The sequence below is a fragment of the Phycodurus eques genome, chromosome 7, assembly GCF_024500275.1.
Source record: "Phycodurus eques isolate BA_2022a chromosome 7, UOR_Pequ_1.1, whole genome shotgun sequence".
Lineage (NCBI taxonomy): Eukaryota > Metazoa > Chordata > Actinopteri > Syngnathiformes > Syngnathidae > Phycodurus > Phycodurus eques.
The window spans coordinates 14674180-14807852 of NC_084531.1; the positions used below are offsets into that span (position 1 = coordinate 14674180).

Genomic DNA, 133673 nt, shown 5'->3' on the forward strand with positions numbered 1-133673 from the left:
TAGAAACTTTACACTCGACCACAAGCAACGTGGATTCTGTGCCTCTCCTCTCTTCCTCCAGACTCCGGGACCTTACTTTCATCAGAGAACATAAATTTGGACCACTCAGTAGCAGTCCAGTCCTTTTTGTCTATAGCCCTGGCGAGACGCTTCTGACGCTGTCTCTTGTTCAAGAGTGGCTTGGCACAAGGAATGCGACAGCTGAAACCCATGTTTTGCATACATCTGTGTGTGGTGGTTCTTGAAGCACTGACTCCAGCTGCAGTCCACTCTTTGTGAATCTTCCCCACATTTTTGAATGTGTTTTGTTTCACAATCCTCTCCAAGGTGCCGTTATCCCTATTGCTTGTACACTTTTTTCAACCACATCTTTTCCTTCCCTTCACCTCTCTATTAATGTGCTTGGACACAGACCTCTGTGAACAGCCAGCCTCTTTAGCAATGGCATTTTGTGTCTTGCCCTCCTTGTTCAAGATGTCAATGGTCGTCTTTTAGACAACTATCAGGTCAGCCGTCTTCCCCAAGATTAAAGGCCTTTGCAGATGTTTTGAGTTAAGCAGCTGATTAGAGTGTGGCACCAGGGGCCTCATGTACAAAAAGTGCATACGCACAAAAACGTGCCGTCTGTTCTTTTTCATGGCAAAGTTCAGATGTATCAAGAGTGAAATGACCGTAGAAATGTGCGGTGCCTCACGCCGACTGCATGGCTGGCGTACGCACGTTTCTGCAGCTTTTGGTGCTTTGGCAACACTTAGAGGTGATGCTGGGAAACTGTTCTCATAAATCTGCACATCAGAGAGACATGAACAATTCGCACTGATCAACAATTCATGCCCGGCAACATTTGATTTCAACAATGCAATTGAGGCAAGGACTGAGAATTAATTTGTTAACCAGTGTATTTAATGAACCACTGATATTTGTGAGGACACCTATTAATTGATCAAGGCGATCATTTATGCCGCCTATTGCCCTCACAATCGCTTCATGACTCCAGCACATGCACTGAGAAAAAAAAAAAAAAGTCATTTGAATTTACTTCATGTACATCGGTTGCACATGATTAAAATGTTTCAATTGACATAATTTACCCCTCTTCTCCTAAAAAAAAAAGGATTTTTTTTCAGCGTGCGTGTCCACTCCTGTGTATTAAAATAATGAATTTAGTAATCAAAAAGGAGTCAAGGTTTTTTTATATCCTCTTTGATATGCTGATGTTCTTCTATTTGAATTCAAAAGATTTATTACAAATACCACACAAACATTTACGCATGAACCTTTATCTCACAGGGCTGAGTGTAGGTTACTGTATGAACACATTTGTTATGAGTTATAAAAATACATTATATTAACCTTGTGGGGTGATCATAGTCAGCCACATGTCCTCCCATCACCCCTGAGAGAGCAGCGTCACCCATGATCGCAGCGATTCTCTCCTCGAACGGGGTGAGGCCCTCCGCGCCGGTTCTCCCGCCTTTTTTTGTCCACACTTTGGCGGTGGGCAGCTGTCCTCCGCTTCACATCCACTTTAATGTCTGACCACTTCTTTTTTAGTTCAGCATGTTCGCGCTATTCTGTCTCCACAGCATTGACAGCCGCACACGCGCTGTCCCATTCGCTCCTCTTTCGTGTGTTAACGCCGGAGGACAGTGTGCCAAAGAGGATTTTCTTGCGCACTTCCACTTCATTGAGCAATTTCACATTCAGAAAAATTATTTTTCTTCATTATCTTGCTCATTTTCCTTTTTTTCTGATCATGCAGAGATCGGCATCTCAGATGCAGGGTTCATTTAAATGTGATTTGCATATTCAAATGTGGGCATGGACAGGGATGAGTCAGCTACTCCAACATGTGCGCTCATTTCCACGTTGATTGGAATGTACGAAGGAAATGTGCTTGGATTCATGAGTACGCAGAGTTTCATACATCTGGATATTTTTGTGCTTACGACGTTTTCTTGATTTGAGCGTATGCCATGTTTTAGTAGGAAATCCACACAAGTCTTTGTACATGAGGCCCCTGGTGTCTTCAATATTGCACCTCTCCACAATATTGTAATTTTCTGAGATACTCAATTTGGGGTTTTCATTAGTTGTCAGTTATAATCATCAACATTAAATAAAAACACGAACTATATCGGTCCGTGTGAAATTAATGTATACATTATACAAGTTTCACTTTTTGAATGGAATTATTGAAATAAATCAACTTTTCCATGATATTCTAAATATATGACCAGCACCTGTATTAGGCAATCCATCCATTTATCTACAGTAGATAGATAAATGTTTATCCGTGTATCTGTCTCTCTGTCCATTCATCTATCTGTCTGTCGATTCATCGGCAGTATCTCTGTGTGTCTGTCATCATTCCGTCCATCCATCCATTCATTGGTCTGTACACCTACATTATCTGTCTGTTCGTGCATATCTCATAAATCCTTTTCATCCATCTGTATATTCATCTACAGCAGAGGTTGCAAACATGGTGCCCCCAAAGACCATAGCAGTAGCCCATGTGCCTCGTCTAAAATTAACTAATCAGTGATGGGATACTGTGATCTCCTTGGAATGTTACAGACATGATCATTTAAAATGAAAACACATGCAGTGAGTTATAGAAATGGACTATTACTGTTGTTGATACAGCTGTTGGGCCCATTGTTATATATTATATTAGGGCTTCACAATATATTTTGTTTGAACATCTTCATCGCGATGTACGTGTGCGCAATAGTCACATCGCAAGGTATCCTGCGACGTTGGTGTTCTGGAATATACAATGAATCAACTGTAATATTAAAAGTTACCAGAATATGGAGCTGTTTGTAAAATGGATAATAGAAAGAATGTACACTGCGTAAATGGGAGTGAATGTGTTCTTTTGTAATACAGTTCATAATTGTAAAAATTGATTTCTAGGAAATTTCTTATTTGTATCAGAGTGCTTTAGTTAAAACACTCAAAACACTGTGATAATATGGAATTTATTTTGTTTTGTAATATAAGAGTAGATAAATGATTTTGTTACTACAGTCAGACAGAGCTGCGAGGAATGCAGTTATTAATGTCCTTCACCTTCGTTCGTGTCATACTGTGCTGCATGTTTTTATTTCCACATTAAGGAAAGAAGTCCTGTTTTGATTTTGATTCCTCATTTATTTATTTTATTTTTTTTAAAACACCATTCAAGCAACAGGTTGTTCCTCATGCTTTTGAGATTTTAGGGTAAAAACTATAGCTGACTACTAGTGTGGACTGAATGGGTGGCAACAATGGGGAAATGAAATCCCAGCATTTTGCAGAGTTGCCAACCTATAGAACTTCACTTCCAGGACCATTTGTCCAAGAAAATTAACCACAGGGCAGTTATTGCAGTATATGTTGTAAAAGGATAAAAAAAATAAAAATAATTCTGATACTGTTCAATTGCACAAAATAATCATTAGTCTATATAATCATAATAGTTTATAAATTATGGCTTCAATATTTGGTTAAAAAAAAAGCAAGTCTATTAAATCAGTTAAATCTGCCCAATTGAACGTGATTAGAGACACATCACACTTTTGACCAAGGACTTGCCAAGCCACCATTGTTGGACTCTCTCTTTAACAGCAGGCAGAAGACATGAGCTCACCTAATTCACAGATGAGCTCATAGTGTGGTGCCTTTTGTTCACTTATGGCCAACACACAACCTTATTTACGCCACCATGTGCATTCAAATATTAACATCTTCAAAAACACCACCGTATATCTGTAACATTAGGTACACCAACAGATTCGTAGGAGATCTATATTAATAGTGTCAATCAAAACTGAGCAGCAACTGTTTCAAGGAGATTCTAGTAGTCTGTTGTACCACCTCTTCCACTATTCGATTCACAGTTTAACATAAGCGCATTAGAATGGATATAAGGGTATATAAATGTGGTAAATTAAAAAACCATATTTATAACTTTTACGTGTCACCTTAGCAGCAGAGTTTAAAATGTCAATTAGGGCATTAGTCACTGCAGAGGAAAGTGTACATTTGCCCAGATACCATCCTGATGATGTCATAATCTTCATGGCATCAAGGCATGCTAAATGATTTATTGTGACTTCGTAGTGTGTGTCCACACATTCCCAGAAACTACCACTTGTGCTGTAGCTATCGTGTGTCATGCACACGCAGTATTGTGTTGTACAAAAAGATACATGATGCGAGCGAATATACAGATCAAAGACAAAAAAACAGGAGGGTTGTCATGTGTCATCCGAAGACAAAACTGTCATTTAATGACAGTGTGGGCCACTCAAGCGGGATCGCTGCATCCACAAGCTGAGCGTTGTGGGTGGAAAGTGAGAGGCAACACAGAGGAGTGATCTATTCGGAGCATGACGCCATGACAGGACAGTGAGACGCGTGACATGCTTGCATTTTCACCTCGCTTTTGAACAGGACTCGGCGGGGAGCACTGCAGGCTAGTGCTGTACCTGAACGAGTTCAATGTAAGAAAGTTTATGAACGAGTTCATATTTTGGGCGACCATGAAGTGATCTTAGCTCATGTCAGCCTGATGAACATTATAGCAAACGCGCTCATTCTGGCGTCAAAGAACATTTTTCGAATGAAAGTTTGCTTTCCTCATGTTTTTCAGATTGCAGGGTGAACGCTACAGCTGGCTACTAGTGTGGACTGAATGGGTGTCAACAGTGGAGAAATGAAATGGCGGTATTTTGAGGGTCAGCAACATACAGTATTGAAGAAAAGAAAGAACTATGAAATAGTTCATTTTGGGAACAGTGAACTGAACTTTGAACTAGCTTGTGTAGAAAAACTTTTCCAACACTGCTGCAGGCTTATCAGCCTGGATGCATTGACAACACACACACACACACACACACACACACACACACACACACACACCGTCACTTCCAAAAGTATTGGAACGGCAAGGTCAATTCCTTTGTTTTTGTTATATACTGAAGACATTTGGGTTTCAGATGAAAAGATTAATACTGTATGAGATGAAAGTTCAGAATTCCAGCTTTCATTTCATGGTATTTACATCTAAATGTGATAAACAACTCGGGACAGAGCACCTTTTGTTTAATGCCACCCACTTTTCAAGTGAGCAAAAGTATTGTAACAGACATGATCAAATTAACTTAAAGTGAATAACATAAACCTTACTTGCAATAACTGCATCAAGCCTGCGACCCATTGGCTTCACCAGACTGTTGCATTCTTCATTTTAAATTCTTTTCCAGGCCTTTACTGCAGCCTCTTTCTCAGTTCTTGTTCATTTATTATTTTAATAGACAGGAGAGGAAACGCACACTGGGGGGTTGGGGAAGTGAATTTGAACATACATCGGTTGCACGTGATTCAAATGTGTTAAAATGACAATTTACCCCTCTTCTCAAAAAAAAAAAAAAACAATTCATTGTAACACATTTTAATCGTGCAACCGATGTACATGTTCAAATTAAGTAAATCCAAAGGACTCTTTTTATCACTGCAGTCACAGCCACGGGCTACATGTTCAGGGGATTCATCAACCGTTCCTGGAGTCTCCTCCGGCATCCCCACCGACTCCGACGCTCCAACAACCGGCTGCTGCTGCACCCGTGCAGACAGATAAAAAGAGTCCTTTGAATTTACTTAATTTGAACATATGCATCAGTTGCACGTGATTCAAATGTGTTACCCTTCTTCTTCTAAAAAAAAACAAAAACATTGTAACACATTTTAATCAATGTACATGTTCTAAACCATTCACACTCAGTCATAAATTTAGAATCTCCAATGAACAATCAATAGATTCACAACCTTGGCTGCAAGTAAGAGTGACAGAAAGGACAACAGCAACGTGCAGTCCAACAGCTGGAGATGTGTGTCCATATAAAGGTGTGTGTCCATCCATGTTTATCTCCAATACGCTGATTATGCCAGCTGCGCAGTTGTGGAGAAAATGAGTCCCATTACAGTTTATTCTCGGATGCTGCCGTCAGCTGGTTCCGAGTGCATGTGTGAGAAAACCAAACAGATGTGTTTTCTCTCGTGTACACCTAGCGTGGCTAAATAGGCACACACGCGCGCGCACACACACACACACACACACACACACAATCTCAAACAATGTAACAACATTCCTGCCTCTTGTCTTCAGGACATTTGTTGTATAAATAATTTTTACAGATGTTATCTTTGCACCATCTGTACATGTTATTTGATAAAACAACTCATTTTGGTCATGTATATTAGATTTTCATAATCATATTGCACATCTTGCATGTGCCCCTGAAATTGGTGTCCACCCTGTCATTATGGGGTAGCCTCCCCTTTTAAAAAAATGTGTACACCTGGATGTTGTCAAGCTGAACATGTCCACTCTGTCATAGTGAAATAGTAATTGATATTAAAAAAAAAAAAAAAAAAAACATTCAGAAATGTGAAACAAAAGTGTGGGAGCTTGAACAAGATGCATTTGTTACAGCATAACATCTACTTCATGCAATGAACACGAAGTTAAATGGGATATCTAGACTTGTTTGCTGTGTGTGTGTGTGTGTGTGGGGGGGGCACTTTATGGTTATTTTGACTCACAGCTCATTAGATTGTGCGGGTGTCCCTAATGTAATGTCCTTTTGTGTTGTTCTGTGAATCAGACTTTCCACTTGCAGATGAGTCAGACAAGTCCTGCAGGCTAAGTTTGCTGTGTGTGTGCGTGTGTGCGCATGTGTCTTCTTCCCAGGTGTGGACCTGGGGACTTGCATCTAAGCCTGAGATCATCCCAGAGGTAACTAATTACTCCTAATGACATTCAGCGTGTCGCAAATGAGGCAGTTAAAGCAGTTAGTTATACTACACAGACAAACTGCTGTGGGGAAGAACTCTACCGGGGTTGTTGGGGTACTGGGTCTCTAATTAATAACACTGAGATGATCAATCTTGCAGTTCTGATGAAGATGTGTTATTTTTTTGTGAAAAGTGAGCACAGACTCCTGAGAGGAAGGGATGGCGTTTTTTGTGTGTGTTCATCTCACACACACACATATATATATATATATATATATATATATATATATATACGCACACACACACATACATACATATACACATACATACATATATATATATATATATTTATATATACACATACATATATATATATACACATACATATATATATATATATATATATATATATATATATATATATATATATATATACACATACATATATATATATATATATATATATATACACACATATATATACACATACATATATATATATATATATATATATATATATATATATATATATATATACATATACACATATATATACACATACATATATATATATACACATACATATATATATATATATATATATATATACATACACACACACACGGGAAAATAAATATGTCAAAACTGAGGCCACCAGAAAAAGTTATACATTTGTTTTTCCAATTGATCAATTTATTTTGCAACATAATAGGAGGATTAGGGATGACTGCAAATTCTAAAATGATTATATATAATGAAGCAAAAGAGAAAGAAAATCATTATATACATCAAACCTTTTTAACAGGTCAATTTAACAACTGCTGTGATGTACCTTGTCGTTGTTCTGATATGGCCCTCTTGTGGCATGTTGATGAAGCGATACAATCCCATATCAAGCCTGTCTCAATCTGTAAAGCGTTTCGACATCCATCTCACCTCCAGGTGTGATCCGATTCTTCTCTGCAGCAATGCCCACCAGTGCTGCAAAACACCACATATGGTGACATCATCGTCCTGCATGGTCAAGACAGCACAGAGAACCCACAGGGGTAGGGAGAGTCAATCACAGGTCATCTAATCAGTACCAGCGAGATGCCCCGTAACCATGACAACAAGCCTGCGTGCCAACAGTGTGTGCAACGGACGCCCCCGCACCACCTCCCCCTGTTGTTCCATATGCACTTATGTACATCGAGAGGAGGAGTGAGTTCAGCAGCAGTCACACCGCCGACACATTTACAGCCATTAGCTGTTGTTGTGCAACATATGGCTCATGCATATATAATGAGATGGAAGCGGGCCGTCGTCGGCTCTCCACTGACGGAGGGCCGGGAGATACGTGGGTGGCGATAGAGGAGAGGACACCCAACATGCGTGAAGCTCGAGTGGCAGTGAGTCAAAGCAATAGAGCAGGTCAGAGTGCGGTGGGGCTTTAATGAATTCCACAAGATCAAGAAAGCAAAGGCATATTGTGTTCATGCGTTAATCCCATGGCACACCGCGTGACGCAGTCGAACCCAATTTGGACTGAACCATTGCTATAAAAATTGCGAAAAATGACAGTTCGCGTCTCACACCCGCAAATTGGTCTATGGGAGCCCAGTGGCGTTAAACTGTCAGCCCGTATCGGCTTTTGAGGCTCCATACAGTATATTGTACTGTCTCACTTTTATTAATAAATGACAAAAAGACAAGTCAAGGGAGAAGCGGGTTGCTACAGAGAGAGGACGTGGGTGAAAATAAAAGGAGAGTGGGGATTTATTGAGAAGCTCAGCTCGCTCCTATTCACTATGTTCCCAGTGCACGACGTAAATCGCACGCGTACATTTTGGCGACAATGACTGCAAGCTTTGCTATTGCATCTAAATTACCCGTAGGTGTGAATGTGAGTGTGAATGGTTGTTTGTTTATATGTGCCCTGTGATTGGCTGGCAAACAGTTCAGGGTGTACCCCGCCTCCTGCCCGAAGATAGCTGGGATAGGCTCCAGCACTCCCGTGACCCTTGTGAGGATAACCGGCTCAGAAAATGGATGGATGTGTTTAAAATCTAACTTTGCTTTAGATAAGCCCGTTTAGCTCAACGCTAACAAACAACAAACAATGCAAATGCCATAGACAGACTGACTGATGAATAGCATTGGTGTTATAACCATAACTGTCTTATAACCCTTTACGCAACAGATATTAGAACACAAACAGTGTTGACAGATAGTCTAACAATAGTCACAGCCATATATTCTTTGTCCTCTGCAAAGCACGAAATATAATACTTACTTTGGACTCCATGTATATCCGCATTTTTGTATTATACTGCCCATAAGTGGCCAAGGCACACACACATACCAGAAGGAGGAGCACATTGTCCATTTAATTGAAGCAAAACGTGGCAAAAACAGTTTATGATTTACATTCTTTTTAATTACATTGTCTTTTTTTTTGTGAAGTACAATATTATAGACTACCATCGAACTTAAAATTTTTAAAAAAAACTGCAAAATGTTTGTTTTTTGGGGGGAGACTGTAACAGAATGACATTTCCATTCATTTCAATGGGGAAAGGTGATTTGAGATACTATTGTATAACGTTACGGGTATTGTCAGGAAAACAAAGTCATACCTCAACGCACCACTGTAACTGATCATTTACAGGCTGCGAAGTGAAGACATACACCCAAGCATCCCGCTTCAACGGCTTAACTGACAAGTTCTATAGAAAATGGATGGATGGCATATCTAATGTGAGGTGTGTAATGTGATTTGTGGAAAATCTGTTCATATTGCAAATAAGCAGAGTTTCATAATGACATTATTATGATAATTACACACACACACACACAATTCTAACAGGACTTATCAACTTGAGCAGAAAACCTCAGAGGTGTCGTTGTGTCTGATGTCGCTTGGTGTCCACAACTCTCGAGGTTAAACCCGAACAAAACTAAGCGGTACAGAGACAAAAGCATGAAGGCTAAGGCAGTGATCCCCATCAAAGATTAATTCCTGTGTACATAAAGCAATACTTCCACAGTTTGGAATGTGAGAACTGGTCTGGCATCTGATGCAGGTAAAGTGGAGCACGAAGTGAACATCTAATCTGCCTTTAGTTTACTTTTAAGATGAATTTTAGTGGACTGGACTTTGTTTACGTGTGAGGTTGCAACATCTGTGCACCTGCAGTAATCAGCTGGGGTGACTCATTGAACTCATCATAATAATCTCTCAGGTATGTTGATCATGTAAACACTTGCCAGTTCCTCAAGCTCCCCATTTGGGCTGATCCCCATATTAGACCTTAGCAACTCTAAAATTACGAATATACTTATTTTATAATATTACTAATACATAAGAATGATTCTGCATATGATTATTGGTTTCTGGTCTTTTGACCTTTAAAATAATTAAATGTACAGTGCATACAGTGTAGATTGTATTTTGCGCCAGGTATCACTTACTTACAAGTCCACCCAGAATACACTGCAATGGGTGAGGTAACTCGAGTCGTGAGTGACCTGACACTTGGCTGTTGGTTGCTTCAAGTTGTTTGCTGACACTCCCAAATGAAGTTTACTGTAAAATTAACCACAATACAAAGACAATTACACATTGTGTATTTAACCATACGAATGTCCACTATCTTAGTGCTAACATGCAGTGCAAAACACCATGGCAAGGTTAACAAACCTAGCATCGATGTTGGAGTATTATAACTAGGCTTTACAAGATCAGGACTTTTGTGGCTGATCACCGATCAACAAGTTTAAAAAAAAAAAACGATACCCGAAAAACCGATCCGATCACAAGATGGAGCAATGTGTCTATTTACATGACTTGTTCATTTATTGTATATACTTGTGTACTGTTCACTGTATCCATCCATCCATCTTCTATACGGTTTATCCTCACATGGGTTGCGGGCGAAAAATGATGACTATTACTACAGCTTACTGAGCAGCTGTGGCTGTCTTCTTTGTGTTTATACTTTATGTATGTATTAAAGCATGAAAAAAAAATATGAACAAACTATCTAATTTTCTACATTCAAATTTAATTATATTATTACTTTAAATGTAATACTGACTGTGCAGTGCTATTTTTCTTATTAAAATTTGTATTGTTGTTGCTTTATGAGGGTGAAATGGATTAATAGCATTTCCATTCATTTCATTGGGGAAAGATGGTTTGAGAAGCGAGTGTTTTTAGTTATGGCCGTGGTCAGAAACAAATTAAACTTGTAAATTTAGACACCACGATATTTTGTGGCATGCAGATTACAGATTCCCATAATGAACTGCGATGGGTACTTTTTTTCCCAAGCTAGTTTTGTTCTCCAAATCATGATAATAATAAAAAACTATGCTCATGAAGGTTAGTTTTGGTTTAATCACGTAAACACAAAGTTAGGGAGAACGGGAGTTTCTCAGTTGGCCTCCTTAATCTAAGCAGCCCTAAAAATACTATTAATATCAAGAAAGATAATTCATACCATTTTTGGTTTCTGGCATTATCTTTCAAACTTTAAAATTAGAACATGTAGAAAGCAGATATTTTACCCAGCTATAGAATGCACTTGCTAGCTGGCTAGCCTGTCCATAGTACACACATTAGCACCAATGTACTCCATTTAAAAGATCATTTCAAGGCACACTGTAGCTTTGAAAGAGGGGTTATTATGTTAAATTTGTAGCTAAATGGCTGTCAAAAGCACATGGAGGCTAGCTTGCATTTCGCTAATGTTAGCCACCTTAGCGTTGCTGGTATCTCACTAGTTGAATATAGCTCAAGTTCTGCCAAGGGTTTAATAGTTACGAACACTAAATTGTTACTATAACTATATTGTAGTCATGTTCTTAGTCATAATAACTGACAGGACTCAGATATATAAAAACATGGCTAAATCCATCCATCCAATTTTCTGTACCACTTATCCTCACAAGGGTCGCAGGTGTGCTGGAGCCTATTCCAGCCATCTTCGGGCGACAGGCGGGGTACAACCTGAACTGGTCGCCAGCCAATCGTGAGGTGGAAAATTAGAAATAAAATATAAATTTCATACCATTTTGCTGAATGTCCAGGTGTCTGATTTTCTTCTAATTGGCCTTTGTTTAACTAAAATGTTAGGTTTTGTTAACAAACTGACAAGTTGGTTCATGTTGTAATCTGTAAATATTACTTTTAAATGATACATATATTTTTAAAACTAGCCCACAATAGTTCACCGCAGCTCTTCGGAGTAAGATTTACACTGTTTCTTTCATGTTGAAATGCTCCAAACAAGACGAAACGTGATGGCAGCTTGAATGAGAAGCTTTTTGTACTTCACTGAGCAATTAGGTTGTATTGGCCAGCCCCCATACAAAGTGTGGGGAAAGGGATAGTTTTTATTTAATTGCAGTTGTGCAATGGGAAGTGGCTGATGTCAGAGGAAGCACTGACAAAATGAGGAAATATTTCAGTGTTAAACAATGCACCAGGATAGACCGATGCACAATATAATGATGTCTTTTCAGTGACTCGCCATGGGACAGCTTTAATATATCCCAATCGTGAACAGTTTACAGTGTTGCGCTACTTCCTCAAATAGGGGCCCTGTTTTTTTTTGTTTTTTTTTTTTTTTTAAATGGCAGCACGGTGAGCTAGCGGTTAGCACATCTCCCTCACAGTACTGAGAGTCTGCGGCCTTCCTGTGTAGTTTCCCACAATCCAAAAGTGCATGTTTAGTTTCATTGAAACATTAACATTAAATTGTCCATAGGTGTGAATGTGAGCGTGAATGGTTGTTGTCTAGCTGTGCCTTGTGATTGGCTGATGACCAGTCCAGGGTGTTTCACAACTGGAATGAGTTTCAGCTAATGCAGACGAGAACTATAAAAATTGGATAAATTGATGTTTTTTCTTTATGTAGACTATCTATCTGTAAAGGGTGCGGAAAATGGCGCCCCGAGTCATGGAATTTCCTCCACTTCTTTTGCACTAGACCAGTGTTTCCCAATCTTACGGCACACCACCAAACAAAAATGTCACAAAAAGTAAATATTCCGAAATAATAATATAATTTCGTCTCAATTCACTCACAAATTTACTTACTCAGTGTGCATTCCGGGCCTGTTTAGAAACCGCTACAGCCACACAACCAGTTTAGCCAAAAATCACCCAAAAAGGCCCAAAACTGCCCGAGGCTAATGCAAGGTAATGACGGGAATATAGACAAAATGGCGTCCGTAAACCATGTGACTTGGATTTAACCAATGCAGAGCACTGCGGTGAGTTCAAAGGTTATCCAGACTAATTTTTTTTTTACGGTTTTGCCCAGATTAATTGCACTTTCTTCCATCTAATGGAAAAGCATTTCTTTTGGACCAATTAAGTGAAATTGGATAATTTCATGTGGCACACCTGATGATCTCTCATGGCACAAAATGTGCACACAGTGGCTGGGAATCACTGCTACAAAATAATAATGCTATCAATTTTGATCGACACTTCCAAGGAATTGTTAAATTTAACCCTATGTATTGCAGTTGAGCGTATCCCCCCCCCCCGCCCCCATTTAACCTTTTTGATTGTTCAGATAACCTGTAAATTTCTCAAACACAATCAATAACTTGAAATAAAGTAAAAATGACATACATACATAATGAGTGAGCTGTATCCAAATATTAAAGAAATAAGTGATATTGCATAAAAAATACAGCAAGTCATTTCTAATGTTTAAATATACTGGACACGGGAGCATCACAATAAATAAAAAATATTATACAAAAGTTTATTTATTTCAGTAATTGCATTCAAAAAGTGAAACCGATATATTACAGAGATTAATGAATGACAAATACAAAAATACTTTAAGAGGTCCAAGACCTACATAATTTCTATCGTGAAAATCGATTTGATAGGTTTTTTTTAATGTAATTTTATTGATCTGGTGAATTTTGGGTGTTCGTTTGCTACAACTAAACTACAATCATCCAAATCATACAGAAAAATAATAAAATCATAAAATATTTCACATTTTGTGTAATTAATAATATATGAGCTCCTGGTTTTTAAAAGAACTACTGAAATAGTTGTAATTTTTACTCAATATTTGAATTTATTGAGATTGAGCGGTACACGTAATCGAAATATAATTTATTTTTTAATGCACATGATTTATGAACACATGCAGCATCCACATTACTCAACAGTTCTTAAATCATCACATCTTAAATTGAAATAAGACATAGTTTATATTTTTTAGATTACGTATGATGGAATTTCCATTGATCAAATAGCATTTCTTTGCAGTTTTTAAATTAGCTGTAAATCAATCAGAAATACTATAAGGCGTTTCTATTTTTAAAATAGACCATACAATATGTACAGTACAGCATTTTGAAGCGTACCGATTGCATGCTGCAACTACGCCAATCGTCACACGGTGGGGCACTGCAGCCACAAATCTGAGCAACAGCGCTTTTTTGTTTTTGTTTTTAATATAATAAATTCACACGTTTAAACATACCGGTTGCCTAAATTGCTGTATAACTTACTAATTAATTTAATTATGAAAGAAATGTACTTCCCCCAGACATTTCGATTGTAAAAATGTTTCAAAAGTCATGTAAAAAAAAAAAAAACACTAAATGTGTAATGGTCGGTTTGTGGTGTTTTAGACTCCCGAGTGTGTCGATACTGGCCACTTAACATGAGAACCGGACGAGCGGTGTCTCCCTACTTCTCCTGTCCCCACCCCCCGGCCCAGAGAGACCTACCCCTGTCCCGTCCAAACCGCCCCGCTTCAGACGCGTTGTGCCGCGCACTGTGCTCAGTCCACGCAGGTTCGCCTCCAAATCGGCTTTCACTCACTTTTTTGTTTGTTTGTTTGTTTGTTTGTTTGTGTGGGTTTCCACACCATGTTGAATGAAGTCCTCGGATTTTAAAAAGGGATTGCGGGAACATGATCGATCTGCCCGTCAACTGACTGCACGTTTCTCCTTCAGGTGAATATGAAACTTTTAAATAAATGACTGCATCGCGTAGAGCTGCATTTTCATTTTGCCAGGGTTTACCTCTAAGGTGTTAAAAGAAAAATCTTGTTCTCATTTGTTTGAGAAATAGGGGTTTTGTCTGAGTTACAGTCTAGCAATTGTGCACTATTGTACTGGTACCATACTGCTTATCAGTAGACTCCATGTACCTGTTTCAAGAAGGTTACACTCTGTTGCCATATTTTCTTCATGAGCACTTTGTCTTAAGCCATTAAACTTTGCATATTGTACAAAGGCCTTGTTTTGTTGTTTGGCATACATTCAATGAACACATTTCTCAACCTTAAAGTCACATTGTGAGGTTGAAAAACTACCCCACTGACAGGAGACTACCCCGAAATGAATCTGACTGCAAACTCAGTTGCTATTTCTTTCATTGGACCGATTAGTCAAATATAAATTTCAACGAATGTTGTTGCTGAATTCAAAACACCGCTCTGTTCTAAATGTTATTGGTTTTAGTCACCAGTGTAATCTGTTAATGAGTAAACTATAGGAATCTGGACTTGGCCGATTGAACTGCTATTCTTCTTTGTTTGCCCTCAGGGTTGAGATCGGCTCTCGGCAGGGCGGTGGTGTTTGCGCTACGGCCTTCTGGCTGTGACGCAGATAGGGAAGAGGACACCCGAGGACCATGGATCTCGGGAACGACATAGACCTGTCCAACAACAACATCACGCCCTTGTGGAAGCGCCGTACGGACAACCGCAGAAGCCCGCCAAACACAAGGAAGCCGCGGCCACGGAGCTACCACACCAACGGAGTCATGACGACGGACTTCCCTGCGGAAGACAAGACCTTGAGCCAGCCGGCTGAGAAATTGTTGTTGGTTACATCTCAGGGTGTGGGCAAGAACACGGCGGTGCTGAAGCACGTTTTACACAAACCTTCCAAAAAGTCCAGAGTTGTTCGGAATATTAGCATTGAGAACATCTCCAATGGGCGCTTCTCGTTCTCTAAATTCAAGTCCGATGGCAGCAGATCATCTTTGCTGGACAACAGAGCGAGTAATGGAGAGTACAACACAGGAAATCACAGCAATGGACAGACAGTTTGGCCTGACAAGTGTGTCCGCTCTCCTCAAGCCCTCATTTCCAGTGTGTTCAGTCTGAACTTGCCTAAGGAGAAGACCCCATCATATCATAACCTACCCTTACCTGAAATGGTTCCACACCCCCCTAATAATAATAATAACCACCTTGAACTATCCTTCTCGTCTCCATCAAGCCCGTATCCTCCCGCTAGACGGACTCCTACCCACAGCTCCACCTCGAGCATTCCCTCCCTCTCCTCCCTCACCTCCTCGGACCCCCCAACACCGCGCTCCCCTTCGCCAGCCGACAGCCGGCAGCCGCTGCTCAGACAGTCGTCGCCCTCGCCCGTCCCCTCCCAAGACGCCAGGCGTGCGTCTTCTTCTTCCCCCTCCCCATCCCTTTCCTCATGTATCTCACCCGCTCCCTCGATTGTCCTCAGCACCCACAGCCCTGCTGCCATGAAGATGGGCACCCAGCAGCTCATCCCCAAGGGCTTAGCTTCAGGTAGTCGACAGAACAAGACCACCGCTTCCGGGCCACAAGGCCAAGGATTGGGAGGGCTGCTGGGCTTAGATGCTTCTAAGCGGACTTTAAAAACACTCAGCATGGTAGAGACAGGGGCTTACTTTTCCACGGGAGGGGGGCACAGCGAGGGGACAGACGGGGAAAACGAAAGCCCGGGCACACTAAGAAGGGGCCTGAGGAGTACATCCTACCGGAGGGCTGTTGTCACCGGAGTTGATCTGGAGGCCCAGGCACTTTCCCAGGCCGCCATGAAGGGATTAGATAGCGATAATAAAACTCCCCCAGCAAACCCAGGCATTGTAAAGCCCGTCAGCCGGGGGGCACCGAAGCCTGACAGTCCTACAACTCCAACCGGAACAGGAAAAAGCAAGGTAAGCAATGTTGGACAAGTCCTATTAAGATAACGGTATCATCAAGATAGGCAGTCAACAACACAAATCAAGCACACTAACAGGCTCTTGTGTGTTACACAAAGAAGACATAAAGTATCAAGGTGGAAAACGTTCATGTACTGACAACAGAAATCAGGACAAAGCCTTACAAGGACATCTGTAATGTGGCAGTTGGAAGGCATGATGTACCGTCACACATACACAGGAGCTCTGTTATTAGACAATGACAGAGTTCAACAGACTGTTCAGGGACAGGTGACAGAGTTTATGTGTTTGTACAATCCCACATGTGTTGTATCTTATTTTCAGATTCCTGACAAGAAAAACATTCTGACCCCTCAACGCACCTTTGACAGTGAAGGTGACAGCAGGCCTCCAGTATTGCATTTTACTCTTAACCCAGCCCGTGTTCTCATTTTCAACCCTTCTCTCAGACGCTAATCCCTTCTTCTCGAAAAAATTTCTTTCAGAGGAGGAACTGTACCAGAACTATCAGGAAAAGGCGTTACATAACGATTCAGATGAAGATGCCGATTCCAGAGAACCTCAGGGCGATAACAGCATCGTGTTGCAGTACAGACCTATCCGGACGTCCTGGAGCCAGCTTACTGTGGTTAGACCCTCGATATTACAAACACATGTTGGCGTTAGACATTTTTGCAAACATGACATACAGCCACTTTTAGAGGTTTGGTCACAACCAGAACTTCAATAACCTCAAATTTTATAGGTTTCTGCAGTTGTGGACGTCATGTTTGCAGCATTTGTTGGCAATCCTGCAACACCACAACAAACTCAGACTTTAATTATAGTCATGTAAATGATTAAACCAGACAAAAATCTGTTGTAAATAATAAACAAAAATCTCATCTCATCCTGTAACATTTGAATACAAAGCTTGGCGAGCAGAGTATGGTATGGTATGGTATGATTTGCTTTATTGTCAATCCTCAATATGTGTAGAACATACAAAGGGCAGAAATTTCTTTCGCAAGGCCAATAACAATAATACAATCCTTTCTTCTTTTTCATACATAATTTTTGTTGTTTGAAGCGGTTATAGAAATTATACAAAAAACAGGACCACAATAAAGCACTACTCAGATATAATATATATACACTTAAAAAATACAGAATTCTAATCAAAACACCTCCAACTGATATTTTAACATTACCTAGTACTTGTCTAACCCTAAAGTCGAACTTTTCAACATTCACCCACAATGAATTCTTAACAATACTTCAATGTTTTTTCCCTCCCGCCATTCTCGTCCTATTTAGCTGGTTACACTATACAGTACTTGGAATGTGCGCGCTCTCAAGAATGCCGTCATATCCAGTTCGGTGAGTGTCGCTGACTGCTCAGCCAAGAGTGCAGGCGCACTTCTTCAAGAGCAGGGAGTCAGCCAGTCAGGCAGACGTCTTTTGGGAGCACTGCACAGCCTCATGCCAGTGCGTTGGCAAGCTCCTCATATTTTGCCAGACTGAAGCTATGCATAAAATGTTGCCTTTAGAGGGACGCGCGGTCGTCCAAAGTTGCATAATGCAGTTAGGGATCAGAATGCAGGGAATGTACTCTAGGAAGGGACGAGCGAGTTTGTTTATTCCCGGGCATCCTTTTTGGATTGTTTACTTGGTGAGACGTGATAAAACATGAAGAGATAGATTGAAAGTGGCATGCATACAGTCCTCGGTCAAGAGGAGATGAAAGGACAACAATAACATCCTGTACTGAAGTGAAATTATGTACCATAAATCGTCATCTTCGTCGTCTTTTGAACACGACTGTAGGCGTGTCTGCCAGTCTGCAAAATAATTCGCCTTCGGGATTTGACGTTCATTTGTAATTTCTGAGGATGAGGAGGTACATCACTGTGACTGTCCTGTATTAACAATAAGACACTCTATAGAAACCGAGAAGCAAACTTTCCAATTGTCTCCATTGTGACTCCTTCCTGCAGCACATTTGACGATGTTTCAAATAAACTACACAGAAAGTGAAGTGTTATTTTGCTTGAACAGAGCTGAGTTGGATGTTTGACTACATTTCCTTACTTTATTAATTGTTGTTTGAGATAACCACTTGTTTTGAGGCCATTGTCTAGAAACTGGAGGTCTTCCTGAATGTAGCTTAACTTCCCATAGCCAGCTTCATGTTGGACGTCTTTTGAAAGCAAACTTGTTTGAATGGACAGCCACTCTGCTGATTACATCCGGGTAGTGCAAGACTTGAATAATCAACACTCAATTCCACGCAGTCAACCATTTTTTTAACGATACATTCATCAGTTATGATGCCCATCCCTCATACCATACCATGTCGATTATTATGATGACAATTATGGGTTTAAGGATCTATCAAAATACCTTTAAAACATTTATAGGTAAAATAACAATGTTTAAGTAGGTTAGAAATGTTCCACTAATTAGTGTGCGTTCCTACAAAATCATGGCCGAATCAGCTCCTGTGTAGGCAACAATTAGTTTATTTGAAAATGTGCTTAATTTGTACAGCGTTAAATAATAACATTTCGCATAAGACCAATAAGATTGTGTGGTGAAGCCTCAAGAGGAATTTGCTGGTTTGATGTTGGTTGGTTTGTTCCCAGTTGGGCTTCAGGCCAGATACCAGAGATGAAGCAGTATCACTTTCTGGTGTCTTTCCAGCATGAAGAGTAGTCTTGGAGCTTGGCTATTAAGGGTGTTTTCCTGCATGCTTAATTTGAAGTGCAAGGTGCCCGTAGGCCTTATTGGTGCAATGATGTGTAACTCAAGTCTGAGGCGTGGTTTTAATTCAGGCTTACCGTCTTCCCGACAAAGGCAGAATCAGTTAGTCTCACTTCACTGTTCACACCCAGTCCATTCCAAAAGATCGCTTTGGTTTCGATCGTATTCAAACACATTTACATTACCTCTACATGCTTACAGCCAAATGATACTCAATGAGCACAACGGCCAGCCATTTGTCACTTTTACGTCAGCGTGTCATCCGTCGCCATGGGCGTTCTCATGCAATGAAGATCTCTTGTGCCGCTTTCGACAGCAACATTGTTGCCCCCCCCCCTGCTTACAGCAGAGTGCAGTATTTTACGTTAAGCGCTTCTGTCATTCTGCGCATGCAATCGCAGCATACACTTGGGCTATAAATGCAGCGGGGAACCCCTGCAAAGCAAGTTGAAAATGTGACTCTTTACACCAAAATGGTTTTACTGACTGAAACGTTTTCTCCTCCAAGGTCAAGAAAAGCGGTCTCTTTGATCGAATGAGTCAGGAAGAACGCAAAAGACAAGAGGTATTGATTATATATCACTTTTATTTAGGTCCCTTGTGTTATGCCACTCATCACTAACAACCTTTTCAGGTCTCTGTCATGCTGAGTTACATAGTAGTCAATTGGGTCTCTTCAAACTCTGCTAAAACAAAGGAAAAATCTAATGAAAGGCTACTGGTTCATTGGTGGTCCTATCTTTAGTACAATTGATTGCCTTGGATACACATTTATATCAGTTTCATGTTGTGAAACATTGCTGTGATTGAAGGCCAAAAGTCTTGGGACACACCTTTAGTCTTTAATTAAGCTGATGTTAGATTCTTAATTTTGGTCAGCTCTCTCAGTTTGGGGAAGTCCCCCTTTATGTTTCGAGTGCACAAAGCAAAGTCCATCAACGCATGGGTGGATGAGTTCAGTCTGGAAGAACCTGCAGGCCTCAATCCCAACAAATACCTTTGGGATGAACTTCAAAGATTCCTCCAAACACACTTAAATCTACCCATACAGCTCCATAGTTCCTTTCATTGTCACTCTTAAACCTGCACACCACAGGATAACATTTTCTAATCAGGCATTCACTGATTTTGATCATAGGGGAGTAAGAATATATGATCTGACCTGGTCGTATTATACTCGAGGTATGTGTTTACCCGGTTTAACAGTCAGGTGTTCCAATACTTGTGTCCGGACAGTACATCTGAAAAACTGTCATGCGTAATAAAGTAGAACTCCTCTCCAGACCATCTTCGAGGTGATCTCCTCTGAGCACTCCTACCTCCACAGTCTGGAGATCCTTATCCGTATGTTCAAGAACTCACCGGAGCTAAGCGAGGCCATGACCAAGACGGAACACCACCACCTCTTCTCCAACATCACCGATGTCTGCGAGGCCAGCAAAAAGTAAGAGATACAACCACCCGCTTTACAATACACTAAGTTGTGTTGATGCTCTGTTTTGCTAGTTGACTACAATGAGATTATAATAACAAAAGTGGTGTTTTGAGGCTGTTCCTGTGTGCCTCATAAAACGCTTGTGGTATTTTGTTTTTGGCCAATGAGCTGGATAATTGCGCACTTAACAGCACTTCAACACTTGTGAGAGCGCACTCACTTCCATGTGAGGTGTGACTGTAAACACCGCAAAGTTTACATTTCTTCTCTTCACTTGCAACCTGGCTTTTTTTTCAGCATGCAGCTTGATTGTGATCTCTTCTGACGGACACAAAACAGATTCCAAGTACAAATTAAGACGAGATGGCAAATTAAGTTAAAAGTGTATTTTTATTGTTATTTTGGTTGGCAGTTGTTCTCATGAACCCTCTGACTGCATCTGTCCATCAGGATTTAGAGAGTGCAGGCATGAGACCTTGAATGGCATTTGAGGTCTCTAAGAATCCTATAAACAACCAATCTGGAAACACTGTTGAAAAAAGCCTCCTCCATGCTCGCTGAAAGTATTGTAACATTTACACTTGCAACTGATAGAAGAGTGAGCACCACGTCCATTCAGATTCCTGGCGCCAGAATGTGTTTACCCTTTGGAATGTCATTTAAATATTGCTACACTGTTACCAGCGATTCCTCACACCCTTTCCTGACAATTATACTACAAACATGAGAATTTACTGATGCTGTTTGTCCCAAATGACATTGATAAAAAACATATTTGTGTGGGTGTAAGGGCTGCAGAGGGGTGGAACATTTTTTGACGCTTTTCATGGGAAGTATAGAGGGGAGCTGGGAAAGGTTTTCATGGGAATTAAATGGAAAACATAACAATTATAAAGATTGTCTTTCATCATAAACAGACAAGCTTGTAAACGAATGAACATTTAACATTTAAAATGTTTTACCTTAATTAATTTGTGAATTGTACTTCAATCATAACAGTAAAGTTTGAAGTTAAAAACAAACAAACAATGCTTTTACTCATATTTAAAACTGTCTGTATGGTCTGACAGAAGAACATTATTCAAATGACCTTTTGAAAAGTCATCCCTCTTTGGTGCCATTTTATGCCTCTAATTTTAGTTATTATTTTACAAGTGGTCACGGCGTGACAAGAATAGCTAATCAGAAACTGTAGAGACAGGAGGTGCGACCGAATAGTGTGTCAATCATTTGCTCATGTGCACCGCCACACACACATCCTTGTGGGGACACACAGGAAACATGGACGGCTGCATAGGTGGGCGTGGAAAACCCCCACGTATGTCACGTCACTGTTCTTACCGGGTCGTCAGGTAATTTGATTGATTTAACTGACTATAGATTCCCCCTAAAAATCCAACATCAAACCAGGAACATTTTATGTTTGGCAATACTCAATCATGAATAAGCCGTGCTGCTAATGTAGCTGCCGTGCACGGTAACGTAGTGAGTTGGGGGCGTTTCTTTGGGCAGAGACATGAGGGGGCGGGGAGTGAAATGAGGCTACATTGAAAATCTTGCGAGCAGTTCAAAAACTGCATACCTTTACCCCAACATTCTCCGTTTCAGCTTCCTTAAAATCTGTAGTATATTATTCATTCATCTTCAGCATAATAATAAAACTGGTGCCACTGTAGTTTTACTGGCTAATATAATTTTTACTAGCTGATCTTAAATATAGAAGAGCCAAAGTATTTACCAAAGAAACCAAAATTATGCAACAACATTCGAGTTCCCTTAACAGACACAATTCAACCACAATATATAATCCAGTATACTCACATTCATTTCTCCAAATATTGATGTTAAAATGTTCTGCAAAATACCATTCATTCCAGGTGTAATCCATGTATAATTTATTGTATCTTATTTTCAGTGTGATTTTCGAGTTACTCCAAGTACTGTATCAGATTGGTGGATTTCTACCCTTTAACCCGGGTTTTCTCAACTAAGCTTGGTTTAGCCTTTGGTAGTGTTTTATTATTTGCCCATGTGGGACATATTATCGTAAGTGTGAGAATAGGATCCCTTTAAAGACCATTTGTAGTCAGTTTGTTATGGTTGCCCTTGTTCAGATGAGTGCATGCTTGCATGCACGGTTCAAACAGCATCAACAACTGCTCCTGGTATTTGTTCAGATTCCATGACCTGACATTTGCTGGGAGAGCACCTTTATCCTAATTTTACATTCTATCAATTAGTCATACATTTATTTGAAATTTACCTTTGACCATGGATTTTGATGTACATTATGCCATACCCCCCAACTTCCCTGTCTGCAAATTCATCCGCAAATTATTTCCCTCTGTTGAGACTTGTTGTGACCTCTTGTACATTTCACTTCAACCACAAAAATACCCTCCACACTTACACACGGTGGGCAGCTAAGATAAACAAATGGCCCGTAGCACCCGTCAAACAAGACAGAGACTGAGAAGTTGGAATTTGTTTTACCATGTGAAAGAAAGCTGCGCAAACGTCCATCAAGCTTGCAGGTGTCCTGTGACATTGACAGTGCGCGATGTGATAGTTTGTGGGAAGGCTTTAAGTGTTTTACGCGCAGGTGTGTTACTGATTGCATTTCACAGAGTGTTTCACAATTTACCGTGTTTCTGCAAATAGTGGAAATGCAGATGGCTGACTCATGATATGAGATGACTCATATAATAGGGGCTGGCCTTACCAGTATATTGTGCCAAGTGAAACTGGAGTTTTAAACAGAATAAAAAGGAACATTATGTAGAAAAGCAGAGTAACCTCAAGAACCCAGACAGACTGGACAGGTCTAATATGTTGCGTAAACATGGATGCAGACAACATTGTGGAGCGACCATGTTAGAGTCTACTATAATGCTAATGGATAGAAAATATACCATCTCCACATAACAAAATATCTTTAACACTGTGCAGGGAACTCTTCTATCTGAGAGACTGTTTACGTGCTCCGGTAGATGCTGCTGTTTTGGTTAGCAAGAAGTAGAGTTGAAACGGGCTCGGAAAGTTAAAGGGAGATTTTGCAAATTTCCTCCCAAAATCAGTTTTCGTCATATATGTTAAAGCAGTGATTATCACTTGAGAGTAGTATGTGATAAATATGAAGAAAAAAAAAGAGTCTGCCATCTCTTACCCCATCTTTTGCCACAGTGCCTGAGGAAAAACAACCAATCAGAAACAATAGGCACTCGCAGGCACACTCATCGCGGGCACACCCCTGTGGGCTTGCAAAAAAAAAAAAAAAGTCATTACGAATAAGGTGTTTTTCAGGGATAAAAAATTAACATGTTAGTGCAAAACCGTAGGGGTGTGCCAATCAATCAAGAGTCAGCCCAGGCAAACTAAATACGACATAATGTTTAATATTTGTATTCTTTATGTATTACGGTTTACCTCCCGGTCGTCCCTTCCTGCTGTTGACGCTTGTGGAGTTATTTTCTTTATTCATTTTGGCATCTGTGTTTGTGGGTTGTGTCCTGTGTTCAGTGAATGTATACCCTACAAAATTGAATATGTGTCACTTGAAATGTACATGATTTAAAAAGTAAATTAATTAAGAAATCGGAATTCGTCACTTGGACGTGCAACATAAATCCAGCCTTCATAGGGATGGCCACTGTTTGAGGAAGTACGTTATTAATTGTTATCATGTTATACTGTTTGAACTGCATACCTATTCCAAATCCAAATGGGTTCCGTCTGAGTTGTGTCATGCTCAACATTCCCTCAAGACAACAACATGATGCCACAGAGTTTAGGTCAGTGAGTTTTGTCCTCAGTGGAAGCCCACATACTTGACCTGTTAGAGCCTAGAATAGATAATTAGGATAACTCACGCGGCCTTTGATCCTGTGTGGACTTGTCCTCATTAGGAAAGAGGGGATTCTAAAAAGCATTGTCTCTTATAGATAGACATACTGTGTGTGTTTGTGTGTGGACCGGCACGGGCAGCGGTGCAGAGGCTTTTTTGTAAAAGTGCGCAGCCGGTCAAGGTCAGTGTTTGTGGTGTTCCTGTTTGTCACCTTCACATGACATGCTGAAGCCCTTTTTTTGTGGCATGCTGTTAAACGGACCATCTGCTTGTCCTCAGGAAGAGGAAAAGCTTCTGTTGTTGTGTTTAGTGTCGGATCGTGTCTCTATTTTAAGAGGGGTGGAGTTCCTCTCAGAAAGGTGTTGGGGATGTTTCCTGCCTTCCTGACTCCTGCATCTGTCGTGTCCTGCATCTTCCTCTGACGCCTTTAACTTATGCACCTCTTCCACTGCATAGTCCTGACTCGTGTATTTTCCACTGGCAAAACCAGGGTCCCAACTAAGCTGATCCAATACCATTTGGGTAAACAAACTTCAAAACTCAGAACTGTGTTTCTGTACCACTGTGCTTCTGTGCCTCAGTCTCCTCCAGAATCAAATGTGTCTCCTAGAGACTAACAGGTAGATACAGGAAAGCCTTGTTTTCCTGTATTGTTGATTTTGTTCACTTGTCGAATTTTAAATGCAGCGTGGGTGTCACAGAAATTTTGCGGTTCAGGGCAGCTAACTGGTATTGAGCAGTGGAAAGTGGCATTTTGATACTGTCTTGAAGGGCAAAGGAGAATTTCCGTAACAGAAGACCCAACATTTAGCGGCCTTTACCTTTTATGCAGAACTCAGCCAATTAGGATATTTGCCACAACCCTGTGCGCTTTCTCACAACATGGCATCCTGCAATCAGATTATTAGACAAGATCATCATCTGTTGTCAAGTATAAAATACTTGTCTGAGTCCATGTTCACACGGAAACGAGTTTGTGTCTGCAAGTTTTTTTACTTTTTTTTTAAGCGTTAGTACCTGTCATGGAACCGGTGCTTTGGGGGCCTTAATACAATAATTTTTTAAACTGGATCCCAAAGTGAATAAATCTTAGTCTACCCTTGGGTTTCTGTGTTTACAACACATATGCAGATTCTGGAAGTGTGCTAACACCGCCAACATCAACAATGGTGGCAGTGTTACATACATGCTTCAGAAGCTCCTGAGTAGCTTTTAAAGCAAAATCTTCTGATTCTTTACTACATCTGTCAGCAACAAGTAGAGATGGGGAACAGTATATTCCACATGTTCTTGAATCCACCATGGATAACAAACAGAAGGGCATCGACTTCACATTCCCAGCCGTTGTTGTGCGTAGTTTTACATTGCTTATTATCAGATTTTGGTGACTTCCTGTGACAGCGTTTCAGCGTTTTCTTGAAACGATTTCTTGTTTATGTAGTTGGAGCCGCTCTAGTACGACAATAGACAGCCATTTTAAGAATAAATACTTTTGAGACATAAAAAAAAATTACACTACGGAGAGTCACTTAGCAATAAAAGAATACCGGTAATGTTGTAATACTGATACAATTACAGTTGTGCAAATGATGCAGAGTCCATCCATCCATATTCAATAGCGCTTAGCCTCACTAGGGTCGCGGGCTGCTGGAGCCTATCCCAGCTATCTTCAGGCGGGAAGGGGGGTACACCCTGAACCGGTCGCCAGCCAATCGCAGGGCGCGTAGAAACAAACAGCCATTCTCACTCACATTCACACCTACGGGCAATTTAGAGTCTTCAATCAACCTACCACGCATGTTTTTGGGATGTGGGAGGAAACTGGAGTGCCCGGAGAACACCCACCCGGGCACTGGGAGTACATGCAAACTCCACACCGGCGGGGCTGTGAGACAGATGTGCTACCAAGTCGTCCACCGTGTCGGCTGATGCAGAGTCAATCTAGCAATTTAATGGGAATAGGGAAGAAGCTGTTGGAATGTCTGCTGGTTTTAGTTTGCATTGTTTGATAGCGCCTACCTGAGGGAAGGAGCTGGAGGAGGTAGTGACCAGGATGTGGGGGGTCCCAGAGGATTTTGCATGCTCTTGTCTTCGTTCTGGCAGCGTGCGAGTCCTCAAGGGTGGTTCGTGGCCTACCAATGATTTTTCCGGCATTCCTGATTGTCCGTTGCAGTCGGAGTTTGTCCATTTTTGTGGCAGCACCAAACCAGAACGCGATGGATGAACACAGGACTGATTCGACGACTGCTGTGTAGAACTGCCTCAACAACTCCTGTGGCAGGCCGTGCTTCCTCAGAAGCCGCAGGAGTTACATCCCCTGCTGGGCCTTTTTGAGGATGGAGTTGATGTTGTTCTCCCACTTCAGGTCCTGAGAGACTGTAATTCCCAAGAATTTGAAGGTCTCAGGGCAGTTGGACAACGTGGGGGGCAGCTGTGGTGAAGGATGCTTCCTGAAGTCCACAATCATGTGAAAAAAAACAAAACAAAACAGTGGATACACTGAAACACATTTCCATTTGAATGGGGCCTAATTTATACCCTCAAAGATTCACCCCCACATTCCTGTCCTTACCATTACGACACAACAATGATTGAAGCAACTTTAAAACGCATTGTAAAAGAAGCTAAGGGCAACCTAAGCCCTGACCCTGTGACTGCGGCCTGTTTTTAGGTTCTTTAAGCAACTGGAGGAGAAACACCAGCAGAACGCCGTGATCGACAGCATCAGCGACATCGTTTGTAAGCACGCCGAATCCAACTTTGATCCTTACGTGACGTACTGCTCCAATGAGGTCTACCAGCAGAGAACCCTGCAGAGGCTGTTGTGAGTGACCGCACGGCGCACCCACACACACCTTTTATCTTATCTCCTGTGGCTTTCATCCAGAATGTACTACTCTCACACTTTGACCTTGGCAGTTTACTAAAGCTACTTTTTCCTCCTCCTCCTCCTCATGGTGCAGATCCAAGAATCCTGTTTTTAAGGAGGTGTTGACCAGGATAGAGGGCCACCCCGACTGCAGGAACCTCCCCATGATCTCCTTCCTCATCCTGCCCATGCAGAGGGTCACACGCTTGCCCTTGCTCATGGACGTGAGTGCGCCTAAACTTTGGAATTACCAGACTTTGGCCCTTATGTAACAGTTGTTAGCATTTGGGCATTTGCTTCGAGTCGCTAACCACAAACTTTCAGTTCAGGTGACTTTATGCCGTCATGCCTTATCTTCTTTCTTGTGCGCCACTTTCAGTCCCTTTATGTTGTTAGTGTTTCCCAAGAGCCTCTGAGGTTTAGTCCACACAGAGGCCTCCAGATCCTGAGAAAGTTTAGTTTCACTTCAGTTTCTTCCCACAGCTGCTCTTGAGTTTCGACAGGCTATCAACCATTGATAAGGCGCTGTGTGCTTTGGTAGGCGCAATGAACTGATGATGTTTTTTTGTTTTGTTTTTGCGTGTGTGTTCCCTGCCTCCTGCAGACAATTTGCCAGAAAACGCCTAAGGACTCGGCGCAGTATGAGGAGTGTAAGAAGGCTTTACATGCCGTCAGCAAGGTCAGTGGACAGGGGACAACATTCACGTTTGTCATGTCACTTACACTCACTCAGTTAAAAGCACAAGATCGGAGACCTCCACCAAGGCGAAACAGTTTTTCATTGATCAGTAACAAATTGTACAGCAAATACCCACATCCATATATATACAGTATATAAATGGTTGAATTGAAACATTTACTGGAGATTTATACATTATTCACTGAGAACATTTATATAAAAAAAAGGATAACAATAAAATACTACTACTAATAATAATAATGAGAAGAATAGCAATAATAATGATTATCATCATCATAATCATTATCGTTACCATAATCATCAACATTATCATAATCATGAGATTCATAATAAATGTATAAATCGAGTTATTACATTTATTTTATTTATTCAGCATTACTCCGACTACAACACTGGCATAGTAACAGCAGTTCAAAACATGTAAAGAGAAATAAATCAATCCTATTGAAAATATTATTTGAAAAAAACTATTATTTGTTTATTTACAAAACTGAAATAATGATAATACAGAGGAATGGGCATACTAATCGATTACAGTAATCCCTTGTTTTTCGCAAGGGTTGGGTCCCGGACGACCCCGCAATAAGCGAAATCTGCAAAGTAGCGACCATATATTTTTGTTTGTTTTTTTATCCATATTTTAAAGCTGTATGAACTTTAGTAGACTTTTATAACCACACTCCCATTGACCTCTACCATAGTCTTATAAACATTTTCTATCCTCTTAAACACCTTTTAAACTCCTAAAAATAACGTCATGCAGAATAGTACTGCACACTTTGTACATTTTATCCCTTGTAATATATGATTTAATTATTTTTATTTTGTTTTTGTAGTTTTAATGTTTTTGGCTAGGAAGCTTTTATTTTACCACAAAAAAATTACAGCATATTCATATAGCGGATTATGCACCATATGAATATGAAAAGAAATCTGCAATGCACTGAATCCGCAATAGGTTAACCACAATATAGTGAGGGAACACTGTCATTTACTTGATTGCATTTATTGTAAAATGAAAAAAAGCAATGAAAAATCCTCTGGGCAGCATTATTTAGCTTAGTACAACACTGGCATGAAAAGAGGAGTTCTGAACATGCAAAGATAAATTCCTCAATGCAATAAAAAAGTATTTAAATTAAAAAAACTGGATTGATATTGTTTTAAATGAGAATAAATAAGGTTTAGCATAATTATCCAGTAATTAAAATAGATTGCTAAAAGAAACTATACATATACCTCATCTGTAAGGCATTCATATTTTCCTTAGTACAACACAGGCATTTTGTTTTCAGAACATTCAACTCCTCCACAAACACAAATTTTAAAACAATTTTAAACATTGATTAATGCTATAATGGAAAATGAGTCTAATACCTAATGGCATAATGCCTACTAATAAAACAAATTGTAGCATTACACTTTTTTACGTACTCAAATATGCTACGCCTCTACATAAATCTGAGTTGCTATATTTTTTTGTACTTCTTGGGGCTTCAAACAAAGAGACAAACTATGACGATGATCCTGGGTAATATCATATTTTATTAACATCTGTGTCTTTACGTTAAGGTGGTAAGGAAATGTAACGAGGGCGCACGCACCATGGAGAGAACTGAGATGATGTACACCATCAACTCCCAGCTGGACTTTAAGATCAAGGTAGCACGGGAGCATTATTTCTCATCACGTATTATTAAATATTTATCACATAGATGTTCTTTGACTAATTCAAAGTCCCGTCTCTCCCTGCAGCCTTTCCCGTTGGTCTCGTCGTCCCGGTGGATGGTGAAGCGTAGCGAGCTGACGGCCTTCGTGGAGGACAACGGCATCTTCCTCAAGCGGACGTCGCGGCAACAGGTCTACTTCTTCCTCTTCAACGACGTCCTCATCGTCACCCGGAAGAAGAGGTGAACACCCTGCGGAATTCGGCGTGGTGTGAGGTGGTGTTGAACATAACTCACTTGCTGCGACACTTTGAGGGCGGAAAATTTCAACCATTTGCTTCACACCACCTTGTCAACTAATACTACGTGTACACAAGGATTTGGACAGCTTTAGAAGAAGTCCAGCCGTCTATTTTCTATAGCGCTTGTCCTCATTAGGGTCACAGATGAGCTGGATCCTATCCATCCTGACTTTGGGCAAGAAGCGGGATACAACCTGGATTGGTCGGCAGCCAATCGCAGGGCACATACTGTATAGACGAACAACCATTCACACTCACATTCACACCGAAGGACAATTTCGGGAAAGGGTGGGCAAACTTTTGTGCTTAAGCATCACACGTGATTTTTAAAAGTAAGTTAAAAAGTGTATATAAACTATTTAAAATAGTTTTTGAAATAAATAATGCAATATTTAGAATTACTTTAATATAATTAAGTAACAAATAATTTAATAAAAAAAATGGTTTAATGTATTTGTACAATTATTTCACTTATATTTTATAAACTACAATAAATCAATTAACCAATTTTCAATGAGATAAATGCATTTTAAAAAATAAATGTTTTTTAATTAACCAATTTTAGAAATAAATGCTAATTTAATGCAATAATTTTTTTTAGGATTCTTGATAATGTAAATGCTCGGAGGGCGGGATTGAAGAATGAGGTAAGCTGTATGTGGCCATACTTTGCCCAACCCTGAGGCTACGTTTACATTTTTCCCCCCAGCAGCCACGGCAGCCCCGTTTAAGGCCACTGAAGCCAAAATGGCATGGTTGTGAGACAACGCAGGGAGGCGACAAGCAAATGTTACTTGCCGTGTTTGCCGTGGATGCCCGGCGTGAGTTTTATTGGTCAAAAATGTTGCCACGGCAGTTACGGCGAGGATGAGAAACCTAGCCGGCCGGAATAGGATGAAGGCAATTAAACCTGACACTTGTACGTAATTGGGCGTATCAAAACTTGGATGACGCAGTAGGACAAGAAGCATATATTTTCCTCCCATCTCACGGTCCTTAAGTTGTGTCACGTTTGGCAGTATGTGTCCCGACTGCGCTGACGCCGATTCTGGAGCCTGAGCTGGCTCTGCCAGGGACACAAACCTGCTCCAAAGCTACCTTGCGTCCACGTATAATCTGCGGAAAGCCTTGACAGAACTTGAGAAATGTGAGAGATCCTATCAGAATGCGATGGGCTGGAAGGGAACGTATTGGCATCTGTGGTAACCCGCAGACCGAACCGTAGTGTGTCTTTGACCTGTCGGGATGCAGCAGCCCCTGGCCCTCCTCCCGCGGCCCGTCACGGAGACCATGAAAAGTTAGAAAGACTTCAATATCGTGGAACAGATGGCCAAAATCCCACAGCGCACTACGTATCGACAAAAGGGGCTGCTGCGAACATAGTGTAAACTTATGTACATGTTTTTAGAATGTGGGAGGAAGCCAGAGTAACCGGAAAAATAACGGGGCAAACACGGAAACTCCACACAGAAAGGCTGCTGCCAAGTCTCGAACCCCAAATCACCCATGAGTCAGTTCCACTGTAAAGCTTCAGGTGTCTGAACCTGTCGTGTGTCTACTTGCTAATAAGATGTTTGTTCTCAATGTCAACATTTCTTGTTGTTGAGTCATCAAAACTAAGCCTAAATACTACCTGGAAATGTGTGTATTTTTGTTCCCCTAAAAATCACTCTCACTTGCTTGCTCCCTGGAATCAATTGTCCCCAACTGGCCCACTCAAAATTCCTAAGAATCACAGAGACGGGTGGGGGGGGGAAGAAACATTCCGTATGATGTTTTTCTGGGAATGGAACCTCGAAGAGGCAGACGGCTTTGCCGTGTGCAGTCCAGCTTGTGTTTGGAAGACGACGGCTTTTGGGAAATGGGCCCGTGAATGAGAGAAGCTGTTGCAATATTGGTTCGTTCTGCAGTGTCACGCTACTTGGCCATATGCAGTCGATCAAAACAAAAACACAGCCGAAGTTCTGCTGGGTTGCAAACAACTACAGTATGATATCATAGCTTTTTGCAGGTAAACATGTTTTTTAGTTTCAAATTGTTACAAAGTGCGGGTAATTTTGGGATTCTGAGTCAAGTGAATGGACTGCTGCCATGTCCACAGTGGATACAATTCTCAACCAGGTTTCCTCAAATTCACATTTCATTGTTTGGCAATGTGTCTTCTGCATGCTGCACATACACGGATCCGTTGCAATTGACAAGTGTAATTCGGCGGCTTGGTGATGAAGTGCTGCCTGCGCAAGTGAAAATGCAATGGATACAATCTAGATAGCCAACCATTCTCACACTGGCATACCCTGCAGTAGGCGGTCGGGTGAGGCTGAGACTTGGGGCCGTATTTTTGTGACCGGTATAAATACAGTGCGGCGCGTGGCGCAACTGTGAGCCAAGGTCTGGTTAGACCGGTCTTGGGAATTTTGTTTACAACCGACTTAATTCGCAGCCAATCAAAATGGGTCCTCTCATTCCCTTTAAATGTGGTGCAATGACAGTCTTGACGGAGACATCTCTGTGTGGAAGAGGACGATGCACAATCCTAGCGATCCGTGCGTGAGTGGAGCATTGTCACTGCTCTTGGCTGGTGTGGCAACAAACAAGGTTAGCACATACCCCTATTAAATACAGAATGAGCTGGTGATAACCCCTGGTGACTTAAATATGTCTGCGGACCTCAGTATCTGTCTGCCAGTGCCTCGATTAAATTCACCAAAATGGTGTTAGACCAGCAGTCTTCATTGCACCAAGATTTAGACGTGGTCTGAACAGGCATAAGTTTAGATGGACTTTCTGCCACCAAATGGTCACTCCGTTGTGCGCATCTCCAAGGACACACCCTCGCTGTATCAGAATGCCCACCTTGGCACAGACTAGTCTGCCAAATTGACAAACACGTGCAGCGAGCCTTGGGCTTGCACCGAAACAAAATCCGCTGGCATTTGTGCCCAATATACGAAAATAGATCCCAAAAACAGGCTGATTTCAATGAGGTCCTAAAAAGAGGGTAAAAACAGTACTTTAATTGTTGGTCCTTCAAGCTTTGGGAGAGAAGCACTTTTTTATTAAACTCACCCGGAATTGTTTTAAATAAAATGGGGAAAATATGCATCACATGGGAAGTACGATGGACTAGTGGTTATTCATTTTAAAACAACTTTTTGGGGTCATTGTTCCATCTGAGAATTCATCGATCGATTCCTCACCCAACAAGGCCAAATAACGGCTCAGTTTGAATATTTGTTGAAGTGAACAGATTCCTGGATCCTAAGTGGGAATATTTAGTGGAAAGCAGACCCTGCGTCAGATTTGGCTGTCACGCAGCAGGAAAGCATTGAATTGCTGGACTGTGCGGGAACACTTACGTAACGGCAAAGGATCCACAGCAGCTGGCTTCTCTCTCATCTCCACTTCCCCCAACTCATTTTTTTTCTTTTCTTCAATCTGGCATCTTTTAAACAGTCACTATTGTTATGGCGCGTTCTTCATGTCTTTTCCATCCTCGGGGATGCAACCTTGTGGGTTAGCCCATAATAATCACAATGCTGTGCCCTAGTTATTCTCTCCCTCTGTTTGTTTGACCATGTTGTAGTCTCAACACACTATTTGCCGAAAACGATTTGCCATTGTAAAACGAATGCCACGAATAAGTTAAGCTGTTGTAGCTGCCTACGGTGGATACGTTGAGTCAAAAGTTTAAAATACATTTTGGTTTATAGATTGATTACATGATTTCTTTTGTGTTTTCTCCGGGCACTCCGGTTTCCTCCCACATCCCAAAAACATGCATTAATTGGAGACTCTAAATTGCCCGTAGGTGTGATTGTGAGTGCGAATGGTTGTTTGTTTCTATGTGCCCTGCGATTGGCTGGCAACCAGTCCAGGGTGTACCCCGCCTCCTGCCCGATGACAGCTGGGATAGGCTCCAGCACGCCCGCGACCCGAGTGAGGAGAAGCGGCTCAGAAAATGGATGGATGGATGGATTTCTTTTGTAACCTGAATTGTTTATTTGTCATATGATTTTATTTCAGATTACAATAAGAGATTAAACTGCATCAATTTCAGTCATAAAAAAACAACTGGAAATACTGCCGTGTTCTTGTCAATGCATTAATTCAATTGTTAAATATTATCTGAAATAATTTAATATTCACATATTTTAGCATTAGATAAAAAAAATACATTAGAAATCCCATTAAAAAAACAAAAATGCCATTAAACAATGATATGAATATATACTGTAAATCAGTCAATGTCATGATGCAGATCAAAAATTTGGACTGACGAATCCGGTCACATCCTATCCATTTTGTCAACGGTGGGGATTCATAGGGGTAGGCCACAGGGGGGCCAAGCAAAGTGGTGGGGGGGGGGGGGGGGGGGGGGGGCTGCCCCAGCACCCTTGATTCCAGCAGGGATTATCTTTACCCTCGGAGGCTCTACTGTATTATATTAGGCCACTGAAATCGTTTCAACCCACTTTTTATTCACCCACTCACACGGGAAAACTCACCACACAACTACGCAGGTTGTGCTCATGTTCAAATCCCCTCCAGCCACTGCCCACCCCCGCCACGCGAATAGCATTCCAGACACGTTACCTGCAGGGCTATCAATCCTGTAAACTGTGACAAGAAAGAAATACTGCAGTTGTGTGTAAGAATATTTAGGGCTGAGCAAGACATAGCGGAAATGCTTCTCTTCGGCACGCGCGGCCGCTTGTCATTAATCGAAGCGACGATGTGAGATAATACTTAAGTGGACTAGCCTGGACTGTTCAGGTTTGTGTGCAGTGCTTGAACAAACTTTGCTCCACACTAAAATGATAAAGCAAAGAGTATTTAAAGACAGATGAAGTGTGTTAGTGTTTAACTTGTACATTGATGAGCTTTTTTAGCTTCATCCCCCTACTTTTTTGTAACTGACCATTGCTACCAAGTGAATTAAAGAAGGAAACACAAACCTGCAGAGTGAACCAAGTCATCATCGTCCTAATCCAATAGGTTACGCATCTTCAAAAGTGATAAAATTACAAGGGAAAAGTGGTAATCTTATGAGGATACAATTGTAATTTTATGATCAGAAAAGGTTTATTTTTCCTCGTAACTTTAGTCAGTTTTCCATGTTTCCTTCTAGTACAGTAGTCGTAAAACTTTGTTCTTGTAACTCATCACTTTTTCCCTGTAGTATTACGACTTTATTGTAAAATGCTGAGTTTTTCCATGACTTTATGCTATTTTTCCTTGAAAAAATACCTTTTTCCCCTCACAATATTAAAGACTTCATGAATTTGTCAAAAAATAATAATAATAATCCGATCCACTGCTTATTTGTTTTGTTTTCAGATTATTAATTTTTTTCATGGCAATTACAGTGGAACCACGCTATTTGCGTGGGCAGGGGACCGAGCGCAATCGTAAATTGCGAAAAGCTGCAAATAACCGACGCTCCTTATAATTGCCATGAAAAAAAAACAGTGCGAATAAGCGGGTGAATGTGCGAATAATGGCCGATAGGTTCCCCCCAAAAATGCACCTATTCATGGAGAATAAGGGTATTTGAGAATGCCAAACAGTGACTATACGGGGGTCCACTCGATAAGCGAGCGTCAATTATTGACATTTTTTTATATCCATATCAAGAATAGGGACCGACTGTTAATTTTACAATTTTTCCCTTTTCACAACAGCGTACAAATAAATTAAACTTCACACCAAGCAAAAAAAACAACATATTATGTCTACTTCCTTTAAACTGTTTAGGGTCCCATTTTTCAAAAACGGATGCCAATACGAACAAACACGATTTTCTTAATCACGCTGCTGTTCAGGTCAGGGATGGTGTTATCTTAGGCATGTTGCTATTTGCAGTATGCTAATCAGTTTCCTCGCCATTCTGCCTCCCCTTTGGAGAAGTCCTAATTGTTTGGCGCAGTTGATTTGTGAACAATGGGTGAGTTAGAAGCGTGGTGGTGGTCTACAACAGGTGGTGTTGGTGAGCAACACTCAAAGCTTGTTGAGACCCTCCAGACCGTGACTGGATTCCTCGACCGGTCGCGACCCCCTCCACAGTCCGACAGTTGATGTTTTTAAGTAAGCGTTTGAAAACAAAAGCATTTACACGCCCTCCTGTTTGTTTTGGAGCGACCTATCATCAGGCTCGTGCGTGCTCCCTTAATGGACTCGCCGGCTCACGTGACGCCTCTTCCCCGTCCAGCAGCCCCGCCAGCTCGGCCGCCGATCCAGTCTCGAGTTGATAAAACCCACATGGGCTTGCCTTAAGCTCCTGTTCTCCGGCGCACTACGTAAACACGCTTCGCATGTAAGGTTGCACAATTGGCTCCAGATGTTTCCCACCGAGCGTGTGCGCTCGCCGACAAAAGCTTACACTCAGGGGACAGGGACTTGTGGGAAATACAGGCTAAAGAAATAGGTTAATTTTTATTTTTTTATTTTAACGGCTGTAAAGTGGGACATATAATGTAGCTGCTGATTTATGAGCCCGTCTAGGTGACCATTATTAACTTCACGGTCTTTAGCCTCAGAGGGATTTTAAATGTTACAGGACTAAGAAACCTGATCTTTATTTAATGTTTGGGTGAGAGGGGATTGAATAAAATAACCAGCTGGAATTTCCGCCTTTTTCTATGTCGCTATTCTGGGCAGCGACACGGAAAAATTGGACACAGCAACTTTCTGCCTTCGGAGGTCGTATCAAAGCCGTAACAGAGGCCGGACGACGACCGCGTTTAAGCTAATTCTGCACATAACGGGGAAAGAATGTTGACTCAGTATGGAATTATGATGGAACAGGGGTGTGAAGTTTAACACCTGGCAATCACTTCTCTTGCCCAGTTTTCACTGTCTGACAAGTATTTTATACAGTAATTATTTAATAGTTCCGGTCCTCAATTGACAAATTCATCTATTTATGTTTTTTTTTTTGTTCTCTATCTGAAAGCCCTGTCCAGTAGGAAAGCAGTACATTGGTGTCAGGGAACTGTGTCGAAGTATACATCACTAGTTCACACTTTTGCGCATGACGTGTTATTAATTTCGCCTTCTTCCTGTCCCCAGCGAGGAGAGCTACTCTGTGATCGACTACGCCCTGAGGGATGAGATCTGGGTGGGCTCCTGCCAGCCCGAGGATGTCAACCTGTCGCCCGTCCGCGCCACCGCCGGCATGCTGAGCTCACGGCAAGCCGGTGCCAACCACCTCTTCCGACTGGGTTTCCTTAGCAACCACTCCGGCGAAAAGGTGCCCATGATCTTGGGGACGGAGTTACTGTGAGTACATATTACACAATAACTACTGGTTGCGTATACAGATGTTTCTTGATAAATTAGAATGTCATCGAAATGTTCATTTCTGATAAAAGTCAGAATCAAAAAATAAAAGAAAGAAACTTTCTATTGATTCACTACAGAGTGAAATAGTTCATAATTTGATGTTTTATAATTTGGAAAAAATTCACTATCTCAAGAAGTTTGAATTTTGCACAACAAACTGAAAAATGTTTCCAATGTACAAATTAAATAGGAATGGGCCTTGGAACTTTCTATCATATTCTTATTTATTGAGATGCACCTATACATACAATGGAAACTCATTGACCAAAAACCCTTAAAGTTGCAAAAACACAAAGTTTCAAACAACCTCACATAATTTCAGCAAGCATCAAAGGATGAACCTTTGCACGTTTTACTTTTTCTATGGCGTTTTTTTTTGTGTGTGACACTTTTTTGCCAAAAGACGACGCAACCTCAATTAGGGCTGTTCATTGAAGACAGACGTAAGAAGAGATGAAGAAGATAGAAAGAAATTACATTACCATCCACATCGTCACTTGTTATCAAAGTTAGTGTTGAGTGCGACTGTCTATGTTTTACAGAGGTTATATTTGTATGACAGTTAAAATGCAGATGCTCGAGGTCACACACACACGCACACATACACACACACGCACACCTTCATACTGACGGATTAATATGGTATGGTAATATGGTTAACTTATTTTTAGCGCTGCAACAACTAATCGAATAACTCAGAAAGTTACAAGAAAGATTTGAGGTGAAATCTCTGCCTCGAAGCCATTATTTTTCCACACTGACTAATGTTACTGCAGACACAAGCACCGCGCCGTGTCAAAATAAGTTAGCAGCGAGCCAGGATGAAAGAGTGCGTAAAAGAGAATGTCTAAAGTTTGGGATCACTTCACATTTAAAAAAAGAAGAAAACAGTGCAATGTTTCTAACATACATGTGTCTGACTAACATACCACAGCAGCACATCTACGATTGCCACCAAAACAAAGTATCGATGTTAGCTAAAGTAATATAGCCTACCACCGCTAGTTAGAACACATTGTAAGGCCCCCGCAAGTGGTCAAGGATAGACACAGCCGCCGGTGCACTTTCAATTCACTTTATTGAACAAAATATACACGTAAAAACTGGCTAACTAACAGTTAGCCAATTTAAAGCTAGCGGCTAACCTGAGCGCGTAAAAGCCAACTCTACACTCTCATTCGCTGACTCCCACATCACTGACTAGGCCAGGCCACACCTTTTAAAGCCACACACACTCAAAGTCACAGATAATATAGTGTGGAACGTGAGGATGGTGACCCTAAAGGGACAACAAACATACCCGCACCGCACTTGCACATTTGACTGTTTAATAATGCTAAATACATTTGTATCCGATTACTCGATGGGATACTCGGTAGAATAATCTATTTTAAAAATCTTTGCTAGCTGCAGCCTTACTAATTTTACACTTGATAATAGAATAGATCATTGAAAAATAAAATATGCCTGTACAATTAATATGTACTTTATGATGGCAACAATTTGACTCTGGAGGAGATTGGGGGGGGGGAAAAAAAAAAATATTTCCATGATTTCCAATGGGGGAAAATAGTTGAGTGTTCAACCTCTGTGGGTATACTGTGTTTACATGGAGCAATCAATTTTGTTTCATTCACAGCCAACATTCAACAAACAGCATTTTTCAATCGGTCTGAAAGCGTATTTCTGTAGAAACTAATATAACGAACAACTCTCTTTTGGCCCATTTTGGGTTCGCAGGGATATTTTGTTACACCTCCATTGTCGCGGCACGACATTCATCTTTTACTACCTCTTGCTAATGGGACCTCGGAAATAAAGTTTATTAGGTTGCTCAGTCTGTCTTCGCTCGTACTATGAGGCGAACCGGCTGCCCCAGTTAATTGTTTAGTTGTTTAGTTGACGGCCTTACAACCCAGTGGTTTAAATATGCTACATGGGATGCTTAAATCATTACATTAGTGTATACATCTGACTAAGAAGTTCTTTTATTTGGATTACAGTTTTATTTCTGTGAGGAAACACTTTGCCCGAACCACCAGTTCCATCTCCCTTTTGTACAGTAAGAGTGAAGAGGGATTGTTTGGACGCATTACGTAACGCACACATAAACAAAGGGGATCTGTCATATATTTGGCTTCGAACGGGGTTTTTTTTTTGTTCCAGCCCGCATTTGAGAATGAACAGTTGCACTTGGTTGTACACGCTTGGCAACTTATTTCTCATGAGAATATTGTAGGATTTCCTACTAAAAGTGATTAGTTTTTATTTTTGATGAATGTTATGAAAATAAATCCTCTCTATTTGCCAAGTATGTCAAAAACACACAAGGAATTTGTCTCTCGTCCACCTGAAATGATAAACAATTTTGCTCATTGAAATAGAAATTGAGTCTCCAATCATTTTTTAACTATAGAGGAAATGTTTTAAGTAATGTCAATAGTAAAATATAAAAAGTGATAGACACCTTTCGTGCCTGGGAAGAGAGTCTCGTCACATAAAAAATACATAAATGTTCAACCACTGTGCCTGTTCTTACTCAGTTTTAAAACTTCCTAGTACAGAAGCTGGCCTCTAGTTGCTATCTTTTAAAAAAAAAAAAAAAGTGTATTTTTTTTTTTCCCCTATAGAGCAGCTGAGACTGCTGATGTTAGCTTTTAGCTTTTTGACAAAGTAACTGAAGAGGTACTCGTAAGTGTGTGGGGCCCACAGAGGAGGGGGGCATGGTGACGAGCATGACAAGTGTTGGCCATGTCTACATGAGGGGTTACTGCCCCCTCTGTGCACTGTGCGTTGTGATGGTAAACCCCCTTATCCTTTGATAGTTTGGCGTTTGGGGGCCATGGGTGGGATACCACAGTGTGTGAGCACTGTGGTACTCTGGCAAGTGTCCATTCTTACAGTGGTTGCATAGCAGCATCCCATTGTTTAATGAGCTATTTCCCACGATCGCCACCCCCACCCATGCACGCACACACACACACGCATGCACACACACACGCACACACACACACACACACACACACACACACACACACACGCGCGCTGGTTTGCTCCCCCCAAACCGGTCTTGATCATCTCGTGTCTGGGCCATCTTTTTTGTTTTTTAGTCAGAAAATAGCTTCCACTTCCGATGTCCATTCTTCCCTAATTAGTGACTCAATCCCACGTGACACATGAAAGTGGTCACCTATTAGTCAGTCTAATTAGACTGCAATGAACTTTTAAAGATCATTGAGATATGTAGACCTTAAAGTTGATTTATATCTTTTGAAGATGTGTTTTATGACTGACTTGCACAAATAAATAAATAAACCTGGATAGGTGGGTAGGTAGGTACAGTGTGTAGCTCAGTAGAGAGATTTATAGATGGATCTGTGGGTGGTTGGATGGCTGGATAAATAGATACATACAGTGGGCGTGAAAAGTGTACACACCCCTGTTGAAATTCCTGGTTGAGACCAAGCATGAGACCAAGCTAAATTATTTCATAAGAACTCATTTTCCCCACATATGTTTGGGAGACTTTGTTATGATCTGATGAAATTATGGAAATTTTTTTGGCCGTAATTCCAAAAGGTTTGTTTGGCGCAAACACAACACTGCTCGGAAAAACACCATGCCTGCAGTTATGCATGGTGATGGCAGCTTCATGCTTTGAGGCTTTTTTTCCTTCAGCTGGAAGTGGGGCCTTAGTCAAGGTGGAAGGAATTATGAACAGTTCCAAATATAAGTCAGTGTTTGCACGAGGCTTCATCTAGCAAGCAAGCAGCCCGCGACCCTAGTGAGGATAAGCGGTAAAACAAAATGGATGGATGGATGGTTGTACAGGTTATAGGCTAGATTATTGATAAAAAAAGTTTTTAAATGCTTTATCTTGGTCTCATTTTTGTTTCTATATCACAAAAACCTGGTATTTGAACAAGCGTGTGTCGACCTTTCGTATCCACTGTCGATAAGGGATTCATTTGAGCACTTGTGCAAATGGTTGTGTGTGACCTCGATTGCATTTTGCATAATAATTATGAACCGTGTCATCGGAAATTTCCCCTCAGGGAATTGTTCACCTGTAATTAATAGTAGCTTTACCATAAAGCAATAATTGGTTATTATTGTGTGTTAATTACAAAGTGATTGTCTCATAATAACAAATGCAACAGCTGCTGTCACAAAACATTCAACTGTACTGTACAGTACATGGAATGTGAAGTCATATCGCATCAAGCTTAACTTTCATACAGTACAAGTATTGAAAAAAAATAAGAAGTTATCATAAAACTTGACAGAGTTCCGAACATTCAGAGGGTGACATGTACTGAGCAGCCAGGACAGAGACATACTGTATGTCCCGCTTTCTTACTACAACCCCAACTCCAATGAAGTTGGGACGTTGTGTTAAACATAAATAAAAACAGAATACAATGATTTGCAAATCATGTTCAACCAATATTTAATACACTACAAAGACAAGATATTTAGTTCAAACTGATAAACTTGATTGTTTTTAGGAAATAATCATTAATTTAGAATTTTATGGCTGCAATCCGTTCCAAAAAAGCTGGGACCGCTCGGCCACAACAACTGTGAGCAAGAAAAGAGCCATCCAACAAGGAAGGAGACAACGCGTTGTTGTTTGTACTTTTGAGAAACTTACACCACAACAATGCACATTGTTAAATGAATATCTCTCTGACAGAGAGAATAAAGTAAATAATTGAACATTTGAAACAGCGTAAACAACACACCTCCAAAGTGGAGCAAAGGCCAATGTGACATTTCACATATTCTAAGCAAATGTCTGTTTGAGACTGTGAAAATAAGCTTTTTTTGTTGTTGGCTTCTCTTCTCACCTGACAACCTGACCTGACTCTTCGAGGACAGTGACTCACAGTGGGCATATTCTCTAACACAGCGGTCCCCAACCACTCGCTCCATGGGGAATTTGCCATAGAGAGACTGAAAAGAATTGGGGTTTTTTTTATCATCACAGCCTGAAAGAAGTTGGATTTTGAAAGTCAGGTACATCCACCTGTGCCTCTGTACAAATGTCAAACCGCTAATCTTTGTCACTTGATATGGTAAAAAGTAAGCCTACAAGCTAGCAAAAATGATTAAAAACCATCTTTGGAGAACGGCGGCCGACTGGCTAGAGCGTCAGCCTCACAGTTCTGAGGACCCGGGTTCAATCCTCGGTCCCGCCTTTGCGGAGTTTGCATGTTCTCCCCGTGCCTGCGTGGGTTTTCTCCCACATCCCAAAAACATGCATTAATTGGAGACTCTAAATTGCCCGTGAATGTGAGCGCATGGTTGTTTGTTTGTATGTGCCCTGCGATTGGCTGGCAACCAGTTCAGGGTGTACCCCTCCACCTGCCCGATGATAGCTGGGATGGGCTCCAGCACGCCCGCGACCAGAGTGAGGCGAAGCGGCTCAGAAAATGGATGAATGGATGGATCTTTGGAGAATATTTTTGGAAAAGGTCAAATAACGAGACAGAAGAAGAGCATACAACTTCAAAGTAAAAGAAAGTTGCATTCAAGAGACAATATCAGCAGTCCTAATTGTCATGTTTATCACACCTGGTGATTCTCACACACCAAGCCTACACTGCGTAATATGTGGCGAAAATGACACATTCAAAACTGCCAAAAATGCACAGAATATCGTGCTACCATTTCCAATACCCTATCTTTATGAAGCGTAGTTGTCTGGACAAAAGTATAGTAGCCCCTCATTTATCACATAGGTCGCGATACAAAATCTGCCAAGCAGTGACCATATATGAATTTTATTACCCTTTTTATATTGTAAAGCTTTATGCATAATACCAATACAAAACATGCATGTGAGGCACAGGTAATATTTATGTTTTCACCATCCTCACGGTCTACACTGTCGTATCTGTGACTTTGAATGTGTGTGGCTTTAAAAGGCGGGATCTGGCCTGGTGAGTGACCTGGGTGTCAGCGAATGAGAGTGTAGAGTTGGCTGGCTGTAAGTTTGCGTGGTGATTGACTTGCCCTCAGTTTTGGCCATGCAGCTAGTGTATGAAACTTCTTGTTACGCGTTTATTTTGTTCCCGTTTGTTCAATAAAGTGGTGCCTGTGTCACCCATGGAGTGATTACAATTTGTTCCATCTAGCGGAGGTAGGTAATGTTAAATTAGCCAACGATGTTTGCGTTACGGTAGATGTTCAGTTGTGTAAGCCAGTTTTGCTTTTGCAGTAGACACATTGCACTATTTTTAAGTGTGAAATGATTCCAAACTTTGAAAAGTCTCCATCTTTTACACATTCCTGCTGCCTCGTGCTTATTGCTGTGTGTGTCTGCAGTAACAAAATCACGATATCGCTAAAAATGCAAGATGTACAAATGTACAAAAGTGCCAGTAACAAACAAGTGTAGCAATTTGTTTTTATTTGTTTCAATGCTGTTCCATAAAAATACTGCTGTTAAGTGAAACCGATTCATGGCGCAAAAAATGTTATGGACTTCTACTCTACACAGACTGAGTGACAATAGTGTGAGTATGGTTTATTAGCTCTGCCATTGTTGTCTAGCCTCTGTGCTCTTTTGTTTTGGTGTCGTGCACACGTTAGTGTGACCCCCATTCTCTGGTCAGTGCATAACGCCGTCCCCAGGCTGAAACAGAGACACTGTCACACACAAGCATGTAGCAAAATAGCACAGTTGTTAGTCAGACAGACGTCCAGCTGCAATACACAACAGTAGCGGTTATGCAACAGGCTGCATCAGGGGAAGGAGTCGTTCGCTACTGTTGGAACCATCTTGGTTTTTCACCGCCTTATGATTCCACTTACTGTCTGTTACGTTTGTGATTTTTCCACTTGGAGGGAGTGAGCACGGATCAAGGAAGAACCTGTTCAATTTCGGTATGCATCTGGGTAAAAGCACATGTGGTTCCAATGAGTTATGGTTTAGTTAGACACTATACATAAATCTGTACTTCTATTTCAATGAACAGTTATAAACAAGAACTGCGTGATTCTTCTAGTGAATGACAGTAGATGCACAAAAGCCATTTGTTAATACAGCTATAAGGCGACCATTTTTGTAAGCCACCGTAACACAAGCTCTTTTAAGTTCTGGGTCACCTACAACACCTGGAGCATTTATGATGTTCCATTCAAAACTAGACCAGTTTGAAAAGTCAGCCCCTGAACCTGGTTTCACTTCACAACATGAATTTCGGTAGCCATGTCTATCATAAGAAGACGTGCAAAAAAAACAAAGCCTCAAGAACCTATGCCTGAAAAGAAACAAGTAGCATGCCATTTTGGTTTAAAGTGACCATTTTTAAGTCACTCTGTCCATTTCCATGTGTCCTCAACGTGAGTGATTGGATGGGCAAGTAGGGAGGTGGAGCCAGTGCATCCAAGGGCAGTGGGAAATGCCAGTTAGCGAGCTTGTGTTTGGCGGCGAAAGACCCGCACAGCAAGGTGACAACTGGAAAAAATATCAATGACATCGATTAATTGACATCGATTTGACCATCATCACCTCAGTGTCAATTGTGAAAACTCTGCAGTCATTCAACCACTAATACAGTATATGCTGAAATACTGATGATCTGTGGTGGTAGTGGAATTGTTCTGTCACAAATAGATACATTAGTTGTAAAAACAAATTATCATTTTCGGACTAATTAAGTGGATTAATTAATTCCCTGGCGCACACCTGATATATTCTACACCCTACTATTATTCAGAACGCAACTGCGTTCAGAATTATTCAGCATTGGTGGAGGTCTGCGCCCATTTTGGATTTTGGTCAACTTGACGCTCTGCTCTGGTTCAAATCCCCAAAAAGAAGGCTCGCTGATGAGAATCATCCCCGGCGCTCCGCGCATGGGAGTTTCCCTTCACGCCGAGAGACATCATGTTTTTGTCAAGTGTTGGAAAATGCATTTTGACCCTTGCTTTGGGTTGTCGAACTGTTGTGAGGGTTAGGCAAACACGCTGATAGTAGGGAACAGAGAGGAGGAAGGAAGGATAGAAGACTGTCATCGCTCTTTATCTGACCGGGAAAGAGGCTGCGCAGAGCACATAAACAGGAGTGTAAGATCCACTGACAATTGATTTATGACGTTCCACATTCTCTCGCCCTTTAACCATTCACCTAACCAGCCTTGCACCTGTTTGCATGTAAACACACACGCACTCTATGGTATGTACGTTCCACAGATAACCATTAAAGTGCCTGTCAAACACATGCTCTCCATCCATACTCCACGATGATGCATTCACTGCCCCCCCCCCACCCCACCCCCCCCCAAAAAAACAATTGTTCAGCTGTGTCCCAATGACATATGTGAGCATGTGTCGCTATCACTTCACTGACTAGCAACTGCCTTCGCCGACTGTTTATGGACATCAAGTTACATTTACGACCCATTTGTTGATTCTTCTAGGACGTCCCGTTTCTTAGGTCGTAGCCTCCCTGAAGCCGATGGGTCATGAGTCACAAAGCCGCCATCTCGTGATAAGTACTCGAAGCAGCGAGTGACATTGCTAAAGTTTAAAGCATGCGTTGATTTGAGTCACACTAGTCGTCCACTAGTCCACCTAAGATACACAAGTGGTGGGTCACCTACCCTACAGCATCATTTATCACGATCCCGCTCTGTACTTGTATGTCACTTAGCAACTTGAAATTTGGTAGGCATGAGCAGATTCGCAAAAACAGTCTCAAGTGCCTACATCTGAAAAGAGACAGGAAGTGTGGCATTTTGGTTTGAAGTGTCCATTTTGGAGTCATTTGGGCCATTTCAAGGGGTCCTTAACAGAGACCTACAGATTTTGTCCAATTGCTCCCAAATCTGAGCCATGTATACAAGGTAGGTTCAACATGGCTAAATTGTGAAACATTTGAGTTTTTATAGTTTGCTTGTGGGCGGAGCATGGGTTTAAAGTTTGATGGCTCACCATAAAACAATTTTAACTCAACAAGGTCAGAAATTCACCAAACGCCGCGTGTGATGAAGGAGTGATATTTTTTACGCGTATAGGACAAGGAATGTAAAAATTGCCCGTACAGTTACAGGTTTTATGATGGTGACAGGTTTAGCCTTGAACAGATTATTTCCTGTTTCCTATGGGAAAATTTTTTTTTTTAAAAAATAGGGATTTGAATAGGAACAAATCAAAAGTGTTTAAACTCAGAGGTTGTATTTGATTTAGTTTGGGTCCTAGGAAAGAACCAATATTCAAATTCAGTCAGTTTTTCTAGATAGGCTCAAAAGGCAAAGTGTACAATTGGAAAACAATAATCCAGGCTGACTCGGAGGATTTGCACGTGTGAGAGAGCAAGCATTACTCCAGAAAACGGTCATGCTCATTTATCCCTTAAAATCCTCTCACTCATGAGATCCTAACCCCTCAGTGGGAACAGGTGAAAAGGAGAGATAAAGTTACGTGGACACCGACCTGCGTGACTCCGCCCATCGTGTGTGTGTGTATGTGTGTGTTTTTTCTTCCCACGGATCAGACGAGAGCGTGTGTGCTCTGTGGCCTCCTGAGACTTTGCCTCTGTGCTACTTCTGTTCAACTTGTCGGCCTGACAACACACCACCCATTATCTCAAAACCTGCTGAGCCGCTCAAATCCACTCAATGAGGCCCATTCGGTTGTACCTCTCAATGGACACTTTATTAGGTATACCTGTACCATCTAATACTGGAATAAAATCTGTTATTAAAGATATAATGCCCATTTTTTAATAACAGGTGTTATTGTTGTTGTGTGGTTCTAATATTCTTCATACGCAGGAAGCTAAAATAGGTCTCCAAAATATTAGATACACCCAGAAGTATGACGCATGACAAAATAGAATAAGAAGCTTTGTTCCGTTTGTACTGCGTTTCTCAAGAGGTGGGTTGTGGCTAGCTTGGCAAAAATTTATAAATATTTGAACCAGATTTTAATCCATTTTCTGTACCGCTTTAGCCTCACAATGGTCACGGGCGTGCTGGAGCCTATCCCAGCTATCTTCGGGCAAGAGGCGGGCACACGCTGAACTGGTCGGCAGCCAATCGCAGGGCACATAGAAACGAACAACCATTCGCGCACACATTCACACCTAAGGGTAATTTAGAGTCTTCAATTAACCTACCATGCATGTTTTGGGGATGTGGGAGGAAACCGGAGTGCCCGGCGAAAACCCACGCAGGCACGGGGAGAACTTGCAAACGCCACACAGGCGGGGCCGGGATCTGAACCCCGGTCCGGAGAACTGTGAGGCCATTGCGCTAACCACTCGTCCACCGTTCCCGCGATTTTAAATCAGTTTTATGAAATTTGTGCAATTGTTACTTCATTTTAACGTATTTTTTTCTTAATGCAGTCACAGTATCATGCACATATATACTATACATATATATACACAGTGGGGCAAAAAAGTATTTAGATCGAGGGAGATTAGCAGTGATTTTGTAGGTCTTCCATTTTCTAATAATTGCTCCCACAGTTGATTTCTTCATACCAAGGTTCTTACCTATTGCAGATTCAGTCTTCCCAGCCTGGTGCAGGTCTACAATTTGGTTTCTGGCTTCCTTTGACAGCTCTTTGGTCTTGGCCATAGCGGAGTTTGGAGTGTGACCGGTTGAGGTTGTGGACAGGTGTCTTTTATGCTGATAATGAGTTCAAACAGGTGCCATTAATACAGGTAACGAGTGGAGGACAGAGGAGCCTCTTAAAGAAGAAGTTACGGGTCTGTGAGAGCCAGAAATCTTGCTTGTTTGTAGGTGACCAGATACTTATTTTCCACAATAATTTGCCAATTAATTCATTAAAAATCAGACAGTGATTTTCTGGATTTCTTTCCTCATTTTGTCTCTCATAGGTGAGGTATACCTATGATGAAAATTACAGGACTCTCTCATCTTTTTAAGTGGGAGAACTGACTAAATACTTTTTTAAATATATTTTCATTGTGTTTATTGAACATACACAGAAAACAAAACAATCAACACAAGATACAATTGTGACGAATGGATAAACAAAACAAAAACGTAATATTTATACATATACGCACACTGTGCCGTGTATATATGTAAATAGACAAAAATAACCCAAGAAGACATAAAATGCAGTTTTTAGATGGCGAAGGATGGCCGGCGGCGTTTCTGGGTGTTGTTGATACTACTATTTGCATAGTAGAGTTTCAAGTTGCACTTACGGATGTAGCGCCGAACTGTATTTACTGACATTGGTTTTCTGAAGTGTTCCCGAGCCCATGTGGTGATATCCTTTACACATTGATGTCGGTTTTTGATGCAGTGGCGCCTGAGGGATCGCAGGTCACGGGCATTCAATATTGGTTTTCGGCCTTGCCGCTAACATGCAGTGACATCTTCAGATTCTCTGAACCTTTTGATGATATTATGGACCGTAGATGATGAAATCCCTAAATTCCTTGCAATTGTATGTTGTGGAACATTGTCCTTAAACTGTTCGACTATTTTCTCACGCATTTGTTCACAAAGAGGTGAACCTCATCCCATCTTTGCTTGTGAATGACTGGGCAAGCTCATTTTATACCCAATCCACCTGTTCCCAATTAGCTTGTTCACCTGTGGGATGTTCCAAACAGGTGTTTGATGAGCATTCCTCAACTTTCTCAGTCTTTTTTGTCACCTGTCCCAGCTTTTTGGGAACGTGTTGCAGCCATAAAATTCTAATTTAATGATTATTTGCTAAAAACAATCAAGTTTATCAGTTTGAAAATTAAATATACTGTCTTTGTAGTATATTCAATTAAATATAGGTTGAACATGATTTGCAAATCATTGCATTCTGTTTTTATTTGTTTAACACAATGTCCCAACTTCATTCGAATTGGGGTTGTAAATAAAATCACAGTTTAAAAACTGCATTTTATGTTTACATGGGTTATCTTGGTCTGATATTTACATTGGTTTGATGATATTAAAGTGGGCCAACTCTGCAAAAAAGAAGAATTTGAGAAGGGGGCAAATACTTTTTCACAGCACCGTATATATATCATCCATCCATTTTCCGTACCGCTTATCCTCCCTAGAGTCACGGGCGTGATGGCGCCTATCCCAGCTAACTGCGGGCAGGAGGCGGGGTACACCCTAAACTGGTTGCCAGCCAATCGCAGGGCCAATAAACAACCATTAGCACTCACACCTACGGGCAATTTGGAGTCTCCAATTAGTTTTGTTTTGTTTTTGCAATGTGGGTGGAAACGGGAGTACCCGGGAAAAAACCCTTGCAGGTGGGGTGAACATGCAAATTCCACACAGGCGAGGCAAGATTTGAATCCGGGTCCTCAGGACTGCGAGGTAGATGTGCTAACTGGTCGTCCCCCATGCCGCCCGTTCATTTATTGTTATTTTTATTTATTTAGTTTCATACATGCAGATATGTTTCCTAATGTTCTCTGAAATAAATTTGTGCATATAAATATGTACATTTATTTTGGGAAAAAGTTGACATCTACAGACTCAACAACCTCCTGGTTATGCTTCAACTTTTTTTTTTTTTTTTAAATCACGAAACTTTTAATGCATGCCTGATTTTTGTTGGTTTATTTTTCTATCCATATATTTTTACCTTTTCTTTTGAATTTTTCATTTTATTTATTTTTTTTTTTTACATTAAAGTAGGTCACATTGACCCGTGAAACAAACGTAGCAGGAGGGTTGAAGTGGGTCAAAAATGATGAACTTGTATCTATTGTTGTGTCCAGTTGACTAATTGTTTCAAAGTTGACACAAAAATAGCTTTTTTGTGTGTTTTTAGGAACGAACGTGCTCGGTGGATCAGCGCCTTGGGCCACAACGTCAACAAAGACAAGAGTCAGGATAGGACCAGTAAGACAATTGCGCCCCCGTGAGGCCGTTGGCCAAAACGCACGTGGTTACATGTTGTGTCCAAAAGGGGTCTTTCTGAATAAAGTGTGTGTGTGTGTGGTGGTGTTGTTGTTGCTGTCGTTGAAGACGCCATGCAGGTGGAGGTGATCAGAACGTACACAGCCAAGCAGCCGGATGAGTTGTCACTGCAGGTTGCTGACGTTGTGCTCGTCTCACAGACTGTAGAGGATGGTAAGAAACTACACTATAGTAATAATATTTGTATTTGTGTGTCTGATACATGTGACATCCTAAACAATGCCCCCCCTCCCGCTCCCCCCAATTGGGATCCACGGCAATGAGACTTTCATGTTCACAGAACAAGATGTCTTGATTATTAAAGAGACAAAAATACAGTAGAACCTCCAACTTGTTAGGATTCAAAAACTGTTTCTCCCATTGGAAACAAATGAAATAATCTGAAATCAACTTTTCCAGGGTCAAACTGGCCATCATAAAACCTTTAACTGTACAGGCAATTTTTGAATAATTTGGCTGGTTGATTGGTAGGTAGGTTGCGCCATTAAGTAATTGGTACGTTGGTTCATTAGGTGGGTAGGTAGGTTGGTTGGTTGGTAGGTAGACAAATACGTAGCTAGGTAGATTAATTTATTAGGTTGGTTCATTTGGTAGATGAATGTACTATTAGGTAGGTACTGTAGGTGCGGGTAAATTAGGTAGGTGTAGTTAGTAGGTAGGTCGGTTAATTAGGAAAAGAGGGAGGCAAGTAGGTCGGTAATAGGCAGGTTTCATTTGGTAGATTAGGTTGGTATGTAAATTGGTACGAACATACATACAGTAGGCAGATTAGGTAGGGAGGTTATTAATTGGGAGGTTAAGTAGGTTATTAGTTCGGTAAATAAGAAAGTAAGTAAGTTGGTAGCGTATAGGTTCATCTGGTAGATTGATTCATGTAGATTAGGTTAAATGGTAAATATGTACTGTATGGAAATAGATGAGGTAGCTAGGTGAATTGATTAGGTAGGTAGGCAGGTAGATTAACTAGGGAAGCAAGCAGATTAGGTAGGTTGATTAATTGGGTAAGTAGGTAGGTAGACAGGTTGATTAGGTAGGCATATATGATATGTAGACAGGTTGATTAGTTAGGTAGGTAAATTGTTAAGTACGTATGTAGGTAGGTTGATTCATTAGGTAGGCAAGTAGGTTACTTAGTTCGGTAAATTCTAGGTAGGTAGATAAATGTTTGCAGATACAGTTAAGTAAGTAGATTCATTAGGTGGGTAGGGAAATTAGGTAGGTAGATTACGTAGGTGGATAGAGTGATTTGGTAGATAGGTGAGTACATTAGGTAGGTATGCAAGTATGTTGATTCATGAGGTATGTGGGTAAATTGATTAGGTTGGTAGGTAGGCAGATTAATAAAAGAAACAATTAATTAGGTAGGGTGGCGGTAGTTTAGATGGGTAAGTAGGTAGAGCAGATGATAGCGTTGATTCATTCAGGGGGAATATTTTTTTAGGTAGGTAGGTTAGTAATTTAGCATGGTATGTTGATTCACTAGGTAGGTAGGTTGATGAGGACTTTTGGAATAAGTGTTGCAAAAATAATAAAAAGGCACAGATGTTGATCCTTTGACGCTCACTGAACTGAGGTGTCCCTCTGCCGTTCTGCCAGGTTGGCACGAGGGCGAGCGTCTGCGTGACGGTGAGCGCGGCTGGTTCCTGGCAGAGTGCGCCGAGCCCATCACGTGCCAGGCCACCATCGAGCGCAACATGCAGAGGATGGACCGCCTGCAGGGTTTGGAGACCAACGTGTGACGTGAACTCATGACATTAGTCCTCGGTGCCCATAAATAACCAAGAGGACATAAGATGGCTGATATCTCATGAATGACTCTTAGATCTTTGCAAAGGTGTCATCAACTCGATGCCTTCAAGGTCTCCTGAAAAAAGCAGAACTTAAAATACACGTACACTATCAGGGCAAAACGTATTGGGACACCAGGGCATTACAGCCTCCCTCAAATATGAACCGCCTGAATATTCACTCCTCCAGGTAATTACTGAAATTACCTCAGTTCATAGAAACAGACAACGAGTTAGCTGTTAATGCTTGAACTCTGTTGCAAGGCAAAACAGCAGCACTGACTGAGTCATGTCAACAGATGTGTGGAGTCTGACCATGTGTTGGAAATGAGTTCCCCGCACTGTAGTCAAGATGATCAGTGGGCTATATGGTAGCTCCACAATGCTGTGTGCGTCCATGTTGAGCTATGTAATCTACAAGTTCCTCCCCCTGCCATTTTGCTGCATTTCTCCATAAATAGTCATACATTATATTGTTATGCAGCGATAGTGACCGAGTCCTCGTGCAAATGGAAAAAGTCTGCAATGCCTCCTCTCCTTTAAAAATGTTTAGAATGGCCGGTAGATGCCACAAGATTGTGGCAAAGCTCTACTTGTGTCTAAATAAAGCTTTTGAACTGACTAGTAGTAGTTCCTCGGTACCAAGATCCCACAAGATGGCGGCAAAGCACTACTTTTATCTAAATGAAGCTCCACAGTTCACTTCAATATAGTTCCTTGGCAGCAAGATGAACAAAAACAGCGAGTAGTTGAGTTTTTGGTATAATGGAGGATAGTTCCCCGGAAGCCAAAAAATAAATAAAATCTGCAAATAGCTGAATTTGCGAATGCCCAAGCACAAATATAGCTCAGTGTGTGCCACTAATATTGCGTCATAGGATCAATTAAGTAAATAATTGATTATTAGGTGTGTTACAATACTTTTGTCTGTTTAGGTCATGTTGTAAGGAGGTAATTATGAAAGAGAAAATGCTATTTGTTAAAAGCTGAAAGCACTTTTTAAAATAAGACACATCGTGTCACAAAATGCATACACACACCCACACACATTGACATTATTAACACACTCACACCCTCCGTGTGACGCATGAACTTGTGTGATGCTGCTCTCACAGAAAACGAGGACATCTGTCGTGACCGTGAGGGTCTGGCTAAGGTAAAATCCTTGGCACTCAAACCCCCAAGATTTCTACTTCTGAGCATGAATTTCCTTTACTTGTAATTCAGTTGTGTACTATATGTAAATATGTCGTCTCAAATTTTTATGTTTTCTAAATACGATACAATGTAGAAACTTGCTTAGTCGGCGTCCACATTTTGGAACCATTTTCTCATTCAAAAGCATGAGCTCTTTGGACTTCTAGTGTAAATTCCCCAAAAGAAATATTGGCAGAATTTCTTTATACCGTTCTTTGGATTTGGTGTTTTAGACTGTACAGGTGTACCTAATGAAGTGTCCAGTGATTCTATGTCACATCAAGCATAAATAATAAAAGCTCAATTGTTGACCTATTGAGGATATGACTTATTGATCACCAAGCAGACACGCAACTTCTTAGCTTTGTTGTACAGCGGAACGACTTTTGACCTGAGGTATGTGCTTCCAAGCGGCAAATATTTCACAGAGGTCGCGTTGCCTCACCTGTACAACTCTACATGAGAAAAGACGATGGGCCTCATTCACTATTAAGAAAATTACATTCTATCGCACAGCCCTGGTTTGCGTACAGTATATGAGGCTGTTATGGCAACGGACTATGTAAGGACCTGAAAAAGTAGGGTACTGAGCTTAAAAATGTCTGGCAAACACTGATGAAGACAACTTTATTTCATATTGTCATAACATTTACACATTGGATGAACGGTTTTGCTAATTGTAAATGCAATGTTTAAGGTGAATACTGGGGAGATGCAGGCTGTTACATGATGTGCTTTATAAACTGTGCGATGCAGGTGATCATTCAAATTGAATGCAAAAAAAATTCCTGCTTTCACTCCTTACAGTCCACCTGGCAAGAAATTACCAAACGTTGGGTGGTTTGTCAATAAATAGGCCGACTGACCTGTGATTCCTCCTCTCAGGTGTCGTCCCAAGCTAATTGTCGTCGTCACTGTCGTCGTCATTGAAGTAAATGTGTTGTCCTCTGGGGGTCCACGTCCTGCCGTGGCCTCTGCCGGCGCCCTGAGCCCCCGCCGTCGTAGTCATCGTCTCCTGCGTAGTGATGAGGTCGATGATGGCTGTGATGACGGCACAGTCTTTGGATTGGCGGTTCTTCCAGTCCACGGGGGCCGGCCTGCGGATCTTGTCCGCCAGCAGAGAATGCAACTCTTGTTTTAGACTCTGGAGGAAGGATGATGAGAATTAAAACTGCAAGCAGCAATGAGCGCCGCCTTTTTCATGGCGAATCCTCCAAATGATTACCAACCTTGGACACTGTGTACACATTAGATGGTTTTAGACAAACTATTTTGCTCAGGAGTCACATTTTAACAAAGAGAAGGGCCAGGTCAATCTCTTCGATAAAAGTTATACAGTGGTGCCTTGACTTGCAAGTTTACTTCGTTCCATAAACACGCCGCTGGTGTGCAGCCTTTGGCCACCAGGGGCCAGTAAAAGACAGACTGATTACACTTACATTAAACTTAGATTTGATAATGTAACACGAGGAAGACCACTGTGACTAAGCTGCAGTAATACTAGCCATTTTTCAAAGATAGCGAATATATGTCTGTGAGTACTGTTTTATGCTCTGTCTGCATGTGTTTCTACCACTTGTGCTCAAATGATTTACAGCTAAATTCAATTTTATTTTATGATTGACAATTCCATGTTCCCTGCTTATTCGGGATTTGTGGTTTCATCGATTACCATTTTTTGGGGGGTGGAGAACCAATCCTCCTATTATTTGCTATAAATCACACTTCTGTGCCCAGGCCAAAGCCATGTCTAATATACAAACTATTCCTGTGGCATTATGTTGTGGCAACTTGGTGGCAAGGAACTATGTTGACATGAGTTGAGGAGATTCATTTTGTGCGTTGCCGCCATCTTGTGGCAATCTATAAACAACTATACACCTTTTGGGATAAGGCATCAATTACCAACAGATATTCGTTATCCGAGACAGGGCTAGGTCCCTACAAATACTAAAGGTAAAAAACCGAATGAATAAAAATGAATACATTCATTTTAATGAAACTATATGAATAAACTGTAATTCAATAAATGTAACTGACTGGTCCTAAATTAGAATGTACTTACTTTGACGAGATGAGCAGTGCGCGCCGGCGACCTAAAGACGATCCACTTGTCCACGGCGATGGTCTCCTGGTCATCGTCCTTTTGGATGGTGATGTCGCCACCAAAGAAGAGCAGAGAGAAGGGGGAGACTTCGGTGCAGTCGTACAGGAAGATCTGAGGAGGCACAGAAAGTGTGACACACGCAGCCTGACTGGGCCTGCTGTACGTGCCTTGGCCTCTTGGGGGCAGTGTAGTGCAATGCATGCACGGAGTTGCATATTACAGTAAGCTAAAACAAGAGGAGAAGAAAGTCGCAATAAAATTTCATTAAACTCTTTTTTCACAGATTAGGAAGAATGTCTGCATGTGTCACTACAGCGCTTGTGTGTAAATATTCGTTATTTGAAAGTAAACCCCTCTCATGATCTAATGCTAATGTTAGCTAGCCTGTCAATAGGGTTAAGCATTACGCTGGCTATTTGAAAACAATGTGTGTTAGCCTGTCAATAGGGTTAAGCATCAAGCTGGCTATTCGAAACCAATGTGTGTCTTGTATTTAAATATACAATGTGTGTAATTATTTTTGTTGTGCATTTAGTTTTACAGTAAACTCCAATTGGGGTGTCAATAAAAAGCTTAAAGCACGCTCAGGGATGGTAGAATAACATACGTCACACATTTGCTACAAGCAAAACGGTGCGTTTACAACGCAGGAACTTGCATACACAAACCACGCCGCGGCCCATTAATCATTTTTCTTCGATTATAACGTTTTAATGATCGCGAGAAGCTAAAATGGAATTTAAATTAAATTTCTATTATCATCGCCAAGCCCTAATTTGGGGTTAGGATTTGAGATTAAGGTTAGATTTGGGTCTAGAGTTTAAGGGTAGAGTTAAGGTTAGAGTCAGGATTATGGCGAGGATAGTGTCTAGAGGTTTAGATAGCGGCTAGTCGTTAGGGCTCAGGGTTGGGGTTTAGGGTTTAGTTGCTGGGGTTTGATTTATGATTAGAGTTTATTAATGTACTGATTCTCAACCAAAGGTGAGTTGTAAAATTCACAGTGCTTTTGATCACAAAAAGGACAGGATGTTGCAGATGTACTGCTTGGCACAAGTAATAAATAAAACTCCAAAAGGTTGCTTGAGAGGCAGTCTGCATTCAAGGGAAGCGCATTTCATCCTGGAAGCTGAGTGACAAATACAGCACAATAAAATAAAAAATAAAAAAGTGGAGACGGCCGCATCGGCCCCATGAGATAGGAACGTGACAGCCCGCAGGGGACTAACGCATCAGCACACCGTAACGTCATTGTCACCCTTCTCTGCCTCTCTGTGGGTGTGTGACCTTGATAGCCTCACACTTTTCAGTGCTTAAAATACACGAGAAGAGGGGAGCAAGATCAAAAGATCACATGAAAGTACAATTGATGACACACACAAGCACACACACACGCGCTCTCACCCACCTCTTAAGCGTGTGTGTGTGTGTGTGTGTGTGTCCGCTGCTTTTGGCGCCGTCTCAGAAGAGCGAGTGGTTAAAGGTCGGCCTTTCGTCCGAATGAATATTTGATTAAAACCGCCTTTCAACTGTCTCTCAAACACACTAGTGCTTCAAAGACCACAGACACTTCAGCATTTTACACTGCTTTGAAAAGCTGGCATTTCCCACTTTTTTTTTAATATAAACAGGACGTGGCGACAAAGTCCACTGTTGTTTTCTGCACCATTGGGACAGGCGTGTTAATCTTTTTCACCCAACCTGGTGTGTTGAAACTGTTGCCTCCTGACGAGTATTGTATAGGTCACATCATGGCGTTTTCCCTGTACAAAACGGCAATTTTCTGCCTTCTGTGGGACGACACTTGTGTGTAAAGGTATTCTGCAATGTTTCCCCCAGATGCATTTTGGATAAAAGGCAAAAGCAGAACAAATGCCAGTCTTTTTCATTTATTTCTTTTTTTATTATTATTTTGATGGGCCAGTTTGGCAGGATCTGTGTAAAAGAGGCTTCTGACCCATAAAAAAGGAGCCTGTGTAAAGGAAACCCACAATGCCGGGACAATGGTTGATTTTCAGTTTAACAACTGAAATCTCCCACTCCGTCACAGTGAAAGCAATTGTCACTATACAACAACTGTTTTATTAACACACCACATCACACGTGGATATTACAGTGGATATGAACAGTCTACACAACCCTGCTCAAGTGCCAGGTTATGTGATATAAAAACCATAAAGATACAGCATCCACCATAAAGGTGGATGCTGTATCCCTGTCAGTTGTGGCAAAATCCCACCTTCCCTGGGTTCTATATAAAAAGCAAAGGCAGATAATAGTGTTACTTACGCTGCTGGTTCTCATTTTGAGGTGATAGATGAGCCACGTGTAGTTAAAGTTGGTCTCCTCGTAGTTGACAGACTTGGGGTGGATACACACCTTCCCGTCATGCTGAGTGTACACTTTCACCCTGCACGAGATAACGCAATGTGTGTGTGTCGTTATTGGAGATAACATGTCATAAAAATAATCCAAAATTAATGTACAGTTGTGCCTAGAAGTTTACATACGCAAGCAGAATTTGTAAGATGTGTACAATTCTTTAAATAATCAGGCAAAACACTATTTTAAAATTATCATTACACAGTGTTTTGTAACAATGAAGAAAAAAGTGAGACGGTCCCTGTTCTGTCAAAAGAATTGGCAATATTTGACAAATTCCGCCAGGGTGTGTAAACTTATGAACACAACTTTATAGATATTGGTGTGCAATGTGACAGCAAACAAACATTACAAATATGAAAAAAAAAATGTAATTCATTTAAAATATTCTTACGCCTTTGAAATAAGTAGGGTTAGACACTGAGAATCGAGAACCAACTGGAACCGGAACGTTCTCCCAGAATCGTTCAAATTAAAAGATTTCGGTTCGATGCCTAGTCCGCCAGCCCGAAGAAGAAGTGGCGAAAACCAACAAAGAAGAACGCACATGAAGACGTGCTTGTGCCGAGCGCCGGTGGCGGCGTACAAAAGTGTGTCATAACTTTGTCAGTGCAAGACTTGGAATAAAATGATATTGTGCAAAGGCGGCTTTCACAATGTGTAGAAGTCTGTCGTGCTCCCTCCTGCTCTGAGCCTCAGTCTACACTGAGCGCTTAGTGTAGACTGAGCGCTTAAATGAAGTCAACTCTCAGTCAATTGTGTGAGTGAAACAATAAAAAATACATCCATGCCAACATTAAGGCAGCTAACAAGGTAAACGGTTGGTTGCACTTTTGCACTGATGGTTTTTAGCATTTATTTAGGTCTTCAAACCAACGTAAGAGCAGTTGACAGAAAGAAAAAGCTTAAAATTGAGCTAAAACTTCACCTTATTAGCAATTTACATCACGACAAATTGGGACATAATTCCCATAAACGTCTCACAGTATCACAAACACCAACCTTGTGCCTCACCGGGGTGGGTAAGGAATCAACGTTTTATCGCATTTGGCGCCATCCATTAAAGCTTTTTTTTTTTTTTTTTTTTAAATCACCAGTGCCGTGTGAAGGTACTTTCCGTGCCAAAATGGTGAGTTCCAGTGCATACTGTTCAAAATAAAAGTCTACAAGCTTAAAACAGGAAATCAAGTTCAAACGTGCACATATGAACCATTTGACGTGATAAAACAGTCCCAAATAACGATTTTAACAACCCTATATTTAACTTTTAGCTGAAACATTCATTACTAAAAAATAAGTCAATTGGGTTAGTTCCACAGTCCACAAACATTGCCTGATAGGTCATATGTTTGATACTGATACTAGTTATAAAGAAGCCCTGAGTCAAATGTTCATTTTAGTCTATGCTGCGGTCTGCTAAGAAAATGGATGTTCATAATTTAGACACCCTTTATTTAAACCATGCAAACTTTTTCGACCCAGCCCACTAAAACAATCGGAATCGAGAATCGTTTGGAACCGTAGTTGAAATAAGGAACCGGAATCGGAACAAAAATTGCTCAAATTCAAACAATGCCCAACCCCAGAAATAAGAAAATCCAAAAGGCTGAAAATATGAACATAAAGATACCAATTTTTTAATAAAAGGTACTGAATAAAATGTGACTCCAAACAAATAAACAAATAATTTTAGAAAAATTATAGTCTTATCTTGTATTTATCTTTCATTTAAACGTCATCTTTTTGTCCTGTTACAGTACACTTGCATTGGAGAAACGTGGTGAAGTGACTAATCAGCACCAGCAGATAGCACTGTTCATACAGGGCTTAAATTGAACTGTGAACAGTCAGATGGAGTATTATTCTAGTTAGACTATTTGTAAAGGCAAACTAACTTTGCATTTCATTAGAATGCTGCTGGATCATTTGTCTATTTTTTTTTGTTTGTTTTTTAAGCTTTTAGCTCCTGCCAGTGTGACTAAGAGGGAAGCACAACTGTCAGGAGAGCAATTCAGACGGCCACGTTCCAAACGGCGCAGTGTGAGCCAGACGAAATCATTGTATTGACAGCAGGGAACAATCTGCTCTTAGCTCGACTGTCTGGTTTGGTTGTGAAATAACGACTTATTAAAGACTGCATAAAACATAAGTGAAAGTGTTAGAGCGTCAGAACTTTGGAAGCGATGACAACAACATCAATAAACTTTCTATGGAGATGAACAATAATAATTTTGCTCACCCAGGTCTCTTTTTGCTGTGTGATGGTCGGATCATGGCGACTTTAGGATACAGGCCAGCTACGATCACCGCTTTGATCAATTTCTCGTTGTCTAAGGGAGACGTCCTTTTTACTTAAAACTGAACACACCATCATTTAAATAAATATTAAGACGGCTCCTCCCGTCTATCCACCTGAGTTGACATTAGAGTTGGGGTCTTTAGGGTCCTTGCTGCTGACGAAGCCTGCGTGCATGAGATGTTCAGCAAACTGGCCCTTCATGTTGTGCAACATCTAAATGACAAAGAGAGGACCAAGGACGCACGTAATAGGTAGACATGAGTTTACGACGTGCACACACAAGCACTACATTTTGGACGCTGTTAAGCACATGTCAAAGCAACAGAAGGCACGTTGGACAAGAAGAAAGTCATTTCCAGCAAAAAGGCCATAATTAATTAGACACAAAAAAAATTTTACGTCGATTTTTGGAAAAATATTTGACAAGGAAATCCAGTCTGCAAAAAGGCTAGAAATCAACAAAATAAGTCAAAATATTTAATTGCTATGATGCGATCATGCCTTAAAAATAAGACAATCCAAAATGCCCCAAAAAATATTAATAGAATACCAATATTTAAAATACAAATTAATTAAATAAAATACAATTAAGAAATTCTTAAAGAATACAAATAATAACAATAAAATTAGATAAAAAATAAAAGCATTTTACTGAGATCACCTGGAGTGTGTTGCCAGACAGGAAGTTGTCCCAGCAGAACTCCCGCTCGCACCGGCCGCCACGCTGTTTAGCTTCCTGCCAGCCCTGACCAATCGATGGACGACAAGTGAAGACGGCTTGATTTGTGTATCACATACAGCAAACAGAGCCATGATCTGCTCTACTACCTGGAAAGCGTTGACCACAGTGAGGTGATCACTTTTGGAGTTGTTGGACAGTGTTTTCCTCCTCTTGTCTGCCATCAACTCTTTGCCCTGAGAGGCAGGAAGTCACGGGATAGTGTGATCATCATGTAACCATGTGGCACGTGTACTGTTCCTGCTGCTGCTGCTATCATGTGTGAGAAGTGGCGACCTACCAGGGGTATGAAGAAAGGGTCTTTGAAGCTGAGGGAGGCGGCGATGGTGAGCACGGGGTCGAGGCAGCCTAGCAGCGCTCCGAACAGGATGAGCTTTCCAATGTGAGGCTCCACGGGCAGGCGAGCCAGGTGGAAACCCAGCGCCGTTAGGTTCTCCGAATGATCCAAGGCGTTCTGACACCAAGGAAAAGACGCAAATGTTGAACTCAGCTGGGTGTTAATAGATTTTATTAACTGCTTGTATGCAGCGGTGGCTTGCAATAAAAGTTCCATGATCATGTCGTAACTTAAAACACTTTACAATGTTTTTTGTAATGTCTTTTAATCAAATCTATAATATTGTACTTTATAAAAACATTGTAACAACAATTAAATGGAATGCTAACAAACAACATAATTTAATATTTAAGCAAGTTTCTCAAATACTGTAGCAGACATAAAAAGCTTTGTTGGGGAGGGATGGAAATCCTGGGTACAGTAGATACACAAATGTAATACCTTATATTATCTTTTCACTAGTTTTGTTGTTGTTGTTTTAAATCAACCCGACATTGAGTTTTAAACTTTTTCCCTACACTGATAAAACTGATTGTACAATATAACCGAATTTAAGTAGTAACGACTTTGGCTTATGTTGACCAGATAGAGAATGATCACCATAACTTTAAATTAACTCCCACAAAGGGTCAAATAAAATTAGGGGGGGGGGGGGGGGGGGAGGATAATTATGGCCTTGTAAAATTCAATTTAATACATTTAAAAGGTCTTAATAAGAATGTTTTGCATACTACTAAACCCCGGAGGGCACACTGAAATTGGAAATAGATTGCAGGGGTTTTTGAATATTTTTAACCAAAATTAGTTTTTTTTTTTTTTTTATCTTCAACTTAGCTTTTATGACCTCTCCTCTTGAGAGCATCAATTCAGTTGCAACATTTCCAGCTCAAAAGACTGACAAATCGTTGTTTGTCGACTCCAACCTTGAATTCTTACCAGGTCTTTGAGGTTCTTTATGGCCAGATTCACAGCCTTTTCAGTGGGAGGGTCCAGAGCTTTCTGCAGGAAGTGAGCAATGCCCCCAAGTTTCAATATCTGAACAGAGAGTACAAAACCTGTCACACACCAATATACTGTCTGACTGATACAAATAAAAGACTAAAATCACATTTCTTGTATTACTCCTGCGTGCAAGCGGACACATTAAGTCCGCCACTCACCTGCTGGTTTCACTGTAAAAACATACTCATACACCTTGACGCTGAACCTGAAGTACAACATTAAAAACACTCAATAAAGCCGCCATCGCAAACACTCGATTGGAGTGATCTTTGCCTTCATGTACCATTAGCATGCGCTGAGGCAGTGAGGCTTTGCGAAGAGGATGGTAGAAATAAATGGCAAGCCATCGCTGAAGAGGCGACGACCTCGCCTCCTCCAGTGTGAGCACTGAGTCCTTTATGCTAAGTGCAATTTTGTTTCACCAAGTCTGAGATAAAATGGAAAATCTTAGCATGAAAACATTCACATGCGCTCCAAAATCTGCAAGGCCATTTCAGCCAATCCGATGCCTGAATACAGTTCTTTCTTGAAAAGGCACAAAGACAACAATGTTATTGGGTCAACTTTATCATCCCATTACGCCTTGGTGCCGTTTATACAACGACATGGGTAAAAACCGAGAAAAATGGCAGATTTCACAGGCAAGGGGTAATCCTAACCCCAAGGGGCTTCTGAAACTACCTCCAAAGGTTGAATCTCAGTGGAAAAAACATTGCGTGTCTGTGCCATTCATACAGCTCAGCCACCAAGAGAAAAAGGCAGCTAAATATACAACAGGGCAGGAAAAGTGAGTATCTTTATCCCCCCATTCTGTGTCAGTGTCATTTACAGAACAGTTGCTAAAGAAAAACATCTGAAAATTCTGAATTTAACAAACAGTGTAAAAGGGGCTGATACAAGCTCCAAAGGCAATAAATTAATGAATGAACTTAAAATCCCCATTTCATGTTCCTGCCGTATATACAAAACCCTGAAAAAAAGCATATAAATCTTGGCCTGAAGGGGTAGTGTAAACCTACCTCTGAAGGTAAATAATTTAAGAAACAACTTAGTAGCCCCCTTTCTGTGTCTGTGCTGTTAACGGAGAACAGCGACCATCAAACCATCGCAGCTTGACCAGAGAGTGTGAAAGGGCCTTTTGATGCTCCAGTCGAAGGTAGAATATTTGTGGAATGACATTTTCCCTCCATTCCATATTTGTGCCATTTATACAGAACAAAGACCAGTCTAAATCTCTGTTTTCAGCACAAAATGCCAGGGCGTGTCAAGTATTCACACCCCTGTGCAGCCACCCTGGCATTCACATATCACACAGGTGACAATTCAGGTGTATTACAACTCTGATACTACCTCTGAAGCCAGGAAACTGCCGGGCCGACTTCGTTACCTCATTCTGTACGTGTTAGTTCCATTTATACAGGACAGCAACAGAAGAAATAGCCAACACAATTGTAGCTTTTGCAGGCAGCGTGAAAGGGGCTTCGTAAACTACAGTACTTGCGCAAGTGGAACAACTAGGCCACACAGCTTTCCGTGTCAATACCATTTATACAAAACTGAAAACTCTCACTTCAAAAGGTAGTGTAACAGGCTAAAGATTTAAAATGCAGTTTACTTGTGAACATAAGAACCAAAACACATCAGGAAAAAATATTGAATTTCAAATGTGTTAATATGGACATGGCCTCAATGTGTCACGCTGTTGAAAAATAAGGCTTTCAAACAACTCAGTGCATCCTTCAAGATTTGTGCTCTGAGGTGTCTGCCTGTGATTGGAGCACACGTCACAGACCTTGATCTGCAGGCACAGCTCCTCCAACGGAGTCCTCATGATTTCTGGTAATTGGTAGGCATCCAGAAGGCTGGCTCGGAGACCATTATACAGATGATAGCACTTTCCTGGACACACTCTATGCATATGCATGCAGAACAGAGAGGAGAAGTGAAAAAAAAAGTCAGGGAAGAGAAAAAGCTTAATTGAGAATCAATGGCACGAAACTGCACTCAGCAAGCAGCTTGCGCTAATTGGGCCTGGCTCCACTTTGATGTCACAAAGAGCCAACAGAAGCTGGAAACATTCTCATTTAGTGACTTTTGGGAAACAAATGGGGATGATAAAAGTAAGATTGGCATCAGATGTAATCACAGTGGCCCTAACGTCTATAAAATGGCCCCGGTGAGTAAACAAAGGCAAATACATACGCACCTGCCAGCGCGCCCTTTCCTCTGCTTGGCATTGGCCAGGCTCACCCACTCGGCCGTCATGGTGCTGATGTTGTTGTTGGTGTCGAAGTTGGTTTCTTTGATCTTGCCTCCATCGATTACAAAAACAACATCATCTATGGTGATGCTGAGAGATGTGGGGTAGAGCAAGTGTGGGATGAAAATGGGAATGGAATGAAGTCAGACAGAAAATCACTTCAAAGCAAGCTGTTCGAAAATGTTTGGTTTTGACTAGAGTAGAAAATAAAATTGAGCCCTCGGGGAAATTTAGCAGCTATTTTTAAAGAAGTACTGGCGAGCACGGGCCACTTCTTGAATTTGTGCTTGAGTGCATGACTAAATCTCCAGTTAGTCAGCCTCATTCAAGCCAATATCACAGTCCTTAATCATTAGCCACTGCTTTGCACTCACACAAGTGAAGATGTTGAAAGCCTTGAACAAAAGGTCTGAGCAAGACACTTTACACTTACCTTGTTTCAGCTATATTGGTAGCAATCACAATCTTTCGCACACCAGATGGAGGCCGTTTGAATACCTGGGAGGGGCGGAGGATGAAGTTGAGATTGGATTCCGGCAAAATTGAGGGGGGGGCGATAAAGCTGGACGTTTGTCCGAGGGGTTGAGAGAGACGGAGGCGGCAAATACTGACCTGCGTCTGATTAACCGTCGGCATGAGTGAGTGCAGTGGGATGATAACAAAACGATCTGTAACAGGAAGCACAAACAAAGCAGCGCTGGTAAGGCCAGAATACAAGTTGTACCTGCTGTGTCGAGCTGCTGCTACATACTACAGCATAGGCATCAACTTTTTACATAGTATGTACAATGGATTTTTAATAAAACAAGATGTGATTGAAGTGTAGACTTGAAGCTTGAATTTAAGAAGAAGAATTCATTTTCAGTAAAATATTTCCATACACTTATAGTACAGTTCCTGCTGCTAGAATATTCTAAGACTAGCGATGATTGGAAAAAGCTGAAATTAATGAGGCTAACTGCTATTCGAATCCACAACCATCTTATTTTTGTACTCTCTGAACCGCAGAGATGTATGAAGACTGTGCTGTGTTGCCCAGACATTTTGCTGCTCCACAAGTGTTATTGTCCGGCGACTGCAGCAGACGGGCAAGATGAAAATCCTTTGTGAATTGGCCGATAGGATGCCAAAAACGCGATTAACCATTGGTCGACTTCTAGCTTTAAATCTCGATTCTATGCGGAGGAGTAAAGTCAACTTGTCGACTAGTCTGTTCAACCCCGACTTCTTAACCTAACTGTATAAGAGACTGCATCAGTCTAAAGCCCCTTCACACAGCCTATCTAATAGGGTTGGTATCTAGATACATCAGGTTACAATTAAATTCAACAACGATATCTTTGATGGCGGACCGTTATGATACGGTTCAGTATGGGAGCGATAAGATTATTCGATAGGATTCGATTTTGTGCAGAAACAATGCAATAGTTAACATTTGTTCATGTAGAAAATCATAAAGAACCTTCAGTTGACTTGACTTAACCCAATACTATAAAATAACATTTGTATAACCCTTTTTTCAAACATGTACATGACCACTTGGAGAATTGTTGCTTTATGGCACTTTAAAAAATAAACAACAAAATATATATCTATATTTTAAAATATCAAAGTAATTATTTAAATAGACGACAACAATTTGTAGAGAAAATTATTTGCACAAACAAACAATAGTTAAGAGCCAAGGGGGGGTCAAGCACACGGTGCCAATTCGAACGCCACTATATACACGCACATTATTTTGTTTTGTTTTAAACTATCGCACTGCTTACTGAGCACTGACTGACTTTTTGAACTTTAAGTCCTGATGATTAGCTTAGCCCGACCGGCGATTGGCTTCGGGACATACCTGGCTGTGTGTCCTCTCGGGAGTCGCAAAGTATCAACACTGGAATGTATAAGTGGACTGAATGGGCTCGAGAAGAAGCATTAGTTTGCTGACGTAAATAGCCCATGGGAATTGCCATATTGGCTGCATGTTTACAATCTGCAGCGCACATTTCTCCGCCGGCCCCGATTACGAAGGCAGACTTGAGACAAGTTACGTAACGTGATGTTGTATTCAGTGTTTACAATGGTCGGGGAAATGTAGCATCTGTGAATGCTATTTTGCTATCGATGTGACCACGAAAGTAGCTAAACTACCGAAAAGCTATTCGATGTTAAAATAGCGACGCTACAGAGACCGATTCTGATTCTATTGGTTTTCAATTTTGATGCTTAAACTGTAACCAGTAAATGTTGTTTGTTAACTCTAACAGTCACATCATTCACTAAATTTGTTTGCCAGAGGCTGAGGGGGCGTGTCAAAGGCAAATATACACATTTGGTAGATATCTTTATAATTAAAAAATAAATAATGAAAAATTGCTTTTCTGCTGAAGGGCTCCCTCTGCGGTGAAGTGTATTATTTTTCCTTATACAATTTTGATGTACAAAATGGACTTTAGCACCAATGCTAGCGCTATAAGAGGCACCTGAGAGTGTCCTGGCCGCCGTGGCAATGATGATAAGCAGATTCTTTTACAAACTTTTTGAGGTTGTTCAAACTTACGATAATGATAAAGTCACATGGAAATCATGGGAAACTGTGTGCGCGCGTGCGTCTGTCTACCTGATCTGAACATCTGCTGTCCCATTAGCAAGTCATTGAGGCTGCTGATGTTGTCCCAGCCGGGCAAGAAGACCAAGATGGCTCCTTCCTGTTGTACAAAAAGATGGAGCGCCACTTAGGAGTAGTCAAACTAAGATAAAGTGAAAAAACTCGCATTTTCTATTTAGGCTTTGTCTTTGTCAAACACACATAAAATTCCAGCTCCTTATCGAGTGCAATTTGTTATCACACAAGTCAACTTTTGATATGATTTTGATATGACTTTTCATCATATCGAAGCACCGCTAGAGAGAGAAAAAAAATTGTATGGAATGAACATGCAGCGGGAGAGCATCTTTGCAATCGCTCATTAGCACTGAGCTGCTCCCCAGGAGCCGTGTCATTTCCTCTGATCTTATGTCACTGTGTGCTTGGATGCTAACCGTGCTGTTGCTCCCATCTGCTCTACCTTCACAAATATATTCAGCAAGGATAATGACACTCAGGTTGGATTTTCAATGTTATAGAGTTGGAATTCTTGTACTGGACTTGATTTTATTGTGTGTTTACTCAATTAAGTATATTACAGCAAACTCACCTCATCGTTGAGCACAATATGGCGGATGAGTGCCACGATGAGCTCCAAGTCTATCTTGTCATCGCCATCCAGCATCTCGAGAGCAGCTATGGTGCTCTCAGAGTATCTGGGGGAAAACAAGTGACATACATGTTATATTACTATAAACTGGTGTGACAAAGGCAGCATGATGAGGTTAATGGGTTTTCTCCAGCTTACTTTCACATTTCAGAAACATGCCTTTCAGGTTAAATTAGAACTTTAAATTTTCCATAAGTGTGGATGTCATGGCGGAACAGTGGACGACTGGTTAGAGCGTCAGCCTCACAGTTCTGAGGAGCCGGGTTCTATCCCCGGCCCCGCCTGTGTGGAGTTTGCATGTTCTCCCTGTGCCTGCGGGGGTTTTCTCCGGGCACTCCGGTTTCCTCCCACATCCCAAAAACATGCTTTAATTGGAGGCGCTAAATTGCCCGTAGGTGTGAATGTGAGTGCGAATGGTTGTTTGCTTATATGTGCCCTGCAATTGGCTGGAAACCAGTTCGGGGTGTACCCCGCCTACTGCCCGATGATAGCTGGGATAGGCTCCAGCACGCCCGCGACCCTAGTGAGGAAAAGCGGCTCAGAAAATGGATGGGTGTGAATGTCATCAGAAATGGTTGTTTGTCAATAGGCACCCTGTGATTGGCTGTCGAGTGGTCCAAGGTATACCCCGCCACTCGCTCTAAGTCAGCTGGGATAGTCTCCAGTTCAACAACGAACCATATGAGTACAAGGGGAATAGAAACTGTATGGATGGATAGGGTGACAACTCCACAAAGTCAACCGATCATCAGGGTTTGGTATCACACAAACCATGCAACAATGCAAACCATGAATAGGTGAATTTGTGAATGTGTGGGGGTTCACAGTTCACACTTCACTTCATCTCCAAATCAACAAAGAATGGGTGAACAGCTACTCCTCCTAACTTAGCTACCAAACGGTGCTCTTCCACCCACCTGGCTTGGAGTGTGCGAGCATAACAAGGCCAGCTATCTTTGTATTCGGCCTCCTTCTCCTCCTTCTCAGGTCTGGAGTGGCGTCCCTGCCAGAAGCCTCTTTTCCATGCAGGCCGGCGGTCCTGGTTCTTGGGATGATACCTGGTTTTTAAAAAAATAAAAAAATAAAATAAAAAATGGGATGCCAGCTTAACTGGAAAAGTTACGTTTAAGCTTAACGTTCTACCTTGTCATCTCCACAACGTCCTCTACAAGGAATTCCTCCACTGGGAATGTCAAGCCTGGGATGTGGATCATGGGGCAGTTGTCTAAAGGGCGTGACACAGAAGGAGACCCATTCTTTAACATAAGCGCTGAAAGCTGAGGCTTGTTATTTAAGAAGTAAATAACATTTTAATTTAAATACCGAAGTACTTCGAGAATTTCTCTGCGTTGAGCGTGGCACTCATCAGGATGACCTTGAGGTCATATCGCACTTCGAGTAGGTCCTTGACGATGGTGAGCAACACATCGGAGTGCAGGCTTCTCTCGTGGATCTCATCCAGAACCAAATGGCTGACACTTGATAACCGACTGACAAGGACAACAAGACAAGTTTCAAACGTTTCTTTTATTTCTTCTTATTGCTGTCATGGCTATGGTGTGATACACTACATTTCTTCATATGTTTACAAGCCTTGGCTTGCATGCTAATTAGGGTCAGGATTTCAAATTTGCACCCCCTGTTATTTAACTCTTTGCAGCTAACATCTTGGACAAATTTAGCCCTAGGAATCATAATGATTACATTTGGGATTTAAACCGATGCCGTCTGTGTTTGGTCCTATAAGCACTCATCTGTGATTAAAGTAATTGAATTCTCTAGACTGAAAAGATTTATGCGTCATCATTTAGTCCAAGTATAAACGCACTGTACCAACCTCTGGGCCCACTGCTGTGTAAACATGAGGTAAAATAGTTGCAGCATTTTGTCAGACTGCCCGTAGTCCTAAAATGACTCACACGGTTCAAGTCGTGCCAAATTCGGGATGAGCACAAATGAGACAACAAGAGCGGGCACCCTCGCTTCCGACCGAGGATACTCATGATCCAAGGAAGAGCAGGCGGGGATGACTCAACTGTGTTTGTGTGTGTTTTCTCTGCCTAAGAGGATGGGGGGTGCATACTAATGTCTGGCACTGACAGCAAGCACAAATCGATGAAGCCAAGTGACACAGAGGGAAGGAGGGCCAGCTGAAGTAGCCGAAAAAGAAATGCTGGGAGGAGGGACACTCACGAGTCTGAGCGGAGCCACTGAAGGATAATGCCCGTGGTACAGTACAGGACCGAACCTTGTCTCCGTGGTAACTGGCTAGGGAAAGAAAGAAGGGAATAAAATGCATTTTACAAATTAGTTTTTTTACAGATGGCTTATTCAAAAATGAGAAAGTTTGGCATTTTGCAGAAACTACTTTGTTCTTTGAACGTGCAGAAAAGGATACAAATGTGTCAGACAGGAGGCCATTATTTTTTCTATTTTCTGACAGTCGGTGTTCATTATCCATTACCGTCTGTGTAACTTTCATCTCCTCTATCATTATCCCTTCCATATCACATACTCTCTGTCTCCAACTTAACGAGCTTTCATTTTGTTCACTTAATGTATATAATTGCAATATTCAGTCACTGCATTAGTGACAGCGGCACAAACTAATGAAATCCTGTCAGGTTGGATGGTCAACATTGGTGGACAGCCATTTTCAGGTCTCTCCAAGAGATGCTCAATTGGGTTTAAGTCAGGGCTCTGACTGGGCCATTCAAGAACAGTCACGGAGTTGTTCTGAAGCCACTCCTTTGTTATTTTAGCTGTGTCTTAGGGTTATTGTCTTGTTGGAAGGTGAGCCTTATGCCCAGTCTGAGGTCCTGAGCACTCTGGAGAAGGTTTTCGTCCAGGATATCACGGTACTTGGTGGCATTCATCTTTCCTTCGATTGCAACTCGTCGTCCTGTCCCTGCAGTTGAAAAACACCCCCACAGCATGATGCTGCCACCACCATGCTTCACTGTTGGGACTGTATTTGACAGGTGATGAGCGGTGCCTGGTTTTCGCCCACATACTGCTTACAATTAAGCCCAAAAAGTTCTATCTTGGTCTCATCAGACCAGAGAATCTTATTTCTCACCATCTTGGAGTCTTTCAGGTGTTTTTTTTTACCAAACTCCATGCAGGCTTTCACATGTCTTGCACTGAGGAGAGGCTTCCGTTGGGACACTCTGCCATAAAGCCCCGACTGATGGAGGGCTGCAGTGATGGTTGACTTTCTAAAACCTTCTCCCATCTCCCGACTGCATCTCTGAAGCTCAGCCATAGTGATCTTTGGGTTCTTCTTTACCTCTCTCACCAAGGCTCTTCTCCCCCGATTGCTCAGTTTGGCTGGACGGCCAGCTCTAGGAAGGGTTCTGGTTGTCCCAAATGTCTTCCATTTAAGGATTATGGAGGCCACTGTGCTCTTAGGAACCTTAAGTACAGCAGAAACGTTTTTGTAACCTGGCACAGATCTCTGAGCTTTCATGCCATTCCTTTTGACCTCATGATTCTCATTTGCTCTGACATGTACTGTGAGCTGTAAGGTCTTATACAGACACGGGTGTGGCTTTCCCAATCAAGTCCAATCAGTATAATCAAACACAGCTGGACTCAAATGAAGGTGTAGAACCATTTCAAGGATGATCAGAAGAAATGAACAGCATCCAAGTTAAATATCTGAGTATCACAGCAAAGGGTCTGAATACTTATGGCTGTGTGATATTTCAGTTATTTTTGTAATAAATCTGCAGAAATTTCAACAATTCGTTTTTTGTTTTTTTTTTAAATGAATTTAAATGATTTTAGCAAACGGCTGCAATATAACAAAGTGAAAAATTTAAGGGGGTCGGAATACTTTCCGTACCCATTGTATCTGTGCAATTCAACCACAATATTATCAACACATCAAATTAATCTCTGTAAAAAGATAATCATAATGAAGCTCTCTCGTAATCTCATCAAAAGGTTTCCTTAAAGTTGTGGCTAGTGGGTGTATATTGTGTATAAGACAGTGGCACTTGGTTCACACGCTATTCTTCCATCTTAAAATACAGTGGGTACGGAAAGTATTTACACCTCCTTAAATTTTTCACTCATTGTTATACTGCAGCAATTTGCTAAAATCATTTAAGTCAATTTTTCCCCTCAATGTACACACAGCACCCCATACTGACAGAAAAAAAAATGGAATTGCTGAAATTTTTGCAGATTTATTAAAAAAAAAAAACTTAAATATCACACAGCCATAAGTATTCAGACCCTTTGCTGTGACACTCATATTTAACTCGGGTGCTGTCTTTTTCTTCTGCAAAGATTTCAACAATTCCGTGTTTTTCTGTCAATATGGGGTGCTGTATGTACGTACATTAATGAGGAAAAAGATGAACAACGATTTTAGCAAATGGCTGCAATATAACAAAGAGTAAAACATTTAAGGGGAGCTGAATACTTTTCGTACCCACTGTAAGTACACATACCTGTATACTGATAATACGGCCTAATTTGAGCATATTCCCGCCAAACAACATCTGCGATGGCCAATCCTGAGCGATTAACCTGTGGTGTGGGGTGTGTAAGGAGGGATTCTTTGCAAACAAAAGTCAGGGCAGACAATTTTAAATATTAAACAATATTCAATATTTAAGATTGCAAATTACAAAAAGCCTACGAGAACATCTGTAGGGGTTCATAGGAGGTGCTTTACATGGTGCCAGGTGTGTGCTGACTCCCATTTCACATGCAGAGTTTTTCTGAGGTCTCTCACATTGAAAAAAGTTAAAGAACTAAAGATGTTAAAAATCAGTATGTGTATAACTGGCTTTGGAGCCATGGACTTACCTCTGCAAGCGAATTTGATAACCACACGAATTTCCACTGCCAACCTTTTCTGCCCTCTCGGCAGCCACGCGCTCTGCTACCTGCGTGAGGTGCAAATGCAAATTAGGCAGGAAACCGTGCCGAGCAACGACATGAGCTACACGTGGAGGTGCCGTACCGAGATGGCGCTAATGCGCCGAGGCTGCGTGCAGACCACACGGCACATAGAGCCCATGCCGCGGTTGATGTGGTCGTCCAGGATGAACTGGGTCACCTGCGTGGTTTTTCCGCAGCCTGTTTCACCGCTCACCACCAGTACTTGGTTGGAGTTGATCAGCCGCACTAGCTCCTGATGGCACAATGTGATCAGATGGAGGAGAAAGGAAAGCAAGGTACGACTGTTTCTTTTCAAAATCAAGAATGAACCTCTTTCTTTCCATAGGATGGCAACTTTTCTCTGAACGTCTAAGGAAAAGAGCAAATATGCATTAGTAAGCATTGAATAGCATTAAGAAACAAACCTTCATTAACACTCACCAGCATTTCCTTGTACTTTGGGTGTGATTTCTTACTCTGCAGATCTCTCTTCAGCGATTCGTCCAGCAAAACATCTCTAGCTATTTCCTGGAGTAAGAATTCCAGATCTTTGTCATTCCTCCTCAGTTTCTCCCTATTTTCTTCCCCCTCCAGTTGCTGCAGCTCCACCACATCATCATCATCATCATCCCATGTGTCAGGAATCTCATCTTTAACAACTGCCTGTGAGCTAGAACTAATTAAAAAAAAAAAAGGGAAAATAAAATAAGCTTGCTTGAAACGCTATTGATCGTTTGTAATTAGGAAGTGAAGTCAGTTGGTATCTGGTTTTCTTCAATGTCATATCCGTAAATAGTGGTCTCTGCTCTAAGACACTTTGCTTCAATTATGCTTCCGCCAAGGAAGACGCTGTGCATTTTTTCTTTTCATTTTAAACAAAAAATCTATTGTTTTTTTTTTGTCAATATGGGGTGCTGTGTGTACATTAATGAAGGAAAAATGAACTTCAATGATTTTAACAAAAGGCTGCAATATAACAAAGAGTGAAAATTTTAAGGGGTCTGAATACTTTCCGTACCCACTGTATGTATCACTGTTTACTCTATTCTATTATGTTCTAGTTCATGTTTAGACAATTTCTGGAACATGATTATTGTATTTTTCCTTTTTTTTTCTCTTACATTGACCTTACTCTTTGTCCTTTTGTCCATGATTGTTTTCTGAATACTTTCCGTACACACTGTATATTATGCCAATCAAAAGGTAGCTGCAACTTAGAGTTAAGGCACCAAAAACTCTTAGAAGAGCCCAATAACTTAGAAAAGCAGACTGAGGTGTATCACAAAGGATCAGGATGCGGCCATCTTGGATTACCCCAAAAGAACAGCAGTGACTAATCCAGGAGGCCACAAAGAAACTCAGGACAACTTCTGAAGAACTGCAGGTCTCCCTTTCCTCAGTCAAGATCAGTGTTCATGACACAACAATAAGGAAGAGACTGAACAAAAATGGCATCCATGGCAGAGTTCCAAGGCAAAAACCACTGCTGACCAAAAAGAACAAAAAGACTTGTCTTACTTTGGCCAAAAAAAATGTAAAAAAAAAATAAAAAAATCTGGCGGTTTTCCAAAAGGCATGTTATGGAATGCGCACAATCATAGCAAGTTGGAATAAAGTACTGTCGGCACACAGTCGTTGTACTCACATTATTGGACACAACATTAGGGACGAAGATTGACTTTCACTGAATTTGTGCCGCGAGCTGCCCTTGTTCCTCTCCCTCCCCAGTGACCAAATCGGACGAGCCGAGGCTAACGATGCGCGCCTAACTGCTACGTTAATCCATAATTTGGGCATCAGAACCAGCGCAGTTTCCATACTCTTGGACCCGTGTAGATGCGCATGGACTGTGTCGCCTTCTTGGCCGGACACTTCGCTGTTCCATAGACGTGTAAGTAGTGAAAAATGAAAGTGAAAGTAAACCACCAGACGTATAGGCAACATGAGCAAACCAGAGAAAGTTGTCCCATGACAAGCAGTTGGAGGAGACTTGATGAAGAAATGTATCTTCAATCTCGGTTTAGGTGTTATTAAATTAACTTAAAACATAATAATAATAATAAGTTTGGTGGCACTGTGAGCTCATGTGGCTGTATTTAGAATGTAGGAACGCAGTTGAAGGGGCGTGTCACGGTTCTGCAATTTCAAAGACGACACAGACGTTCGTTTACTTGAAGACTGCGATTTTCGGAGTCTTAGTGATTATTATATAGAACATATTAAGTAGGAGACAATAAGTGTTACTGCCTAAACTTAAACCCAAGGTAAGTACAGAACCGTGATCTTTGTTGTATTGTTGTATGTTAAACCCTGTGCAATTACATCTAGATTAAATTTTTTTATTGTTTTCACTTTCATCAGTATTATTGGCCCCCTGAAGACAACCATGACCACGATGTGGCCCCGGATGATGACAAGTCTGACATTCCTGCCCTACACAATGTCTGAGGAAATGCAGTGGTTACCGTTTTTTGTGTGTTGTGTCTTCCCTCTCAAATTTGATCTTCCGTTTTTCCTCTTCGGTCATGTCTCCATCAAAATAGCTGCACAAAGAACATTGTTCACAGTCATGCCAGACTCAGCAACAACTTAAAATAGACATCAATACCCTGTGTTCTGTTTTCCTTATAGTCTAAAGTTCCTCAGGCGACTGGCTTTCTTTAACATCTGCAAAAACATGCTGCAGATGTTCTACCAGTCTGTGGTGGCGAGAACCCTCATATATGCAGTTGTGTGCTGGAGGGGCAGCGACAAGATAAAGGACACTTCTCACGAAGACAAACTGAGGAGGAAGCTCTGTCATGGGCACAGAATTGGACAGCCTGACATCTGTGGCAGAAAGTAGGATGCTGAACAAGCCTATGTCCAACATGGACAATCAACAGCTTCCACTGCACAGCAACATCTCCAGGCAGAGCAGCAGCTTCAGTGACAGGCTGCTGACTAAGGAAGTCCTACATCCTTCAAATCCATCCATCCATTTTCTGAGCCGCTTCTCCTCACTAGGGTCACGGGCGTGCTGGAGCCTATCCCAGCTGTCATCGGGCAGGAGGCGGGGTACACCCTGAACTGGTTGCCAGCCAATCGCAGAGCACATAGAAACAAACAACCATTCGCACTCATAGTCATGCCTACGGGCAATTTAGAGTCTCCAATTAATGCATGTTTTTGGGATGTGGGAGGAAACCGGAGTGCCCGGAGAAAACCCACGCAGGCACGGGGAGAACATGCAAACTCCACACAGGCGGAGCCGGGGGTTGAACCCGGGTCCTCAGAACTGTGAGGCTGACGCTCTAACCAGTCGGCCACCGTGCCACCATCCTTCAAGTCATGCGGCTTTTTAATTCAGCCCTGAGAGGAAAACGCGTTCCCCCTCACCTTTTTACTGTACTGTCAATATTTTGCACACTGATCACCATGTACCTTATTCCAGACCTTTAGACTGCACCAGACTTATTTCTGTATACATAAAATAATATTTATTTATATTGTTAAGATGTTTGGACACTATTTTTGATATATAATATGTTTAGGATCTGTACCATTGTTAGCAATTCAGCATGACTGCTCTGCCTTTTGTTTTCATTCCGGAGATTTCAGGGACAATGAATTTGCCTTGTGGATGAATAAAAAGCAAATCACGTCAAAAGGTCTCACCAGTGGCCACTTTTATTGGAACGTGCACGCCAGTTGTCCGCCGACGCAAAGTCTCTCGCATTTCCACTCGGTCTCTCCGGACCTGACTGGTCATTCTGGACGGAGTCGAGCAGCTTAATAATGTGCTGCTCTCTGGACTCATCCATCTGGACCACTGCCCGCTGCACACATGCAGGTAAAAAAAACGTGAATTAATCAAGTAAATGCTAGAGAAAGCAGAGCCATAAATTCTACACGTTATCAGAGCACAGTGTGGTTCTAGCAAATCCGGAGAAGCAGCCCGTACTCACAGTTACTTGAGAGAATGAATGTGTAAACATACCGATCTCCGGTCAGCCTGTTTCTTCCTCACGGCCCCGTACTTTGCATACCACAAGCCAATCTCACGGCCCTTCAAGTGTGATGGATGGCGACCACCGTCGTTGTCCTGGTCGAAGCTGCCACTAAAACCACTTCCCCGTTCGGCTCTTTCTCTGCTGCCATCACGAAAGCCTCTACTACTACCTCCTCTTCTGTCTCGTCCACCGCCTCCACCTCCGTACTTTTTACTCATCCCGATGCAAGAGAAAGAAACGACGTTGGCACGAAATGAGACAACAAGTTGTCGCAACCGTTAGCAAACAGCACTAGCTTGGGGACAAGAGATTCAACGCGGGAGCGGAGACTTAACGTTAAGACTTTAACCCACTAGCATTGATGTTAGCTAAACATGTAAGAATTCTTTCTAATATGTCGTTTGAAAATAATACAATAAACGAGTCGTCATAAGCTATTCATGCGCTTGTTTCCATCCGGCGAGTCGCACATTTGTGACGTCATTGCGGCTTGAAAATTACGTCAAGGGCTGTGATTGGACTCAGCGGGAAAAAAGGGGTAGGAAGACGAGGATGATTAGATAGCTAGCTAGATAGATAGCCTTTTAAAAATATATATTTTGACCTCCATCTACTTATTATTGCTTAGTTATAACCAGCAGCCAGACTGTGTTGCCAGTGTAAAGCCGACTCACGGCTCGCTGAGGCATCGGGAATGACCTTTAGTATTGGCTTTAATGGTCGCGGCCAAATGAAAAAGGTCTAGTTTAATGCCCTATACCGCACACTCTATTAAACCAGGCGTCACCTCTTAATATAATCCAGTGGTATACACTCGGCCACCAGAGAGTAGCCTCTGAAATTGAAATAAATCGTCACCTTTCAAGCAATAATAAGATTAATAATGAAATAACAGAGTTCTATCAAAGTGCTGTTAATCCACGTTAATGTGACTTGTTTTGTACTCAATTAATGGATACATACTATGCCTTTTTTTCACAATTTCAAACAGTTCCCTGATGTCTTTTGTTTTATTTTTATTTTTAACCCGTCCTGTCGGGTTGTTTAGTCATTCAGAACGGTTTATCTGTTTGCCCTTTAATGACAGTTTTGCTGTGCAACTGGGGAGTGTGATATAATTTCTCTGTTGTTATTTGTCTAAATACTGTAGATACATCTCTATATAGAGATGGGTATTTATCGGAAATGCAGTCAGACAGAATGAGTTTCAGAGAAAAGAGAACAGAGCAAAAACAGCAGCGAACAATAACTATAACAACAGTACTGCATGACAACAATGTTTGACAGGAGCTGGATTTCATTTATATGTGGACTGCGAAGACAGTGCTACACTCTATGGGGATAGGACAGAATCAGTAGTGACGATGCCACCTCTGCTCAGCAACATCTTAAATACTGAATTTGTGCAAAATTGACACATGAGAGCCAGCGTCTTTCACAGTAAATACAATGCAATGTCACAGCAACATAACAGTCCTACCGTAAACATCAGCTTTACAGATGCCACGTCTGCTCTACTGCCCATCTGTGCTACGGTAAAGACCTCGACATCGGTAGATTGTGGTATCAGTCAGAGAATAAAAGTAATTCCAGCCACCAAGTGGAACCCTAATAAATAAGGAGGTGTCTATTTATTTACTTTTAGATAACACACGGGTCCGGTGATTGACAGGAAGCACGGCATCTATTATAGTAGAAGCATCTATTTGAGAACATTCATTAGATTACGATGTACTAGGGAAAAACAAACTTGATTTGTTTTTGCCAAGAGCCAGTAAACGTATCTGTGGTATTAGTTGGAGCTCCTGACTCTGCAGGAGAAAATGGGAAGAACTGCAGCTTAATCAGAGAAGAGAGCGCGGCATGAAGTGGGAGAGAACTAGCAAGAGAGAGCTTTTTGAATTGTGAGGACCATGAGGGATGAGGCAGGGGAGATTTTCCCTCGCTCACTGCTGATGATTCCTCTGCACACCTTGTTTCGGTAGACTCGGAGCAACCAGTGGCGCATACAAATGATTCCCAAGCCCAGTAAATAATAAAAGACCTCTGGTGAAAGAGATCTCTTTATGACATAAATATCTAGCAATATATTTCAAATAAAGCATTTGAACTATAGACAGCTAACTAGGGCATTATATGTAAGCTTCTTTCTGATTATGCTGTGAGGTTGTGAGTGGAATGTGAAAGTCCTTGGATGAGACAAAGACGAAAGAGAACAGAGCTTTTTATTTCATCGTTTTCAACAAAGTTCTCAGTGCCACATTTGCGCTTTTTTACATTTTTCATTGTATAGATCTACTTGCACTACATCATCACAATCACACATTTAGAAATATAGTTGCCAAGGGGAGATATTATGAGTGTTTTTTTTAAGGCAACTTTGATATAACAAATTGGGTCTGCCAAATTGCCTGCCCAAAAATCACGTATTAAATTTAAATAAATAAATAAAAAGCATCCAGTAAATATTTTGTTATCTGCCTATTTCCGAAAATGTGTCTGTAATCAATTCAATTCAATTCGATCTATTTTGTGCCAAATCACAACAGGAGTTGTCTTAGGGCACTTTACACACGGATCATGTCTAGAACCACAGTCCTCACTTTTTAAAAGACCAAAAAAAAAACAAGCAAAGCTGAATTGTCCTCCACTGTGACGTAACAGTGGGACACATTTGCACAATGCTGCCATGACCTGGAAGCTAGAGCACCTTTTCACAGCCAGAGTCAGACTCTGGACCACAAGGTAGATTTCCCACTGGCCCCAGCGCCCAATGTGTGAGCAGTGTAATTTTAAGTGGGTGCAGCATCTTGTAATTTTCTTAAGTGTGGCGTAAATCTTTATCTTTTGTGTATTTTCACCAAAGAATGTCAGAACCCCTTTATTAAAACACTTGTGAACTGTTTTAAATAGTAAAACAAAATCCACTATATCCCCTTTAAGCAATAAAACACATTATAAAGCTGTTGTGGAATAATCACAGCACAACAACAAATGAAAGCTTAAGTAGATGATTTTCTCCGCTTCATTGTTTTTTTCCTTCTTATGTGGAATCCCAATTGTGTGCTGTTGTGTTGTGCACTCATGTAGACACATTGAATAAAAATGCAGGTAATTGTGTGGCTGATGTGAAAACCCTGAATTCCCACGGACAAGAAAGCAAAACATTTATTAATCAATTTGACGTAAAGATTCATTAAAAGTGAAGCGTGAGCGGATAATTGAATTGTTGGAGTATTGCGCCTGGATGCTCCACTCAGAACCTTTGGCACCATTAAGAGCTGAAATACTAGAATTCAACTTTTACATTCATTACAACTGCAGTGGTTCAATTTTCATGTCTTGCCTGGCACTGCTGGAAATAGAAATTTTCTGCAAAACTAGTTGGAGGCAGTTTCCTCATAATGAATCTTTAACGACAACATTATTCAGGGGGGAATTAACATGTTGCAGCTGATGAGGTGCACTCGTCATAGCATGATTGAGAAGAATGTAAGTGACCGGCTTCAAGATGATGTATCCAAGAGCAGCTATACACAATCAAAAACATATCAGATAAACAGATATTTTCAAATTGGTCTGGAATACCTAGTTTGATCTTAGACACACACACACACGTACGAGCACACACAGACACACTGACACACGCGCACGCTCACACACACACACACACACACACACACACCCACGAACACGTAAAGTTACTTCATTATCTGGGAACGCGAAGGCAAATTTGGTTCTGATAGAGACTCACCAGCAACAAGAATTCAAATTGGTGTTAAAACATGACTTGGAATATATGAAAAATATGATATACATGACTTGGAATCCCATCCATCTATCCATCCATCCATTTTCTGAGCCACTTATCCTCACTAGGGTCACGGGCGTGCTGGAGCCTATCCCAGCTGACGTCGGGCAGGAGGCGGGGTACACCCTGAACTGGTTGCCAGCCAATCGCAGGGCAAATACAAACAGACAACCATTCGCACTCACATGCACATGCACACCTACGGGCAATTTAGAGTCTCCAATTTATGCATGTTTTTGGGATGTGGGAGGAAACCGGAGTGCCCGGAGAAAACCCACACAGGCACGGGGAGAACATGCAAACTCCACACAGTCGGGGCCGGGGATTGAACCCGGGTCCTGAGAACCGCGAGGCTGATGCTCTTACCAGTCGGCCACCATGCCGCCACTTGGAATCCCAATTGTGAATTTATGTGTAAATGCATGCAGGCCCCTTAGGTGACTCACTGATTTGATAGGGAAGGAGCCCTGAATTGGTCTTCTGATTGGGGGTACTGTACATTCTTGTGTGCAGGGAAAAAAAAACACACACACACTGTGCAACACAAAGGCATACAAGTCCTCTCATCTTCACCTCGAATGATCCCAAAGTCTTCCACAAGTTCTAGCCTCTTCTCGGCACCTCTCGCCATTTAGCTTTGCAGTCACTTCATTTGATAGCAAAAACACTGACCATGTGATACGTAATGGATGTGGAGCAGGCGCAAGGAGAAACACAGCATAATTAAAATAAGTCAGGGCAGTGAGCAATGTAAAAATATAGTATGAACATTTGTGGCAGCCGCATCAAAACACATTGATAACATCAGGTCTGCACCCGTGTGGGCGAGGCGACTTTTTTGTAATGTAACACACACGCACACACACACAAAAAAAAAAACAGAGATGAGTCAGACACATGGGTCAGTTGACCCCACCCCTAACGGCCTGGTCATCAGTGACTTGAGACATGTGACCACATTGTCACCCTTAAAACATGTCCAACTCCATTTATCTCTGCCTACATCTAGTCCTTTGTCAAACCTCCTTTGTCTTTACCTCCATCAAGCACAAAACACAGGCAGGAGGTTTTTATTATTGATTGCTTTTCATTTGCTTGTAAATCAGGAAGCAGGATTAAGCAAAAACAATTAAAGCGATGAGCAATGGACTTTATAGAGAGGTGCATCAAGGAAGAATCAACTCCTTCTTCAGGGTCACTCTGGGTGAGAAGGTCTGTTTCAGGTGGAGAAGTTTAAGCATCTTAGGTTTTTGCCCAGTGACTTATAGTATGGTGGTTCAGTGAGTGTAGATGTGAATGTGAGTGTGAATGGTTGTATGCCTGTTTTGTTGTCAACAGCATAATATTGACCGGGATCACAGACTTTGGTGCAGTCAGTTTTCCACTTCAAAATAGTATAACAGGAAATTTAAAAAAAACGGTATCAGTCAGCACGAGACATACTCACAAACAACAAAAATGGAAGAGAATGCCGGATTCTTGCATTTACTTGAAGGAGATGGAGAACCATACTGGGATCAAAAATCTCCTCAACCAATGCATGACGAAGAACGGTTTATGTACCTGGTTTTGCCTGTCAAAAAGTGTCAATAACATGCACTGGAAAATAGGTACTCAGTATGTGCTCTGTGATTTACTGGCAACCAGCCCTGGATGTAGCCTGTTTTCAGCCTACAGTTAGCTGGGATAGACTCCAGCTCATCTGTGACCCTAAACAGGATAGACAAGACTGACAAATTAATCGATATGGTTGAGCCAAAAGGCAAAGCTCTCAGATTACCAGTTATTTTACATCCCCATTCTCACCTACAGTCACAGACCTTGTGACCAAAAGGACTAAAAAGGGAACTAAGGACTGCTGCAGCAACGTAGAGACTGTGGTGTCTAATACAGCAGCAACCATAGCTAAGACACATTAATGAGTGAGCTGGCATTAATGTGTTAATGATAATATGTGTTTATTTTTCCAACTTCATCAAATCGCCACAACGCAGCAGTGGCAAATCTGCTCAATCAACGAGTGACCAGCAGTGGTTCACGTCTTCCTGGTGTCGCCGGTAGAAAGACTCAATAGCGAGAAGAAACCAAGCAACCACTGAGCAGACGCATGGCACAACACAGACGGGAAACTCCTTAAATCAAGGACTCAGCTGATTACCTGCACTTCAAAGAGAAACAGCACTCTTTTGGGGACAAAAATGTGGATATTCTGCACAAGGAAGACATGTTTTGAAAGAGTGAGAGAGACCATCTACACAAAGATGGAAAAAAACATCGCTTAACAGAGGAGGCAGCTTACAACATCCCCTGTCTCCCACTTACAGAGTTTCTCCCCCGTCCTTTCATCCTTTCCAAATAAACTCAATAATACTGCCTCCAACAACAGCACAGCCTCCTTGAGTGTTAAGGCTTATTTTTATTTTTTTTGTCCTGTTCGGCAGTTAGGTCAAGCAGAATGGAAAATCTGTATCCCTTTCATGCCGGAACAGTTTTACTGTGTCACAGTGGAGTTTTTAAGCTTCCGTTGTGGTATTATAATTGAGGTTTATTGAGAATCAGACTTGATCAGTCGAACAGAACAAAGTTTCTAGAAGGGAGAAAGAAACAAAGACAAAAGACAAAACACTAATTGTAAACAGGATGGGAGAAGTAAATCATTACATTATCTACAACAATGAAACATTAAATATGAGTGTTGCATGGGGCTGTAGTGCTACACCCTGTGAGGGAAGGACAAGACAAGATAGAACAGGACAAGGACAGGAGACGAAGCATGCAGGACAAGGGTCGTGAACCCGACTGTACAACTGAAGTGGGGTGGCATTAATTATGTGAATTATAAAAGGTCTACAGGACGAGAGTATAAGTGAGGGGATACACAAGCGACTTGCTACCAATAGCCCTTAATTTGTACAGAGGGTCCCACAGTTTACGATGGTCCTGACATACGAATTTACAATATACAGTGTTTTTCATACAAATATTTGCTGTAATTATGACTTTACTACTGCATTAGCGTAAATTAGTGATTTATGTACAAATCAGGCTACAACGCTGCCACAGCAACGGAATGGCATCATAAAGCGAGGACTGTCTATCCTGGTCAGGTCAGTAGGGGAGCTGGAATCCATCCCAGCTAACTACACTCTTGACTACTCGTCAGTCAATTATTAGCTGGCATTTTTCCCAGCTGATCGCACCCATCATGCTGCTTCACTGGTCTGTTTAAAAGGCACAGACGAATAAATGACATATTTTGACGCCCCAATTTTGTGTGATCTCTCTCTAATAACAGGGTAATTGTGAATGGGCCAATGACTGGATATTGAACGTGAACGTGAAAGTCAGCTGTGTGAACTACTACACTACCGGTGGCCATTCATTTATTATGTGTTGTGTTATTTTCTGCGGAACAGGAAGTTGCAACTAATTAACAAAAGAATAGACAAACAAACAAAAACAAGTTACTTTTGATGGCAGTGTGGACTTGGCAGAGGTCGTTTCTAATCTTGGGTTATTGGAGAAATTCAGTCTTCCACCTCTCCTGCTTGTTTTCTGTAGGCCTCATTGAGCAACTGTATTTCTTCTTGATATCCCGAGCTCCCCTGCGTCTGTCGCCGACTGTTCCGCCGATGGGCCTCCACCGTGTCAGGTATCGTGATGTTGATGGCCTCTGTCTCGGGGTTGCCAGTGGTGGGGATTAGCAGGGAGTAGGAGGCCGTCTCGCCCAAGTCGCAGGAAACGAAGCGGTTTTCTCTGCGCGAGTAACGCAGTGACGGCGAGCGGGCGTGGGTCGACGACTGGCTGATATTAGACACGATGGAGACACTGTCCATGGCCTCCTCATTGTCGCATATCTCCAGGACCTCCAGGTGGATTTTGACATTCGTGTCACCGGCTCCAATGTCCATTCCAATGTCCAGTCCCATACTGACACCATTGATGTTCATATCGCCTGTCTGGCCTCCTGATGCTTTGTCATCTGAACTGGGCTCATGGCCCACCGATTTGGAGCGGTACACCTCCACCTGTAGGCCAACAGGAGATTAGCATAGAGGAATCCGCCTCATTAACATCCATCCATCTATTTTCTCTATGCTTGCCCTCATTGAGGTTGAGCTGGATCCGATCCCAGCTGATTTTGGGGGGCACATCCTGGACTGGTCGTGAGCCAATTGCAGTGCACATATCGACAAAAAAACATTTACACCTATGGACAACATAGAGTCTGCAATGAACTTATTTTTTGGGAGTGTGGGAGGAAGAGAAACCCTGTGCGAGCACAGGCAGAACATGCAAGTTACACACAGGATGGTCTGAGCCATGATTCGAACCCTGAAACTCAAAACTGTGAAACTGACATGCTAACAACTAGGACACCATGCTGGCCCTCATTAAAACAATAAGCTCATACATGTATTTTCTTCATAGATCAACGGAGCAATTACATTACATACCTCATGAATGCTTTGTTTAATTAAGTGCCATTACATCCAATTTTGATTTATTACAAGGTTAATTGAGTTCTCTTGCTCTACAGTATTTCAAAGTACTTCCTTTTTATCTTCCGTTAATCTTTGATTCCTAAGGCCGCAAGGAAATTCGTAATTGTCAGATTTCCTACACTTTTAAAATCACAAACATGTGAGTCATAATTGTCAGCGGTTAATTTGAATGATTAATTTTGTTGTTACAAGAGATAAGGATACTTAAGATTTTTCAACTTTAATTTGGTGATAGGCACGGTGGCCGACTGGTTAGAGCGTCAGCCTCACAGTTCTGAGGACCCGGGTTCAATCCCCGGCCCCGCCTGTGTGGAGTTTGCATCATCTCCCCGTGCCTGCGTGGGTTTTCTCCGGATACTCCGGTTTCCTCCCACATCCCAAAAACATGCAGGGTAGGTTAATTGAAGACTCTAAAATGCCCGTAGGTGTGAATGTGAGTACGAATGGTTGTTTGTTTCTATGTGCCCTGCGATTGGCTGGCAACCAATTCAGGGTGTACCCCGCCTCCTGCCCGATGGCAGCTGGGATAGGCTCCAGCACGCCCGTGACCCTAGTGAGGAGAAGCGGCTCAGAAAATGGATGGATGGATGGATGGAATTTGGTGATAATATACATGGATAATCAGAAAATTATCTAATCAGTGACATCAATGAATAAATAAATCTCTGCTGGTTAAAATGTGCAACGAGCATAAATTAGTCTAATGTGATGATGCAGTGCATGTCTATGTCACCAAGAGCAAATGCAATAATAAGCATAAGTGTAAAATGATTAACTTTGTCAGTGTCAATCAAAAACATACTGCTTGAAAGTACCCCACAGAGCAGATTCTTGTTAAAAGTGGCGACAATTTGAATGAGTGAACCACTGCACCATCAGTGACACAAAATAAATACATTCATTTAATTAGCATTACAAAATGTGATTTAAATAAATAATCTGATATATCATTAGAAAACAAAATACAATTAAATAAGAAGCAGTCAAGTAAGCACGGTGGACCAATCTGCCTCAGAGTTCAGAGGTTATGGGTCTAAATCTCAGCTCCAGCCTTGTTGTGTGGAGTTTGTCAATTCTCCCTGTTCTTCCGTGTGTTTTCTATTGGTACTCTGGCTTCCTCCCACATCCCAATTGCATGCATGTTAGGTTAATTAAATACTCTAAATTGTTGGTGTTAATGTGAGAGTGAATGGTTGTTTGTCTATTTGTGCCCTGCGATTGGCTGGCAACCAGTCCAGAGTGTACTCCTAAATCAGATGGGATAGGCTCCAGCCCCACCCGCGACCCTTATGAGGACAAGCACTATAGGAAATGAAAAACAAAATGAAATAGGAGAACTCTGCATACCCTTTTGGTATTGTTGGGGGAGATTTTCAGTCCATCGCTGCTGACCTCGTAGGTGGACAGAGAGAGGGTCTTCCCAGTGGGGGCTTGCAGAGACACGGTTCCCTGGAAGGCGCAAAGCGGAATGGACAGACCAGCCGATGACCTCTACATTGAGAAAAGAGACCATCAAAAATGATTCCATTTTACATGAACTACTACTCATCAATGTTACATAATAATGTAATAATACTTAACTTAGCTATATACTATATCTAATAATATAAGCTTTGCACAACCTATTAGTGTTTATATTTTAGAATGCAAACAACAACCTGATAGCATATTATCAAAAAGAACAGAGTTCCTACAACAACAGCTAAGATACACTAATTGTCAGCACAATAATAACGTTTCTCACAAACCAACGTCAATGTAACAAAGGAAAAAAAAAACACTAATCACAACCATACAAGATTCAAATGGCAAATTTACTCAATCACCACAGGAAATAAATGATATATACTACAGTATCTTATATTATCTCCCAAAAAGCAAAATAAAAAGACATTGAAACTTTTATCAATAGCCTAAACATCCCTCAATTAAGTCTTTAGAGTCTTTAGATGCCCCATTAACGTTTGCACAATTGCACAAGGCCTTTAAACGATATGCCAACAGGTAGAACTTCAGGCAATGACGATTTTCAGAGTTTTCCAAGATTTATAAACATTTCTGGTCTATACTAGAAGCACAATTTTTTCAGAACGGTGGCAGAGATAAAAGATAAAGCCCTAATTAAATCATGTACCTCTACTGGAAAAAAATTGGGATAACTTAAAATGTTGGAACAGCCTACCTATGTCACTTCTAGGGCATGTACCGTCATTTCTCGTGCATAATGCGCATCCCCCTCCCCCCCCCCCCAAAAAAAAGTTTTTTTTTGTTAAAAGTCAATAGTGCGCATTATACATAGGTATAGGGGCAAACGGAAAAAACTTTCACATTTTATAAATATATGCCGCCATCTAGTGGTTATGAAAAAGCGGTACACTTTCATTCCAAAATGCCACCGCAAACTAGTGGTTATAAAAAAGGTGTAGCCTACACTTTCATTCCAATATGACAGGGGGTACGTATTACTGCGTATATGTACAGTTATGCTCATAAGTTTACATACCCTGGCAGAATTTGTGAAATATAGTTGTTGTTTTTTAATATAACTGATGAATGAACAACAACCATCATTAATTTCTTTATGATTTTACTGATTTGCATGTATGAACAATTAAAAAAAAAAAAGCCACTCGTGTCTTGTCCAGGTGTTCCTCGTTGTCTCATCAATTTGTGTGTATTTAGTTCCCTGGTTTCTTCCATTTATCGTTGGTTCATTGTCATTATCGTATGTCATATGTCCTATGTCAGCTGTTGTCATAGCCCATTTTTCCTTATCCTATCATGTTTCTTTGTGACTTTTTATTTCGATGTTTGGACTTTTGTTGATTTAGCGTAACCACCTTGATCCTTGTTTGCCTTTTTGGGAAATTAAATTTTTTGGGGATATTACTGCACTGCTGCCTTGCCTCCCTGCTTCCCTGCACTTGGGTCCTCCATGTTTTGTCTCCATGTTTTGCCTTGCCTTCCTTGCCCTAAAAACCTCTGTTCGTGACAGAAATCATATCTGTCATGGTCTGTGTTTTGGTTTGGGTTGTGTTTAGTTTTGTTCCATGTTTTCCTGTGTTCCATGTTTGTCGTGTGCTCATTAAGTTGTTGTGTCCACCTGTTCTTGTCTGCTTTGTGTCGACCAATCAGCTCTCTCCAGCCACTCATGTCTTGTCCAGGTGTTCCTCGTTGTCTCGTCTAGCTGTTTGTATTTAGTTCCCTGGTTTCTTTCAGTTCTTGTCGGTTCATTGTCGTTGTCACATGTCTCTGCCATGTCATAGTCGTCAGTTGTCTTTATCATTGTGGTATGTTATTGTCAGGTGTCATTCTCCCTTTCTATTCCACGTCTTACTCACAGGTCATAGTTTGTTTCCAGTTTTAGATATTCGAGTGTTTCTTTGTTACTTTGATTTGATTGGTATCTGTTGTGGGACTTTGTTTAGTTTTCCCTTTCTGAAGATTAAATATTATTTTGAGACTCCCACACTCCTGCCTTGCCTCCCTGCTTCCCTGCAATTGGGTCCACCATGTTCTTGCCTTGCGTTACTCGCCCTCGCCTTAACCACGTACGTGACAGAATGAACCGACCAGAACAGGACCCAGCGGGAACAAGATGGCGTCACCCCGGACACCACCAAACTGCCTCCCACCATCCTCAGCCTGCCATCCATACCTACCCTCCTCCAGTAAGCCCTATCGTTCAGTCTTTTCTGTCCTTTTCATCGGGTCCCCCCACTTGTCCTAGTTATTCACCATGCCCTACTATTTTACATCCACATGTTTCTTTAGATTCTGATTTTTCTGATTGTGAAGATGGCCCCGATTTAGTTAACCTTCTTTCTGATTCTGACTCTGACACAGACTTAGATTTTTCTGGTTCCTTCCCTAGTTTATCCCGTCCTCGTCAGTTTTTGTCACGTCTCCCCATTTCCAACCCCAGTGAGTCCAAAACCTTTCCCTCGGACCTTTTCTTGGGCACCCGTTTGGCCATCTACCCGGGACCGCCGCGTGGTGGCCAACGGAGGCGCCCAAGTAAAGGTCAAATTTTGCCCCCTCGTTTTTTCCCTGTTCACAAGTCACTTAATTTTTCACCTGTTCCCACACGTTGTTCCACGGCTCCACTTAAGTCACGTCCAGTCAAACCTGCCCCCAAGCCACCATGTTCCGTACCAGCCATTTTTCCTAGTTCACCTTCCCGAGACCTTGTGCACTCTTCCACTCCCGTACCCTCTACTCCCAAACCTCAATGGCGGCAGGCTGAGGAAGCGACTGCAGGCCCCGTTCCTGCTCCTCGGCAGCTGCGCCAGGCTCCCGTTCCTGCTCCTCGGCAGCTGCGCCAGGCTCCCGTTCCTGCTCCTCGGCAGCTGCGCCAGGCTCCCGTTCCTGCTCCTCGGCAGCTGCGCCAGGCTCCCGTTCCTGCTCCTCGGCAGCTGCGCCAGGCTCCCGTTCCTGCTCCTCGGCAGCTGCGCCAGGCTCCCGCTCCTGCTCCTCGGCAGCTGCGCCAGGCTCCCGCTCCTGCTCCTCGGCAGCTGCGCCAGGCTCCCGCTCCTGCTCCTCGGCAGCTGCGCCAGGCTCCCGCTCCTGCTCCTCGGCAGCTGCGCCAGGTTCCCGCTCCTGCTCCTCGGCAGCTGCGCCAGGTTCCCGCTCCTGCTCCTCGGCAGCTGCGCCAGGTTCCCGCTCCTGCTCCTCGGCAGCTGCGCCAGGTTCCCGCTCCTGCTCCTCGGCAGCTGCGCCAGGTTCCCGCTCCTGCTCCTCGGCAGCTGCGCCAGGTTCCCGCTCCTGCTCCTCGGCAGCTGCGCCAGGTTCCCGCTCCGGCGGCGCTCGTCCAGCGGCCGCCACCCGACCCCGCTCCGGCGGCGCTCGTCCAGCGGCCGCCACCCGACCCCGCTCCGGCGGCGCTCGTCCAGCGGCCGCCACCCGACCCCGCTCCGGCGGCGCTCGTCCAGCGGCCGCCACCCGACCCCGCTCCGGCGGCGCTCGTCCAGCGGCCGCCACCCGTCCTTGCTCCGGCGGCGCTCGTCCAGCGGCCGCCACCCGTCCTTGCTCCGGCGGCGCTCGTCCAGCGGCCGCCACCCGTCCTTGCTCCGGCGGCGCTCGTCCAGCGGCCGCCACCCGTCCTTGCTCCGGCGGCGCTCGTCCAGCGGCCGCCACCCGTCCTTGCTCCGGCGGCGCTCGTCCAGCGGCCGCCACCCAACCTTATTGCCTGGCCCCTGCATTACCATTGGCTTCGGCACCGTGGCCGTCCGCCTGAATGGCCCTGTAAAGACCCTGGTGCTTGGCATCCTGGGCGACCTCCTGAACCGCTCAGCCAAGCACCTCACCCTGGGTGGCCTGGATGGCCACCAGACTGACCTGAGGGGTGGACTCTGTACCCTCCTCCAGGCCCCCTTCCGCCCACCCTGGGTTGGTGACTTTTTGGTTGTTGTTTGGGGAACGTCTGGGATCCGTTCCTTTAGAGGGGGGGTACTGTCATGGTCTGTGTTTTGGTTTGGGTTGTGTTTAGTTTTGTTCCATGTTTTCCTGTGTTCCATGTTTGTCGTGTGCTCATTAAGTTGTTGTGTCCACCTGTTCTTGTCTGCTTTGTGTCGACCAATCAGCTCTCTCCAGCCACTCATGTCTTGTCCAGGTGTTCCTCGTTGTCTCGTCTAGCTGTTTGTATTTAGTTCCCTGGTTTCTTTCAGTTCTTGTCGGTTCATTGTCGTTGTCACATGTCTCTGCCATGTCATAGTCGTCAGTTGTCTTTATCATTGTGGTATGTTATTGTCAGGTGTCATTCTCCCTTTCTATTCCACGTCTTACTCACAGGTCATAGTTTGTTTCCAGTTTTAGATATTCGAGTGTTTCTTTGTTACTTTGATTTGATTGGTATCTGTTGTGGGACTTTGTTTAGTTTTCCCTTTCTGAAGATTAAATATTATTTTGAGACTCCCACACTCCTGCCTTGCCTCCCTGCTTCCCTGCAATTGGGTCCACCATGTTCTTGCCTTGCGTTACTCGCCCTCGCCTTAACCACGTACGTGACAATATCAATAAATATTTTTTTCTTTATAAATGATGTTAAATGAAGCGCTTCCTCCACTTTTTACGTACATGATCCTTAATAAATAAACATTTTAAATGTTCTATAATTCAACATAGAACATAATTAATAATTTAGAATCAAACTACATGGCTTGGCTGGAACATACAGGTATGTTTGCTGTCAAAGAGTTACATCGCAGCCCCTCCAGCTCTTGCATGTTTTTTTTATCAGGTAGAGTTGTTCAGGTAACGGAAGGCAAACTCTGCAAAATATTTGCGACTTGGGAGCAAATTCCTCAGGTCAGAAGTTTCCACCATGCTGATCAATCACTTATTTGGCAACGTATTAATGCGCACCATGCCTTTGGGAATGTTCCGCACGATTGACTCAGTAATTGCCTTCCACCGTACTCCTTTATATTACAGAAAACAATGTAAAAATGATTCCACACATTGTCTGTTTCTAAGATGAAACCAAACCCGCTATTTGCTTTTTTCCATGTTAGATAGGTTGGAAAAGTCACGAGATAAAGCGACTGAGTCGCTAAGTTGGCCACACTGACCGTGCTTTTGGAAACAAGCTTGTCTCAACTCGCAGTCATCTTGTTAGTCCAAGCAGTATACTGTACGTCAGTGGGGACGGGATTTTAAATACGGAGGCCATTCAAAAAAACTTGTCCTGACAAATGAACTTATATTAATAAATAAAATAAATTAATTACCAAAATCTAAATATAAGTTAAAAAAAAATACAAAGGGATATATGTAATAATGCTGCAATGGTAACCATTTTATACAGTCAGTTGGCAATAGACCTATATTAAACTGAACCTGATTCGACACAAGATAGTGATGGTCTCCCGTCTTCTTTATTTTTACACCAAGGATGTGATTGTTTAATTGCAGCCACAGCAGCAGCTACATTATGTCGGTATATCTCTAAATAATTGCTCTTTGGCTGCTCTGTTTGTAAAAGAGGCAGCGGGTGGAGACTGTGGCAGGTGTCATTAAGGCCTCTACATGATTTACATTCGCAGCCTCCTCTGTTATGATTGGAGAGATGGTCCACATTACAAACAAACGAGGATGTCAATGCCTGTCTCCTTTACCTTGTCAGCGTTTCTGCATTGGTGTGGATGAGTGGAGGAAGAGTGGGGAGAGAGGGAGGGAGGGAGACTTGAATGTTGAGAACACGTCAAGTAAATCAAATTATGCTTGCCATCAGCGTGATGAGCACACAGATGGAAGTAAGTGTTGTGGAGGCATGCATCTATTTAGGCATGATCTGGCCAAAATCAAATCATGAGTGATTGCGTTTGAGGGTGCAGCCTTGAATGAAGGTTATGCTGTGTCTCCAATAAATGAATGTAAATCAGTGTAGTGTCATCTGATAGAATCGCAGCCAAGTGTATCAGCCCAGCAGACACATAATTTTTCCCCTCTTTAGCAACATAAGGTAACCAAAATAATAGAAACACCTCTTGGTATGAAGCAGTTGACCACCAAACTTCATGCAAACTACCACCACAATAATAAACATTGCTAAAGTAATACCTGAAAACTTCTCATTTTTAGCCTGCTACTGTATATCCATCCATTTTCTGTATGACTTATCCTCACCAGGGTTGTGGGCTTGCTGGAGCCTCTCCCAGCTAACTCTGGGCAAGAGGCACAGTACACTCTGAACTGGTCGCCAGCCAATCCCAGGGCACATAAAGACGAACAACCATTCGCACACACATTCACACCTACGGGCAATTTAGAGTCAATTAACCTACCATGCATGTTTATGGGATGTGGGAGGAAACCAGAGTACCCGGAGAAAAGCCACGCGGGCCTGGGTTCTCAGAACTTTGAGGCAGATGTGCTAAACCAGTCCGCCACTGTGCCGCACCGCCTGCTACTGTATATAGCGTGTTATAATATTTACAGTGAGGCTAAAGTAGGGTACGTAACAACAATCGGGCCAATTTGAGAATGTTCCCTCCCAAATATATATAGATATCTCTGAAAGATTATCGTGCACGTCTAAATCCTCCTCCTCCTCATATTCTAACATGTTGGTCGCCATTGCATGTACAGTGTAGCGCGTTGCGTTTTGGTAACGGGAACGTGACTTCTGGTAGCCCTTGCAGTGGATAGAATAACTACACCCCGGTGTCTCGACCTTCAGGTATGCTCGGGGAGTGATCCATACGTGTAATAAAAACCTAATCTTTAGCTAAACTACAGTTGACAACTTGCTGGAAGTTACGTGCGTGTATTACAGAACATATAAACAATGCAAATATGAATTTTACCTGACCCTATAAACATCTTTGTCCTCTGACCTTTAAGTGTAGGGTGTGTTAATTTCCTCTCCGATCTGCTCAACACCACCAAGTTCGTGCACAGACAAGGTTCCTTCGTAGGACAGAAATTTAGAATCTGAGAATGTGTGTAAATACAAAAAAATCTGTATTTATCAAATGTAGGACACGTAGTAATGTGTGTTGATAAATCCCACCTGTTCTAACCCTGCCACGGTTGCGCACTTTTGGTGTCATTCGCCTCCAATTGACCATACAGTATATGGTAGTAGTCACTGATGGTGTAGTGGTGCACTCGCCTGACTTTGGTGCGGGCAGCGACGGTTCAGTTCCCACTCAGTGACGGTGTGAATGTGAGTGCGAATGGTTGTCCGTGTCTATATGTGCCCTGCGACTGACTGGCGTCTAGTTCAGGGTGTAGTCCACCTTTCGCCCGAAGTCAGCTGGGATAGGCTCCAGGGCCCCGCGACCCTAACCAGGATAAGCGGTGTTGAAAATGGATGGATGGATGGCTATATGGTAGTAGCAATCCCTTTAGGAATGTGCAAAAGAACTACTTCCCTCTCCAAAAAAATAGGGTGAAGAAAAGGAATTTCTCTGAGATCAAGACTGAGGTACTTGTCGGAACAATGGGAACAAACCAAAAAATACTGCTTGGAACAATTGATGCAAGTGTTACTGACAAAAAAACAAACAAAACAAAAAAACAAACATCCGCTGCTGTTAAGCTTTTCCTGTATAGTGAGCGCCTATGGAGAGGAAAACGCTCATAACGTCCAGAAAATATTGGGCCGATCGTTCTGATATTTTCAGAGGTTGAAGTGGGCTTAAGTAGAGACGTTCACATAAATGTTAGTGACAATTGAGCGCAGTTTTCGGACATTAACCAATGTTAAGCTTTTTTACGTTAAGCATTTTAGACTGTCCCTTCCAGTACCATCACCCAGTCACACTGCTAGTAAAATAAAAAGCACAGCTGTGGTGTTTGAAAAACATTTACTTAGACAGTTCACTTTGTGTGAAATAAAATAAACATAACAAAAATGTATGTATAAAAATGTATATATTCGAAACTTAAGCCAGTCCCGCCTAATGTGCACAGAAGTTGGAAATGTGCACTGGGATAGCTTTGGTGCGTTTAGTCTTCCGCTTCAATATGGGTTCCAAATCAATTCGTCAATATATTTTTGGGGAAGCAGTACCTGTTGAAAAGCCATTCTATGTACTCCGAATGAACAGATCAGGACGCTCATTGAAAATGAACCCCCTGCAAAGTGCAGTTTTTTGCAAGATAAGCCATGGCACATGCATTTGAAGTTTTCTTTTCAGGTTGTTCTGTCACAGCTGCCTTTTTATAACCTCCATCCATCCCTCCATCCATTTTCTGAGCCGCTTCTCTTCACTAGGGTCGCGGGCATGCTGGAGCCTATCCCAGCTATCTTCGGGCAGGAGGCGGGGTACACCCTGAACTGGTTGCCAGCCAATCGCAGGGCACATATAAACAAACAACCATTCGCACTCCCATTCACACCTACGGGCAATTTAGTTGTCAATTAACCTACCGTGCATGTTTTTGGGATGTGGGAGGAAACCGGAGTGCCCGGAGAAAACCCACGCAGGCACGGGGAGAACATGCAAACTCCACACAGGCGGGGCCGGGGATTGAACCCCGGTCCTCAGAACTGTGAGGCAGACACTCTAACCAGTCGGCCACCGTGCCGCCCTTTTTATAACCTGTTACACCAATCTTTCAAATTGTGTCCTAAATTACTCATTTTGAAATTGTATAAATTTGTCATGGGTGTGTGTTCTGGTTGTTGTTTTCCCCCTGTCTCGTACACACCTGCTCATGAGAGCATCTTCCCCACCTGTACCGTTTACCCTAATTACCCCATGCATTTAACCTCCTGCACCTTTTCCATGCACCGACCTCTGCCCGTTTATTAAACTTCTCTTTTTGAAACTGTCCATTTGAATTGGAGTCGTGCATTTGGGACAAAATTAGAGGAAACGGAACATGCGGATTGAGATTGTTTAACTCTGTGGCCCTCTAAGTGCGGTCTACGGTATTTGTAGTATCGCTGTTCTACCACAAGGTTTTGTGTGTATGCATGGTCTGAGAGTTGCGTAAATTTACGCACGTCTCCACGCACAAGTCCGGGTTGATACTGTGAATGACATAGTTTGCAGGGGAATGTTCGTATGCACGCTTACGTGCACTTCTGTGCGTACTCACGCTTGATAAATGAGGCCCCCGGGATTGTTACGTGAGCTAGAATGACAACAAATCAGGGACCTATATACGGTAGTGCTTTTTCAGTGATGTGCTTTAGTGTTCATGGGTGGTGAGGCACTGACATTAAATTCAGATTTTCAAATTTACAGTATAAGCCAAACAGCCAAACATTTACCATTAAATTAAAGTTAAAGCGATAATGATAGATTAAGCATTTGGATGTGTTTTTAAGACCGTAAATTAAAACAACAACAGAAAAATTGCGTTAAATCAAAGAAAACTTTAGTAATTAGTCTTTAAGAGAGAGTTAGCCCTAACCCTAACCCTAACCTAACCGAACCCTGTGCTTTTGTCTGCGGTTTTCTACGGTCAGCAAAACTTAATATGTATTACTTTCTCCTCTCTTCAGTCCTCTCAGTGTCCCACTTCTTCTAAGCTAACCTCTTTCCTTGTATGATTTCCTGTACTTTGAGGTTCCACCACCAAGTCTCCTTCTCCCCTTTCATACGAGATTAATTAATTAATTAAGGTTTTTGTAGTATCTCGCCACATTCAATACGAACTGCTGTTTCATTGTGCACCTTGTAGCCATATCACAACATCCATTTCCATAAATGGATGTGCTCACAGAAGGCTAATATGGTTGAAGTTTGTGCCACGTGAACGCGCAAAAAAAGAGCCCCCGGAGGGCAGCATGGCAAACGTGCTTGCGGACAGAGTCTGAAGTCACAGGGAGGCTAAAGATGTCTTTCAGCTTTAATCCCGCCTCTCTCTGTACAGGCTGGAGGCCAGAGGGGCTGACAGTAAACAACAGAGAGCATGGATAATGACATCTAGCCTGCTAATGAGCAGCAAAATAGCCAGGCGCGCCATGAATCACAAACTTTGTAGGTGATGTATGGCTTTGTGGGTTTCTACAGCTTGTACGCTACGATAAATAAACTGCTTTTCATGCACCACGGGGAGTGGGAGGGTCTTTCATTTGGTCATTTTTCAGCCTCAATGTATTTCTTCATATAGTTGCCGGGGGCATTTATTTACTCAGCTTCAGAGAGAACCGGGCGTCAGTTAGGCGAGGGCCTTTGTATCAGAAAAGAGGCCACTATTTGAAGAAAATGATACCAAATAATAACATGCAGTGTCTGAATACAAACTGCCTTATTTTTACATGCATCTGCAGACACCTGTTGGGAGCATACACAGTAATAGGCAGAGTTCATTACAGCCAAAAAGTAGGACGCCCCAGTCACATTTACACAAGCCGGCAGTGAACATCTTTGACTTAAACATGATGCAAAGTGAGAGTGCGCTAAAGCCAGACTGTGTATGCACGTTCCGTGAATTTTACACCCTCTGGTGATTTTCAAGCTAAACCGCTTCAGACTTATATTGAGCAGAGATACAGTGTGTGCGCATGTGTGTGTGTGCGTGCGTGTTTGTGTGTGCATGCATGTGTGCTCGCGCGTCTGTGCAGGTTTGTGCGTGCGTCCGCATCACACTCAGGGCGCTGAAAACTCACCGTGACTGCATGCCTTATTTCATGCATAAAAGTATTTCACTCCAGACTCCCTTCAAACGTTCGATCATTTTTACTATTTAATCTCATTTCAATTGGGTTTGATGATGATGGTCATGGTGATGTTCTTGTATTGTGTACAGACCAAACCACAATTACATAAACATGTTAGCCTCTAATGGATAAATCCAATGAATATACGCATGAGTACACATCTCAGGCTCCAACGCCCCTCCCCTAAGAAGTCAATAAAGAGATCCGAGCCCAACTGAGAGCTCAACTCTGTGGCGCAGCATGCAATGAATATTGGCTTTTGACTGACAGGCTGACATTTTCTGCCTAAAGGATGGCTGATAGCATCTCGCTCGATTGCCAGACTGGTCACAATCCATTTGAGGTTTATTCCAGATCAAAAGATGTAGACATGAGACAGTTCGAACCATAACGAGCAGAAACACCCAAGGCTGAGCCCACAAGCAGACCTTGCTAGGCAGCTGTGTTGTTGAGAAAACAATTGTTATCTTGCAAGTATTCTGATTAGCATGGATGGAGACAAAGGAGCAGAGTTTTACAAGAACTGGCCCATACTGCATGTCTTCATGAAATGAAGAAAAGTCTTCCTTGCTCAAAAGGATGGTTTTTTACCAGCCCAAAAAAACATTATTGGCAGTCTATCGCTGCTTATTTAAGTATGATTATTTTTTTCAATGCGACTATAATCAGCGTGAATTATCCACAGATTTTTGCTCTTCACATCCGGCCTGGTCCCTGTCCCCCGTACTATAACTTTAAAACGCCACTAGGTGACAGTATCTCTTCCAGTTCCCTCTCCACTTCACCAGGTCTCTTTAACGGTGAGTTGTGTGACTTTTTTTTTTTGTTGAGAGTTGAACTTCACTTTACTCTTGTATGTCAGTTAAGAATGGTAAAAGTAGGAGTGGGACTCGTGTAATCGAGTAGTTCATGATAAGCTATCACAATATTTGAACAGCAATAATGTCATGACACGGCAAGCGAGCAGTAGTGCATATCTTGGAAGGATACCATCTACAATACATGTTTCCGAGGAAAGAAGTCTTATGCAGAATTATAATACCCCAAAAAAAAATGTCATAAATGAAATATCTGACTACAAATTTTGATTTGTCTTTAAAAAGTTTTATCACTAAAAAAACATGAAAAATGTACTCAGTATCCATAGAAGAAGCCTCTAATAAAACATTTTTGTTAAGCTATGCAGTGTTGGCAGGATTTGGCAGGATTGGTTGTCGAAGCACATTCAGAAAATATTGATGTTTGATGCCAGAGTATCGATCCTGTATCAGATGAACAATAAGATAAATACATCACAATATCGATATTTTGATTCACCTCGAGTTAGCCATTATTTTTAAAACATTGTCTGGAAAATGTATAAAGGTTTTATCATGGTGATCATTTGTGCCTTGAACAAATTAATTTACTATGCTAGGGAGTGACTCATTTGGAATATACCAATAATGAAATACAGGACTTCCACTACAAATATGTCCATTTGTGCTCATGAAAGCCAGTACGGTATTTCTGCCTGTAGCTTATCACAACCGAGCAAATGTGCACAGAAATAAGACTGTTTAATTTCCCTTCGGACGAAATGTGGGGAGAGTAAAATCAACCACTTTACACTTCTGAGTCTCTAATCCCTGCTAGTCAATCATCTTTATGGTCAGGATATACAGCATGCTAATGTATTAATTGTTTGACTAAGATACAAAGGCAATGTGTGAGTGAGAGTTGGGGAAAAATCAATACACACCAGCCATAAACTGCAAAACGACAGCTCCAAATTGCTTCATGAAGTGGTTCAGTGTCATAATTACAAACAGAGCGTGTGGGCACTGTCGTACCTGTCTGGGTGTTCTCTCTGATTTGCTCCTGCACCACTCCCAATCTGTCAGCTCAATTTTCCGGCACTCTTCATGTGATAGCCTTCTCTCTGAGCCCTCGAACACAGACGAGGTGTCTGTGAGATGTTGTTCCTTCTGCCGGTGATTAAGAGGCGTGGAGGGAACGTCGTGGAAGCCCTCCTCACCTCCATGGTTCTCGCGGGGCAGAGGAGGACAGTCAGCCAGCGCCTTTCCGCCACTGCCAACATCTTCTAACAAGCCACAGAGCCCACCACTCTCAAGCGCATCCAGACGGTTGTTCGGAAAGTCGCTGTTGAAGAGGCCATGGTAGGCTCGCTTCTCGGCAGACGTGTTGCCGTGAGACACGGGGCCATGGGAAAGCTTGAACACTCCACAACCTTTATGGAGGGAAAGGTTGAACTCAAATCTTCTTTTCATTGCTGTGAATAGAAGATTTTACAATCATTTCTGTCCACACAGAAGTCTAGTCTAGTGCTACTATGTTGGTTTATGTATTTTAAACAACAATTGTATAAATTCAGTGATAATAGTCAAATTACAGAATATGTGGCTTATCCTAACAAATCTACAAATCTCAAATGTACTGTAAACCTCAGCTTTACAGACGCCACGTCTACTCTGCAGAGATGTTGGGTTGTGGTAAGTCTTAGTAAATGTAATTACAGCTACCCAGGCGGACCACCTGATTCATGTACTGAGGGGGAAAAAGGGAAGTATCACTTTTGACTTGTGTTGCTTATTTGTTTAACTATTTGGGGCATGATGTCAATTAGAGCAAAGGCCACTATTTTAGGAAATACGGTACTTCCCACATATGAGTAAACGTGGGAATTATATTTGAAAAGTGAATACTTTTTCCTTTTTATTTTTTGAGTCAACATTGAAGTATTTAGCAGCTTTTGCTCCACTGTTATGTACAACAGTGAAAAACTCCAACATGAACTTGAGGGATTCCACATCTGCTCTGCGGACACCGGGAGTTGTGTTCAATGCCTGACATATGGTGGTATCAGCTACCTAGTGCTACCGCTTGTATTTTTTATTTATGGACTAAAAGGTAGTCTCTCTCTGATGTGTGACACTCATTTGTTCAACTTGTGGCATGGTGTCAGAATCCACTATTTCATGAAACACGTTACTTAAGTGGCGGCACGGTGGCCGACTGATTAGAGCGTCTGCCTCACAGTTCTGAGGACCGGGGTTCAATGCCCGGCCCCGCCTGTGTGGAGTTTGCATGTTCCCCCCGTGCCTGCGTGGGTTTTCTCCTGGCACTCCGGTTTCCTCCCACATCCCAAAAACATGCGTGGTAGGTTAATTGAAGACTCTAAATTGCCCGTAGGTGTGAATGTGAGTGCGAATGGTTGTTTGTTTATGTGTGCCCTGCGATTGGCTGGCAACCAGGTCTGGGTGTTCCTCGCCTCAAGCCCGAAGATAGCTGGGATAGGCTCCAGCACTCCCGCGACCCTAGTGAGGAGAAGCGGTTCAGAAAATGGATGGATGGATGGACGTTACTTAAGTATATATTACGGATGCACCAATGTATAGTGTACATCTGCATTTGTACTTGTAAAAACGCTTGAATATGATGAGACCTGATACCACACATTTTCAAACACAAAATTGCAAGATGTAATGGAGTGTACTCAAATCTAAGTACTGGACTTTAACTCGTTTGCGGTCTGAAAACAGTGGTATCTGTACATCCCTAATATTTATACTTGTTTTATTTGGGTCATTTACAGAGGTGGGTAGTAACACGCTACATTTACTCAAGTAACATTTTCCATAAAATGTACTTGTCAGAGTACTTTAAATGCGCCGTACTTTTTACTTTTACTTTTATTAATTCATTCTTGCATGTGCGCATCTATTTTTTAGACTCCCGCTACGACTTTCGCATAGGCAAATCAATCAAACTGGATCACTAATGTCATTTGACTCCGATTCACCAATCAGACGACACAAGGCAGTCACATGACCGCGCACGTAGCCTTCGTGAGCCGATCAAAATGACAAATTGTCCACAAATAAGACACAAGGCAGTCACATGACCACCACGTAGCCTTCGCGAGCCAATCAAAATGGCTCATTTTGGGGGAAATAAAACAGCCGTGCGAGTGTGTTTATTTTACAGACTCCAAAAAACAACAGCTTTATCATGCAGCTCTTAAATTGTGACTGCCCAAACTTGGATATTTCACCCCACTTCTAAATTGAGAAAGCTCCTTGCGGTAAGTTGCAGATGTTTCTATTATTGTTTTGGCAGTGGATATGGCAAAATTAGCACTATCCGTATGGTGTCGCATGCACGCTCTCTAAGTCTGTTCAGCAAATAGCTTCTTCATCAAGTCATTTACATGAATAAAGCAAATAATGTTTCTGTAGGGCCCAATGCATGTGTTGTTGGTTTTTGGGCAGTTAAAAATTGAAATGGTGACAGGTGTGTGTCCACTCCCATATATTATTATTTTTTTACTTTATTTGATGTTCATGCTCTGATTTAAAAAAAATAAAATAAAAATGAAGTTACTCACACGTTACTATTTACTTGAGTATTTTTTTCATTGAGTATTTTCTTACTCTTACTCAAGTAAATATTTGGATGACTTCTTTTTACTTTTACTTGAGTCATATTATTTTAAAGTAACAGTACTCTTACTGAGTACAATATTTGGCTACTCTACCCTCCTCTGGTCATTTATCAGTGCTGTATTTAATTCCTGGCTACCTGAGGAGTCTGGTGTAGGCTCACGGTTGCAGTTAATGAAGCAGCCGCACGGCATGTGGATCCAGCGCTTGGACAGCACGAAGAGCGGCGTGACCGCAGGCGCGAGCAACGTGAGGAAGAAGCCGAGCGTCTCCAGGGACGAGTTGTGTGCATTTGCGGCATGTCGCACCATCATCAGAGTCTGTGAATGAAAGTGAGGAGGAAATGAATGTGATTGAAGCCAAGGCGACGCCGATTCAACTTGCATGAGAAATGAAGATGTAGAGGAACGTGGAGGGAATAACTCACATTCTTTGTCAGGGCTGCTTTTTAGACTACAGTATTTTGGGTTTTGATGTCATTATATTGCCATGATATTGAAAAGATCTTTGTGAACTTAAAATACGTTCAAAAAAATCCACAAAAATAACTTGCAACATACTGAGCTGTTATGATTATATTAGTTACTATATTCAATTACACGAGCAGGGCAAACTATAAGACAGTGACATCAAATGTTTCAGCTTCTTCCACAGATGTTTAATAGGATTAGGATCAGGGTTCTTTTTTGTTCTTAGCCATTCTTGAGTGTTTTTACGCAGCTGTGTGTTTTGGGTCGTCATCCTGTCGAAGGACCCTTGACCTACGACTGAGACCGAGCTGCCTTACTTCAATGGTTTTGACATTTCGTTGTGCCCAACACAGATTCAAGATAACCTGTGGCGGATGTAGCAAAGCAGCTCTGTAAACTTAGAGCTGATATGACTTTCCAAAAAAGCTTCAGTTTTGGCTCATCTGTCCTATCAGCCTTCCTCCACAGGAACTGTGGCTTGTAAATATACATTTTTGGCAGATTCCAGTCTCTGTTTTCTTCCAATTTCAGTGATCATCATCATTTTTTATTTTATTTATTTTTTTTTATGCAAGGGCACCAACAATTTTTTCGTAAATAACTTTCAAAAGAGCTATTGAATTGTGCTGTACCTTTACGGACCCTGCACAATTGTCATCTTTTGCACAATTGTCAAAAAACGAAACAAAAAAAATGTACCGGCATTACCAGACAACTAGCAACCCTCTATTGCTCAGTGACTTTTTTTTTTTTTTTTTGTCAATGTCTTTATGTCTCAAAAGTGTTCTCTGTCAATTGGCTGTCTGTTGTCGCACTAGAGCGGCTCCAACTACCGGAGACAAATTCCCTGTGTGTTTTTTTGGACTTCTGAACTTTAAATTCAATGAATCAAGATCCAGAGACACAATCATTTAGACGTTTCTTGAAGGTGCACGGTGACCGACTGGTTAGCACATCTACCTCACTGTTTTGAGCACCCGGGTTCAAATCTGTCGAGTTTGCATGTTCTCCCCGTGCCTCGTGGGTTTTCTCAGGGTACTCCGGTTTCCTCCCACGTCCCCAAAACATCCAGAGTAGGTTAATTGAAGACTCTAAATTGCCCGTAGGTTTCAATGTGAATGGTTGTTTGTTTATTTGTGCCCTGCGATTGGCTAGTGAAAAGTTCAAGGTGTACCCCGCCTCTCGCCCAAATATAGCTGGGATAGGCTCCAGCACGTCCCCCACCCTAATGAGGATAAGCGGTACGGAAAATGGAATGGAATGTTCCTTGCAAGATTCAATTATTAACATGCACAAAAATTCTGAACTTGTCATTTACAATACGAACGCAAATCCTGAAGGAATATTTCAGAATAAAAGTGCTGTCTTGTCAAAGCCAAAAAGGCTCTCTAACTAATAAACTGTGTTGTAGAATAAAATGTGTTTATCCTTGTTCCATCCTACACCTCTTCATTAAGTTTTACAGGACCTTGTCAACACACGCATGGGCGGATACACAAATAAACAGGTCACGACTAAATATTACCATTTCATATGGTAATAAATCACGTACTGTTTTTGACTTTTTTTTACTGAAGGCGTAATAAGCGTTTAAATATCAAGGTTCTTTTTATTGATGAAGATGTCGGCCTGTCTGGTGGATGGCAGATAAGAAGGTGGCAACCAAGAAATTATCAATATGGATGTGTGTGTATGATTTGCCTCAGACAAAGTTAAAAACTTTCAAGCTCGCTAGGTTACCTTAGCTCTTTAGCCACTAACATAGGGACCCATTTGTGATCAACACATCACTCGGCACAAATCAAGTGTGCGTGTAAAGTGTTGTGAAGGTGATTATAGTGTGGCGCATCATGGCTCAGGTGGGTCAATGGTCATCTCCCAACCCGAACGTTGCTGGTTTGACCCTCAGCCCGTGTGACCATGTCGAAGTGTCCTTGAGCAAGGTACTGAACCCCAAGTTGCTCCTGATACTGAGCCATCAGGATGAGAATGAGGAGACAGTGTTAAAATGTGTTGAGTACCTTGAAAGTCAAATAGTGCAATACAATGAAAGCCCATTTACCAACTAAGATTTGACTGAGACTTAAAATGATGATGTCCAGCTTATTATTATTATTATTATTAAATTGTGTACAGTAGAAATGCTGAACCCACAACCAAGTGCGGCTGTCGAAGAAATGTTTGTAGCTTTTGAAAGAACGATAGCAGAGTACAGGGAGAAACTTTGTCGGACAGAAGAGGAGAACGAACGACGTCAACTACTGGATGCTGTTTCCAAGCCTCATGATGTGTGAAAAAGAGCAGGTTTGTTCACTTATTTAGCTATCTATGTTTTAGTAACACTATTCATAAAAGCTTTTCCTCATGGAAACCTCACAGAGCTCCGTTTCTAGCTATTACGATTTGACTGTTTAGAACAGGGATTCTCAAACTTTGTCCAGCCAGTCCTTTGTCCTTAAAGTGGAGACATTTTTCCATGGACTCCCCTCATAATTGTAACAGCAATTAAACCTCTTTTTGTGGAGAAAACTGGCAGAACCAGTAAAATAACAGCTGAAATAATATAAATAACAATACCTTGCTGTTTTCCCCTTTGTTTTATTACAAAGCAATACAAGTATTTTAGGAAAATCTTTATATTTAATTTTACCTGATTCCCTTACAAGAAACTCCATCAAACGGGATCACTAATGTGATTTGACTCCAATTCACCAATCAGACGACTCAAGGCAGTCACATGACCACCATGTAGCCTTCATGAGCCAATCAAAATTACTCATTGGGGGGGGGGGGGAGACAGACGCACGAGTGTGTTTATTTTATAGACTCCAAAAAACAACAGCTTTATCATGCAGCTCTTAAATTGTGACTCCCCAAATTTGGATATGTCACCCCACTTCTAACTTGAGAAAACGCCTTGCGGGAAGTTACAGATGTTTCCGGAGAAAACCCACGGGGCACGGGGAGAACATGCAAACTCGACAGATTTGAACCCGGGTGCTCAGAACTGTGAGGTAGATGTGCTAACCAGTCGGTCACCGTGCACCTTCAAGAAACGTCTCAATAATTGTGTCTCCGGCTCAAGGGTACAGTACAATTCAATAGCTCTTTTGCAAGTTATTTCCGAAAAAAGTGTTGGTACCCTTGCATAAAAAAAAGAAAAAAAGACGATGATCACTGAAATTGGAAAAAAAACAGAGACTGGAATGTGGCAAAATGCATATTTACAAGCCACATTTCCTGTGGAGGAAGGCTGATGCCAAAACGGAAGCTTTTTTGGAAAGTCAAATCTCTGCCCCAGAACTCCACACAGGAAGGCCTGAGCAGAGATTCCCACTAGCCCACCGTGCTGGCTCAATTTAAAACAAGCACTTTTCCAAAGGAACAATGTTGTACATTCCACATACTGAAACACACGTTTAAGCGTTGTGGTGCGTTGTGTGTTGTTACTCATCATCATTGGCATCCACAAGGTAACCCTGACAACCGCCAGGATCATGGAGAAGCGCTTCTGCGCAAACACCACGGGAGTGTCCACCACAATGGCCGACCTATGGCCGCGGTCGGACCCCGGGAACCCCGCGCCCGCCTCCTTCCCCTCCTTCAGCTCGCGCGTCGTCCCGCACGAACTCGGGCTCAGCTCGTTGTAGGCGCCGAAACTTCTGTCCGAGCTGTCCCGGGAGGGCGAGCGGACGTCGCCCGGGCATCCCGCGCACTGCACGCTCCTCTGCGGCTCCCCGGAGCACAGCAGCCGGTAGGTGAGCGGCAGGAAGAAGAAGAGCAAGCCGCAGAAGCACAGCGAATACAAAAGGAAGAGCAGCAACGTGTAGAAGCTGTCACTCTCCGGGAAGCAGCCCAGGGGAGCTCGCGCGAAGCTGCCCCAGCCGCACAAAGGCAGCACGCTGACGGCCATGCTGAGCGCCCACACGCCGGCGATGGCCCACAACACGGGGAGGGGCCGCCGGACCGAGCGCAACACGCCGAACCTCTTGGTCACGTAAAAAGTGTAGCCAGCGATCAGGCAGGCCTTCATGTTGCTCGAAACTCCCTGGAAGACGTAGAGGAGGCCGCCGAGGGTGCACAAGCTGGCCGAGCCTGCGTCCCGCTCCCACTGCAGGAGGATGAAGAGGGAGAGCGGCACCACGCTGAGCAGGTCGTCCACGGACATGGACGCCACGATGAGACTCAGGGACGTCTTCCTCCTCATTCGCAGCAGCGACAGGAGCGAGTACACGCCGCCGAAGAAGGTGGCGGCGGCGATGGTTACGCACAAGGCGAAGAGCAGCAGGCGGATGCGCCCCTCCGCCGCCACCTCCGAGGGGTCCGTCCGGCCGCTTGTGGCCGCCGAGAGGTGCCTGTGGTTGGGCGGCGGGGAGTGCAGGTGCGGCGCGGACATTTTCCCGACGATCAAGTTGTCTGCCTACTAACAAACGAGACGCGTGAGGAGAAAGTTTGCACGAAAAGCACAGTAGACGGATATCGTGGCGATTGTTCAATTTTTCGGGGAGATGTGTGGAGCGGAGTTGGCCGCTTGACGCGCGCCACCGTGGGTGGTGGGGGTGGGGCACCCACCGCCTTTTCCCTGTCACGATGGGCTCAACATACAAACTACTACAGGTCAATGAGTGAAAGTGCTTCCACGCATGCACGTTGGCTGTGGGAGGTGCAAAAAACAAGGCCCCTCAAAAATAATTTATTACACGTGTTCCACCTGAATACCAAATAGCAAAAAGACTATTCTGTTTTGCAAAAGGATACTCTGAACAGTCCATTTATAAGCAAAACCCAATTATGTGGGATAGGCTAATAAATTACATTTAGTAACTACATTCTTGCTAAAATATCCCTGTATGTATTTAAAAATGAAGATGTAAAGAGCTTGGTTGCATTTAAGAACAATATAATAAAATCATATTCATCTAAGACAAAATTACATTTGCCTGGTGTTTGTTTTCTTTCGACATGCCAGCCTAAGTTCGACGTTGTCCCCTCTGTTTCAGTGCGATGAAAACTGCAGAATTTGCACAGTGTGTCTTGCATGTTGTTTTACGTATGAAGTCTTTGTGGTTGAGGAAGCCAAATTTAATTACCATTACTATTTCTTTTTTTTTTTTTTTCTGCTCAGCTGCATGGCCATGCAGAATGGTGGATCTGTATGGCTTTTGTGCTGGAACAGTTCCCTCCCACACCCACAATTGACTGGGGAGTTCTTCCTCCCCGTTTTTCTGCCGAGAGGCCTTAAATCAGGTCATTCTAATTTCTCGAGCTTATCTACGTCACTAGCGAAGAGCTCCGCCTACCTCCGAGCTCCAAGCCAGCACTGTCAACATAACAAACACAAGTTGGTCTTCTACTCTGAGACAACCAATCAGAGCAAAGGGGGCGGTTTGAGCCAAATGTGGACAAGCAAATACAAAACTGGGTCAAACGGAAGTACAGTAGCTGTCAGAGGGGCCAAATTAGTATCAGGGGCACCTTTTATCTTTTTTTAACTTCCCCGGGGGCACGACGAAGTGTCCCCCAAAAGGCGCTTCATTCATCAGATGAATAATAATTAACACGCCGATGGTCCTCACACCATCATGGTGTGAGGGCCCTAACAATGCATCGATTCTATGCATTTGTGCTTTTAGTTTAGACGTGGTTTATGACTTTCGTATATCAATGTCACACTTATATAAACTAGAACTCCAAACTCAAACACTCCAAATGTTGCACAATTTAGAGTTCAACCAGTGGCAGTCCTAGCTTGAATGGCACTCTGTGTGAGAGCCCCACCCCATCCCCTGACCCCCCACATACACACACACACGCAAGATTGGACCAATTGTTTTTTTTAACTGGACTGAATAAGTAGAATTCCATCCATCCATTGTTTTTCTTTACCGCTGATCATCACTAGGGTCGCGGGCATGCTGTAGTCTAACCCAGATATCCTCGGGCGAGAGGCGGGTTACACCCTGAACTGGTCGCCAGCCAATCACAGGGCACATATAAGCAAACAACCATTCACACTCACATTCACAGCTACGAGCAATTTAGAGTCTTCAATTAACCGAGCACGCATGTTTTTGGGATGTGGGAGGAAACCGGAGTACCCGGAGAAAACCCACGCAGACATGGGTAGAACATGCAAACTCCACACAGGCGGGGCCAGGATTTGAACCCCGGTCCTCAGAACTGTGAGGCAGATGTGATAACCAGTCTTCACCGTGCCGCCTCAGTAGAATTATTATATTATAAAGATTTGTTCCAAAGACTGGTTTATGATTTGGCATCAGAACTCAGATTTACATTCACTCTATAACATGTGCACTTATAGGAGACGGTGTGTCTGTTGCCGCCCTCCCTGCCCCCAGCAATGCCGCCTGGGCAGCCGCACGTTGCACATGCCGCGAGCGTGTTTTGCTTAATCTTTGGCTTTTTTGTAAAGCTGCCACAAGAGGGTGGCAGTGAGGAAAGAGGTAAAGTGTTATGCTAACCATACAACCAGAAATGGAACTTATGGTGACATAAGTTCCAATTAGCATGTTTACAAAAGCATAGTGGCATGGAAATGACCAGAAAAGCTGACCACCAGCTGTTTTGTAATTACCCTCCATTATGTTGTTTGGCAGGTTTTTTCAAATGGAGAGTAGTTTTATGTTATTGTCGTTTTATTATCTATTCTGTTTATACTTGACAGTTAAACAATGCACGTAAAGCACAGTCAGTCCAGTTAATCAATCAGAATCAGAATCATCTTTATTTGCTAAGTATGTCCAAAACACACAAGGAATTTATCTCCGGTAGTTGGAGCCGCTCTAATACAACAGACAGTCAATTTACAGAACACTTTGGAGACATAAAGACATTGACAAAAAACAATTGTGCAAAAAGATGCAGAGTCCACTAGCACTTAGAGCAGTTCGAATGACTAATATTGCAATAGTCCGGTGCAATGACCATTGTGCAAAGGGTGCTGAGACTTCAAGGAGTGTATGTGGTTTAAAGTGACGAGTAGTGCGATCATCTGGGACAATGATGGTTGTGCAAATGTTACAGATACTCCTCAATCAGTGTGCAAATGGAGCAGATGCTACTCTGGCATGAGTGGCCAGTATACGCAAATAGTGCAGCATGGCGAGACAACTACAGTGAGTGCACGAGTAATACATAATTGGCCCCACAGAAATGTGACAACAAACTCAAGTCAAAAAATTTCCAGCTTGTTGTAATGGAATTATAGGTTAGGTGTTTAAGAAGTTGATCGCAAGAGGGAAGAAGCTGTTGGAATGTCTACTAGTTCTAGTTTGCGTTGATCGGTAGCGCTTACCTGAGGGGAGGAGCTGGAAGAGCTGGTGACTGGGGTGCAGACGGTCCGAGAGGATTTTGCACACCCTTGTCTTAGTTCTGGCAGCGTGCAAGTCCTCAATGGTGGGTAGGGGGGTACCGACAATCCTTTCAACAGTTTTGATTGTCCGTTGCAGTCGGAGTTTGTCCTTTTTTGTAGCAGCACCAAACCAGACTGTGATGGAAGAACACAGGACTCATTCGATGACCGCTGTGTAGAACTGTCTCAGCAGCTCCGGTGGCAGGCCGTGCTTTCTCAGAAGCCGCAGGAAGTACATCCTTTTTGAGGACGGAGGTGATGTTGGTCGCCCACTTCAGGTCCTGAGAGATTGTAATTCCCAGGAACTTGAAGGTCTCGACGGTTGACACAAGGCAGCTGGACAACGTGAGGGGCAGCTGTGGCGAAGGATGCCTCCTGAAGTCCACGATCATCTCTACAGTCTTGAGCGTGTTCAGCTCCAGGTTGTGTCGGCCGCACCACAGCTCCAGCCGCTCCGCTTCCTGTCGATATGCAGACTCGTCACCGTCCTTGATGAGGCCGATGACAGTGGTGTCATCTGCAAACTTCAGGAGCTTGACAGTCGGGTTCGCTGAGGTGCAGTCGTTCGTATAGAGAGAGAAGAGCAGCGGAGAGAGGACACAACCTTGGGGCGCCCCAGTGCTGATGCTGCGTGTGGATGAGGTGGCCTCCCCCAGCCTGACCTGCTGTGTCCTGCCCGTCAGAAAGCTGTAAATCCACTGGCAGATGGCAGGTGAGACGCTGAGCTGGAGAAGCTTGGTTGAAAGGAGTTCAGGGATGATGGTGTTGAACGCTGAGCTGAAGTCCACGAACAGGATCCTCGCGTAGGTCCCTGCACTGTCGAGGTGTTCTAGGATGAAGTGCAGTCCCATGTTGACTGCATCATCCGCAGACCTGTTCGCTTGGTAGGCAAACTGCAGGGGGTCCAGCAGGGGACCTGTGACACCCTTGAGGTGGTCCAGCACGAGACGTTCAAAGGACTTCATGACCACAGATGTCAAAGCGACAGGCCTGTAGTCATTCAGACCAGAGATTGCAGGTTTCTTGGGGACTGGAATGATGGTGGAGCGTTTGAAACAGGGTGGAACTTCGCACATTTCCAAAGATCTGTTGAAGATCTGAGTGAAGACTGGAGCGAGCTGGTCCACGCAGACTTTGAGGCAGGATGGGGATACATGGTCCGGTCCTGCCGCTTTGTTAATCTTCTGTTGTTTGAAGATGCGTCTCACATCCTGTTCATGGATGGTTAACGCAGAAGTCAGAGGTGTGGTTGTGGTCGCGGTTGTGGCCGGGTGGGTGTGCGGTGTGAAACTGTCCTTTTCAAATCTGCAGTAGAAGGTATTCAAGTCGTTGGCTAGTGTGCTATTGTTCTCAGCTTGGGGGGATCGTCGCTTGTAATTAGTCAGCGATTGGAATGCATGCCAGACTGATTTAGAGTCATTCGCGCTAAACTGTTTTTCCAACTTTGCTGCATAGATCCTCTTTGCAATGTTAATTTCTTTAGTAAGCTGGTTTCTAGCTCGATTATACTTTGCCCTGTCCCCGCTCTGATATGCATCTCCCTTAGCTTGGCAAAGCTGCTTAAGTTTAGCAGTGAACCACGGCTTGTTGTTGTTGAATGTCCGAAATGATTTTGTTGGTACACAAACCTCTTCACAGAAACTGATATAGGATGTGACAGTGTCCGTATATTCATCCAGGCTGCCAGCTGAATTTTCAAAGACACTCCAGTCTGTGCAGTCTAAACAGCTTTGAAGTTCCATCTTGGCTTCATTGGTCCACTTTTTGACTGTTTTCACTGTAGGCTTCGCACATTTAAGTTCTTGCCTGTACGTCGGTACTAAGTGAATTAAGCAGTGATCAGACGAGCCCAGGGCTGGTACGAGGTATAGCACGGTATGCGTTTTTGACCGTAGTGTAGCCGTGGTCTAAAGTATTATTTTCCCTGGTAGGACAGTCGATGTGCTGCTTGTATTTAGGGAGTTCGTGGTTGAGTTTAGCTTTGTTAAAGTCCCCGAGAATAATGAGGGGTGAGTCCGGGTGTTTTTTTTTCAATTTCGTTGACAATCAAGGATTAATGATGACGACAGTTTGATCCTTCAACAAATTAATCCGCTTTCGTCTTGGAAAAATGGTTTTGAAATTAGATTTTTCAACTTTGAGAGCAGGTGTTTACACTGTGACGAGTGTGACGTGTCTGTGTGTGTGCCAATCCCACACTGGTGTGTCCTTGCCTTGTCATTCCACAAGCTTTTCAAGGATTTTCAGCCATGAAGGACCACCATGTTTGTTCACAAGGTTCATGGGTGTTCACCTTCTCTGATATGAAGTACATTTTCCACTTGTTTATCATAGCCTACTTGTTTTGTACATCCACACACTGACAGGCCACATTTATAAAGGCCACTACTCCTCTCTCTCTCCTACTGAACGTTGTCATTGTATAGTGGCCGCTACAGTGCGGAAAACATCGCGACTGGGGATGTAAACAGGAGCGTAAACATCTCTGACTTGTGGTCGGCTAATTGAGTTTGAGTTTGAGTTTGGGCTGAGTGACTTAGAGGCCGCCTAATGACTCCGCTCTCTCCGGTGCCACGGGGACGCAGCGCGGAACATTAGAGAACAAAATGCAACTCTCGTGGGTGTACACACAAACACACTTACCAGCTGGCTGGGCTCAGCAAGGTGACCTACTTTGTGTGTAAAGAATATGCAATTAGTTGCTATGTAACTAGAGTGCCACAAACTGATGGAGACTGGACCCAAGAGCAGGCGGAGGCTGAGAGGTTGTGATGAACAGGGAAATGTAAATGGTCCTTGAGGTGCGCTTGGCGGGTTGTGGAGGCAGGGAATGCGTGGCAGGCGGTGACGGGGTCAGGCAGCTGGCTTGGCAGCGTGGGTGCAAGGAACACAGAGGGAGCATGAGGACAAAGAGAGACACGAAGGCCAGAAAGGACACGAAGAATTGAGTAGGCTTACGTGGAGACTGAGGAGCCGTGGTACCGCTATAGAGGCTTCAATACTCAATACTGGCAAGGTTTTCTGGGTTCAGGCAGGCTTAAAAGCAAGTACTAACGAGGGCTGATTGGTAACAGGTGTTGCCGAGGAAGGTGCTGCAAAGAGAGAGAGGGGAGGGGAGAGAGCGAGAGCGAGAGAGCGCAAGGCGCCACCCAGGCTTCAGCAGGAGAACTGCCGGATGGCTCATGACATAGAGCTTTTTAAAAAGTCATCCCATAGTTATCAATGTCGTTGAATGACATAATATGGCAGATTGAGAGACTGATTGAAGAATGAAAAATAGTTAAATATATACTTTTTTTTAAAGGTAGGAGTATGCAGGACGATGTGCAACCAGTTTCACAGTGTATGATTTTTAATAAGAAAAATTTATACAAGGGAATATATAGCAACATTATACAGGTATTGTACCATGCAAACATTTTGCAATTGAGGTCCAAGTTCTTGCAGGCGCAATACGTTAAACTTAGTGAAGTAATAAGATTATAAATGGAATTAAATACATTAAAAACAAGAATCTTACTCTGTCAGGCCATGAGTCATCCATCCATCCATTCTCTGTACCGTTTATCCTCACAAGGGTCGCGGGCATGCTGGAGCCTATCCCAGCTATCTTTGGGCGAGAGGCGTGGTACACCCTGAACTTTTCACCAGCCAATTGCAGGGCACATATAAACAAACAACCATTGGCAATCAGATTCACACCTACAGGTAATTTAGAGTCTTCAATCAACCTACCGTGCATATTTTTGGGATGTGGGAGGAAACCAGAGTTCCCGGAGAAAACCCACACAGGCATGGGTAGAACATGCGAACTCCCCACAGGCGGGGCCGGGATTTGAACCCTGCTTCCCAGAACTGTGAGGTAGATGTGCTAAACAGTCGGCCACCGTGCGATGATTCAATAAAAAATAATAAGGATGAAGAAGTGATGGGTAAGTACAGCATCCAGGAAAGGAACTTGGAGGGACAGATGGTGGTAGACTTTGCAACAAGGATGGAAATGGCTGAAGTGAACACTTTCTTCCAGAAGAGGCCAGAACCTAGGGTGACCTACAAGAGCTGAGGGAGAAGTACACAGGTGGAATACATCATTTGCAGACAATGTAATCTGAAGAAGGTTACTGACTGTAAGGTAGTGCTAGGGGGAGAGTGTGGCTAGACAGCATAGGATGGTGTTATGTAAAATTACTTAGGTGGTGGGGAGGAAGATTAAGAAGACGAAGGCAGAGCAGAGAACCATGTGGTGGAAGATGAGAAAGAAAGAGTGTTGTGCGGCTTTTCGAGAAGAGGTGAGACAAGCTCTCGGTGGGCAGGAGGAGCTTCCAGGAGACTGTACCACTACATCCAAGGTGATCAGAGAGACAGGCACGAGAGTACTTGGTGTATCTTCTGGTAAAAGGGGAGAAGGAGACTTGGTGGTGGAACCTCAGAGTACAGGAAATCATACAAGGAAAGAGGTTAGCTAAGAAGACGTGGGACACTGAAACGACTGAGGAGAGGAGAAAGGAATACATTGAGATGGGACGTAGGGCAAAGCTAGAGGTGGCAAAGGCCAAACAAGAGGCATATGATGACATGTATGCCAGGTTGGACACTAAAGAAGGAGAAAAGGATCTATATAGGTTGGCCAGACAGAGAGATAGAGATGGGAAAGATGCGCAGCAGGTTAGGGTGATTAAGGATAGAGATGGAAATGTGTTGACTGGTGCCAGTAGTGTGCTGGATAGATGGAAAGACTAGTTTGAGGAGTTGATGAATGAGAAAAATGAGAGAGAAGGCAGAGCAGAAGAGGCAAGTGTGGTGGACGAGGAAGTAGCAGTGATTAGTAAGGGGGGAGTTAGAAAGGCAGTGAAGAGGATGAAAAATAGAAAGACAGTTGGTCCTGATGACATACCTGTGGAGGTATGGAAGCATCTAGGAGAGGTGGCTGTGGAGTTTTTGACCAGCTTGTTCAACAGAATTCTATCGGGTGAGAAGATGCCTGAGGAATGGAGGCAAAGTGTTCTGCTGCCTATTTTTTTTTAAGACCAAGGTTGACGTGCAGAGCTGTGGTAACTATAGAGGAATAAAGTTGATGAGCCACACAATGACGTTATGGGAAAGGGTAGTGGAGGCTAGACTCAGGACAGAAGTGAGTATTTGCAAGCAACAGAAACGTTTATTGCCGAGAAAGAGTATCACTGATGCATTATTTGCTTTGACGGTGTTCATGGAAAAGTACAGAGAAGGTCAGAAGGAGCTACATTGTGTCTTTGTAGATCGAGAGAAAGCTTATGGCAGAGTACCCAGAGAGGAACTGTGGTACTGTATGCGGAAGTCTGCAGTGGCAGAGAAGTATGTTAGAATAATACAGGACATGTATGAGGGCAGCAGAACAGTGGTGAGGTGTGCGGTAGGTGTGACAGAGGAGTTTAAGGTGGAGGTGGGACTGCATCAGGGATCAGTCCTGAGCCCCTTCCTGTTTGCAGTTGTAGTATATTTTAATAGTAACACAATCAGCGTTCCTTTGCACAGGACAAATGGTTGGAGACCTGTTTTCACACCAACTATCTTTTCTTTGTAATTCTACATCAAAGGACGTCCTTTAACCAGTTATATGTATATTGGGGTTTCCTGCTCCTCCCTGACAGAAACCTGTCTGGGGTTTACAACAGGGGCCCGGTCTTCAAAGAGGACTGTTTTGCATTATCGCAGCAAAGGGCCCCAGGGGGGAGGGGTGTGGGGGGTGGGGGAGATATTGACCAGACTAAGAGTCACCAGCAGGCGAGTGTGATTCCAAATATGGTCATGAGGAGCATCATCCTTCCGGGTGCACCCAGGGAGGCACTAAAGCCACTCCCAGAGAAGGAAAGCTTGATAAACAGAGATCCAGGGGTTTTCGGGGGCTTTTTCGTCATTCTGGCAATGTAAGCAGCTGTTATGAGACTAAGGCTTGTGCAATAAATCGAATTAGCCCAAACGCCAAGTGTCTCGAAGTCTTCATTCATCCCATGCCCGACGGACGTCGGAGTTCTCCCGGGAGACCTCCGACACGGAACCACAGGCGAAAAAAATCCACTATACAGTGGTGATGGGTAGGCTGACAGATGAGGTTAGACTGGAATCCCCATGGACCATGATGTTTGCAGATGACATTGTGATCTGCAGTGAAAGCAGGGAGCACTGGGAGAGCAGTTAGAAAGGTGGAGGCATGCCCTGGCAAGGAAAGGAATGAAGATTACCCAAAAGACAGAATATATGTGCACGAACGAGGGGGGTGGTGGGGGAAGAGTGAGGCTACAGGGAGAAGAAATAGGGTAGAGGACTTAAAATACTTGGAGTCAACAGTCCATAGCAATGGTGAGTGTGGTAAGGAAGTAAAGAAACGGGTCCAAGCAGGTTGGAACGGGTGAAGGAAGGTATCAGGTGTGTTGTGTGACAGAAGAGTCTCTGCAAGGCTGAAGGGCAAAGTTTATAAGACTGTGGTGAGGCCAGCCATGATGTATGCATTAGAGACAGTGGCACTGAAGAGACAACAGGAAGCAGAGCTGGAGGTGGCGGAAATGAAGATGTTGAGGTCCTCTCTCGGGGTGACCAGGTTGGATAGGATTAGAAGTGAGCTCACCAGAGGGATAGCCAAGGTTAGATGTTTTGGAGACAAAGTTAGAGAGAGCAGACTTTGATGGTTTTGGACACATTCAGAGGAGAGAGAGTGAGTATATTGGGAGAGGGATGATGAGGATGGAGCTGCCAGGCAAGAGAGCTCGAGGAAGACTAACGAGAAGCTTGATGGATGTCGTGAGGGAAGACATGAGGGCAGTTGGTGTTTGAGAGGAGGATGCAGGAGATAGGCCTCCAGGGAAAAGGATAGCACGCTGTGGTGACCCCTAACAGGACAAACCAAAAGGAAAACAAGAATATGGGTGTTTAAATTAATAAATTGAAATACAGTACAAAAATCTACCCAACTTTCTCAGTTACAATGCACTAAATGTAATATAAATAAATAAATACAATTTAATCCATAAATATATCTTACACTCACAGACAGGGCATTACAGTCAATGAACAAAAACAAAAAATTAATATGTAAGTAAATACTTACATATAATTCAATACAGTCCATCTTGCGCTTGCAGATGCAATGCATTAACCTCTATATCAATAAATTATGTGCATGCAATCTATCTTTTCCTAGTTACAATGCCTTCCACTTCAATAAATAAATAAATTAAATAAACTAATATCAGAGGAAATAATCACACCTTAAAACAAATAAATTAATATTCTATTGGACAAGATGCAAAACGGACACATTACCTAATTGCTAATGATTTCATTTTCCCTCCAAATGTGATGCAAAAACAGTCAAATCTGCAAATGCAGTGAAATGAAACCCTTAAATGAAGTTAAATCAATAAAATGCAATTGTCACTCTGCAGCTTGAACTACATCCAGATTTCAATCTCCAGATGTTCTTAAACAGCTTCGAGAATTGTTCAATTGATGCCAAACTATTTTCTTACCTTTCACATTGCAGGCGCTTTTTTAAATGCCACATAAAATCAGATCAAAGGCTCAAATCTGACATCTTCATTACTTGCCAGTATCTCCTTTCATTGCACTGTCTACTTTAATAAACATTAACTGAAGTCAAATCCAATAAAAAACATAAAACTAATGAATGAAGACTCTTGATCTCACAGCTACCGACATCCTGTCTTGACACAGCTCATAAATCTTACAAAAATAACACTGGCTTAAAAGTGAAACTGAAGCCAAGGAGAGGATAGCAAGTAAAAAAAATCATTTTTAATTTACGGTGTGGTAGTGATTAGCACATCTGCTTCACAGCCAAGAGCTTCTGAGTTTGAATCTCAGTTCAGAGCTTACAAGTGCTACCCGAGTTCTCTGGTTTCCTCCCACATTATGAAGAATCCATGCTAGGTTCATGGGAGATGAAGTGTCCTTAAGTGTGAATGTTCGTGCTAATGGTTGTTTGTTTATATGTGGTCTGTGCTCTAAATAAAACATTGAGGCTCTGTTCCCAAAAACTGTAAATAAACATTTGGCACAGATGAACAGATTACACATATTAATGCCTTAACATGCAAAATACTGCCAATCAAGTTTCCCGTTGGTTAAGAAAAAGTGCAAAGTATAGCAACATTAATAACCGCACAAATAGATCAAAGCAACCTGCTCTGATTCAAGATTTGTTCTGCTTTTCAAAGGTCTGCAGGCTCTCTTTAATTGCTGCTTGGCTAGACCTCTTACAATATTGAGTAAAGCTATACTGTATATAATGTGAGCATACATACGCCATATACGCTGTCCCGTTTGTATTTGCATTGTTGGGAAAGGGTTACATACTTGCAAGCTGACGGAAATGGAAGCTGTTTCACCGTGTATTTTATTCCCAGCTGAAGAAATTGGGTGATTGTGTTTAAAATGGATTTTGTAACTTTGAGGTTTTAAGTTGTGTTGTCTTTGTTGCGACTTCACACAAATTCGACATACCAGCTTGTTGTTGTTCGCTGGATGCCTGCGTTCATTTGGCTTGAATCCAAAATGTTCTCACATCTTCGCGGTGCCGTTAGGCTTGGGAACTCATTTCCTTTATGCTACTCAACTTTCTGTAACTGTGCAGCTACCGGCTCGCTGTCAGAAAACTTAACTTTGAGAACGCTCGTGCCCGCATTTAAAAGCATGCACGCGCGTGCACGCATACGTGCACACACACACTCGCGCACACGCACACACACTGGCAGCCACACGGCAAACTGGAGGGAGGGTGGGAGTGTCCTGCGTGTCCCGCCCTGCCCTTCACTATCTCTGATTGGTTTAGAGACCAAATGGGTTTCTTGTGCCTGCTTTCAAGTCGCAGAATTTGTTTTTTCATCAAATGGCTGCACGTACAGGAGGTCCCTCTCTTTTTTTCTGCCACACTATTCAGAAATTACAGCACAGTATTTGAAAAGGACAGTTTCACTCCACACACCCACCCGGCCGCACCCGCGACCACAACCACACCTCTGACTTCTGCGTTAACCATCCATGAACAGGATGTGAGACGCATCTTCAAAAAACAGAAGATTAACAAAGCAACATGTGTCCCCATCCTGCCTCAAAGTCTGCGCGGACCAGCTCGCTCCAGTCTTCACTCAGATCTTTAACAGATCTTTGGAAATGTGCGAAGTTCCATCCTGCTTCAAACGCTCCACCATCATTCCAGTCCCCAAGAAACCTGCAATCTCTAGTCTGAATGACTACAGGCCTGTCGCTTTGACATCTGTGGTCATGAAGTCCTTTGAACGTCTCGTGCTGGACCACCTCAAGAGTGTCACAGGTCCCCTGCTGGACCCCCTGCAGTTTGCCTACCAAGCGAACAGGTCTGCGGATGATGCAGTCAACATGGGACTGCACTTCATCCTAGAACACCTCGACAGTGCAGGGACCTACGCGAGGATCCTGTTCGTGGACTTCAGCTCAGCGTTCAACACCATCATCCCTGAACTCCTTTCAACCAAGCTTCTCCAGCTCAGCGTCTCACCTGCCATCTGACAGTGGATTTACAGCTTTCTGACGGGCAGGACACAGCAGGTCAGGCTGGGGGAGGCCACCTCATCCACACGCAGCATCAGCACTGGGGCGCCCCAAGGTCTCCGCTGCTCTTCTCTCTCTACACGAACGACTGCACCTCAGCGAACCCGACTGTCAAGCTCCTGAAGTTTGCAGATGACACCACTGTCATCGGCCTCATCAAGGACGGTGACGAGTCTGCATATCGACAGGAAGCGGAGCGGCTGGAGCTGTGGTGCGGGCGAGACAACCTGGAGCTGAACACGCTCAAGACGGTAGAGATGATCGTGGACTTCAGGAGGCATCCTTCGCCACAGCTGCCCCTCACGTTGTCCAGCTGCCTTGTGTCAACCGTCGAGACCTTCAAGTTCCTGGGAATTACAATCTCTCAGGACCTGAAGTGGGCGAACAACATCAACTCCGTCCTCAAAAAGGCCCAGCAGAGGATGTACTTCCTGCGGCTTCTGAGAAAGCACGGCCTGCCACCGGAGCTGCTGAGACAGTTCTACACAGCGGTCATCGAATCGGTCCTGTGTTCTTCCATCACAGTCTGGTTTGGTGCTGCTACAAAAAAGGACAAACTCCGACTGCAACGGACAATCAAAACTGCTGAAAGGATTGTCGGTACCCCCCTACCCACCATTGAGGACTTGCACGCTGCCAGAACTAAGACAAGGGCGTGCAAAATCCTCTCGGACCGTCTGCACCCCGGTCACCAGCTCTTCCAGCTCCTTCCCTCAGGTAGGCGCTACCGATCAACGCAAACTAGAACTAGTAGACATTCCAACAGCTTCTTCCCTCTTGCGATCAACTTCTTAAACACCTAACCTATAATTCCATTACAACAAGCTGGCAATTTTTTGACTTGAGTTCGTTGTCACATTTCTGTGGGGCCAATTATGTATTACTCGTGCACTCACTGTAGTTGTCTCGCCATGCTGCACTATTTGCATATACTGGCCACTCATGCCAGAGTAGCATCTGCTCCATTTGCACACTGATTGAGGAGTATCTGTAACATTTGCACAACCGACATTGTCCCAGATGATCGCACTACTCGTCACTTTAAACCGCATACACTCCTTGAAGTCTCAGCGCCCTTTGCACAATGGTCATTGCACCGGACTATTGCAATATTAGTCGTTCGAACTGCTCTAAGTGCTAGAGGACTCTGCATCTTTTTGCACAATAGTTTTTTGTCAATGTCTTTATGTCCCCAAAGTGTTCTGTAAATTGACTGTTTGTTGTACTAGAGCGGCTCCAACTACCGGAGACAAATTCCTTGTGTGTTTTGGACATACTTGGCAAATAAAGATGATTCTGATTCTGATTCTGATTCTGACATTTGCGAACAAATTAGTCACACTCTAGAGCTCTGTGTTGTCAAAAAAAAAATCATATACCAGGTTTCCAGCACCATGCCGGAATACTAATCCATAGCATTGCGTCCTCAGACACAGATTGATCTTCCTCAGTGTGTCCCTGCTCATTTTTGTGCCTCTCAGACGCGAGACGCACATCAAATGAGATTCCTGGATAGATTTTTGTTTTTCCACTGTTTAGTACCTTCCTCCAGCTGTGGCTCCCACCACCGGTTGGTCGGATTTTGTATTAGTCTCGGATTCTGAACTCTCACATTGGCACTTTTGCCGCCGTTGTTTTCCGTTTAACTTTAGATTACTCCTGCAGTCAGGTGCAATTTTGTTTTTTAGTTGAGAGTTAGTTTTTCCGCAACGACAGTATTCGTCATTGTTTGTTGTCTGCTAGATTCCTGTTAAGAGTTTGTGGTTGAATGAAACCTGTGCAAACTTTTTCAAACTACCTTCTGCGTTGTGGAACATTCACTGGCCTAAGGCCAATCATGACAAAATGCACAGCAGCCACACTTGAAACAATTCACTCATTACGGTTAGTTGCATCAATTATTAATTAGCATTCCTTCAACACACACATCAAATACACAGATTGTATTTAAAAAAAACAAAAATCAAAAAACATTGACTGAGGAAATAAAGAAGAACAGTCAGTGCTGTGAATTCATCTTCGGTGCTCCCATAGGTGCACTGCAGCAGGTACAAAGAGCTGCTCTCACACTTACTCTTTGAGCTTCTAAGTGTATTTAATGGTGTAACAAAGATATAGCACACTAATCAACCATTTGCTGCAGAAAGTATGAAATAAAGATATATACCGACCTGACATTTCATCTATTTTCTATAGTGCTCAGTAGGGTTGCAGGTGAGCTGCAGCCTATCCCACTTGACTTGGGGCTTTGGTACAACCTGGACTGTTTGCCAGACAGTCAAAAGGCACATACCATACTGTACCTGTGTACAACCAACCATCCATCCATTCATTTTCTTTCCCGCTTTTCCTAATTAAGCTAGACAAACAAACCATTAATTTACACTCACACCTATGGACAATTTAGCATTCATTTAACATAACATGCTTTTGGAATGTGAGAGGAAGCAGGCGTACCTGGAGAAAACCCATGCATTGTAAATTCAAGGAGAGCATGCAAACTCTTTTACACTGAGATTTGAACACAGAACCCCTCAACTGCAAGGCACTGGCAGACAATACTAACCACTACCCCGCCAAGATGCCAACATGACATGAGTTACGAAAATATCATTTTATCGCATAAACACAAAATCTCAAACCATGTTTTTTTTTTTTTTTTGGGAAGAAAATAGTTAAAATTTAGACTGTTAAAAAAAGAAAAAAATGTAGACATGTTAATGGGCTAATGGGAAACCCTAAAATTTGGATTTTAGCTGAAAGAACTTAAGAACAAATGTTCAGGGTACCCAAAAATATGGTGAAAGGTGTCACCTATTCTAGCCAAGCTGAAAGTCATACAAATGTGTAGACACAATAAATACCTGTGATTCAAAATATAGCTGGCCCTCAGCTTTTCCTTACAAAATATCATTTTACTATGTAAACAAAGCGAAACTAAATTATTTCTTTTGGAATCAGAAAATTAGGGAATATTCAACAGTTTTAGTGTATATCGTGTGAAATTTGGACTATTTCCTGCCTATTTACAACTTTCGAAAAATAATCGTAAATAATAATAATAAACCCCCCTTTCAGTATGAAATATCAAGGAGTGTAAAAACTGAGCATTATGGTTACTTATTATTTTTATTATTTGATAGTGTCGGTGATAAATGTAGATTTTACTGTGGTATGTAGCTCCAATATAATTTATGTGAAAGTTGAACAAGCTTTAACACAAATCCTTAGTGACCACCAGATGGTTCTGTTGCACTGTGAAAATATTGCAAGTGAGCTTCAAGGTTGCGTCCACACAATTTTAGCGTATGTTAATCGAACAATCCAAGTTTCTGCATTCAACGACTGGTATTTATTTGCCAGAAACTGTTCGGTAAGGACGGACGAGATGAAGCCCTCCAGCTGAGTCACAGCTGCACTTCTGTGTGAGGAACAATCAAGAAGATGTGAAGAAATGTGGCAAATTAGATCAGATTTTTCAGGGAAGGGGTTCACCTCCATCTGTGAACTGTGACCCTCCATCCCCACAACCTGCGTCACACTAATCATCACGATGAATTCCTTCGGCTCGCCCGGCATAATGGAATGAATTACGCAGGGGAAGAAAGAAGGCCGCCAACCAGAAGGCTCGTCAACATAAAACTATGAAGACTGGTAGTATATATTTATGCGGGAAAATGATGACAAACGCTCAGTGTGGGAAGAAAAACAAGCAGCATCTGTCTATCGTGTAGCATGGGAACAATAACAAATGGTTTATTCTTCATTAAAAGTCAATTAAGTGTAGTTGCTTTTGCTTTTTTTCTTAAAGTGCCTGTAAAGTCATTTTCATTTTTTTTTTTTTTACAAACTCCAATTACAATGAAGTTGGGATGTTGTATAACGCATAAATAAAAACAGAATACAAGGATTTGCAAAACCATTTAAACCTAAATACATTTGAATACACTACAAAGACAACATACTGTATATGCGTAATACAATACATAATATAATATACTAATCACATCTGGACACATATACATAACAAAGGGTTCCTGGGGGACTGGTATGGGGTCGGGAGGGTGTGGGTGTCGGACCGGGTTTCAGCAAGTCTGTGCTGTTTCCCGGTCCGTGTGCCCTGCCCCTCCGCCCCTCCTGCAACATGTTCCAAAAAGCTGGGACAGAGGCGACAAAAGACTGCGAAAGTTGAGGAATGCTTAAAAAAAACAACCAAAAAAACAACTGTTTGGAAAATTCTGCAGGTGAACATGTTAATGGAAACAGGTGGGTGTCATGATTGGGTATAAATGGAGCATTCCTGAAAGGCTCAGTTCACTGCTTTGTGAACAACTACGTGAGCAAATAGTCCAACAGTTTAAGAACAATGTTTCTCAATGGACAATTGCAAACAATTTAGGGATTCCATCATCTACTGTCCCTAATATCATCAAAAGATTCAGAGAATCAGGAAAAAAATTCTGCATGTAAGCAGCAAGGCCGAAACAGACATTGACTGCCGGTGACCATTGATCCCAGAGGTGGCACTGCATTAGAATCCTCATTGTGTAAAGGATATTTATTGCCACGTGGACTCAGAAACACCTCAGAAAAACATTGTCAGTTAACACAATTCATCGCTAAATCTACAAATGCAAGTTAAAACTGAACCATGCAAATTGAAGGCCATACATCAACAACACCCAGAAATGCCACCGGCTTCTCGGGGCCTCAGCTCATCTGAGAAAAGTTTGCTGTGTAATGATGAGTCATTTCAAATTGTTTTTGGAAATCATTAACGTTGTGTCCTCTGGGCCAAAGAGGAAAAGGAAAATCCGGATGGGAATCAGCACAGAGGTCAAAAGCCAGCATCTGTGATGGTATGGAGGTGTGTTATTGCCAATGGGTAACTTGCACGTCTATGAAGGCACCATATATAAGGTATATACAGGTTTTGGAGTAAAATATGCAGCCATCTAAGCAACATCTTTTTCAGGGATCCATCCATTCATCCATCCATCCATCCATCCTTCCATCTTCTTCCGCTTATGCAAGGTCAGGTCACAGGGGCAGCAGCAGGAAAGCCCAGACTTCCCTCTCCACTCTTCCTCTACGATGATCCCAAGGCGTTCCCAGGCCAGCCGGGAGACGTGTCCTGGGTTGTCCACGGGGCCACCTCCCGGCCAGGGTGGTGTCCGGGGGCATACTAAGCAGATGCCCGAGCCACCTCATCTGGCTCCTCTTGTACTTGGAGGAGCAGCGGCTCCACTATGAGCGCCTCCCGAATGACCAAGCTTCTCACTTATTTCTAAGGGAGAGCCCTGCGGAGGAAACTCATTTCGGCCGCTTGTATCCACCATCTTGTTCTTTTGGCAATGACTCACAGGTCGTGACCATAGGTGAGGGTAGGAATCGACTGGTAAATTGAGAGCTTAACCTTTCAGACCCAGAGATACTTGGACTCCTCCACTTGGGGCAGGATCTCTTCTTCGACCCGGAGAGGACACTCAAACCTTTTCCACCTGAGGACCACGGTCTCAGATTTGGAGATGCTGATTTTCATCCCAGCCACATCACACGGACCGCACCAGTGAGAGTTGAAGATGATCAGATCCACATCATCTGCAAAAAGCAGAGAGGCAATACTGACGTAGCCAAACCAGAACCCTTCAATGCCTTGGCTGCGCCTATAAATTCTGTTCATGAAGGTAATGAACAGAATCGGTGACAGAGGGCAGCCTTGGTGGAGTCCAACCCTCACTGGAAATATGTTCGACTTACTGCCGGCAACGTGGCCCCAACTCTGACATCGGTCGTACAGGGACCGAACAGCCCGTATCAGGGTGTCTGGTACCCCATACTCCCTTAGCACCCTCCACAGCACTCCCCGAGGGACATGCTCGAACGCTTTGTCCAAATCCACATAACACATGTAGACTGGTTGGGCAAACTCCAATGCACCCTCGAGGACCCTGCTGAGGGTGTAGAGCTGGTCCACTGTTCCACGGCCAGGAGGAAAACCACACTGCTCCTCCTGAATCTGAGATTCGGCTTCCTGATGCACCCTCCTCTCCAGAACCTCTGAATAGACCTCACCAGGGATGCTAAGGAGTGTGATCCCCCGATAGTTAGAACACACCCTCCGGTCCCCCTTCTTAAAAAGGTGGACCACCACCCTGGTCTGCCAATGCATAGGCACTGTCCCTGATGTCCAAGCTATGTTGCAGAGGCGTGTCAACCAGGACAGCCCTACAACATCCAGAGCCTTCACGAACTCAGGGCAGAACTCATCCACCCCTGGGGCTTTTTAACCACCTCGTTGACTTCAACCCCAGAGATAGGGGAACCCGCCTCAGAGTCCGTAGGGAAGGGAAGTTACAAGCGTCGTCACAGAATTGCTTAAACTCAAAAAAGTCAAGACACCACTGTATTTACTTTGTTTCGTAGTTGTCAGATACTGACAGCCTGATGACAGACAATCTCAAGTTTCTGTATCTATACTGTACCGCGAGCTAATTACATCATTCATTCATCTTCCGTTCCGCTTATCCTAAATACTTGGCAATACTGACACTTTGTCCCATCCCTTTTTTCTGATATTTTGGTAACATATTTAAGTGACGTGAGAGAGTCATATATTAGAAACAGTTCAGTGCAGTTCTACATCACTGCAAACGACAATCTCAATCATAAATATATTGCTAGGTCACAACAGGATTAAAAAAATGTGACCATGTGACATTTTACTCTAAAAACATTGTAAAAGAAAATCTGCATTCTAATTCTATTTATATTAAAGATACACTAAATGCCATTAAGTTGTGCAGATGTACCCTATGAAGTGGATAGTGAATGTGTAAGTTAATGCACTAGTTACAAATTAGCTTTTATTTTTTTTATTCTAACACCCAGTCTATGAAATGCAAACAGGTAGAGAGGCTGTCCCAAAAATAGCACAACAAATGACCCTGATTCTGAAACATATCCACATTAAAGTTGCTCGCAGCCATGGATGCTTTTTAACATGTTGCCATGGCAACTGCATATGGCTTCTTGCTAGCCTGTGACAAGATGTGCTAAAGTGGAGGTGATGAAAGGAGAGCATAACACAGGTCATGTAACAAACACATTTGCGTGTGCATGAACTGTATGTATAGTTCCTTCTCCACGCGTGTACATGTGTGTATGTGTGTACTTTAATGAGCAGGCTGAAGGTTTTCATTAAGGCCGCATTAGCACTCCCACTGGGCTCATTTAAATGTGCCTCTGATGGATTAAGCATATTGAGATTTATAAAAATTGGTCCTTTTAATGGTGGCTCCCTTTAGTGGGCGTAAATTGTCACATTTGTTAGAAGACAGGCACTATTGTGTCATGTGACATATGCATTTTGCAGACTTGTTTTTTGCATCTTCAAAATACATGTCAGACTGATCAGTTTCTTGGCAGCAATCTGTGCACCAGCTTGGATCCCTTACCCACAAACACACGCACACACGCATGTGTGTGCGCGCACACACACACATACACACACACTGCCAACTGCAGCATCTGACGTGCAGCATCTCCTCTTAAAACCTCATCTCGTGTATTTTGATTCGTCCCTATCCAGCTGAAACGGAAACGAGCAGTTTGGCTGCCTTTAAAAAGAAAAGACTCTTTCCTCCTTTTGAACTTCACTATAAATAGCAAGGATGCTTCGCCACTGGGGGTTATAAAGCAAAGAGTAAATGTCGCTGGGCTTCTACTACTCAACATCACACACTCCCATTCCGTGTAATGTTGAAAGCGAGGACGAATTGCCCTGTGTGCCTTCATAGATATCCATCTCCCGCATGTCTGAATTTTGTCATTATTGCGTGAGAAATAAAGAACAATGTGGACAATTACTTTAATGTTAATAGCAACTAGACCATGACAGAAATCCCATTTTTCCGGTTTCACGTTCTTCGAGTTCAACCACCAAATCCTGTTCGCAAAAAGTTGCAATGACGTGAATTTGCAAAATTCAACCATATTCACTTCTTTATATTATTCAAACCTCTGGACAATTTAACCATGTACATTTTTGGAGTGTTGTTGGAAGCTGGATCGTTATTCCAAAGCAGGAAAAGTCAAACATCTGTTGTCGTAAAAGTATTATTCATTAATCCACTCACTAGGGTTGTGGACGTGCTGGACCCCATCCATCCATCTATTTTCTTTACCGCTTATCCTCACTCGGGTCACGGGCCGCTGGAGCCTATCCCAGCTATCTTCGGGCGGGAGGCGGAGTACACCCTGAACCGGTCGCCAGCCAATCGCAGGGCACATACAAACAAACAACCATTCGCACTCACATTCACACCACCGGGCAATTTTAGAGTCTTCAATGAACCTAGCACGGATGTTTTTGGAATGTGGGAGGAAACCGGAGTGCCTGGAGAAAACCCACCCATGCACGGGTAGAACATGCAAACTCCACACAGGCGGGGCCGGGGATTGAACCCCAGTCCCCAGAACTGTGATATTCTCACCAGTCACCCACCGTTCTGGCGTGCTGGAGTCCATCCCAGCTATCTTTGGGCGAGAGGCGGAGTACAACCTAAACTGGTCCCCAGCCAATCGCAGGGCAATCAACCATTCGCACTCACATTCACACCTAACCTTCCATGCACGTTTTTGGGATGTAGGAGGAAACTGGAGTACCAGGATAAAACCCAGGCAGGCACGGGGAGAACATGCGAACTCCACACAGGCGAGGCCAGATTTCAACTCGGCTCCTCAGAACTGTGAGACAGATGTGCTAACCAGTTGGCTACCGTGCCGCTGTAAAGGTATTAATTCAACATATTTATTATTATTCTGTAGATAGTTTCCAATTGTGATCAGTATTTGCTTGCCCACCATTTTGGAGGTTGAGCTCTTAAAGTTAGGAAAGCTTGAAATTTAAAGGACACCGATTCAAGTTTGTTTTCCCTGTATGACTGTAATACGTTAATATCAGCTGTTTTGTAAATTTTACGATCTAGTTAGATGTTCTAAGTTAGTGCTAAAATGTTGACAGAGAATAAAACAAACTATCGATGCAATGGCAAAGAAACGGTACAATGACAAAGTGGCTGTCATCAATCTCTACACAATGCTAGAAATGGTCCACTGCCATGGAGAAATGGGCAAAGGAGAATAAACATTGTATTTAAAAAAAATTTGTAATTGGTTAATTTTTGAAACATGTTTAGTGTATTGAGAGTTTTGTGGCCTTCGGTGTATGAACAGGCTACAAATCAATAATATTTGGTCTTATATCGATTGAATACGAACTTGACGTCATCTTGGCATGTAAAAGTTAATCAATTGGAATCCAAATTTTTGTACATGTTAGTGAAGTCAAGAGTATGCAACCATGCAACAGTGTGGTATCATCTTGTTTTGTTGTCGTTTCACTATTGTGCTAATGTTGCTAAAGCTAAGTGACAATGAGCGCCTTAATTCGCAAAAATACTCAAACTGACTCATCGCTTAATTGCCACACATGGCGTGTTAATTGTAATTGTTAACAATTTCCAACGGGTGTAACACGAAAATAATTATTTTAAGTATTTCTTTTAAAAAAATAAGTATTTTCACGACCATAGGGGGCAGGGTGCACCGTATTAAAAGGCGCAGTCTCCGTTACGGGGTTTATTTCTTTTTTTTTTTTTCGGGGGATTTAACACATACATAGGGCGCACCGTATTATTGGGCGCAGGCATGCTAAAACATACACTAGCTTAAAACATACGGTAGCATGCATGCACATTAAAACAATGTTTTTAAAAAGGCAGCGGGAGCAAAACGGAGTTCGGTTGTACTTTATTGAAGTATTTAACAATGTACTCACGTTATTTTTTGATCAACCCTCATCCACAAATCCATCAAACTCGTCATGTTCTGTATCCGAAATGAACAGCTGGGCAAGTTCTCAATCAAACACGCCAGGGTCCCTCTCGTACTCGTCGGAGTCAGTCTCGTTGCCGTGCGGCTCCGCAGAAATGATGCCGGCTTTTACCAAGCAGACACGTTAGCCCAAGCATCCACAATCCATTCACAAATTGTGGCGTAACTCGCCCGGCGCTGCCTCCTAGTCTTAGTAAAGCTGGGTTCGCCATCTGTCATCCATGACTCCCACGCCGCTCGCAACTTCATTTTGAACGCCCTGTTTACACCGATGTCCAGCGGAGTTCTTTCGTCAAGCCTCCCGGAATGATGGCAAGCTCCGAGTCATTGCACTCAGTCGAATGGTGACTGTAGAGACGCTTCTCCCGGCTGTTCTTTGCTCATTAATCCATTGCTCGAGTTGATCTTCCAACTCGGGCCACCTCGCCTTGTTTCCGCGTTTTGTTTTTCTTTTTTTCCCCGCGGAAACTCAGCTTCATCTTCTTGACTTGGCGAAGCTCCTTTTCCTGCTTCCTCCATTTGCGAACCATGAATTCGTTGATCTTGAATTCTCTCGCGGCTGCTCAAGTCCCATGTTCCTCCGCGTAACTGATACCTTGCAGTTTAAACTGTGCTTCGTAAGCGTGTCTCTTCGTAGGTGACATTTTCGGGGGTCCTTAGCCAAACCGATGTTGTTTTGCACAATGCACACTCCGGAAATGCTCCCTGTCAGTCAAGCGGTAAAAAAACAAAAAAAACACCCCGGTGCTATATCCCTACTGGGGGCATGGCTTTAGCGTCCGCCTTGACGCACCCTTCCCCTGTCCTCAGCCACGTCCGCTTTTCTTCTGTGTAACCAGTGTGTCGGCAGGAAATGCTAAAAAAAAAAAAAAAAAAAGACACAACATTTACAGCACTTACTGAAGAGTACTGAACTTAGTGAAAGCCCCTATCTCTGTCTATTACTTGATGAATGGTTTTTGTTAGTTTGTTTGTTTTTTGCCCTGTTTCCAAATTGGTGCCGGTAAACGGTGAAATTAAACTTTTTCCTTTTCCACCTGAATTGTTGCATGATGTCACAGAAAAATTATCTATGACTGATATGGATGGATAGATAGATATTTCAGTTTATAAATGCTGTTATTACCACACAAACAAATAACTCTTGGGAGCCCGAACTCCCTTGGTAACCAAAACAGCAGCACCTACTGAGTTACATAACCTTTCAAATAAATTAAAGTGTGGAGTCACACTGAGCTCCTGGCACGGAATTAAAAATATTATTAATTAAAATTAACATTATTATGTGACGATGATTAATGCTCCAGTAGACAATATGCACGGCCATGATCATGCGCTGGTGAGCCACGTGATTTATTATTTTCACCCATTCTGCCTCGGTTCTTGCCGGATCTCTGCATGTGGATAACATTTGTTAAACTCCTGATTCACTTGACATAAATTGCAATATGCTTTACCAATAATAAAGGTTTACTCGCTAAAAGGGGACCTATCTGCAGTTGAGTAAATATACACCCCCGGACATTTTTTGTTCAATTATGGTAGCTCGATAGTTGGATGGATTATTGATTCCGAGGGGTATTCACAGAATACATAATAGCTTGTTGAAAATCAAACATTTTTGTGTGAGAGAGAGATAGTCAGGCAGTTCCATTGGAATTGGTAGTGGATCAAAGACTTGCAAACATACAGTGAGACCCTGCAGGGATTGATGATGTCTTTTGGGAGGAGAAGCAGAAGAGAGTTGAGGTGCACAATACAGACCAATGCTATGAAAGTTATTACACATACCGCAAGTCTGTCAGGACATCTGGCGGTCCCTTATCAGAGCAGAATGTGTAGGAATTCTTGAGTGTTGACACTGTGTACTGTTGAACCGCCAAGGATCATGTGACAAAGACGCTTTTGTGACCTTGGCATGCACTGGGAGAAGCTCTCATAAATACCGGCGTGAAGTTAGCCTTGGCATTTGGTACAATAGCAAGTTATTAGTTGCACTCTGCATGAACTGGAATAGTGACATTTTTATTAGCCTTGACATCATCATCACACTGAGCTAACCTTGTAGTAATCACATTGACCTGCTTGACACACAACTGTCGACACCTTTAATGGCGAACCAGTCACAGCGGTTGTTGGAGACAACGACATCGACATTACCTGTTGGCGATAAAATGAACTGCTGATCAAGCATGTGCCCTCTTGTCTCCAGAATATCACAAGGTCATGTTTTGGATGATTTACAAAATGAGTCAACAGGATGCGGAAATACATTTAGAAGTCATTTTTCCACGTACGCCATGTGATGGCAGTCTATTTTCAATCATCATTTGGGAGAAAATGATCTGGCACTGACACGGACCATTTTAGTGAAGTTTGCTTGTTCTCACCGTGTTTCCCCACATTCCCGCAAAAATGCATGTTAGGCTTATTGAAGAAATGTAAGTGTGAATGGTGGTTTGTCCATAAAGTATATTCCCTGCAGCTAGTCCAGGGTGCACCTCGCCTCTTGCCCAAAGTCATCTGGCATAGGTTCCAGCTCACCCGTTAAAGGAGTCCACACTTGGTAACTGGTAAATGAGCAATTGCATGCATAATACAACACCAGGAGCTCCAGAACTCTAAAGACTTGAACCCTTTTCCTTGGATGTCTCGCATCACTCAAAAGCCTGAACAACAGTGGATCGTCTGCCTGTGACTGGCCAGGCTGACACACGGGTTGACGCTTCCACCTCCCCGCCGCCAAATTTGTGTCTCCACGAGAAGCCGTCATCAGTCATCACACTGTACCCGATGATGTATACCCTGTCACACTGCCACACGACCGAGTTGTCCTGTGTCACTTTTCTGTTTGGAAGGCACCGACATGGAATTGGGGATGAAGGCAACGAGGCCAGTTTCTGACTTCTAAGGTAGTAGCAACGACCTAACAGGCGAGACGGGGAAATAGCAGGAAGCCAGAATGGGGGTGTGAAGTTCAAACACCTGACACTCACTTGTCCCCTTCTAAAACATTTGTCGCTGTTTTGAGAGGTTTTTTTAAATGTCACACCAGACGTTACTGTCTCATGAGCACAATCACCAGAAGAATGAATGTCACTGCCAAGGTAAGTTTAATCTTTCCACGATAGCCACACTCGTACCCTGCACAGATGTAGGGCTTTTTATTTTTGGGACGAATGATCGCGACTTTACATTCAGAGCCGACTATCGGCTTTCTGCAGATTGCTGAGTTACTTTCTCACCATGGAAGAGCGAGTGTGGAAAAGGGATTAAATGGAGTCTCTTTTGAAAAGCACATATATACAATGAGTGAAGTATCTCGTATCAGTCAGGGAATTATATGGAAGTTGGCACTTGTAACCATTCCTTGTACTCGTCATATTACTCCTTCTATCTTCCATCTTTCTGCTTGCAGCCTCAAGACCAACACAAGGCTCAATCTGAGTGTCTCTCTCTGAGTGACAGAAGTGAGCTCATTAAAGTCTGTGTATGTGTGTGTCTGCCAACATCAGAACCAGGCAGCCCGTCTGTTGCTGATAGCAAAACCTCTCCCCTGACGTTTTCCCAGTGAGAAGGGGCTGATAAAACAAACCACTGGAGTGAACCTGATCCAAGCAAACAGCCTAACACCTCACCTCCAACACGCTCACATCACACAGTTTCTCCTGTTGTGGAAAGTGAAGATAAGTGGAATGTTTTTTTTTTTAGTTTTTTTTTTTTTTTTTTTTTTTTCAGCCTGGGCTAGTATGGTATTCAGGAGAGTGCAGACCAAGATTGAGCTGTTCACAAAAGTGAAAAACTTTTCCAAGAGCTATATTTGTGTTTGTCTGTTAGAATGCTAGAAGGCCACTTCCTGTTTTACGGACGACAGGATCGTACCATTTTTGACTGTTGGGTGAGGATACTTCCATTGTGAGTCAAACAACAAAAAGGGCACATTTGTGTAAAAGTGACTAAAAAATAGTAGCTTTGTATTTGTCCATTTGTTTATTAGTGCAGTACTACACTGTATTTGCTTCACGGAGGATGATGTCAGATGATGTGACTGTACCATTGTTCTCTGTTGTGACTCAGACCAAAAAAGAGATTCCTGAATTTCTCAAGCAAAATAAAAAAAAAATATATATATATTGCACTGTATGACTGGCTTCTTGATAGTTAGGAGGCTACTTCCTGGTTCATGGAGGAGGATGTAAAACAATGAGACAACCATTTTTTCTTTTCTGGCGGAGGAACACTTTTATGGTCTCTCAACCCGCAAATTTAAAATAGGAATTCATGAAAAAAAATATCATCTAGCATTGTATTTGTGTTTGTCTGGCCTTTTTAGATAGGAGGATGCGTCCTAATTCAAGTAGGATAACATGAGATGACGAGAATGTACTATTTAAGACTCAGGAGCAGGGGGAACGCTTCCATTGTGACCCAGAAGGCAACCGTGAGACCAAACCATCGAGCAACGTCATTTAGTTAGTTTGTTACTGTTAGTTAGCAGATGAATGACACAAGCTGCTTGTAAAGGACTCTATTGTTTGCATTCTGGGGCAAGGGGTTACGTTGCCACCAGCTACTCCTAGCAGGCAAACAAACTATGATCAAAACAATAGAATAACAATACCAAGAAGATAAATAAAGG

The 133673-nt window shown here is 42.6% G+C and overlaps 3 protein-coding genes across 5 annotated transcripts; 1 reads left to right on the top strand and 2 right to left on the bottom strand.

Annotated features, from left to right (window-relative positions):
• Window positions 1–14493: 14493 nt before the first annotated feature.
• On the top strand, window positions 14494–53886 carry LOC133405400 (rho guanine nucleotide exchange factor 26-like). Of its 2 annotated transcripts, XM_061682287.1 has the most exons (15): window positions 14497–14766; window positions 15361–16744; window positions 17075–17126; window positions 17236–17378; window positions 20001–20057; window positions 20776–20936; window positions 27443–27595; window positions 27735–27864; window positions 28245–28319; window positions 29913–30002; window positions 30096–30250; window positions 37381–37590; window positions 50437–50507; window positions 50634–50738; window positions 52182–53886. In XM_061682287.1, the coding sequence occupies exons 2-15, from the start codon at window positions 15449–15451 to the stop codon at window positions 52322–52324; spliced, it is 2841 nt and encodes a 946-aa protein (XP_061538271.1). In that variant the 5' UTR covers window positions 14497–14766; window positions 15361–15448; the 3' UTR covers window positions 52325–53886. The 2 variants fall into 2 exon arrangements, with proteins under 2 accessions (XP_061538272.1, XP_061538271.1); XM_061682288.1 differs by lacking the exons at window positions 50437–50507; window positions 50634–50738; window positions 52182–53886 and adding an exon at window positions 42535–42959 and having other exon boundaries at window positions 14494–14766.
• On the bottom strand, window positions 44767–77302 carry dhx36 (DEAH (Asp-Glu-Ala-His) box polypeptide 36). 2 transcript variants are annotated; one of them, XM_061682286.1, is made up of 27 exons: window positions 76819–77302; window positions 76497–76657; window positions 75305–75382; window positions 73281–73515; window positions 73170–73208; window positions 72922–73092; window positions 72765–72844; window positions 70137–70211; window positions 69267–69433; window positions 69087–69168; window positions 68861–69001; window positions 67884–67989; window positions 67307–67394; window positions 65305–65360; window positions 65126–65190; window positions 64639–64782; window positions 64225–64342; window positions 62367–62465; window positions 61374–61547; window positions 61183–61269; window positions 61016–61099; window positions 60468–60567; window positions 60295–60385; window positions 57963–58083; window positions 55635–55787; window positions 54436–54713; window positions 44767–45118 (listed from the first exon to the last, which is right to left on the bottom strand). In XM_061682286.1, exons 1-26 carry the CDS (start codon window positions 77047–77049, stop codon window positions 54468–54470), a joined length of 3192 nt encoding a protein of 1063 aa, XP_061538270.1. In that variant the 5' UTR covers window positions 77050–77302; the 3' UTR covers window positions 44767–45118; window positions 54436–54467. The 2 variants fall into 2 exon arrangements, with proteins under 2 accessions (XP_061538270.1, XP_061538269.1); XM_061682285.1 differs by lacking the exon at window positions 44767–45118 and having other exon boundaries at window positions 54180–54713.
• Window positions 77303–83038: 5736 nt separating this feature from the next.
• Window positions 83039–106778, bottom strand: LOC133405376 (probable G-protein coupled receptor 149). Its single transcript, XM_061682252.1, has 5 exons — window positions 105636–106778; window positions 101850–102031; window positions 99101–99540; window positions 86495–86638; window positions 83039–84670 (listed from the first exon to the last, which is right to left on the bottom strand). Exons 1-5 carry the CDS (start codon window positions 106574–106576, stop codon window positions 84170–84172), a joined length of 2208 nt encoding a protein of 735 aa, XP_061538236.1. The 5' UTR covers window positions 106577–106778; the 3' UTR covers window positions 83039–84169.
• Between the last annotated feature and the right edge of the window lie 26895 nt (window positions 106779–133673).

Excerpts from the sequence above, each read along its gene's own strand:
- LOC133405400 (XM_061682287.1), top strand. The coding sequence starts at position 15,449 with ATGGATCTCGGGAACGACATAGACCTGTCCAACAACAACATCACGCCC. Across the intron at positions 17,127-17,235 it reads ACGCACCTTTGACAGTGAAG|AGGAGGAACTGTACCAGAAC; the intron begins GTGACAGCAGGC and ends AATTTCTTTCAG. Across the intron at positions 37,591-50,436 it reads ATCTTGGGGACGGAGTTACT|GAACGAACGTGCTCGGTGGA; the intron begins GTGAGTACATAT and ends GTGTGTTTTTAG.
- dhx36 (XM_061682286.1), bottom strand. The coding sequence starts at position 77,049 with ATGAGTAAAAAGTACGGAGGTGGAGGCGGTGGACGAGACAGAAGAGGA. Across the intron at positions 72,845-72,921 it reads GGCGCATTAGCGCCATCTCG|GTAGCAGAGCGCGTGGCTGC; the intron begins GTACGGCACCTC and ends CACCTCACGCAG. Across the intron at positions 61,100-61,182 it reads CTGTGGTCAACGCTTTCCAG|GGCTGGCAGGAAGCTAAACA; the intron begins GTAGTAGAGCAG and ends TCGATTGGTCAG.
- LOC133405376 (XM_061682252.1), bottom strand. The coding sequence starts at position 106,576 with ATGTCCGCGCCGCACCTGCACTCCCCGCCGCCCAACCACAGGCACCTC. Across the intron at positions 102,032-105,635 it reads ACCTTGTGGATGCCAATGAT|GACTCTGATGATGGTGCGAC; the intron begins GATGAGTAACAA and ends CTTTCATTCACA. Across the intron at positions 99,541-101,849 it reads GCCTACACCAGACTCCTCAG|CAATGAAAAGAAGATTTGAG; the intron begins GTAGCCAGGAAT and ends TTCTATTCACAG.